Below are 132,568 nucleotides of genomic sequence, written 5' to 3' on the forward strand. Positions count from 1 at the left end.
ACGGAACAAAGAGACACAGGTTTTCACACAACACTACAGTATTTGGTTTGACATTTCTTTTGAAAGGGACTAAGTAAACAGTTGTGTGGCCATGTGGCCCTCCACTGTACATAACAGTAAGAGTGATATGCCTTAACAGCTATTGTCCCAATGGTGCAATGCAAAAATATTAAGTAGTTTGTTACATGTAATTTGCATTGATTAAACTTTAAGTGTACAACTGTGGGGCAGAATATGGTGATTGCCTGAAGGTTGTGTTGGATGCAGAATATTTACTCTGAAGGGCACTTAGTTAGTGCAAATTAACTACACTGAAAAATCAATGAGCAGAAGAGTTTTTGACAAACACGGGCATTGCAGCAGAGGTTAATATGAATCAAAATGAAATAACACAACTGGGTATGAGTGAATAACAGTGGTCAGGTTCCAGTAAAGTTATCAAACCAGTCATTATTTAGATATAATCCACACTTGTTAAAACTTTCAAAACCATCCATCGACACTTTTGCGTCTGAAGATGAATATCCAGAGCAGCATCTATTCATTTCAGGTTGTAAACAGTAGTCTCTGACACTGAGGTTGTTATCGAGTTGTGGCCCCTGGCGTAGGATTGATCCACTTCAGTCCAGCAGCAGGGGGGCGGGGAGCTCTGGAGGGGCTCAGCGGGGCTCCAAATCAATAAGGTTAATAGATGTGGGGGCCACGCAGTCAGAGGTGTGCAGCCTGGCATTTTCGGTGCCAATGAGGAGAATTCCTGATGACGAGGTGTCTCTTTTGGAGCCTGCATTAATGTCAGTCTGATTACCTGGAGCCAGGATGTCAGATACAGTGGGTTAGCGGCGCCTTGTTGCCTGGCCATTAACTGGAATTAGCTTTACAAGGAGACCCTTCAGATTGGAGACTTTAACTTGCCACCTCATCATCCGCTGTCCATTGAGAACAAATTGCCAACCCCCTCCCTCCTTTCCTCCAGACTCTATTCTTTCACTCTGATTTCTATAATGCCAACAGTTTCATAATCACTTGATGAGTAATTTCCTCTCATTTGGGATTTTGGAGAGAGAGGTTTTTGTGGGGGCTTTTTATTTCTCCAGTTCTCCTATTTAAGGCATTTCAAACATTAGATTTAAAAGGATAAGAGGCTTGGACAAGAGGGAATGATGGCATAGTAGGAAAATGAAACGTCGAAAAGGGTAAAGACAAAAAGGAGTGTGTTTAAAATCTTGTTTAACCGACTAAATGAAAATGAAAGCTTTCCATTGTAGGATTTGCTCTCTTACACATTTGCTTCTGGACTTTGCCATAATACAGCCTCTACTTCAGGAACTCAACTAAATCTCCCGTTATTTATTTCAGAGACAATAAGCTAACAGTTCACAGTACGTCTTTTGTAAATGTTCCTCACACAGAAAGTTTGTGCTTAGCTTTCCCACACTGTGATATCCACTAGACTATTACGATTTCTGAATAGGGCCCTTCAGTTTCTCTCAGACTTACAGCAGAGTTTGAATGGTGAAATGCAAATGAGATGCTTGCTGATCTATTCTCTCAGTACCTGGCTAATGTCTATACAGAAAGCCAAGTGTCTAAGTGTGTGTTCTGTGAGGATGAGGATACACAGAGAGGTGGAGGCTGGCCAGTGCCACACCTGCAATTAGCCATGCACCTGCATCAGCTGAATTAAAGTGTGCAGGCAGAAGTCATGCTGGCTTTGCTACCCTCAGCCCCACTAAACAAAACACTGAAGTCATTTGCAATAAAAGAATCAGTTGTCTCTTTTCCCCCCCTTTCAAAAGGTCCCTTTGCATAGGAAATCAGTTGTCTCTCCCTTCATGGACACCATGCCGTGTGGGCTCCCATGGAAATGAGTTTTGGCATTGTTGTGCTGAGGCACTCCCCCTCTAATAAATTGAGGAGGATTAAGGGAGAAGAATGTAATAAAGGATAGTCATTTCATCATGACAGCCATTTTTAGAGGGGGTTGGGGCATTGGAGATTTAAAGGATAATCAGCCCCGGGTTTATTTCCATAACATGCATTACAATCTGCTTCTTTGAACTTTGCTGCCACTTAGGTTACTAGATTTGCAAAAAGGAAAAAATTAAAAAAATCAAGCATTATTATCAAATGTTTAGTGTTTGAGACTCGAGTGACATATTAGAGACATCTGAGTGAGATATTAAACCGTTATGGCTCTTGGAGATTATTATGCATTAATCTAAGCACTTTGAAGTGTGCCTTATTGTGTGTGTGTGTTTCTCCAGTAAAATTATAAGCACACATTTTGGCTCGTAATATAAGGCCATTGCTGTAAATGGTATTTAAGAAAGAGCCCCCCCCCCATGTTTGATATTTACTGCCTTTCGTCTCCTTGACTTTTGTACTAAAGAAATATCAGGTTCAAGCAAAAAAGGAACTTAAATTGGCTAAAACATTTTGTTTAGTCTGATCATGCTGCCAAATAATTCTCCACGCATGGTATTAGTTGTTATTGATCATGAAGCCAGCTTCCAACCTGCCCCTCCTGGCTGTTTGTTTAGTCTCCGCGCGTGATTGGAAACACTTCAGAAATGGTGACCAGTAGCAGGTGAGGGGTGTCTGAGCTTTGAAGTCTGTGCTCCTTATTGATCCTGTGCATATTCTAAAAATCAAAGAAGGCATCAAAGGCATAGCTAAACTCTTAAAGACTCTGCACGCACCAAAAAAGGGCACCAATGACAGCGTGAACAAGCAAAGCAGGTGGTGGCTGCTGGTCGGAGCAATCACCCCTCCAACCCCCGTCACGCCCCAGACAGACTGCTGAAGGCTTCTATTTTCATGTTGGACAGCAGTATGGCTCCCACTTTGACTGGCACTTGTCTCTCATTAGAGGAAGGAGAAGCAGCTTGGGGAAATCTTCAGTTCAAATTAATTAGTCTGCTAAGCCAACACACTGTAGTGTAGACGCTCGACTGCAGAGGATAAATTATTGGAATATAACATTTGGCGCAATTAGTAAATACAGATACTTTTTACAACAGGATTTTGTCTCACCATTCTAATACTATATTATGAAGGTGTTAACCTTTATCGTGTAATATGTTGGGAGTCAGTGTGCAAGACGTTATTAGAGGCCTGACCAATTTGGATGCTGGGCCGACATCAGCCAGTGTGTTATTGCAGATATCAGTATCAGTATATGTTGGCCGATGAATATAAAAAGAACTGGCGTACAGAAATGCCAAATATACTGTATGTTTCAGAAAACTTAATAGTGTTTCCAAGAGGACAGTCCTCTTCACAGTTACACCTTTTTATAATTAAACATCAATTTGGTCAGCCTTATTCCAAAGTAGAACTTAAGGGGTAGTATCATGTGCGAACATGCTTCCTACTCAAAACAGAAAGAAAAAACAGTATTTAGTTCAAAATTGTGTCACAAAGCTTTATAGTGACCAATCTTCGTGACAGCAGACAGTACACAGAGCCATCACCTCAACAGTCAATGACTCCGCTATTGGCAGAATTTATGACTCTAAAGCAACTAGGTGGTGGCTGCAATTGGAACATCTCTCTGAAACTCCAGGATAAATCCACACTCCTTCAACCGCCAGCTCCCCCTCTGATGTATGCCTGTCCTCCGCTCTCCTTGGGTGCACATGGGAGTTATTTGAGCTTTTCTGGGACCAGCGGGAAGCAGCGCTGCCACACCAGCTCACTGTTGGATTACCCCTCATTGCGTGAGTCTTTGGCCTCTTTCCTCTCGTGACGACACAGGGTCGAGTTCACAAGGGGCTGATTTAACTCATTCACCGCAGTCCACTGCCACTAGCCACATGCCTGCCAGCCCAGTAATTCTGACACAACACTAAGTGTTCCTGAAATGAGGAGACAAAATGCCTCTTTGACTCGATTCACCAAGATTGAATTTTGTAGGGGGGTGATGGGTTGATCTACGCCTAACGCTCTCCGGGGAGTTAAAGAAATTTTGTTCGGAGCACTTTAGGGTTTTGTTTGTAGCTATACTGTAAATGTGTATTTTACACTTTGTGTCTTATTTGCTTTCCTTCAAATGAGGTTTGGCTGTTGTTGGGAAATACGTCTGTGGTGCTTTTAAAAGCTAAAAGTTGACCAATCGATTGACAAAAAATAATCGGCAACTCATATTTTGATAACTGATAAATGTTTGAAGTCACTCCTCACTACAGATTCCAAACACTTCATAGTTTCAGCTCTTAATATTATGTTATTGTTATTGGCATGGTGTCGCAAAGACGAGCATTCTCAGGACACTGAGACTTACTTAATCAAGGAAATCTGCAGATAATACGTTGCACGGTGCTTTTTTTATGCAAGACTACATTCACATGAAACCGTTTTGGATGTGATGTAAGGATCCACGTCTAAATCCATATGGTTGAATTGAAGCAAATGCTGTAAAAAGATAAATATCACAATGCACCTCAAGAAGCCCCTGAATTGTCTTATTTTCCTATTGTGGATTTCAGGCCACAAAGTCAGGATTTCCCATGCAGCGCTCCTGGTGCTTGCTGCTATTGTGCTTTGGATCTAGTGTTGCCACGTCGGCCTTGATGGAGCGACGGAGACACTTACAAGAGCACACTCCATCGTTAGTCTGTGCAAACTTTCCTCACATTGCCGGAGATAACAAGTCTTTAGTCCCATGTTTCCCAGTATGACCCATTGCTTTTTTGCCATCACCACCTGCAACATAAACGCGTGTTACAGCTTGTCAGCTATGACAAACATGCATGGGCATTGACTTAATCAAAAGTAAAACGCTGCTGTGATTATACGAATGGATACAAGTTTACTTATTACAATGTACACTTAGACATTGTGGGAGTCTGACTGCCATCTATTGGCTTTAGAAACTAGGAGTAATCAGACTATTCATTTTAATTTTAATGTCTAGAAAAGTACATCTAGACTTAATTTACTGTAAAACGTTACAAAAGCTAAATGTTACCCTCAGGTATATAAAATCATTATTTCTCTCTAATTGCATGTGGATTAAAATGGCTGGACTATCTCGTTTCTCAGGATGTTGTCACTGAGCTCAAATAAAAAGCTTATCCTGCCTTTTCCCGAGAGACTTAACAATAATACATACAATGAACCCACCGACCCTTGAAACCCTCCTTTTTAGTCGGTGTGAGGATGTTGTGTTTTTATTGGCTGTGTTTCTTAAGTGCTCCGATTGCTGTAAGTAGCCTGTGCAGAAAATGTCTTTGGCCTCCATAACTGAGGCATCCCGTCATCTGAACAGAGGCTTCCCACTGACGTCCCAGGAGACACAACTTGAGTAATGTTCTCACATTAATAGGGCAAACAAGCGATACTCTTTACAACGGGACTATTATTCAAGAACCGGCAGGGTTCTGTTTGCAAATGATGCATCTCATGTGATGTCATTTTCACAACATGTTTTGAATGTACCAGAACAGATGAGGTCATTTTCATTTCTCCAACATCGGTCCTAATAGTTGGATTGGATCTTAGATGTTCAGAGGAGACATCACTAATTCATTAGCAGGACAAGTGACCATCGGCCGTGGGTGTGGTAGAATGTTTCCTCTTCTTTGGTGTTTGTGATCCATGTCATGTCATTAAAACCCAAACGCACCAAGTCAACTCTTTTGCAGGCGGGATAACACATTAATTGACATCTTTTCAGAAAATGTATGTCAAGTGAGAAATGAGCTGCAGATTTCAACTTTGTTTGACATAAAACATGCACTTTAACATATTTGTATTTCTTAACACAGTTCCTCCACAGTGTTTCAAGCAAGGGACAATCAGGACGTTTAGAAAAGGGTGTGAAAAAGTCTGCTGCCTGTGGCCAAAAGAATAAACTATGGCAGACTGGAGATCGTGAATAGGCCTTTTACAGGTCACAGAATCCATTCAGCCCTCTGACATTGTTATTATCTGACCGTCATAGATGGGCCTAATTAATATTCTAATCATAGGCCTTGGGAACATTGTAAACAAAATTATCCGCTGAGTACCATTTGCTTATTCAGTCTCTCGTTGACTCTTTTAGTCAGAAACAACCACTGTGGAGCAAATAAAGGCTAACTTTAAGTCCAAACTCATCTTTTCATCTCTGCTGCATTTTTGACAGAAACATGAAAGTGCATCAAAAGTAAGGAAAGAAATATTCAACACAAAAAATTGCATAATCACTACACTTTTGTGTTTTAACAATATGGCTAAACAGGAATAATAAGGAGTAAAAAGTAATTTTTCACACCTAATAAAAAATTATTGGTAAAACGTCTGTTACAAGCCGTTATAACTTTAAAATATTTCATTAAATCACGATTTTTAGTTTTTTCAAACCTTCTTGCCTGTATCCTCAATATGCAGATTGGCCCCTTTTTGAGCTGAAAGTGATGGATGAGTGAATTATTTCATATATTCTCCTCTTTTAAGAAATTACTTATTGTAAGAAACTGAGCTTGTGATATACGTGGATTATTCAGATCAACTAAAAGTAAAAATTATCTTTGTATTAGTGCCAAATATAAGAATTGTATTTTAATAATCAGTTGTTTAGGAAGTGCCTACAAAAGCCATGCTGCAAATCTCCATCATTATTGTTCCCTGTCAACTTAGAAATGTTTTTCTCCATGGGGCTTTGAGAGAGTTATGGGGTGTCGCAACGAAGGGAGACCTGAAGTTGACAGACATCTTTTCAGGGCACACAGTCTCATGACGGAGCTCCTTCAGATGGGAAAGTGAACAGACTGAAATGCTAATTTCCACACGATGATAAATCTGCAGTATGAAATTGTCGGTACAGAGCTCTCGCCCCGAGGCTGTACGTTATTGCTTTATTCTATTAGTCAGTTATTACCAGCAATCACAGTCAACCCCCACTGCCCCCCGCACACAAAGCCCCTTTTACATTACATTTATCAGGCGTTGTACAAACGTTGAAAACACATGACGGCGGAGCTGTGTTTCCTCCAGGGCTGGGGGCCCTCTGCTGAGGGAGGGGACTTCCAGCTGGCCCATGGTGCATCTGTTCACTGGGCTGGGCGGCAGTGACACCATGAGGGCCACTTACAATCTTCTCCATCACTGTCTCACACATCGTCCTATAGATTCAAGTTTGTACCTTAAAGTTGTTTATTTGAGGATCTCTTGAAAGCGACAATGCTTGAGGCTCAGAGTCAAGTGTTCACGATGACGTGTGAATGTTGCTGTCAAATAGATGTTTCTGCTCACGCCTGCGTGTTGTAGCTAATCACCTGACTATACACTTGTAAATGTGCTACCTCTTCGCCCAGATGTTCAGCCCTGTGCCGTCTCTCCACTTCCTCTTATGGGAGCATCAGCCCGAGGCTATTTACATCACTATCTGAGGAGTAATTACCATACTGTTTTATATAATGCCAAGGCAATCAAAGGGTGATAACATGCAATTAAGCAGTGTTCTCTGATTTGTACATAGGCAATCTTGCATCACTCCAGCCCTGAAGATAAAGTGCCCATCTCAAAATGTCAGATTCTAGTGGCTTAATCTGATTATTTTCAATTAATATGCATGTCTCTCTATCCTAGGATTGCTGCGGTTATTGACATTGATAAATTGAGCTAATTTCCATCCAAATTTAGACCAGAGACACTCCATTTGGTTGAATGTCACCTGTTATACGTTCTCTCCACTCACTTATTTCTTTGTTTTGCCTTTATCCTTTATCCTTTGGCAAGAGCTGAAATCTTCTACTTCATATCAGGGATTAGGGAAGTCTTGAAAGGAGCAACACACTCATTGAGGAGGTGTTGGGATATAATTGTTTGTCATGTCATTTCTCCACCTTGCAAATTCCCTACGAGTCCTGTTGGAAGGGAGCAGGCAGCCGTGGATGACAGGTGCCAGGGGGGCTAGGTGTTTATAGTGTTGCCCAGGAGAGTAGTGCCGGCCTGGGCCTCGAGAGACAGCGCCGTCTGCCTATCTTACCCAAGGAGCTCTACATTACAGCTTCGCAATCTCAGCCACAGACTTGTGAATGTCACGAGAGCTTTGGGGAAAACAAACAAAGAGTTAACATTCTGAGAGGATTTTCACGTTGTTGAGTGTACATGTATTGGGAAGACATCTAATTTTCTGAACATTTATAAAAAAAAGAAAAAAATAGAACAAAAAAAAGTCTGGGCTGTTGTAGTGAGCAGGCTGCTCAAACGGGTAGGCAGCTCCGTCACATTTCAGCAGATTCTTCCATCTAGCCTGAGGGAGCGTGGTGCTCACCGTTTGAAGATTAAAACATCCACTGTCATTTCCTGCTCCAGTGGTTGCTTTCCCAAGAAGAGTCGAGATATGAATTGTATTTTCCACCCCCTTCAGAGCTGATTATCGAGAGCCAGCCTTTCAGTGGCCTCCATGTTTCATGGTGGTCTCAGGAACAAGCCACCAAAGAGGCGGGATTGGAGGGGTGCAGATCAGCTGTGTGTTGTATTTGTGTAAGCCATTGTTCCAACCAAATACAAAAGGTGAAGCATGGCTAAATCCTTTCTACTAACTTGTGTGTGTGTGTGTGTGTGTGTGTGTGTGTGTGTGTGTGTGTGTGTGTGTGTGTGTGTGTGTGTGTGTGTGTGTGTGTGTGTCCATATATCTTCCTTAACATGCATGTGCCCGGGTGTGTTTCTATGTGTGTTGTCTGTTGGCGCATCTCTCAATGTGGTTGTTGGTACGTTTAGACCCTCCATCTCGTCTTCCCCTTAGCCCATCAGTGCGTTGTCAGCAGCACGTCCAGTCCGGAGAAAGGCCCGGGATAGGACTAGGTGCCGTGGTGGGGGGCTCTAATAGAGCCATCAGTCAAGTGCCTGTCCAGTCGACCATACCACAGGGCGTTAGCGTTAATGCTGAGGCACATGGCGTAAGCGCTGAGGAGCAGGGCTGTTTGTCAAAGTGCATCCAATGTGAAGGAAGTTGTTAGTTAAGCGTGTTTGGCCTGTCACACGGCTGCATGGCTAGCCCACTTCAACATGCTTTGGTTTTTTTCTTCTTTTCATATCCTAGCAGTATTTCAGTGGGTGTTTCTTATAGTGTGGCATTTTGTAAGAAATCCCAACCTCAGTTGTAATTGTTTAATTGTTAAAACACCATAGCTCTTGAAATAATGATTATATTAAACAGTTAGTTAATTGTGTAGTTGACATTGTGTGAATATGATTGTTGTACTGTAAGACAAAACAAACACAGTAGGCTAGAACAATATATCGGCTAATATAAGGGTTATTTTTTCATGTTAAAAATCATATGATCGGCTGTTAACATTATCAGATTATTTTTAATATTTGCCTCAACAATTATAACAAACAGCAACAAACGTATGCTGCGCAGCCGACTATTATTTAAATTCACAACTTAATAATGCATTCTCGCCATATCCCAAAGTTGGACTGGCTGGCTAGAGATGTGAAAAAAATGATGCACAACACATCTAATATTTCCATTTCAAGGAGCCAAGAAAAGAGTCTTGGGTTTGCATATTTTGCTTTACGTAATAAATCATAAACATTCAACAAGAGTTAAAACCAGACAAAACTATATGTATATGATAATGTTGGATCGTCAATAATAAGATAATTGTATCCACCTGAAAGCTGCTTAAGGTGAAACCAAAACTGGGCATAACCATTAAAAACAATGATTGTTTTAAGCCCAAAATCAATAATATGTACGTATTTGCTATACGGCCCAAGCCAACGTTAAGACCTCTATGGCTATTTTAAGAGGTTGGCAACAGGTTGCGTGTGAGTGTGCATGTGTGCAAGCCACTTCCTGTGTGACCTTCTGGAGTGTGAGAGGAGCCACAGTGGGACACACACCAACTCTGCATGGAGCAACAGCCATGCCTGCCCACTCTGCATCAGCAGATCAGCAAATCACTCCAGTTCTGCTGCATCACACATCATCCCTCACCACATTATTTAGCAATTTCTGCATGCAATTTTAACCCTGACATGTCATATTACTGGTCCCTATCCCTCCCTTATAGTCTAATCAATTACATCAATTGTAAATGATCAGTAGCACCAAATCCTTTCACTGGGCAAATATGAAAATTCTGAAATGGACTTCACCGGCATTATTTTTTAGCATTCTTTAGCTTTTTCAAGCTTTTCGAGCTTTGTTATTGTGATAAAACCCAGAGCATCATTGCATAATTTTTCCCTCTTATTATTGTTTTTCTACAAATATAGATGTTCAGTATTTAGTGTGTGAACCATGTGTTGTTGAGTGTGAAGAAATGGAATGTATATACATATGTATACTTGTTTTGTAACCTCCACTGAGACACCTTTTTTTGAAACCATTTACAAAAGTAAACAATGAAAAAAATATTCCTGCAGATTTGGCAGTTTAAATACATATTGAGTTCATTAACATAAAAACATGTTCTTTGAAAAAAAGCACATTTGCACCTCGGGAAGCGATATAGAAACAAGAAGCAGTTCAGATAGACTTCATGGGAAATATGGCCGACATTCTGTATGGTGCTTCTTGGCACTTCTCTGAGAGGAGAATGTTGCCTCGGGCTGAAATTGAAACGGTTCAGCTGTTTCCAATACAACAGCTCTCTTTTAGCAAAAACAGAAGTCGAGATGTAAAGATAGCACATGTTAGAGCATATAGATCTTATGCTCACTTGGGACTTGCTGCTTGTTTAGAGAATCTCTGATCAAAGCCGCCCCTCCTGAGAATGGCTTTATTAGATTTCACACCTTCCCCCTAGGAGCCGGGGAAAAACACAAAGCATACTTTTCTACATCAATAAATATTCCTTTTTTTCTCTTAGATAAATCCCTCTTTAAGTTACCATTACATTGCAACACATTACCATTTATCAGGCCAGAGGGATGACACAAATATTGAATGCATAAGCCTTGTAAAATCCTCACATATGTTCTGCCACCCTCAAAACAAACGCTCTACCTTCCTGGTGATGAACTGCAGCCTCATCAGTAGAACGATGGAGGAGGAAAAGCAACACCATCTTTTAATTGGCTGGGATTAAGTTTGGATTGAGAAGACTTTTTGGTTGAATGAGATCTGGGCATGCTGCCAAATGAATAGAAAATGGTGTTCTCTTCCTCTCGACTGGCCATGGCACCCCCTCGTCATTAGGAGGGGAGTGCATGTGAGCCATTCCAGATTCGATTTTAATAATGCCAATGTCTTCATTTTGTCTCCAAGCCTCTTTAAATTGGGGGTTTGGGGTAAATCCACTACAGACCTTTTTTTCCCATTTAGGGGAACTTAGATAAAAAGAAGTATCAGGTGTGTCTGCAGGGGAGTCCTCTGAAATTGAGGAATTGTATTATCTTCCATGAAACCGAGTGTGCTTTAACTGAGGGGTGTTGAAATAGGGTGGACCTCTCTCTGCCCTGTGATGACTCCTTTCTCTTTGTCGTGATAAAGGGGCTTTAAAGTTTGGGTTATATTTTAATAAGATCTACTTCATAATTCAACATCATCTTTACTGCTATTTACTGCTTCCCATATGGCGTCAAGAACATGATACGGTGTTTGACAGATAGCTTCACAATGTCCCCGTTTCACCTTTTCAAGTGCCGGTATTGTCAGCATACAAACAAACAGGCAGAGGGCTGTTTCCTGCTCTCCCCTGACTGAACCGTCTGGCCTGGGAGCTAAAGCCAGAGGTTAGAGCTTCATTTTCCGTCTCCTTCGCCGCATCGCCATGACAACGGATATAGAAATCACACTGTCTCCTGGGAAGAAAGCCTGGCTGACACCACACAGTGGCACTTTTGTGGTGCACGAGGAGAGCAGGGTTCATTTAGGCGAGCCGGTCAAGGATGAGTATTCAGCTTTCTGAAGAGGAAAGATCAGGCTGGACATAGAGGGGGGAAAAAGGAGGCCATGGTCAAAGAGCTGTGATGCAGCTCCAACCGCTGAATTCAGCAGCCGGAAACAGAAGGTGACTGATTCATTTATTCCTAAAATAGCCAACAAGCCTGCCAAAAGCGAGGCTTTGAGGCTCTTTAAAAACACAAAAACATGTATTTTAAGTATTCTTTCGTGAAATATGTGTAATATTTGCAGAGTAACTGTTATTATATCATTTTTATAAAGTCTATTTAGCTTTTACTCAAGCAATTCTTGAACTTCTATCGAGGTTTGTATAAGACATGAGAGGCCTCTACTGGCTGCTGATGTCCTAACATCTGTCGCATTAGTGGGAAACAAGCCATATCCTACACAAGACACTGTGACATAAGAGGCATATCGAGGAAGTAACTGTAAAATAAGCATGAACAGCAAAGTCTGATAGCGCAGCTGCGCGTAGTGTGGCTTATAGTTGTGAAGCTTATTAAAATTCCACGCACACATTGTTTGATGGATTAAATCCAAGAACTGGAAAGTCTTCTTCCCTTCTGTGTTTAAGAGCATGTGTCTAAATCCGTTCAATAAAACAGTCAAAGGCTTCACACTGTTCAGTGAACAATAAAAATCGATACCATTAAACACTTCTTTAAGAAACCGTAAGTGTTTCCCCAGAGGCCTCGTGGGTTTCTACGTATCATATCTTTTTACAGTCTCTTGTCAATAAAACATTTGGAGGATCTTAAATTCTTCATTACATCTCAGAGGCAGAGGTCTCCACGCGTCTTTCTTCTCCCCCTCTCCGACGTTTTGAAGATTCAGTTAACTGATAGATCAATAGACAATATTTCTTAGAGGAGCCAGCGTACCTTTCAAGCAGCGCTAACTTGTTTCTTCCTGCACCCCAGGTGTCTGGGGCGTCCGTCCAATCAGAGGATCCCATAAGAAGCGGCCCAACCGACCACAAGCCTGATCATTCGCTTCCTGAATGCATTCCAATTCCTTCACAGGCGTATAAGCAATTTTTACAGTAGTTAAGCAGAGGTGGAACTGCTTCACATAATCTCGCTTAGACCGTCTCCACTGTCGGCCCAGTGACAAATCATGTTAAATCCCAGGCTGAGCTCAAGCACAAAGTGGAATAAGCTTTCTTTGTGGCAATAAACATGTGAGTACGGACAGTGAAAACACTCCTGCGATCAGTGTTATCCATGCTTCCAGTGCACCAAAACATCCTCCGCCCAGCAAGTCACAGCTTGTGGTAATGGATGTTTATCTTGTGTCTGTTTCCCCCGGACCTATCGGGCCTTTTTTCAAATGTAACTAAACTACGATTCAGAGCTAAAACAGCATGTCCGGACAACATTTACCGTGTGTTCTGCTGGATTTGATCAGTGATGGTAGGTTGTGGTCAATTAGGGGTCATGTGTGGCGTGCTGCCCGAGGCTGTCAGCAGGTCAGTTAACTATTAACCAGGACAGGGCCTTTATTTTCTCCTTCTCATCTTTTCTCTTTTTACTAACTTCTAACCACTGGTTTCCACGCCTAACTTGACACTAACTTGACTCCAGGGAGCAGCTTCAATTGTTTAACCGTAAGCTGACCATGACAAAGTAGCCAACAGGCTTACTTCCACTACAACTGTAGCAGGAATAGCATTCAAGCCCTAAAAAAAAAAAACACACACACAAAATTACACATCACACAGATATAGTGTGACAGTGACGAGACACAGTATCGCATGTATGGACTCGTACACCCAGTGGAGAAGACAATAAATACGTAAATATTCATCTTTTTGAATTTGGGTTGAATTTATGCATCATTATTTCGTAGACCTCATGATATAATTGATTCATCTTTTTGTGTTAATCTATTTGCACTTTTTGGCTCGACTCTTAATTGCATTTTGTTGCCCTGATATTGACCAATCGAGACAAGCTCCAGTCTAAACTTCAAATATGTTTATTATACAATGATTTAACAAAGTAACAGCAAATTAATTTAGCAGTAATCTGTAACACAACCATTGTATAGATGCTAATAGTAATATAAATGATACCCTAATAAGCGAGAGAACTGAGCCAACGAGAACCAACGTTAACCCTGAGAGAGCAGCAGCAGACATGTTTGTGTTATTAATGCTTTCTGCTTTGTGTACCCCAAAACGTTGTTATTTAACTGCTCAGACTGACTCTTGACGCTTCTTGGTCTTGGGGGCCTCTGAAGACCGTGGCATGAATCCCACCCCTGCCCCATCATCACACACACCCACCCACCCACCCCTCACACACACATCCTCCCCCCTCACCCCATCCTGTTTGAGCTTCATCAAAGCAAAAGTAGCTCAAGGATTGCTAATGCTTCAGATGGTAGCACTAGTCCTAACAACCCTGAGGTTGAGGAATTCTTTGCAGCTCACTAAGGTCATTTTTTTTCTTCCATTCTCTCCCCCCTTCTCTCACTCACTTTCTCCCTTCATCCAACCCCCTTCTCTCACCCAAAATGCTTTTCTCTATTAATCAGAGCTCACAGCTCAAACTGGTCTTCAACTTCCTCCCCAATCCTCGCTAAGCCTGTCATTTCTGGCTATTATTTACTTTAATGGGCTTTGGCTGATCCCTGGCGAAGCCTTGGATCTGAGAATAATGCGGCTGAGGGTAGCAGGCCCAGACGCAAGCGCGGGGCTGCCTGTAGATTAGCTATGGCAGATGGGCTTTACAGGGGCTTCCTGTGAGCAGGAGTGTTGATTGAGAGGGCATAATGAGAGAGGTGGTGTCCTCACAATGGACCCAGCCACCTCGCTGCACCTCTTGCGTCCAAACAACCTCTGAGCCCCTCTTGCGCCCCCTCTCTCTCTCTCTCTCTCTCTCTCTCCTTTGCCCCCCCCCCCCCCCCTCTCTCTCTCTCCCTCTCTCTCTGCGTGGAAGTCGGGGTGCAGAAACAAGCACAAAAGCAACTGTAAATAACCATGAATGTTAATCCAGCATTAATTGGTTCCCTCTTAAACTGGGTGTGCACTTTCACAGACCGGGCTCCTCCGCGGGTCATTAAAGGCATAGACCTCTTTTCATTGTTTACTTAACTAGCTTCTTCTGTATTTCAAAAGACAGAATAACACAGTTGATCACGGCTACAGTATCGAGATGACCTCACTCGATTGTGTTTTGTCTGAAAGAGAGAGTGTGAAATCTCGGCTATACGATGTGTGTTTTCTTACAGCGGCCTCCTCGACAAAGTTTCTATTTTAACACTTTCTCTGCACTTTAGACTGGAGATAAAACTGAAGCACAGTCATTGTTGTCATTGCCCCCTCACCTGTTTCTCTACACACAGCGGTGTTGACACTGGGCCCTGGGCCACACTGGGGCAAACACTCTGCAAACGAAGTGTGGAAAACCCCGCGGTAGTCCCGGGGTCAAGTTTGTATACAAGAGTTTAAATTTTGTTGCATCCGACTCTCTCTGTCTCCGGCTCTGGAAGTTTCCACACAAGGGCCACTACACAATCCACAGACTCCAATTATCCCCTTCCTCTGAGCGCCTTAAGCAAGTTTTTCTAAACTCCTTTCACTTCGCTCTTGTCAAGCAGTGAAAGAAAAACTAACCACCATGTCAAGAGAACTCAGCTGCCTAGCAACAGGGCCACAGTTTAATTCTGGTTTGCTTCAGGTTTTGAGTAATGGGAATTGACAATGTTAAGCCAGTCACAAGTGTTGTTTGTCACCTCTGAAATGCAAACACAAATGCATTGTTTTTCCAAAGTATTGAGCATGATTGATGTTTAGAGACGACAATGGCATCATTCATTTCTTGCCTGTGTTTTTGCCAGGATTGATGTCATATCTTTTCATGGCAAGTTAAAGGTTTTGAAGGAGCATGAAAATGCACAGCTTTTCATCTCGCAGCAGACGGCAGCGCGGCGCATGCATTCCTATAACTGGTGAAGTTTAATGATTCTATTCAGCCTGTGTTCATCTCACCCAGAAATAATTTAATAAGAAACTTTGGCCTTTAGAAGTATCTGTGTCGTGTCACAATAGTCGCAGGACGGACAAAAGACCACCTCAATACAACAAAGAGAAAGTCGTCAATATGAAAGCCTTTGATACCCTTCATTTATTTGTTCTGGGACTTTTTTGTTCAGATTTGTTTTTCATGACAGACTTTGATGTGAGTGTATCTGGATTTGCAGCTTGGTTATGAGAGTGTCCAGAGATAATAAGAGAAAAGATATGGGTTCCCCCATTTTATATTTGTATTAGAGTGGAAAACAAGTTCAGTTTCAAAGTTTTTGTTTTGCATTTCGTGTAAACACTGTACTATTAATATCATTATATTTATTATTTGATTATATGTGCTATTGTATTGTATTCACCATATTTGTGTGACAATATGCGGATTTCTGAAAAGATGATTTCTTGGATTACTTTATTATATGAAATCCACATAGATCTTTCGTAGTTATTTATATACGTTTTTTAATGCAAACATTCTCAACAGAAAATAAAACATTTATGAATCAAATCTGCTACTTAAATACATTTTTTTCAGAACATATTTCCCGACAGCTGCTCTGAAGTTATGGTTTTATATTTTACAGATAATTTTTTTATTCATTTAAAGCATTAAAAGTATTTTTTTTAATCCAACAGTGACATTTTGATCTGTAATTTAACCATTTTTGGATCGGATCCTCTGTCCCACACACCCGCTTTTATTTCCGGAGAACTGTGCTTGATTGTATGATTTGGAAACTGGTAATTTCTTCTGCTCCAAGGAGCATTTTTCAAAAGGCACAAATGACACAATAAGAAAGCCATCCATCACAAAGGAAAATTAGTGTAGAAATAAATGGCAGTCTTTGCCTCTCTCTTCTGTGTCCCATGTGAAGCTCAGATGAATATCGAGGCAGACAGCAGAGAATAGTCAACAATAACCTCAGTGACATCAAAGGCCCAGACAGTGGTACGGGGGAAGCCCACAGAGGGCCAGAGACAAAATAAACACTGGCTAAGTCAAAGCCCACTCCCCCTTTTTACAGTTGTGGGTCTTCAGAGTGAATTCTGCATCCATGCTGTTGTGTTTCTCCTGACATCTGCAATAGATTGTAAAGCTTAATCTTTGCGGCAAATAATTTCACCCCACCCGTGGATAACACTGGCCTCTGTGATAATGCACCGTCTTATCCTTACAGACGACACAAAGACTTAATTTTCTTAATTGTGAAAAACCCCACTGTTCACTATGTGTGTCTTGCATGTGTTTTGCCGTTTTCAAAGAACGTTTCAGTAAATGAAAAACTGTAATCTCTCGCAAAGCATTTAGGTTCTCCTTTATATGCAGTTATTCAATGTATGTTGTGTGAAGTGACAATGACATGTGTGTGATATCGGTGCAGAATTCATGCATACGGGTGCATGTAATCTCACAAGCTTACATCACAACTGCGTCTACACTCCTCTCCGCTTTTGGTGTCAGTGGTCTTATCACAATACATGCGTCCATATTTAACGTGCAGCTGCTTTGATCAAACATGCAGAATTCCATTAAAGGTCTTGAAGCGATCGATGATATTATTTGACATAACAGTCAACGCTTCAATAAAAAAGAAAATCTATATTGTCCCCAAAAAAATGCATATCTGTATGCCACAGTCTAATTGTAGACGATTTATAATCATCAACATGCTGAAATAATCAAGAACTACACCAGCAGCACAAATAGTGCTTGGAGTGAAAAACATATCTGATGTCTCTCAGGTTCTGACACTGTCTGAAATGTCTTCCTGCATCCATAACAAATGGCTCTCAGCACTCACGCCATCTGTCCTTAATGAGTCCATTTTCTCTCCAAGCCATTTCCATACTGTATTGTGCATTGCCTTACATGCATTTGCATAATTGTTCAAAGATTTTGCGCCAACATAGATATCCATGCTGGGAGTGAGTGTGAGAGGATGAAGCCGGAGAAGAGAAGAAAGGGAGAGAAAGAAGGCAGAGTGAAGATGTTTGTGAAATAATGTGTAGAGAAAATCCATTTTTCCCCCTCTGAGCCCCACAGTAACCTAATCAGGAGTTGCTTTATCTGCTAATCCACATTTAAACTTTAACCTGTAGGGGGGCTCTTTGTGTTAGTTAATGTAAGCATAAAAGCAGAGGCCGGCCTGAATGACTAATCAGATCCATCATACATTGTAAAACTAAATAGCTTTTTCCAAAAAAAGGAAATCAGAATTAGCGTGACTCCCATCAAAGGAGACGCAGGGTAAACTTTAAATGAAACAATGGGCATATAGCAAAATGGTGGAGTGGAATAAATTAGTGTTCAAAAGGCAACTTCTTAATCAGCTCAGCTGTCTAAGCCAGACAGAAACGGGGATGTTGGGTCATTTGGTAAATGAAGGCGTGGAAGGGCGAAACCTCAAGATGCAGATAGGCAGCTGCTAATGGAGCCAAGTTCAAAATGAAATGCAAGGACAGGCATATAAACAGGAACAAATGCTGGCAATTTAATAAAAAGTAATTTGAAAGAAATCTTTACAGGCCCACAGGACATGCTGCAGCTAAGATGATAAATGACGGCCATGACAGATGACATATTAGGCTTTTAATATTTCAGTATATAAATAGAATTAGAAGTTTGAGCCCAAAGCAGGACGTAAATGAGATCATCAACAACAATGGTTATTCATTGCAGTATTTTAAACATATCAGCTGCTGACGTCGAGTTTATATTGAATTGAAACGCCAGCTGAACAGAAAAGGGAAAGAAAACACTTTTACCCGCCTCATTTAAAATAGGATTTATCTTTTAACCGGTAGAGAAAAACAACTTTAATATATATAAAAGCAATTGTTTAATGTCTCTCAATCAACATAAACTATGAATATTCATTAAGGCTCTGAAACAATGCATTATTTACCATGGCACAAATACTTCTCATTGGATCCTGAAGCCAATTACCTGTCACAACTGCTACATGCTAAATGGTGCAATTCACATGAGGGATCAAGAGAAGTGGGGATCTTTCTTGTTTCCTTTTTCACAGCATTAAACATCTGTTGACAGAGTTCACATTTACTCCTGTGGGACTCGCACTTAAATTTGTTTTCCTTTAATCCTACATTAGATTGTGTCACAGACACTGCGTCGGTGTCTAGCACAACAGTGACATATGGAACTCCAGACATAATGTACATAATATTCAAATAAAGGGAGAGATGCTATAAGATGTTTTCTTTGCACCTTAAACAATACAACTTACACTGTGTCAAAAAAAAAAAAAATCATATATTATTGTATTATTCTTTTGGAAAAGACACCGTTCTATCTGTTTGAAAACTGGACTGAAAATGCTCTCAAATTACAATATTTTGTTCTGCTTTTATCCACTAAACACTACTCTTGGATTCAAAGCAGAGAGCATGACTAAAAAAAAAAAGAATGGCATGTCACTTTACCATTATCGATGTATTAAACTATATAATTTTCTCTCCATTAGTGACATGCTTCAGCATTATCATATCAAGCAGTAAGGCATGCCGTCAGCCCATTTCATGATGCAATTGTTTTTTTTCTTCTTCTTCTCCTTTGCTCCTTGTCCCTTCCAAAATAATTAAGTACTTTAATTGTGATAATGATGGACTGTGAGATTCATCTCATGGAAAATCCTGTGAAATTAGAAAAATGTTACAAAGTAAAAAGTCTGAGGATTTAACATCTTAAATTGTTAAATTCACAAACTCGCGTAGCCTTTCGATCTGGAAGGCGTTAAGATATTAGTGTGTTTCTAGCCAGTTTGACACATAAAAAAACCGAACTATGCAGGTGTAAAAACGCAGGTGGTCACTGTTCACTTCATAAAATTGCAGTAAGAAAACACAGAATCGTATTCTAGTCACACAGAGCCTACTTGCATATAGCTGTATGGATCATCCAAACACTAACACAGCTAATTACCTCACTGTAAGAGAGAAGTTGAAAGCTGGGGGATGCACTCGAGGTGATTATCATTTTCATTTTAATAAAAGGTAGCTGCTCCCATGGCATGTGTGTGTGTAGTCTATTTATGAATCGTGTGAGCTCATAGGATACTAAATAAAACCAGGCCACTGGAAGATGGTGCTGTGGTCTCTGTGCAGGAAACTATGCATTCTCGCCTCCCAAGGCCTGAGCACATGAAGGGGCGACCTGTCCTCTTCTTCACTTCTGCTGTTATTGTCTGGCTTCTGCCGAGGTCCCAAAGCTCTTCTGTAGGATCTAACTCCATCTAGTGGCCCTGCAGGCTTCCTTCAAGAAGGCAGACTCGATCTATAGATGTGTACACACGACTTCCCATCTAAACAATTAAAACAATATATTCAACCTTATAGGACATGTTCTACACGTGTACAAACCAATTATTCTTTGTATGTAGATATCATCTTCATAAAATGCTTTCTCTGGGGACTGGGGGAGTTGGGGGGGGGGGGCACTGTGGTCATGCTTCGGTTGGACCAGTCTGCCAGAGGCTGGGGGTAATAAAACAATTTTTCGGGAGCCAACACTCGGAGCCTAATAATAAAAGAAGCCATCTCAAGGGACATGTAATCTTTGCACATCCTCTAAAGCTCATTATTACCATAATACCACAATAAAGTTGTCTCTGTCATATTAATGTTCCCCACTTTTTTTCTAGAATTCTAATGAAGTTGTCCAGTCCATTTTCATTTAGCAGATTACGAAATATAAAGAAACAATAAGGGAGGCCAAGGCTTTGCGACTGTAATCACGCAATTTACCACCACTCTCAGGTCTTATATGACAGGCCAATTTCCACACTTATTAAGCCTCTGACACACTTGAAATAATCGTATTAGCGTTCTTTTTGTGTGTGTGTGTGAAATTAGCCCAATTTCTGGGAGACGTTCTTGGATCCACGTAGTAGACTCTTATGCATAACTTGTGATGTCTCTATTGCCGCTCAGCACCAGGCAGGGGGTGAACAGACTGGTCCTTAGTCAGAGCTATCAGTCAAACCCTGATCTCTGCCTGGCCTGCCATAAACTGCACTTTAACTTTTTTTTTTTTTTTAAATCTAATCAAGGATGTGGCGCTAAATGATTTAATCTGCTCTGCCCTCAGCGATGTAGAATATGTTAACACTTCTAGCGACTCCCTGTGGAGAAGGTCAGAGACGAGTCTGAGACCTCTGCTCCATCGAGGACCGAAAACAACTTCCCCACTTGTTTTTTTTTTCACCCACAATGTTTAACATGGCTGACATTTTGCCTCTGTGCCATTGGTAAACATTGTCAAAGTAGCGAGAGGGAAACTTGCGGTGTCATAATTCACCACCGCAAAATGAGGCCACTCACTGGGAGCGGTGGAAAGAAGAAACAACCGGGCACTCTGCTCATCGCCCCCCTCCAGTGAGGAATGCACACACTGCAAACCGGCTTCCAGTTGGGGTACGCCACATCCTGGTACTTTTATCTTTAACCCCTGACCCCCTGGCACATCTGGAAACATAGTTGGACTCAATCACGAGGAAGTTTGCTTTTCTCTTCGCTCAAAGCGAAGCAAAGAGAAGCTTTTAGGGGGTTTTCTGCAACGCAGTAAACACAGCATTGTCAGAGCAGGTATGTTTAATTGCTGCACTGGCTATGAACTCTGGGATATTTACTTGGCTGTTTGAGCAGTACAGTGGGACAATGGGACTCTGGGATGGTGAGAAAACACGATTGTTCTTTTTGGCTGGATGGCTTCAAGACTTCAAGACGCAGATAAACATCTCAGCTGGAGCTCGACGTCTTTGATGTTGGAGGATGATGATGTGGACACCAAGCTGGAGCCAATGCAGACATGGCCGGGCAGGATATCAGCCACCTTTTTTTCTTTGCATCAACTGTTTCCAATCAGCTCTTTATTAGTTATTTTATTCCAGAGCCTCAAGACCATATACGTGGTATGAGGTGGACTGCTAAGCGTTTTATGGTTTCTTGGAGACAGACTTTATTTGTGCGTCCTCTGCATACATACATTACATATTGTCATTCTTGTGTAAAGTCATCTCCCCGTGTTTTCAACTGATTGAGACTCAGCTTGAGTGTGTCTCAGGGATACAAAATAGACTTTAAAAAAATAAAAAAAATAAAATACCAATCAAGTGGAGTACAATTAGTGTAATAAATGCAGGTATTTATTAGCTTTTTATTATTTGTACCAAAAGTTAGAAATCTCCACCTTTTTAAAGAGACAATACAGTTGAAAACTTTTTTGGTTTTCCTCCATGATTCTCTTCAGGTTTTATGTTCATTGTTATTTCAATGTTACGAGAGAGATGTTTAATAGCCCGGGCATTTACTGGAGCAACGGTTTTATTCCACCTTCTGCTCCTCGTCCTCTAACGGCTGCTTTTTTAAAATCCGTATAATCAACCATTTCAAAAATAACTTCGGGTCTCACAGTGCTGTGGAGAGACAAAGTAGAAAAGAAAGGGCTATGATTAATTGTCTCAAGCTATTTTCTCATATGAACTCCAGATAATGGGCCTCATACAGCAACATTGTCTTGACTTTCTCTGATATTTCCCCTTAATTTACTCCAGATGCACTAAGCATTCTTAACCATACAAATCTGTTCTTAGCCCACGTGTGATGAATCCCACTTGATGATGAATGGGAGGCGTGTAGCCAATTGTTTATTAGGTACAGCTCACTAAATACTTTATTAAGGCAGGTGTTGTACAATAATTGGAGTAATGCCACCCAAATAAAGGCTGTAACTTCAGCAGTAGTGAAATTGAGGTACTATAAACTTAAACAAAGTAAACATGAGATGTTCCAGAGCGTCAGTACAGGAACGTCAAAGGCCTGAATGTCCGAAGTGTAAAAGAGCAGTATGTAAGCCATTCCAGAGGCTGAACGCACAACATATTGTTATAAAGGTTTTTATAGTCTTAATTGAGATGAATGGACCATTATTCATTATTTTGCCCACACATTTAATAATCCTATCATTACAATTACTGTAAAACATAATAATCTAAATTTGATTCTTTGAAATTCAGTTTTTTTTATATCCCCTTTGTAAACGTATATGTTTCTATGTGTTGGACACACAATGTGTCTTTTTTTCTTATTATTTTGGTAACTCGAACTTTTTTCTTATCGAAGAGAAAATCTAAAAGAACAAAACATTGATGACACCCAAAAATCAATGGCAACAAAACAAAATAAGAACACATTGTGGATACAAACACAAATAAGGAAATTAGTTGTTGTGTAATTTCCAGCATGAGGCCCCGTGTCTAGAGAATCAGGTCCGGACATGGTCTGGATTTGCCCTGCCACACATGTCGCACCCAACAGGACTCTTCTTCGCCTCTAGATGTTTGTATCTTTCCTGTCTCGGACACCCACATGATAGAAACATCATCTCGCCCACTGCCAGTTCTCCAGACAATCACTTGCTCTATTCAGACATGAGTTCAATGAAACATATTCTTGGCACAGGGGTAACTTCTTTTAAATGTTCGGTTCAAGTGATTGAGCTATTCGCATTCTCACATGCAGCTCCTCGGGGTAATGCCGAGATCATTTCAGGGTTGCTGTGTGTGTGAAAGGGACTTCAGAGGAAATCCGTGAATTGTAGATTCCCCCAAAGACACATTTAAAACTGAGGTTTGAACACAAGAACACCATTTCTTGTAAGATAAATCAATGTATTTAATGAGATATGAAATGCTTATAAATGTCTTCTCACTCCACGGTTAATTGCCGCTTGTCACCCTAAAGCATTCTGTGATATATTGCACACACACAGCCAAGAGTTTTTGTTTTAAGTGTGTGACTTTTATACCACGTTTATGCTTTGCTCTGTACTTTCAAATGTACACACAGTGTCACTATTGTCTATTTGTTCATTTAAATATGTATTAATCATTGGAACTTTTATAGGTAGCCGGCTTACATCATTTAGCATCACAGACACCAAATCATGCACAGGGTTGTCGTTTTGCAGAAAATCAAAGCGACGGCAGAAAAGGTTGGGTTTTTTTGCCAAGTAAGGCAATCGGCGTCAAAATTTACATTAAAAAAATCACCAATGGAGTCAGTGTGCGGTAAAAACAGGCCATATTTTTACATCTGCGGCCCTTGCTGAGCGAAGCTGCACAGGGAAGACCATTTCACACATCTTACCACCCCGTGGCTTCCTGGCTTACAGTCTCCGAGTGCATGTTCTCCACAGTTTCCTGTAAGCTCTGCCTCGTTAACTCTTACTCAGACCTGATAGTCTGAGAAGACGTGTTGCACTGTTGTCCTTGATTGTTCTCTGTCCAACGCTGTTTCCCAATTGGCTTTCTCTAGAAAGTTGCAGAACCAAAGTTGCCTTTACCAGCTAACATTTGAACTTACTCTGGGAACAAAAGATGTCAATTGTATCTCCAAAATGATTTGGAAAGCAATTGTGAAGCATTTGATCACTCGTGCATGTGTTGGCTGCCAAGTATTTACTATAAAAGAACATGCCAAATGCCAAATTCTGACCTCCATCTTTCTGCAGATAAGAGAGAGTCCCATAATGTGATGGAAAGAAAATGCGATTGAGTGTGGCACAAAATAAAGAGATGACAGAAGTTCTGACTTCACAACAACGCTTCCTTTCACATTAGACGTGTGTGTTCTATCAATGGGAACACATCAGCAGTCATCAGAGGCGGGTTCACCAGGCAAGACAAGAAATCCAGTAAAGAGTCTGGGAGGCAACAGATTAGAGGAGGTCACATCATGCTAATGAGAGTCATTACTATCACATGATGGCCAAATAAACTAATTGCCGGCTTATTTACGAGACAAAGTGTCCTAAATCAAAAGGCTAATTACATCTGAGACCTTCACTGGAAATTGACCTTTTAGAGGTTCTGTTTTCTTTTTCCTTACTCTTTTCTTTATCAGATAGAAAAAGGCCATATCCAGACAGAGTTGCCTGCTTGTTTCTTGATAAGCTTCAGGCGCAGACCCTTGCCTATTACTTTTTTGTTGTGTTTTCCCAGGAAGTGCCTGGCTGCATAATTAGCAAACATCATCAGACAAGACTTGGTGCCACCAAGGACTTTATTTTTCCTGAAGTTTCTGCGCCCCGAAGCTTTCCCCCAGCCACCGAAGAATGTTTGTTCTTCTCGAAATTAGATGGGTTTAATTGCTGTGGAACAACAGCAAAGCCCCCACCCCCCTCCAAACACCCGCACACACACACACACACACTGACTTGCATACATAAAAAGTCTAAGATCAGGGTGGCTAATTATGCTAATAGCCAATTGTTCAACCGTGGTGATATGTTTACTGAGGGAGTTGATGTGTTTCCTTTTGCTTCGTCATAAGCAGCCTGTCTACGGGTCCTCTGTGAGATCACTGCACCTGAAGGCAAGAGGACTGTGCCCTCATCCATCCTGCCTAACCCATTACCCTTGGACAGGGAAGAAGATAAATATTGTTGCAGATGCCTAACTCTCTCCAAATGAGATTTTTCAAGCCAGATTTATCAAGCCTTGGCGGGGTGTTTAAGGCTCCAAAACTTGGCCCTCGGCATGATAAAATGGCAGCACATGTTTCTGAATCACCCACCACAGTGTTGTTGCCAAAGGGTTATGATGATATAGTCGACTGCCTTTCTCCTGTTGTGCATCATAGACTTTGAGATCCTCGTATTCTGTTTTGTCAAAATGCCTGAGATCTTACATATTTTGGATTGAGAGGAATGTAAATCGTTTTTTTTTGCAAAAGTGTTTGCTACTTTCATCACCTAATTGTTCTTCTATATAGCATGCACTGAGCAGCAGTCTTTGTACTGGCCAGACGTTTCTCTACGTACACATCTGCTGTCAAATATATACATTTCCTTGTCACAGGGTGTTTAAAAAAAGCCTCATTTATCATCAAAAAGCATTAGCTTTGTATCCCTAATTCATGGCAAACGTACAGATCATGTGTGTCTGCACAGGGTATTGTTTAAAATTGATTGGAAAAATTAAGTTCAGTTTCATTATATCTCTCACTCCAGTGTGGCGAGCACATCTGTTGTAATGGTGTGTGAATTCCATTGTTAAAATGTTTCTTGTGGAAATCAAGATACACAAGAAGAGTATGTATTTACCCCGTGTCGAAGCCCTAAATCATTTCACATCAGCCCTGGAAACTCAGATCTTTTTTAAACGATACACAGTGTGCGGCCTCTGCTCACACCCAAACATGCCGAGAAGGCATTGACGGGAAAAATTCATAGGGCCCGCAGTAAAAGTTGAACCTGTTGCTGCTGAGCCGATGGCCGTAACGACCCTCCGTGGAGCGTCCCATGGTGAAGCGCCATATTTATGTTGGCAATATATAGGAAAAAAATTGGGTTCATAAAATTCTACGGCCACACAAAAGCTTTTAAGGACCGCTGTTTTGTAAGACTGGCTGTATTTATATACAAGTCAAGTTGTCCGCTTTTTCTTACGTTCAAAACAGTATTTCCTATGTCGTCGACCACCATGACTGCGATTTATGACTTCACTGTTACCGTCATTACTGAATATTGCTTGTGTTTTGTTTTGTACACTTTTCCTATAGTGAACTGTTGAATTTTCTGGACCGCTGGTTGGAATCCAGCCACACGACACGACACAGCGAGCGTGTGCAACGTGGCGTGTCTTCTGCTGGCCATCACGTCTGGAGGATGCAATGAGCTTAAAGAAACAGAGAGGAAAATGTTCCCGTTAAACTCATGTGAGACTCTTTATATCTATTTTGAGCTAGTTAACACTAGTATAATAGCAACACAAATTAATCTTGGTCATATAGAAGATCTGAAGGTCAAACTCTTCTTTATGTGAATGGAGAAAAAAAGGACCACTGCTCTTAATTATGATCTTAACGCTCAGATTCCACCGGTTACCCCTCAGCCTCCCGGGAGACTTGTGGCACAATTCAAACAAGCTACAGCATACAATACATTTCTATTTTTTATATGAGCATGCATTCCTGTGTATAATGTCGCTCATTTGGAGAAGCTATAGCACTTATAAAAAGCGAAGCACCTTATATAAATTATTCATTTATTCAGGCCTGGTTGTCATAAGGATGTTGTTTCCAGATAACACGACGGTGTAGGAGGGAGCAATTAGAGTGGAAAACTGAGAGTTCAAGAAACACTGTAACTCTAAACTAGAAAACACTCCTTGCCCACCCCTCCCCACCCATCCCATCATCTCCACCTCCTAGCGTAGCTCCAACCGGCAGCAGCAGCAGCCGCAGCAACGGGGGTCGCTTGTAAAATAAACACAAAATTCAGGCTGAAGACTTTACCTGCCCTTTGAGCCGGGAGAGGAAATGCAGACAGGAAACACTGCTTATTTTACCGCTTTTTTTTGGGGGGGGGGGGAAACAATAACATGAAAAGAATATTATAATGTCGAAACCTGTGAAATAAGATCACAAAATAAGAACTTTAACGCACTGGAGATACCGCAGGACGACACCAAAGGATGGCGCTATGCGTCTCCGTAAAGGTGACCTTTGACACTGCATCTCCACTCGGAATCAACACTCTCCTCACACACTCCGCTTAAGCCAACAGGGAGCCCGGAGTTTCTGCAAATGAACGATCTGTCAGGATGCTGTTTATATCCTCTCTCCCGCTCCTTTATTTAACGCTCTCGCATTAAAAGGGAAGAGCTTTTTAATTAGCTACGGACTCTCCTATTTTAATCAACTCACAAGCGGAGTCCAGCTGTGACATCCTTGACAGGCGAAGACTGGTGACGTTCCGACTGCCGACTTTTCCTCCCCTCCCCCCCCACCCCCCACACCCCTCCCCCGCACACCGGAAAAGAAGAGAGAGAGAGGACCACTGAATTTGCAACCGCGAACAGAAAACAGTTTAGCGAGATAGATGGGTTTCGAATTAAAGTGTAACAGCCTGTCTCTTTCCAGCTAGAAGACTGTTTGTAGTCATTTTTTAATGAGTTTTTTTTTTTTTTAAAAGGTTTGCCACTGCAAGAGCATGTCTGAGTGGATCAGGTCAGCGGCCCCGCATCTCAAACGAGGTAACCCGCTCATTTGATGCATACACTGTCATAATAAACTTCACCAGATACAACTTGGTTAGTGTCAGGCAATAACACCACTTGGTTAGGGTTAGGAAATCTTAGTTTGGGTTCAAAGTCAGCGATGGCTTTTGGTTCCACACTGGACATGATTACCGGTCTCCTAAATGCCGGTCCAGTGTTTTTTCCTTTACCTTTAGATTCAGAATTCAGACGCGAAGGGCCACTAACTAACCCAGTTGCCGTATTAGAGTTGGGATTGAGAACGGGCTGATTATACGTACAAGAAGACGAATATCCCACTCTTGCCTGCTCTCGGTCAATTCCCAAATCAGTGCATTAAAGCCTCATTTGATTATCCTGGACGTCGTGCCAACATGTGCCTGAATGCGGCGCACTCCATCAGCCTGTTTCATCAACGTCGTTTGCCTCATCTTCCTTCGCTTGGGCCACTGACTTCGACTGAACTGTCTCGTCTCCCCGGAGATGCTTTAAGCTCTTCGGCTAAACACAACAACAATGGACGTATAACAGAGATTCTTCTCGCAGCCATTTGATGTAGCTGCCAGGAAGCCAGTGGGATGCTTTGGATTTAATTTGCCTCTATTCGAGATGCAGCTTTTATTTACATGACAAGACTGAACAGATTGTGTCGGCCTTGGAAAAGATAAATGAAAGAAGACAACAAAAAAACAAACTTGGACAAATTAAAGCAGATATTTGCCAAACAATGTAATGCAATTAAAACGGAGAGAGCTGTTGAGTACGTAATGTGAGTCCACTAACTTCAACCGTCGGTGACTTTTTGATCTTTTATTACACATTGGAGAGTAGCCTACTGCTAGACTGTGATGTGCAATCTGCTCGCCACTCATACTGTCATGCAAATACATTAGCTTAGGAGATGGGTCCCTCCACAGTACTCTCAGTGGACAACACTCATTAAACTAATTACACATTGAACCTAAACTGAGTAGAGCGTAATGAGGTATGTGATATTCACAAGGAACTTATGCCATTGGGACCATGCCAATGGGAATTTGTGATGCCACTATTCCACACCTGCCTGACACCACACATACAGTTAACACATAATGTGCTTTTTCAGAACTATTTGAGTAATTGGTAATTTGGGCTTTCTGGACTGCTGGAGGATGAGTGAGGCTGAATCTGTATATGTGTTGGACTAATTCATGGCGATTAGGAGCAGTGAAACTCTTCCAGGGAATATTTTAAGGTTCCTGAGAGTTCGCAAAGAAGATCGATACCACTTTCTGTTTGTGGGCTTAATATGAAGCTACAACCACCAGCTGATATTAGCTTCGCCTGGCACTGTCTTTTATTACCTTTAGTTACCTTTGTTTGTATTGTATTGTGGTGTGTGATATGGTGTGTATAATGAACATGGGACTAGCAAGTCTTTTTGATTCAAAGCTGTCTTAAGCACTTAATTATAGTTGCATTTAGCTCTATTTCTCATTTAATTCAAGTTAAATATGTGTGTACAGGCCTGACCTTCATGGGCTCAAGAGAAAAGTCCCAGTAGGCTCCAGTTAAGCTTGTTTGTGTCTTGGTCAGAGGTCCAAGGAAACACCAGAGAGATGCAACTTGATATATATCTGAAAGATAGATAGAGCCCTCCTATAATATACACCATGAATATAAATATCAGACTCTCTGGATCTCTGTCATAAAACATTTACACTCAATCAGCTGGATAGACTTGTTGTTTTTTACCTACCGTATTCTTTTTAATTGAATTTAAAACACGGCATGCAGACTAATTGCATGTACAAGTAATATGAATATCCCTATAACATAGAAGAGTACGAAGGATGTTGCCCACTGTACCATACATAACCACAACTATTATTCCGTAATTCTTCGACATTGACGTTCCCATAGAAAAAGACCTTGTCACTGTATGTTTTCAAAACAATGTCAGGCAATGGAACACAGGAAAAGCCAAAGAACAACCTTGTCCGCCATTCAGAGTGTTAATGCTGCGGGAAGAAAAGGAAACGCATGCAGAGTCTCGACCAAAAGCAAAGAACACATCGAAGATGAACCATCAAAGAGAAGTTACTCGGAGAGTCGGCGGTGTTAAGCCAGTCTCCGGGACGAAAACAAAATGCTGCATCTTCTTCAAAGACAGCCAATGGGGTGGCACATAAGCAATTCAGTGCTCAGTGGGCATAAATCTAGGAAGAAGCAAAAGCAGAAACCCTCTAAATAAACTCCACAGTAATGAAAAAGCTACTCTCCCGAGCAGACTTTCTCAAATGACGTAGAATGGATTGAGACTCTTAACTCCAGCACAACTATACAGTAACTGGAGCAGGTTGTGCCGTGTGCTTTACATTCTGCTGATGACTGCTGTAGATAAAAGAGCTTCCTGCTTCTTCGCCCATCACCGCCACACACAGAGAGTCAGTCCCTGTCACCGCTGCGGTTCTTCCAAAACCTGAAGGTGGGAACTATTCAGTGGCCAAATGACCCTTGACCCGGAGTCCTACACATGAGGACTGCATGCTGCGTGGTGTAATTCACACACAATGCATTTGTTGTTAATGTAAGTCACTGTATTCTGTCGGTAGTAACTTGAAACCCAGATAAAGAAAACTTACAATAAAACATTTTTATTTATTTTTTTATGTTTATGTTAGCTTCATCCTTCTGACACATCCACCATTTATCTCTCTCTGTGTGTGTACGTGCGTGCATTTGTGTGTGTGCATGTGTTGGGCTAGAAGTAGGAAAGCGTTTTAATTCTTTGTGCACTCCATGCAACCATCTGAGAAGCATGCAGAATTAATTCATTGCTACTTTTATACAGTGCTAATAAATTGGCACTGCCATGTTTATTACACCTCACACTGAGGAGAGGGTATCACATTTCCAATTGCCGGGACTGTTTGTTCAAATGTTTGATTTCACTACAAACTCTGTAATTCTCTGGCTCTCCATGCCACCCTGCCTGCTTTCGTTCCTCTTTCATATATTTCTCTCTTCTCTTCACTCCACTAAATGTATCCAGAATGGCTGTGATGGTGTGTGCTGGAAGTTTTCCATGCATCATAATTGTTTCGCTAATTTGCTATGCTAATTGAGCAATTAATTCGGGAACAGACGATTAGAAGGGGGCAAAAATACAGAAATAAATAAACAAGTAAAGCGTTGAGTGTTACCGCCGGGGCTACCGTTTTGTTCCGACATTAGGGATGCAAACTGACTCAAATACTCCAGCATGTTTACTTCCTTTGCCCAAGGCGAGCTAGTTCACGTGCTCGGTGTGCAGGCACAGAGTTAGCATCCCGAAGTTCTCACCATGGGACATTCTGCCACTAACTGCATGCTCCAACACATCAATTGAACTCCAGTGGTCTGGTCAAACTTAATAGTTATCACTATGTACACTTCTAGTGATTTAGCTGCTATTTTATTGCCGAGCACTTGTTTGTGTCGAACGCATAAAGGAGGAGGTCATTTAAGTGCCAATGCAATTTCAACGATGTTGCGGAGAAATTCCGTGAAGCAGGAAAGTAGGAAGGAGCATTAATGTGTAGGTGTAAACTCAGCACAATGTGAAGACCAAGCGGGAGAGAAAAGAAATGTCTTAGTCTGTGACGACAACAACAAATGGTAAGACTCTGCAAGCCTAACGCTGTATGATAGTTCCCAGTAATAGCAGCAGTAAGTCCTTAAATAATGGTTATGACATAAGGTCACAGAGAGTCAGAACTCCCAATGGCAATAATGGGGAATTTAATAATAATGGCAAGTCATCAAATAAAAGCATGTGTTAAGTAACATTAACATTAAGCAGGTTATATACATGCTTTAAGGACTTAGATATATATTAAATTAATCTAGCTACACAGCAGCTTGAGTGATATAGATTATGCTGCTTCACGTCATTAACTGACCATCCACTGAATGTGTCATTTCTGTGTAATTCCTATTCGAAACCACAAGATGGCAGCCATCCAATTCACATCTTTAAATACAACACATGTGTAGACCTGCAGATCCCCATTGAGCCAAGATATTTAGAATTTAGAGAGTTCACTTGCACAAAATGTTCATGACTGCTTAATCTCTCTATACTATTTAAGTAATCTAACATCATTATTGCACTGTATTATATTTTTAGGATAAATATGCCTAAATAATCTCTCAAAATGTACTTGTACTGTTTTTAAACATGCAAGGGACCAATTCTTACTCATTTCCAAGGGAAACAAATAGAGAGATTATCAGAGTCAGAGGACTTTTATGTGTTCAGACTAAGCAAAGAAAGGCGGTTCATTTATGCGTCCACCATGGGGCAGAGTTGAGCCATGGAACAGAGGAGGAGAACTGTTTCATTTTACATCACTGTGTTGAACAATCAAAATAGAAACACTCAAAACATCAACATCATGTATATAGAATGGAAATGCATCCTCTAATGCTATCTAAGCTGTATGTTTCAAATACTCCACACGTGAAAAGGAAACCATAACACTAATATATTTCCTCATAAAGAAAACATACAAGACACGCAGATAACACAGGACACGCTGTGCAGGGTATGGCAAATTACGAATCTTATCAGTGGAAACAAGTACACCAGAGTGCCAGCTGTGCATGGAAGTGATCTGCTGGCCTACTAACCACCTCTCAGACAGTTCAGAACCTCTCTAGGAAAACATATTGTGTGTGGATAAGTACATGTACATCGTCTGCAGTGACATCAGCACAGCCCGGTTACACACGGTTTAACAAGCCCGGTGACGCCTGTCTTTGTCTGCGTTTCAGTGGGCACCAGATGAGTGGGCTTAATGGATGTAAAGCTTGTGAATGATGGTACAGTTCGGCCCTTTAATGTGCCCGACTTTGAAGGCCAATGGGTGACGTCAGAGGGGTCCTCTTTATTATTGTGTGCAAGGTCTGAGCAGATGGCCGGCCTGGTGCTATATAATGGTATCATACATCATGGCCAAGGTACGGTAGTGTTTGCACGTTTTTGACATCGTCTTTTAAACATTTGGGCCAAGCTTTGAAAAAGTAACTTCTAAATAGCACAATAATGGGTCTCTATTGAGAGAAGTTCAGTGTACTGAAACATGAATCACCCTTTTTTGACAGAATAATATCAACGCAATGGCCTCGAAATCAAAGAATGAAGAAGGACTAGAGTATAACGACAGAAGACTGCATTGGAAGCAGTTCATTTTTTCGCTTCCGTCATATTCCTTCTTTAATTTCCTCCTAATTCATTTTTCCCCTAATTCCTATTTTCCTCGATTTCTTTATTTCCTGATCCTTTAATTCCTCCCTTCCTTAATCTTTTTATTCTTTCCATCCTTCCTTTTTTTTCAAAATGTATTCTTTCCTTTATTTCTTTCTCAATTTCTTCTTTGACACCTTCATTCCTCCCTTAACTCTTTCATTCCTCAATTCCTTAAGAGAGCTGTATTTAACATTCTGACCATAATGTAGCAGCAAACAACTACTTTCTATAAAGATATAGTGGAGTAACGACCCACCTGAACAAAGAGTGAAGCTGCAGCTTTTTCTTGCCTTGTCGACATAGCCCGACCGGCCGCACATGCTTTTAGTGCATATTAGTAGATGTTAGTGCACGTGAGCGTGCCCCACTGGTTAGCTCATGGCCTCCCCCTCTGCACTGCTCTCATACGGCCTTTTATTCCTTGACTCCTTTTGTACCTTCATTTCTTAATTTCTTTCTTGCTTCCTCGATTCCTTGCATTGCTTCCTCCCTTTATTCAACTTTCTGAACATGTATCAGGCCTCAAACCCTGAATGTCTCAAAAGCCTCAGGATTACACATTCAAAGAAACTATCTTTTTCAAATTGCACTTGTCTCTAGTTAGGATGATACACTCAGATTGTCTCGTTCCACTCCATGGTGACCTTTAAGTTATTAACTATAAATACTCCAATTGCTTTCATCTTCTTTTCTGCCATCTGCAGTATTGTTTTGCAGCCTGTTGTAAGCATGAGAAGTGCATCTCCAAACCCCCACGTTTCCTTTGCTCCACTTGTGTTGCACAACCCACATGAGAAACAAGCATGGGAATCTGTCTCTTTCAAACAGGCTGAACCTTGCACACCAGTGGTCAGGGAGCCCCACGTAAAGGGAAACCGTTTCTCCTGAATAGTTAACATATGTCCTCGACAAAAATGCTGAGGTTATGTTAACAAAACCTAAACGTCGGTCGCGAAGAGGAATATGGGAAGATGTCACTCAGATGTCACTGGAACACAGTTATTTAGTACTATGCCCAAGGGAGTCTTATACTATAGATAATATGAAACAGATGTACAGTAAAGGAAATGACCCATCAGAGCAAGAATAACTGAATAGTTTGAATCCATTGAGTTTTGCAATTCTGGAAAATGTGAAAGTGATGTTAATGGGGTTTGATAGCTGTAGTTTAACTCATGCTATATATGTTGTACATATATGTATTGAACTAATGAACTCTTAACAAAGCAGAACATGAATAAGCACAATGAGTTGTCGTCCAACCAATTATTATATAACGGTGTAAAATGGTTGAATATATTTCTAGAAAACGTGACTGAAACTCATTGGATGAAGATGTTATGAAAGCAGCCTTTTGGAAAGTATTACATTACTGTTTGGAACTGGTTGTCATAGACAAACATGTGTGCCAAAGAAAAATATATTGGCTCTCTACCAGTGCCTGGAGCATGGGACTAGGGAAATTAATAACATATCCAAAACCATAACTCAGACCATGTTCATGTCCATTCTGTTGTGTTTAGTCAATGTTCTTTAGAAAGACAAAGACAAACCACAATATCCATCAGGCAAAATCAATTGTTATAGCTTTTAATGGGTCTGCCTCATTTTGTATGATCATTATTAGCACTGTTGTCCTTTTGGTGATTTTATTAAACAGGCGGCTGAGACAAAAGGCTAATGAGCAGCGTCTGATGGGAGGGAGGGAGGGAGGGAGGGAGCGATGGATGGAGGGATGGAGGGAGGGAGGCGAGGGGAGGTCGGCGACAAACTCAACTCTGATATGAGTCAGAGTGCGTGTGTGACGGAGAAAGAAAGGTGTGTGAACAGAAGGGCAGATGCACTTGGGGATTGATGTACCACGGTGTCTCATGTCCGAATCTATATGGCCCTTTTAATCCAATGAAAAATGAGAAGTGTGCTGTAACTTTGTTAGAAGTGGGTAATGCAGCCAGGGGAAATGGAACAGGGGCCAGATTTGCAGGCCTCCTCCACATTCAGTGTAAGACCTAACCTGATTTTCACTTTGCTAGCTCTGAGACCAATATCTGCCTGCATCACCCAAAGCCCATCAGAGAGTGATTAAATAAACATGATGGACAGTTTGCTGAGAACCTATTAACCGTCTATTTAGGACGTGCTCGTATAAAGTTTCTCATATTTACCGTCAAGATGGACATTTTACACTTCAAAAGGTGGGACCCTTGCCCACACCTTATCATGTGCTACTTAAGACAATAAAAAACAGATTCTGTTCTTGAGCTAAATCGTTTCGGCTGAGGAGAAATACACTCCACATTTGATATTATGTGAATAGAGAGGAGGCTGGAAACGATGAAAATAAGACGAGAGGTGGCATTCTGTGGCTTGGCTTAACTGACAAGGGGCTCATGTGGAAACTCAACTTAATCAATCAGTATTACTGCCATCAGTCTGTCTGGCTTTTCAAATGACCAGGATGACAGAAGGAGCTTAGACTCTGCAAAAGTTTGGAAGAAATGCAAAGTCAACAGTTTACTCAGCGTTACTGGGGCATCTCACCTGTCAAAGATGGATTACACGTGCTGGTGTGTGTGTATTTATACGCTGTGAGGCGAGTCCAAGTATTTAACCGGGACAAAGTCAGTGTATTATTTCAATTAGAAGTGTAACAATTCATCTTTTACAATAAAAAAAAAAAATCTGGATATACTGTGTTTCAGGGTGCAATTTTGTAATATTTTTCCAAGCTCTGCCATATCCCCTTCTGCAGATTAATCTTTATTAAAGAAAACAGCACCATCTTAGAGAGTAGTATTTCCCCTACGTGTGGCTATCAGGAGAGTATTGCTGTGATAATTGTTGCTTTTGAGACGATTACGTATTATAAATGCCTGTTTGGGAAAGAAACTCAAATGATAATTTGCAGCATGTCCTTAATAAATAGTCAGTGCAAGACATACAATTATGTGATTAAGTGTGAAATAGACACTGAATGAGAGTCACGTGTTTATATAGTATCAATGAGCAGAACTGATTTTTGGATATGCAGGAATTATGTTTTTTTTTTTTTGTCAATGTGATGATTATATTGGCTTTTTCAGGTTTTAAATTCACTGTAAATAAAAGCAAACAGTTTCTCAATTAAATTTCCAGAAAATGTATAGACAATTTACACCTAACCCTAAATCACTATATATGTATATTCGTATAGTGATCTAACATTTTCTCTACTGTTATAAGAGATTTAAATAAAATGAGTCACCAGTGTAAAGTTTTACTTTAATCTCAAACGATGCTTTTAAAGTGCAAAAGTGTCGAGGCGAAGGTTCCAGATTCAAACAATTACCGGCAAATTTCACTCAAAATCCACGAAAAGTATTAAGCCATATTGATCCCATGTGTTTTCATTTGGGACATCGCTTAACTCAATGGAGATGTAATCTAATAAGATCAGATAAACGCATTACTGCTTTTCGAAAGGTGGAATTAAAGCTGCAACTAACACTTTATTTAAATGTATCGCTTAATCTATTGTTTATTTTCTTGCGCAATCATTTGTCCCAGGAAATAGCACAACATTCACATAACACAATTATATTTTAACCCCCAAATGATGTCTGTCCAAAACCCACTGTAGTTTGCTGTCACACAGGAAAAGCAATTGGGAAGTTAAAACCAGCGCATGTCTGGGGTTTTAGCACAAAAACGTCCATAATTTCACATTATCACAATCTTCACGAAACAATTTTCAGTTGATTAATTAATAAGTTCCGGATGATGCTTATACATCACGTTTACGAAATAAAAGCTATTTTGACCTGCCTGTGCTCATGTGTGTGTGAGGCTGCATACTGGGATTTGATGTGGGCCACAGCCCGACCACTCATTCCAAGTCCTCCCGTCTCGGCCTCTCTCCACTCCTCAGTGATTAATTAAGAGAGTCTGTCGGCAGGCTGAGGGAGAGGATGAAAATATTTACAAAGCTCTCAGGCAGGGATTTCATTAGGAGTTGTTCAGTGGTGAGTCGCCTCCTTCCTCTCTCTCTGTTCATGCCGACACAGAGCGGGAGGACTCTGAAACTTGACCCTTAATCTCAAATCATGTGGTTAAATGCCATAATGTGAGAAAATAAGACACTTGTAGGTTTTAATCCTGACAAATACCAGAGGAGTCCAACAAAGTGCATACAGTAATGGGAATTGAAGTGCCTCAGAACAAGAGAGGCTAAAACCTATGGCACAAAATATCCAAAGGAACCAAAGCACAGCCCCACTGAGGCCACATGATTCAAGCTATAGGCGGCGCATTAACCACTCTATCCTCTCAAGGGTAAAAACATCAACCCACACAGTCTTGGGTAATCGGTAAGCATCAGTCTTTTGGCTAATGTTTCTCTCTTTGCTCTATGTTGATTGGCATGAGGTACCCCGTTGCTGTGTTATTTCCTCTAGCTTTACTCCTCCCATCCACTCCAGCTGTTCCAGTAGGGGTTAACTGACCTCAGAAACACACAGTATACAAGCACCCATGGGCAGCTGAATGCCTCTGTGATTATCAGAGAGAAATGACAAAGTATATGCATCTCACGACCAATTTAGGAGCCTTGGAGTTCAATTTGTAATAATGGTATCAGAATATGCAAGCAATTTTAAACCAGCCTGTGGATATAAGCTACCTCAGAGCCAAATGATGTGCACAGATGACACAACAGCTTGATGAGATGATGTTTACTAAAGCGAGCCAACAAACCATTCAAGGTTAATGACAAATTGAAAGTGAAACACCGAAATACAAGGAGACGCAAGGACTCTCCACTTTGATAATGCATCCCTGTGAAGTACAATCTTTTGTATTGCATATAAATATAACAAATATGATCCGTGCGTCCCTGCAAATCCATATGAGTTGAAGTCTTGCCATGATGTATCTTTGCCATTATGGGTGGGGGGGGGGGTGGTTGTTGCCAGTCAAACCATGCCATACCAAGTTCTTCATTTAAAGAAGGGGACTTTTTTGAGCATTTATAATACATCAAAATTGTTGTCTTTTCCCGTGAAATTGTAAAAATAATATTCGATGATTCATCCTACATTCAGGGACTTAGATCTCGATTTTATGCAATAATATCCAACACACTTGACTTTGATATCGTCTCAGTCGTAGTATCTATTCAATATCATGGATTGAAGGTCTGTGTATTTGAGACACAAAGAGGCTCGTTCAGTGTTTATAGCTATGAACTGTCACAAGGGTGAAAAACGCTCATCGACTGAGGTGAGATGGAAAGAATCGCTACGAATACAATAACAGCGCACATTTGCGGACTGTCTCCTTTGTGAGAGAGGTGTGGGTGGAGGCAAAAGGATGGTTACGTATTCATCACTGCGGTTCTCCAGAGTCTCGTGTTTTCTGAGTCTCGCCAACATTCAAGCAACCAAATAGAATCCATTATTGGTACTCATGCATTCCTTCTGAAACCCTCCCATGCCCACATAGTCCCTTTCACTTGGAAATATGTCACATTACAGACGCTGGAGAGGGTCTAACTGTGATTTACCCGTGTCTTCAAGTATCCAAATACAAACAACAGAACAGAAAGCAAAATTAGAAATCAGTACGAGTTCTTCCTTCCCAGAGATGCTGAGAACAAGACGTTCGATCCACTAACTGGCACTCCTTTAAAAAACAAAGCCAAGAAAGACTCCCTAAGCAATGCCGCCTCAGCAGAAATACTGAGAACGGGAAGGAACGGCTTTACAGAACGTTTTAAACTCCTGGTATTCAGTAGAAAAACACCAGGGAATCCCACTGACATGGCTCCTTTAAAGCAATTTAAATTCAATGCATGACTAAGTGTAAGTTCTGTATTTTCTAACGTGCGGATCAGTGCACAAAACAGGACTGGAGGGATGGACCGAAGACGAGTCAAGTTGACTGGAACAGAGTTCCTGACCTGCTGCTAGCTTTAGGTCAAGTGAACTCAGCGTCCCATAATATGCAGAAAACATGCAGGAACCTGATGATGAAGAGGGCAACGACTAAGATGTGCAAGTTGAGGCCATTTAGAGTCAGGTTTTAAGATTAAAATAGTTGTTTGCACTCAATATCAGCAGTAGATCTCGGCTAAGAATTATGTTGCGGCAATAATGTGTCCTTGTAAAAGGTTATGGAGTCATGGCCCGTATAACATACAGATGGCTTAAGAGGAATTGCAGGAAAATACATCAGAAGCAGTTCTATGGAGTTTATTACAGTACAAAGACCATTAAACTAAAGAAAAACACAGTTGAGTCATCATCCTTCTAAGGCAATAAACAAAATCCATCACTGCATGACGCTAATTCTGCCCTCTCTTTATGACGTGGCCGCAGGCATTATGTTTTTGGTTTGTCCGCCCCTTCATTCCTGTGAACTTGATATCAAAGGTCACAGGTCAATTTCACAAAATCTTTTTTTGGCCATTACTCAAGAATTCATATGCAGCGCACAGCAGTAATAATAGTTGTGCCTAAACCTCAGTAACCCAACGTTGCAGTTAACAGTAGTTACTGTCAGTAAGAGCTACAACTACAAAGAGAACACAACTTAAACAGAAAAATAACATCCAGTTTAACCAATCCAGAACTATGACCTTTGACTTTGTAAATCACTACTGACCCAAACGCATTACGTACACTTTTTAAAGAAAACTACCAACCTTGAGCCTCAAGTGATTGATACTGAACAGATTTGTTTGAGTTGATAATCTATCTTTTCATATTGTGTCAGCACCATAATCTGCTCTATTTAAACAAATAAAGTGTTTCATTATTTGTTTTTAAATGCATTCTGAACCCTCCAATTAAAAACCATGCTATCACAGACTAGAGTCTGTGTATTTGTGACCTTTACAGTGCCTTCGTACACTGAACCACGTTCTCCAAATGCCTCTGTCAATGACGGATCTGTTTGTTACAGCAGAGTTGAGGACATGACAAAACATCGGCAGGATGGCGCGAGGCACCCTCTTCCCGGAGGACGGGGGTGTTTATAATTTCTGAAGGGCCCCATGGGTTATTGACTCAGCTGAGCCCAAACTCTGCAGCAACCCCAGATAGTAACAACATGGCCCGAGGGAGGTTAAAAGGGAAGAGGGCACAAGCTGAGATACTGTACTTCTGGATAAATTCACACACAGATTCAACTAAAATGTGTAATTTAGTGTCCTGGTGGGATTTAATGGATGTTTATTTTTAATATCTGTTTTATGCTTTGCATTTAATGTGGGTTGACTTATTTCCAAAACTCTTTGGTAATGTTTCTATGCCTGTTTTTGATTTTTTTTTAAAGAGAGTCATGGGTGAGAAAGAAAAGTCAATGCAATTCACATGCTGTTTACGTAAGGAAAGCCTGGCTGTGGATAAGAACAGGTTCCAGGGCCTGAGTACGTCAGTGTGTGCGTGAAACCCCCACATACACACACGCTGAGTTTTACCGGAATAATACAGTAACGGCCAGAGAGCACACACACACACACACACACACACACACACACACACACACACATATAATCTATTCTTATTTTAAAATTAAGTGACAATAACAGTGCAAGAGCAATAATATGCATTTGAGTTTACGGACCCATACTGACAGCCCAAATAATAAACTATTAGAATGGAAGAACATAGAGACAAATTTATTTGTTTATGCTCTTGTAATCTGTGACTGAGAGGTCTGATTGAAATGAGTAATCACTTTAATAAAAATAATTAAACCTTCAGAGCAACATACTCACTGTCTTGCTTGAAGGCAACATTCACTCTTCCTGTGTTATCTTAGTCTATAACGTTCCTCTGACTGAACAGATAGTACCATAAGAAAGCAAAATGTGTCTATATCATAGCACACTGTTTAATGTAATTCAAACGTCATTCGATTGATAAACCTCAAAGGACTGGAAGGTAGTTCAAATCTCTTTTTTTTAAATCCTCTATAGATCTAATAAATAGCTTTAAATATTCATGGGAGAGGTTAAGCAAAAGGAGAAGTAGCAAGCCTCCCTTTGCGTCCCCCCCAGTATTTTCCCATCCCTCCCTGTGTGTCGATGTAAAAAGGCAACCTTGGGAGCCCAGACCTAAACAATATGACTCTTAGAGACCCGATTCATGCCTTCCCACCACTTCCCTCCCCAATCGCGCTTCCTGTTTGTGCAAAAGATTTGTTGTCTTTGACATACTGTATCTGTTCCTTTAGCTCCGATCAAGAGGAGTGTGGCGACTACACAATTTTACATCTCCACTGCCAACCTCGAGGTCAGTGATTTCCACGACGTTTGGACAGGAATTGAAGGTCAGGGGCAAAACCAGTGTGTCTTCAGGTTTTACTACACATATTCCTGACTCCTTATAGCTCTGTCTAAAAAAAGCAACAGAACAAAAACACACTAACTGTTCTGTTACACTTCGTACACGTCTCTTGCAAACCAAGTGTACAAATAAAAGTAACCTAACCTAACGTCATTCTTGTCCCCCCAAACACACCTTTTTTAAATCAGGCACGAGCCGGCAACAACACCACTGAGGCAGGTCAATTCGATGTAAGAGATGCAGTAAATATTTTCTGAGCCTTGACTGCGGCAGAGGGGTGGTGTGGAGCTGTCCTTGGCACCTACGCAGCGCTCTGACGAAATAAAAAGCTTGATAAAGTCACATTGGACAGGTCCCCTGTGGGCCGTCCACGCTAGATATTTCGGACTGTTATGAGCCCAGAAACTTGTTCTGTACTGATGGATGTGTGTTACGTCAATGTAAAGAGTGAGAGTCCTTTAGACAAAACACAAAATATCTTTTTTAAGACAACATATTGTTTATCCGTTATCATCCCACACCAGATGTAAATCAGTTATACTATTTGACAACTGAACCTCTCGGATTCCCCTAATAAACATCAGTGTTAAACTATTCTATTCTATTTATTGTGACACTATAATCGCTGCAATATTTTAAACATAACGGTTTATGTTAATTAGGTGGCTTATTAAGTTGATAAATGTCCTCATTTACATATCTCTATGTCAGCATATTCGCACACAACAAGGGTGTATTGATATATAGAGTATATGATGCCTAAGTAGAGTATTAGTGTTTAACAATAGACCGTCCGTCTTGTGATGTGATCACACCAGGCGTGATGCCAAATCATGCCTGTGGCATAGCGTGGGGGGTGCAAATGGCCCCTTGCCCACTTCCAGTCGTCCTGAACTTCAGCCGCCCTTGCTCCAACCGCGCTTTCATACTCGGCTTTCAATTTACACATAACTACATACCTGTAAAATGTGGTGACAACAAACTAGGCCTGGGGCGTTAAGCGGGGGAACAATGGCCCCTTTGGCCTCCTCGCTTAGACCACACCCATCTTTACAATTGACCATCATTTTGAGCTCAATTACACACCTGAGAAGTACCGTGACGACACGGTTGCAACGGTATCGTGTTGGCTAGTTGTGTCCACTGACAGACAGAAAATGTGTCAAAGTGCTCAAAACAGCTTCTGTGGCTGTTCCCACTGCAGTAGGTCTCCAGGACCACACTGTGCCATCAACACACACACAGACTCACAGCCTGAAAACAATACCAGCATTGCTGTTGCAGCTGGTAAACTAATATGTGTTCCTCAATAACATCCTTTTGTTTATGGTTTGCAAGAACCTGTCCACACATGCCTGACACTTATTACAACATAATGTCTTGCATATACTATATTGCATACACTGTATCATGGTGTCAGGGTATTGAAATGGTAGAAAAGGGTGGTTCAGTTAACCAACTGACATGAGGGGGATTTATAATGTGACATATATACAGAGTTGATATTTGGCATTTAGACTCTGACCTCGTCACTCACGGCGAGCATTCAGCAAGTTCAGCATGGCAGGAAGAGGCGAACAAATAACAATAAACGTTCCTGCTCACAGGAAAACTTAAACTTTGTCCACATTTGGATGCTGGGCCGGAGGTGGAGCGTGTGAACTGAAATGCAACATACTAATACAGCAGGGACTTTCAAAGCAGAGTTAGCAAAAAAAACAGCATAGCAGACCAGAGGCAATAGTGGTGGAGCACAAAGGCTCTTTTTATGAAATGTTATGAAGGTCATGATAGGTATAAAGACATGGATGGAGCTCGGCAGCAGAAGTTTAAACCACACAGCACTCTAGCAGTAAAACATATTTAACATAGGAGATGAATATGGCAACGGCCATGTTTAGTCCTCAATGAAACCAAGGTAACAAGGTAACAAACTCATCGACCATAAATCATCCATAAAATATGGAAATAGTCTCTGTGACGTCACCCATAGGTGGCAAGAGCCGTTGCTAAGCTCAAAGTGGGTGGCCCCGGCCATCGCCATCTGGGCAGTGGGGACACAGCCGAACTCCGGGCTAATCCAAAAAGGGCCAAAAGGGTGGATTGTCAGTGTGAGCTGAGGCGGACCCGGGTGACCCAGCAGAGGAGACCGCTAGCAGCTAGCCACCTGGTGCAACAAAACCACTGAGTTAGGTTCAGGAAAAGAGGCGTTGGCGTTAACGTGACTGACTAGCGAGTGACAAACGATTCACGTTACATGACAAAGTGGCAACGTTTACTTTTAGTTTTGCTCTGACCGTCTATAATGACACGGGTGTGTTGATATTGGAGTCCCTTGAAAGCGTGGTGTGTTGGTAACACTGCGAGCTAATCACTCAGCAAAATCAAGACTGTTTGCTGTCCTGGCTCCTCAATGGTGGAACGAGCTCCCCACTGAAATCAGGACTGCAGAAAGTCTCTACATCTCCCACCGGAAACTAAAAACACATCTTTTCCGACTATATCTTGAATAAAAACAGATTAGCACTTCAGAGCCACTTGAATGGCACTTACTTGTAGCATTTTGTATTTTGGCTTTCTTGAAGAAACATTACTTTCTTGATTCTTGTTGTTCTGAGTTTGTACTCATGGTTGAATGCACTTATTGTAAGTCAGCTAAATGATATGTAATGTAATGTAATGTAACAGTCGCAGAGGGACACTGACCAACAGGCCGCATTTGGCGAGTTGGTAAAGAGACCGTTTGAAAATCCACATCACAAAACATCACTATCATGAATCACATGCAAAAGCAATAACCGAGCTCAGAAAAAAACAGCACATAATATCACAATTGAATTATATGCAAACATTGGGAGAAAAAAATCCCTGCAAAAACCAAGGCGTAAGCCAAAAGCAGACCTGCAAGAGAGCAATTAAACTAGCACTAAACGCGCCTGTAGCAGCAAGAGGGAACACCAAACATACTTATTTTCATTGAAACCCAAGTGTTCGTGGCGCTATTTAGGGGCAGAGTTAGCATCATTGTTTCCCATTAGTGCCAATGCAAGAATGAGGGAGGCGGAAAGTAATGTTGCAGAAAATTGTGTGATGCAGTAATGCTAGTATTAAGCGTAACCTAGCTTCACTGCTTTATCTTCTCACTTTTTATCGATTTGGCATTATTGCTCACCGAGCCCCAGATTGTGCCTTTTGTATTACTCAATGTATGTCAAAGAATCAAAACCCTTAAAAGGGAAAGTTGAACTGACCCTTTTCCCAACAAACGTTCCGACCTGTTTAACACAGGTGTATCTAATAACATTATAAAGTGTTGCATTTCATTGCAGTGATTGCTGGAACATAGACATCCATCATGTTATTAGTTCCACCTGCTGTTGTGAAACCGGTTTATGAATACCATTCATGTGGGAATGATGAGGCAACGATTCTTTTATGGTCAGACTTTCTAAAAGAACAAGTTCAAGACGGACAGCCTTTTGAAAAAGAAGAAAATATGATGGTCATTAAGACAACAGGACGGCCCGTCTCGCTTTGCACGTCGTTGTCTTTATACAGAAGAGATATGTCTCTTGTGTAAGAGGTTTGGCAGTTCGGCCAAGTTTAACTTGCATTTTTCAACAGAAACTAATCGCTAACATGTGAGAAAAGAAACATGCAGCTCATGTTCTTGATATTTGAATTGGCCCCTTGACACTAGTTTAAATGCAATCAATTCACACATGGATTTTTGATGGAAACCACATAGCAACATGTCAATATTTGTACACAGGTATGAGAGATGACTCAGCTTCTTTTCAATCCATCCACGTCAGCGGTTTACGGTAAACTGAGGTCTCCAGATCTCACAGATGATTGTGTTTCTGCAGCAGGTGGCTGTGTGATGGTTTGGCATTTTAGTGCCTGTGTTGCCCTGGTGCAAAAGGTCTGTCGTTACCCGCAGTGCTCTGTGCTACCAGTAATTACCTCGGTCATCAATTCATCCTACAACCGCTTAAATGCTAACGCAGCTTATCTTGTTAGAGTAATTTGATTAGCATGAGCATCGCCCACTATCACACCTCCATATGAGCATTTGAGGTGAAGCCATGTCATCTGTGTACTTACTCACCCAGATATGATGTATTACCCAATAGATGATAAAAGACCATATTGGATTTGGGTTGCATCAGGTTGCATCAAGTGTTGCGTAAGATAAATTCAGAGAAAAATTATCATTCATGTGTTTTTTTATAGCGTATCATGGAGTTTATTACAGGGAGTTTTACTTTGGCACCCACCGTGGCCTGAAATAAACCTCACCCATCCATTCTAAAAAGGTAAAGTCACATATCTTCTCCCCCCGGACACTCCATTTGTAAATCAACATCTGTTTCTGCTTGTAAATCAGCTTTATGGTGCGGGGTGTTGCAATAACATCCTGTCCCGACTGAGAATTATTTGTTTTGTGGAAAAGGCAGTGGAGTTTTGGAGCTTGATACATAACTCTCTCCTCACTTCCTGGGAGGCCTTGTGGGTCAGATATAGATTGTTGATAATTCTTGAAGCAGCGAGACCAAGACGGCGCAGGCGATTTGATACCGTACGGGTGCTCATTGCTGTGACAGGATACGCAATAAGATAACATTTGCCTAATGGATGATTCTCATCGCCACAGTAATTGAAGACATAATGGAGCATAATACCCCTGGAGGCGTAACTGTCTCTGTTGCCGTGTTTCAGATGAAGTGAGAGACTGTTCTCCTTTCTGCAACCTGCCCCTCCTGAAGACAGAAGAGCCCTGTGGTGCATGTGTCATATATTTTCAAAAACTTTTCCTTTCTTTGTACATGTTTCCCTTTGACCCCGTGTGACCTCCGAGATGCTGTGAGCCGTGGACAGCTTGGTAAATGTGATCATTCTCAAATGACTAGGTCACACCCGACTGAGCAAAAGCCACCAAACAGGACCTCCACTTAGCCCAAAGTGTTTGTTTTTCCTTTCTTTCCTTGTTTGTCTTCTACCCAGGTGATGGCTCTCTTCACCGTCAACACTGCAGACACTGAAACTGAGGGGATTTAGAGGATGACAGCCATGCTACCTCATCCATCACTATCCATCTCCATGACAGTTGCGATAGTGGCTTTGGACTGAGGCGGAGAGGTGCGGAGGTGACCCACTTCTCAACACCTGTCAAGACCTTGAGAAACAGAAGAGTGGTGAGAGACAAATATCTTTAGAGCCAAGGAGTGTCTGATGGATGTTTGCAGTTGCTAAAAATAGAAATTCCTTCTTATTTACAGCTTGATTACACAAACATAAAGTGTGCAGGCTTTAAATTCCTTCCTTGCGCAACCTTTCCATCATCCCGCGTGAAATTATTCTTTGTGGTACAGTTTAAACAGTCAGATTCATTAGCAAGTGCCTCTGTCACACTTAAATAGCCTCAGCAAAGCCGACTGATTATGGGGGAGTTGTCAGCTCGATCACCCTGACATGCGTTCACACACCCCAACTATGCATCCACCTCTTGAAAAGCAAAGTTTAACACATGAGTAACAACTGCATCCCACTGGAAAAGAGGGAAATGTTCTGAGGAAGGCCAGCGAGGAGTGAAAGACAAAGAGGTTACCCATCTCTCCGGCTCCTCCCCGTCAGTATCCCCCCGATAAAAGGCAAGGGCGAGCTTGTGGCAGCTATTAATACAGTGTGTCGACAGGTCCAATCACAAGCAAAGCCTGACCGTTCCTTTCATGCTGTGCAAAGGACAATAGACAGATAAAAGATGAGCGCGAGTGGAGGAAGACAATTGGTTGAGATATTAAAGTGAGATTAAACAAAGTGCTGTCTATGCATGCGTGTGGCTGGTTAATTAAACCGTAACGCTGAATTGAACGGCCTCAAAAGATGTTCAACAGGTCTGGATTTGACGCTTTAATCAGCTCTACCTGTCAGAGGCAGCAATACATCTCAAATGAAAGAGAAAGTGAGTGATTAAAAGCAGACATTAGGAGAGAGGAGAGGGAGATGGTGCTTGGGGAGTGCGGTGTAAAGAGAAGATGAGGAGGAGGAGGAGGAGGAGGAGGAGGAGGAGGAGGAGGAGGAGAAGGAGGAGGAGAGAGGGGAGAGAGGGGAGGAGGAGGCGGAGGAGATGTGCTATTGTGTAAGAGATCTTGTGTGTGTTTGTTTGTGTGTGCAGGCTGTTGAGCAGAGAGACAAATGGTAGGACAATACGTAGCTGAGTGGGTCCAGTGTAATTCATTCATCAGTGTAGTGTGTGTGTGTGTGAGAGAGAGAGAGAGAGAGAGAGTGAGTAGTGGGGGGGGGGGAGTGTTTGTGTGTCAGACGGTATTCCTGCTCGTCTCGCTCCACCAGTTAAGTTAAATCCGAGGCGGCCACTGGCACACTGAGGTGGTCTCTCTCTCTCTCTCTCTCTGTCTGCCCTGCTCTGAAAGCATCAACAGCCTCCTGATTCAGCACCACAGGTAAGAGCTCACGTTACCTCACTTTCAGGAAGATGTTTCACCAACTTTAAAAACTATATATATTTGGCGGTCAAAGTCTATAAACTGTTTAGACTTTCTGTAACAGGCTCTCTCATTGGATGAGCAGCTTTGAACTGCGGCTGCTTTAAGGTGATTCTAATGTTTCAACACCAGCACAAAAAGTTGTTCGCTGTCTGTAGATATTTATCTCATAAGCCCTCTGTTGAAAATCGCTGAAATTAACTTGAAAGCACGCACATGTAGCGAATGCATAGACCAAAATGACACATTAGATGTATTCACTGTACACCTGTTGTTTTCTGTTTGTTCATGTTGTTCATGTCAAAGTCCTGTGTGGGGAGAGCCTTTATTAAAACAACTACTGTAGCTGTGCAGTTGAAATTTGGAAGAATCCAAAACAGCATTGTGCTAATTTTAGAGAAGGATGGAGTCTATGGTAAAGTTTACATTGTCTCATTTCCCCATAGGATCCACTTCCTGTTAAACAGTATAGCTCTGCGCTCCTTGGGCATTCTAATTTTAAGAAGAAGTCAATACCAAGGCAGGAAGGAAAGAGAGGAAATTTGTGAAGAATCAGGGAGGCAGTGTGTGGAACAGTGGGGGATAAGTAACTGAGGGAAAGAAGAGAATAACAGGTGACGTTTCATGTTCAGCCCTGTCAGTGAGAGAGACACGTCTAAATGGGGAAGCACATAGAGTGATGCTGGAGAATGAACATGAGGAAAAGAAGTTGTGGCTGCTCAACATCACACTCTTTTAATCAAGAGCTCTGTATGGGTTTCACTTTATAGGTGCTTAGTTTCCCTCCTGATGTTTCTATGTGGGAGACACACTCTCCTCTTGAGAGCCAGTCAATGTGTTATTTGATATGATTTCAGGTTGTGCAGTGAAATAATCCTCTAACAAACAATCTCAATGATTTAAAATAAGTAGGAGAGAAACAGTTTTGTAAACAGGAAAATGCGGACATGATCTCTGAAGCCAATATTTCCATTAGCCCCTGTCTGGCAAAGCAGAAGTCAAGTCTTCATTTAGATCATGGAAACTATCACTCTCACTCACTCGCGTACACACGTCTCATCAACATCTTCTGTTCTTTCTCTTTTTGAACACAGATATATAAGATGCACACATTTTAAATGGAGAAGTGTGCTGGTTTGGAGCAGTTTATTTGTTTTCATTGCAATCAAACCACCGACTTTAACATTAAGGAGTTACTTTAGTAGTCAATGAGTTTGCTCTCGGTCAAGTTTCCTCCTTCAAAAACTCTTCAGCTGAAGTGAGACCCAGTAAGTTAAGACGGAGGAGGAAGTGAAGTGCAGGAGGCTAGGGTCAGGATTTAAACACCGGTATTACTCTACAAGGTGTAATCATGACACATTAAGCTGCAGTACCGTTTCAAGACTCCCATTTGTAAGTGGTGGGACGCTCGGTAATAAATTGGTATTCCTGTTACATGTTTGAGGACAGAGAAGGCAAAACGTTCTGTTTGCCGAACAGGCCTGAAACGAGGCCTAAACGAGAGGATGATCATGAGGTGGGTGGCTCCCAGTAAGATGAACCTCACTTCGTAATGGGCTGATATAAATCATTAACTCCATCAACCAAGCATTTTAGTGGCTCTCTGTATGGGCAGCCAGATGGTGGTGCTCATGTCAGAGCGGCCCCGGGTGCTCAGGCCGAGGGCAGCCTCAGATAGCTCTGTTGACTGGAACCACGATTCTATCCATAACTCTGCTGCGATTTTAATTTTCCCAGGTTGAGCTTTTTAAGAAATTCCCATGATCCCAGTAAGGGGTCTGCATTGACATACCCCAAAAATAGCATTATAAATGGAGTGTTGCCGCTACTGTGACATTCAGAAGTTGGCCTCTTCACTGTGGAGCAGAAATGTCCCCGAACTTCCTCCTCATCCTGAACCTTTATCATTCATTGTAAGCAGCTGTGTGTTTTCAAACCGCGCCGGGCCTCGCAGACCATTGTGTCGTCCGAGAGGATGCAGCTTGCTCGTGGACCTTGTGAAGTAGGTGTTTACCTTCCTGTCTGTGGTCACCCGGGGTTTATGGCTGTCATTCAGTAATGTGCCATCTTACTCCCGAGCTAGAGCTCACTGGACACAGCCCCACTAAATCACCTGCTTCCTAGTCACCTCCTGTCTGTGCCACCTCACCTTTATTATAGGGCTCACTTACATATATAGGCAGCAATAACGTTCAGCCTTTGTTTATATTCACTTCCCACACACGTCCCCTCGCCTTGAGCATCTCCCTCGTGGAAAAACACTGGCGGTTCAAATGCCGATCGTAAAAAAAAAAAGGCCCGTTTTCCCCCATATTTCCATTTGTGGTCATCAGAAATCATCTTACCAACGAGAGATTTTCTTAAACAGTTTTAAATCCCCCAAACTGTGAAACTAATACGTGTTTTGTCACTCACTTCTGTATAATTTAAAATTACAGCCACGCTCTATTTTAATCATAGTAAGAAAACACGTGTACTGTAAATCCAAGCAAATGACATCTGTGTTGGGGCTTTACCCTACTGACTACACCGCAGATATATTTCATTATTCTGTTGCCCTTGGCACCCACACATCTTCCACACTCAATAATCCCCACATCTGCAACTAATACGAGGGTTGCTTTCGTGCACGCATGGGTTTTTTCAAAGACTTCATCCACTGAATCCTGGTGGAAAATGAGGAGATATTTGACTGAGAGATAAAATAGTTATACTGTAAGGGCTGTCTTAATGCCAACCAGAGGGCAATAGGAATGCAGATAGGCGAGTACTTTAAAAAGTGCATTCAATTGTGTCGTCCACAGCAGCTGTGAGAGCAACGGCAGCAACTGGATTCATGCAAAGGGCAACTTTACATTTTCTTTAGATGCACAATGAGTCATGCTATCACTGTACCGTGTCGGCTGTGAGATGAGAGAGAGAGTCAAATCTTGAGGCTAGAATGCCATCGTGTGGCAAAACGTCTGCTTAGTTTAGCGAAAACTGGTAATCGGAGGATTTACATGTTTATTGTGGCAGTGAAAACAGTTGTCATGTTTATCTGTATCTGACAAAATAGTAAACTTAATATTCTAAAAAGCATAAAATAGTTGTTTCTTTATCTGCTCACTTTTTTCGCTGGCATCTGTTTGGTTTTAATGCAACCGCAAACATGTTGTCATTTTCATGCAATTAGGAACAGAAACTATCTTTGCAGCTATAGTAATAGAATATACGAGGCCTATGCTAATATGATTACATTAGCCCCACTAATGACACTCACTAAGCCATTCTATTAAACATAAAGAGTCTCAACAAAGAGGAGAATTTGTTTTTTATTCCCATTTCACATTCTGCCGGTACCAATGAAGCAAAAACGAGCACCCGGGGCAATATTTCCGCTACACGCAGGTTTGATTTTCTCACAGAGCAAAGTTTCCACAGAGCCGAATCCCTGCTGTCCTGTTTGTTTAGGTGTGTGCTGATTAGAAGTTCTCATGCTGGGTACAATGTATCTCAGCACACAGAGGGTTTGTAACGTGACATGTCTTTTACAGTGACTGGAACCTCAACGCTCTCTTTCTCCCTCCTTTCTGTTCCCTCAGTACCTCAGTGTTTAATGGCGTTGTTATCCCCGCTCGCACTTCGCCATGCAGTCTTCATTAACAAAAGGTCGTAACACAAGGCATAAATGTTCTCCTTCCGGGTGCTGACAGTCCACCCAGATGGACGGACCATTTGATAAACACTGCACTGTTTTACTGTTGCCGTTCATTAGCCGAGAGACGATTTAAAGGGGAAGGGAAAACGCAGACTGTCTGAATAATGATGTTTCAAAGGGCATTTTTGGAATATTGAATAACATACAACATCTGTTTTTCATGGCTTCTTATTTTACCGAAATAACATAAAGCGTCAGGATGGCTTTAATGTGCAGGTCTTTAATGAGCTGGTGTAGGGTGAGCGCTTTCATTGGTGCTCGTGTGGATTAGCGTTTATGGGCCATGCCAGCAGTAATGATGGCTCTTACCCTAGACTGCCTGTGACATTTTTCTTGTGTTTCTTTTATAGGACTCGCTGAGGCCCTCGCCCAAGGCCTGTATCAGTCACCACAGACGCACCCTGCCGACAGGGCCCCCTGTTTAAAAGTCCCAGGATCTGACACTAAAAAAAGGGAAAATGCGGAATATAACGACAGGAGTGACAGACGAGATAGATCTGGCGTGTGGCATGTCTGGAAGCCATGAATTCATCTTCACCCTGGTACCCATCGTCTACGGCTGTAACTTTGTCATCGGCATTGTTGGAAACAGTATGGTAGTGGCGGTGATCTACTGCTACATGAAGCTCAAGACGGTGGCCAACATATTTGTGCTCAATCTTGCCGTTTCCGACCTCACCTTCCTCATCACTCTGCCCATGTGGGCCACCTTCACCGCCACCGGCTACCACTGGCCCTTTGGTGAATTCCTGTGCAAGGCCAGTGCAGGGCTGGTGATTTTTAACCTCTACACCAGCATCTTCTTCCTCACAGCGCTCAGCATCGACCGTTACCTCGCCATCGTTCACCCGATGCGGTCACTCAGGTTACGCACTGTGCTGTACGCACGCATCACCTGTGTAGTGATCTGGCTTTTTGCCTTTGTGCTGAGCGTGCCCACAGCCTTGATCAGGGATGTCCACCACATCACAAACTACACAAAAGTGTGTGGCATTCTTCACCCGACCGTTGAAAATAGCATGATTCTGAAGAAGCTCCTGCTGGCCATCAGCCTGATGAAAAGCCTGCTCGGCTTCCTGGTGCCCTTTGTCATCATCATCACCTGTTACTGCCTTATCGGACGTGCACTACTGGGGGCGAGGCAAATCCAGAAGAGCTCCCGTTCACGGGATGACGAGGTACTGCGCATGCTTGCAGCAGCTGTCCTGGCCTTCTTCCTGTGCTGGGTGCCCCATCAGGTGTTCCACTTGATGCAGATGCTCACCCAGCTGTCACTGGAAAGGAACTGTGCCATCATCGAGATCATTGACACCGCCATGCCCTTCACTATCTGCATCGCCTACTTCAACAGTTGCGTTAACCCTATCGTGTACGGCTTTGTTGGGAATAACTTTCGCAAAAACTTGATGCGGCTGTTGCGCTGCTCGCCAAACGGAGTCAGAGTGTCGCACCCGAGCATCAGCTCCAAGATGAGCGCTCTCTCTTTTCGTGCCTCTGAGGGACTGAGCCTCACCGCCAAAAGCAAGGCCTCTTCTGAAGAGAAGTGAAAAAAAAGAAGAAAAAGAGTCGAGGTTTACTCTCCCCGCTCTTTTTGGTTTGTGGTTAAGGGGATGGAGACATGCCATGCTTTTAAACCCCAACTGTATTACAAAGCACTGAAACGTTGTATTCATATATGCCCAATAAGTCCAATATAAATTCACTCCCTTATACAATGCTTATCAAAAAACCATGACTTGGAACATCTTTCCAAGCATGTGAAAGGAAAGTTAGTGTTTTCAAAAACATCCGCTGAAGTAGAAATCTGTGAATTAACTACATGAATCCTAGAAAAGACTATACATATACATATACAGATCACTTATCTCATTATGTATATAAGATACGCATGTGCTGCAGGAGTTTGTCGCTTTGGTGCCTTAAGGATACAGTGCAGTAATATATCGTCCTGTGATTACCACTCTGTGTGCTCAGTAGGTCTCTCACCAGCTGGACCAGTGATCAAGTGCTCAGCAAAGATGCCAAAGCTCAAAAATATATATATATTACAAATCATAAGCCACTCATGCATGCTCTGCCAGCAGCTGTACACATGGAACAATTGGAAAAAGTGTAGCAAAAATGTGATGTGAGTTTATATCAGTGTGTAACATGTTTGTCAATGATGACTCGTGCCTGCATGCTGTATGTGTTTTAAGTATTCGCATAATAACTTTGAAATGCTGAAATGGGAGTAACACGCTGTATGAATAAGATACTGCACAAACACTCCAGGGTGATCTTAGTCAATATCTCCGGTGGTTGTTTTTGTGGTATCTAAACATGTTGATAGATTTGTTTTTCTTCTACTCTGTAAGTGTACAGTTTGTGAATATGTGAAAATATGAATAAAATGTAAAAACACAAAACTACATTCTTTAATTTTTTTTAGATCACCACATAATAGAGCAGTCACAATATCTGATTTTCACTACACGATTATTACGGCCCAAATAATTAAAAATATCATAATGCTTTGCTATCAGTCAAATTCATCTTTAACTGTTTAAAGTAGGTTTTGTCTCTTGTCTTTTTTTGTAGTGTAGTCGGCACAGAGACTCTTTGACCGTAACTGTCCATATTAAATGATTTAGGAGGCGCTGGATTATATACACTACAGTATATCATCAGATGTGGATTATTAACATGATATCAATCTTTAATTTTCAAATATCACGCTGGTATAACGCGACACACCTGCCCCACAGTGAAAGAGTCGAATCATCCTGATTAGTAATGTCATTAGTCACCAAAACATCCAGAAATAACAACACGTTATTAAGGTGGAAAATCAAGTGATCGAGTGAAAACTTGCTCAAGCACGTCTAGCATCTATTAATCATCAACCATACATCATGGAGGCCCCCGTTCCTCCACGTAGCACCTACACATATCTGGTGCTGCTGCATCACAGACGGTGATTGGCTGATGGGCGACAGGTCGGGGTTATAAAGGCTGCCGAGCGGCCAGTTCAGTCTCACCGACAAAATGAGGGTCCTCCTGCTTCTCGGACTGGTGGCTTTTGCCTTGGCTGACATCACTCGCTTCGAGGGGTAAATCTCCAGTTTCTGTTCAAGAAAAAAAAGACATTATAGTTTTGTAAATTATGTGAGACACTATTGCTAGAAACATGTACTCTAATCAGGACTTTGCATTAAGCAAGAATGATGACATACTGTAGAAGGACGCCCGGCCTGTCTGCTATGTATCATAGTGTATTATATTAGTTATATTAATGTTAACGCGTGGACCAAGAGAGTACTGTCGGCTTTAGGTCAGCATATGTTTCAATGTAATTAGCCTGCCATCAGACAAAATGACGTTGGTCCTTTGCTCAAAGTTACTTTAGCCCTATTGTACAAACCAGTAACACCCCCCAAAAAAACTATTAGACCACTGTAGCTTGATGCACAAGCAATTCAATGTATACACATTGTTTAGTGGCATTAGTTGAAAAGGGGAATCAAAGTTGTATATATAACAAACAATAATTATAAACCTTGGGTAATGAATAACACACTATTCAATCACAAAACCTTTCATTCTTGTGAAAGGCCAGCTAGAGTAGAGTAGAACTAGAGTATTGTGTTACTGTGGTAACGAGAGGGCCCAGTAAGTTGCACCATAAAACTGTGGCTATTTTACTGTATTCGAGAACTCTCTTTTTGTTCTTGTTTTCTTTCTAGAGAGAAAGTCCTCCGTCTGAAGCCTGTGCTTGAGGAGCATGTGACTCTCATTAAGCAACTGGCTAAGAGCATCGAGGTAACGCACAGACCCACACACCTCATACTGCTATCTGTCCTCACTACAGGGATTTAATTCGCTCAATAGGACCTACGTGTTTGGTCAATCCACTGAGTGCTCGTTCAAATAATGCAAATCAAATTTAATTTAATCATCTAATTGCACCTTTTTTTTTTTTTAATGATCAAATAGTTTCTATATTGCTGGATCTTTGGCGCGCCCTACTCACGTGCCCTACTCACTTATAATTATATATTATATAATTATATTCACAATAAGAATGCCTTTCAGCTCATTAGTTTGTCAAATGAGAAGCTGGAATTTACATGATCAAGTGTTTGACTTTGGCGCCATCTGCAGGTGGACTTCTGGAGCCCCGAGAGCTCTGAGCTGGTGAGCATCGACATCGACGTGGACATCCGTGTGCCTGCCATGTACCTGGATATGGTGCACACCTTCCTGCAGCAGAATGACATCGAGCACGAGTAGGTCGCGAGACAAAGATGCAAAAATAATCAACTTAATCTGATTTTCCAATTCATTTTTTTCTTTTCCTTGTGAGGTTTTAACACTTTTTGGAATGAATTCCTCTTCAGGGTCCTGATTGAGGATCTGCAGTCTGCTGTCGATGGCCAGGCCGACAACAAGCCTTCTCCCAGAGCCCACAGCTACACCAAGTACAACAACTGGGACAAAGTAAGAGGAAAAAAAGATTATCAGTCGCCATCTCGACCCTGACCGAACCGCTATTTCCTGCTCTTATGTTCCACCTCTTTCATTTCAGATCCAGTCCTGGATTGCCTCTGTTTCCTCCTCCAATTCTAATCTGATTAGCAAGCAGGTGATTGGAAACACCTACCAGGGACGCCCCATGACTGTCCTCAAGGTATTACAAGACTTACCTGCTACTGTATATCAGTCCCTCGTGTTGCAAAGTTACGGATAAGTATAACACCGATCACGTCTTAATGTTTTATGATTTACTTTTAACCACCACAGCTCGGTAAGAAGTCCAGCTCCACCAAACCCGCTATCTTCATGGATTGTGGTATCCACGCGAGGGAGTGGATCTCTACTGCTTTCTGCCAGTGGTTTGTCAAAGAGGTAAGGAAGACACCTGGATAGGCATGACAAGCATTTATACAAAGACTTCCACTGTTGACTATTTGTTTTCCACGTTTCCTCAGGCTCTGTCCACCTATGGCAGTGATTCTCAGATGACCAGCCTGCTGGACCAGATGGATGTCTTTGTCCTGCCCGTCTTTAACATCGATGGCTACGACTACACCCACAAGAGCGTGAGTGCCATCTTCGAACTTAGAGTCTAATCTGATATAGACCATGCTGTCTTGTTTATCTTAAAGCGTCCGTTGATTTGTTAAATGCATGTCTAACGTGTTTATTTTGTCCACTCGGGGGACTTTTAGAACAGGATGTGGAGAAAGACTCGCTCCAGGAGGTCTGGATCCAGCTGCATTGGTACCGATCCCAACAGGAACTTCAACGCTGGCTGGTGTAGTAAGCGCAACAAATACTTGTTTACTGTATATCTTAAAGGGGTACTCCAGCTGCACTTCCAGAAAGAGTATATGTGAAACCATCTTTTTATAACTGCCAAAAATCTGTGCAGCACAGGCCGAGATGTTTTGACTTTTAGTTTTATTTTAGGACACACCCCAATAACCTTGAATGCTTTATTTCTCACAATGCAACTTGGTACCATCATTTATTTGAAACATTTCCACATCTTTCAAATTCTAATTTTGTAACGTAAAGCTTCAATTCAAAGATCCAAAATACTGAGGTCACCTTATGACATCACTATGACATCTCCAGGGTTATTTTCCCAAACCCCCTCCTGAGACAGATACGAATAGTTTTCACAGGCTGCATAGTACTCCTCAAGTAAATGTAATGCCTTTAAGCCTGGTCACAATGCATTTGAAGAAGTACAAAATAAATAAATCTAATTTCCATCACAGCCACAGGAGCCTCCAGCAACCCTTGCAGCGAAACCTTCTGCGGCTTCAAACCTGAGTCTGAGATCGAGGTCAAGAACGTTGCCGACTTCATCCGCAGGAACAAGTCCATCATCAAGGCCTACATCACCATCCACTCCTACTCCCAGCTGCTGCTCTTCCCCTATTCCTACACCTACGCGCTTGCTGCGGACCACAGAGAGCTGGTAAGTCATCATTATCGGCCATAAACGGCATATTGGACATACCGCTGAATAGTGACAGGGATTGTATTTACTAACATGCTTGGTCAGTCACAGTGACTATATAATTATTCATCATGAGGGTGTCACATTCCACGCTCTGGTGTGGCAGCCTCGTGTATACAGCCTTGCTGGAAACATGTGCATTGGGAACGCAATAACTATAGATTAACTGCATCAGACATAGGTATGTTGAATTTAGGATCAAACTGACTATTCATAATGATTATCACACACGTTTTAAAGGTAAAAGAAGTGTCACTTTAAGGTTAATTATATTGCCAGAAATTTGGAATATTACATCTCTACAGGTATTGCACTCAATAGATGAAAATATCTTCATAATGCTGGAGCATTTTGAGTGCATCTCAATTCAAAGCATAGCAGAACATCAACACTTTCAGAACAAAGGTTATAATTATAATGGAAGCTGATTTTAATATCTCTAAAAGGTGTTTCTGAAAGCTTCAAGAATAATTCAGTCCAGTCCTATTATGAGTATTATATAAAGGCCACTCTTGCCTGCTTCAAATCATTTACTCCCTGCTCGTATTCTCCTGTCTCTTTCACCTCTCACTGGGGCGTACAGTTAACACGCACACGCCTGCTCCAGCTCTCACACTAACCGAGGCTCGTATTTTAAGCTCTCTTCTGACACTTTATAGAACAAAAGAACTCCGGGGATCTGTCATAACTCATCTGTTTTGTTAGAAATATAATTTCCTGCTTGTGCATTTCTCCGGGGGTTTCATTTCCTGTTGGAACTCACTGAAGCTTTTTACTATTTTCTGTGATATCACTAAAATAAATGTTGTTTAAACAAGTGTAATGGAAGGTGGATGCTGCACGGAAAACAACTAATATTTGCTTTTCTTACAACAAGCTGGATTTTTATTGTTGTTTGGTTCTGTATAGTATTGTTCTTTTTCACTTTAAAACCAGAATAAGAATTTTTTTTAAGAACCGTTCAAAAGAATTAACAGCACAATCGTACCCATCTAAATCAAGAGTTAAATAATATAAACACAGTGTTGCCCATTGTTATTAAAACCAGCTGTTTTGCTGATACTACCTTACTTGGTCCGGTACAAGCAGGAGCTTATGGTGGCTAAAGTCAGCTAACTTTAGAGAGAGATATGTCCCATGTTGTCTGATGCTGTGTAAGTGGGTCAATTCAGGAATAATAAAGGCTCGGATTTCAAACTGTTCAATAGCATATGAGAATATATCAGTACTGTGTCATATCAAAAGCATTCTGATTGGTCCTTTAACACTTCTGTTGTGTCTCTGTATCACAGCTGAAGGTTGCTGAGGGAGCCTCTGCTGCTCTGCGTAGTCTGTATGGCACTCGCTACACCAGTGGACCTGGTGCTGCAACCATCTGTAAGTACAGCAACATATTGCAGCTACATTGGTCTCCATGGGGAAATAGTGTATTAGAGGGACCTTGATATTCTATTTCACACCTATAATGACATGCATTATGAAGTGTATTACCTATTATGAGAAAAAAAAGCTATTTCTAGCACACAAAGGATTCTTTGGGCCCCTGAAAGCAGTATTTGTATAAAAACACATCCAGGCTGTTCCAGGTCATCAGCATATCCCACTCTGAATATGTCCCCCCCCCCCCCACTCACTCCTTATCTGCCTTCAGACCCCGCAGCTGGAGGCTCTGATGACTGGGCCTACGACCTGGGAGTGAAGTATTCCTACACCTTCGAGTTGCGCGACACTGGTCGTTACGGCTTCCTGCTGCCCGAGTCTCAGATCAAGCCCACATGCGAGGAGACCATGCTGGCCGTCAAGTACATCGCCGCCTACGTGCAGAAGAACCTCTATTAAAGAATGAGACTGCCAGGACCCCTGCCAACTCAGCTCCTCTGTACCAGCCCCCAGCCCCTCCAACCTCTCAGCCATCTCCAGCCGGTATCCATGGTTACGGGCACCACCCGCCATGTTTCCTTGCTGTGCTTGACAGAATGTCAAGATGAGTGCAAACAATAAAATCAATGATCCATCCCCACATGCTGAATCATTTTTTTATTTTTTTTTATGTGTATATGATAATAAAGTGTCTGATGGACTGAACCTTTGTCATTTGTAGGAAAATATCCAACAAACAGTGTATATAAATGGTGAATAAAATAATGCTTACACTTCACAGCCCATCACTAATGGGTCAGGAAACTTGTGTGACCAGAAATTGTGCAATAATGAGCTTTAAAAAAAAGAAAACACAGTGAGACACTTAACTTTGACAATGCAAACCGTTGAGTCAGCCTATACACACTTGACCTGCTTCTCAATCAAGAAAAAGGCATCACAAGAATCACAGCAAATCCACTGATCTACTGTACCAGTCCCCTTTAAACCTGGTGATCCTACTTGCTCTTCTGGCACTGTTCCAGTGGTGGAGGACAGGAGGGTGGGAGTATCAGTCAAGGATGTTAGTCCGGCGGCACAGCACGTGACTCCCACAGAGTTACTCCTTGGCAGCGCCTCCACTCTGCCAAGCATTTGGAGAAAATAAAGGAGCCAAAGATCAGCAGGGAGTTTAACTGCACAGGCACATATTTCTGAGGCGGATGGTCAGAATGCAGTGATTGCTTTTGTAACATTACGACAAATGCAAATGTGTCGAATAAAGGTTTCTTAATCCCCCCCCTAAGAAGAAACTGCTCAATGGGCACTGCATAGCACCCAATGAACAAATTGTGGGGCGGGAGGGGTTATGTGCCTTGTTCAAGGGCACTTTGGCAGTACCCAGGAGGCAATCTGGTATCTCTCAAGGTACCATCTGGTCATATCTGGTCTGTCCGAAGACTTAAACCGGCGACCCTCCGGTTCCCAAGCCAAGTCCCCACAGACTGAGCTACTCCATATCGTATTATTCAGAGGGATTTATTTTTTTCCTGTGCTAGCTGTGTCCATAATTTCCCCCAAATCGCTAGTGCAGTTAAGGGAATATTCCATTATATGTGCATTTAAAGTCCACTCATTACTTTACATGCACTCGCTAATATTTTCCTTTTATTTGAACATGAAAAAACATGAAAAGAGTTGATTACGCCCCTGCCACTCATAGAAGAGCCATGCCCAAAACACCATTTGAGCTGAGAATTAACTAAAGAGATCTACCGAGACAACTAAAAAGAATTCACTGTTGTGTAACACGGTTCAAGGGGAGCTCCACAACCGCTTCTGTTTGTCTCGTTTCTGTCCGGCTATAATATATTTATTCCACAAGATGGCGACAAAAGAACAACTGCAACCAACACCATGGAACATGTTGTTCCTGATGGCAGCGCCTCATTACAGCATCACCACCATCTCTACTTTGTCATCAAGAGTACAGATGACACCCGCCACCGGAGCCACGTGGCTGTTGTTTGAAAGGTCAGGCCTGCAGAGGAAAATGTGTAAAGGTCAAGATGACTTTTTTGGGGGGGTGGGGCGGGGGGTTTTCAGCTGTAAACAAGTTTTAAATGAATATAACGAGTACAAAAATAATATAAAGTCTGTTCCGAATGATTACATGATACATGTGTCTCTACATTTGCGTTGAATATTGTGTAAACGTGTGAACAGTTGAACTCCCTGGCTGTCGGGTTTTCGGGGGTGGGGGGAGAGGGGGGGCTCGCGAACAGGTGGGTGTGTCACATGACGCTGCGATTGGCTAATGTCATGCTGGTATAAATCCACCTCTGTAGTTTTGGTCGGTCCTTTTTTTGTGTTTGTTCTCCCCTCCACGCCAGGCTGCAGCTTCTCCGAGTCCGGTCTTCAGAGTATAGCTTCGACTTCTTCGGTTATGGCTGGTACGTAAACGTCTCGACTTTTTCATATACTTAAAAAAATAAAGAAGTGAAGTTTAAAAAGACTCGTGAACTTTTGCCGGCGTTCAACATCCCCCGTGTCGCTGTTGTGAAAATGGCAGCCTGTCTCTTGCCTGCAGTTTGCTCTGTGTGTGTGTGTGCGTGTGCGTGTGCGTGTGCGTGTGCGTGTGTGTGTGTGTGTGTGTAGCAGGGTTGTCGAGTCCTAACTAACGTGTACAAGTAACGTCGCCTTTCTCCGCGTCTCCACCTGCGTGTTGCTGTCCCCCATAACGGAAACGTTGTTGCCATATTGTGTGACGGCCGTTAACCACAGCCGCACCAGTCCATTTGTCACGTTTCAGTGCAATTAATTACCAGACCTCCTTATCAGGTGCGCCATTAACCGATAACTCAGAAGGCTTCTCTTGTGGGGACGGACATGATGTGACCCTGTGTGTCGTGATTTCTCCATTACCCACCTCCCCACTTGTGGTATTCTCCTTCTTTTTAATTATTTTTTTTATTTATGAAACATGTGTTTCATGTTAGGCGTCATGCATAAATAATACAGGGCTTGTTGTGCTGAGAGCAACTTTTTTTCCTGGCAACTGTGATGGGTATTTCTTCATATACTGTGTACCTCTCTGGCCACTATTGGTTGTAAAGTACGCAAAGGGTCGATATACAATCCAAGTGGGATCCATGTTGGCCCAAACAGTCGCACAACCGTCCCAGCTCCCATTTTGCATTTCATCATTGCAGTTTGTGTGTCCTCTCACAGGCGAGTCATTGTTCTGAGGCTCGGCCTTGGCAGGTAGCGACACATTTTGCTCCCTGCCGTCAGAGGTGGTGGTACAGAGTGGGCACTGTTTCGCAAATAAAACTCAACTTAATGAGATTTAATATGGTTCTTTTCTCCCCCCCCCCCCCCCCTATTTTAAATAATCATGGTCTTTATACTGATGGAATGACTGGAACATTACGTTGCCAAAAGATTTTACTGCTTCACCTATTGAAGATATGCCATTTTATTTCAAATGGCAAACTTGATAATTCAGTTGCAGTCAAATAATGGCTATTGTACTCCCTATCCCCATTGTGCTTTATCTCAACTGGAGCTAAATTGTTTGTCTCTGAAACCTGTTTGCTGGGTTTTATTTTAGAATTTTACCTAATGGAAAACTCGGGATATGTGTTTAGATGCATTAAAACAACCTTAACGGAACACGCTATTCTAATTTGAAGTCTACCATGAAATGTCTTACAATTGTTATAGTGTGCATGTATCCAAAGTAAATGTAATGACATTTCTGAAATGTTTTAACATCACGGATCAATTCCTAATCAATGAGTGGAATCCTCTTTGTTCTTTCTTCTACAGACCAGGCTTTTGTGACGTTGGCTACCAATGACGGCTATGCTCGGGGAGCCATGGTTTTGGGAAAGTCCCTCCGCAACCATAAGACGTCCAAGAAGCTGGTGGCACTCATTGGTCCACAAATGTCCGAGCCTTGCCAGTAAGAAACCATAACTCTCAACTACTGGTACAACATACAACATCTAAATCCCACCTGTCGGCCTTCTTGTGAAGGAATGTTTTCAACCTGGATTTTCTTTATGGCGACTCATTCTTTAGTATTGTGACTCATTAGGGCCGTGCTGAAGAGAATCTACGACGAAGTGAAGGTGGTGGATGTGCTGGACAGCGGAGACGTGGCACACCTGGCCATGATGAAGAGGCCAGACCTGGGCGTCACCTTCACCAAACTACACTGCTGGACTCTGACACATTACTCCAAATGTGTTTTCATGGACGCAGACACACTGGTGAGACTTTTTTTTTTCTTTTTCTTTTTCTTAAGCAAGAACATTTCAAGATGTTGTACTGCAACTTATCTACTGTCTTTGTCTCCTAGGTGCTATCAAATATAGACGAGTTGTTTGAACGAGAAGAATTGTCCGCTGCTCCCGACCCCGGCTGGCCTGACTGTTTCAACTCTGGCGTGTTTGTTTTTCGGCCTTCTTTGGAGACTTATGGCAAACTGCTCCAGTATTGTACAGAACACGGCAGCTTTGATGGTAAGTCGAGAAGAACATATATTGACCTTTTTTAAGTTTTGTGCTTAAATGTTTTTTATTTCATGATGTAGATTTAATAGTTTTGAGACGGTTGTTGGATTAAACAAGGAATTTGACGACGTGACCTTTTTGACTCTGGGAACTTGCAATGAGCATTGTTTCTGTTTTTTTTTTTTTTTTCATGTTACATGAATTGAATACTCAATAGTTCGATAATCAGAAGTTGCATCCCTACTGAGAAATCGTTCCAAATTCTTGGAAGTACACATATTCGCTTTCTTGGTGAAGATTGGATAAGAAGCTTGACGCTGGCACCAAAATATAACTCTTAAACACCCAAACTTGTTTTTCCATCTCTGCTTCTGGATGAATATGATACATTGTTCAGCTTTATGGGTGCTGGTTGGAATCTTTACAAAAGAACAAATGTAACCTTAGGATGAGGCATGCTAGCCCCGCCCCCCTTTCCGATCTTCATCCTACGCTAACATCTCGTTGCTGTAACTTCATATTTATCAGACATGTAGAAAAGATAAGTGATATTGATCTTATCTTACTCGACAAGGAATGAATGCATTTCCCAAATTGCTTCCACTCAACATACTTTCCATTTATCTTCTGGGCTTATTTCTGCATGTTGGTATTAGATAAAATGTATTTGTGTCATGTAAAAGTTTCTCCTTAAAATAGACATGTCATTACCAAATGCCTTCCAAGTAATGATTTAGTATGTATAGACTTGCACGCATTTCTGGTTTACCACCACTGGAAAAAAAGTTTGCCGACCATTAAAACTCAGTCATACGCAAACATTAATGCTTTGACCAGCCTTGTTCAACATTGAGATCTTGGTAACATGATGTTAAACCAAGCTAGTTTATTTTTTGCTCTAAGTAAGGTCTTTTATTGAGTCCGGTTCCAGAAGACAAGGCCCTCCTGTAGCAGACTAACTCTGCAGAGTTATTCTCGGGGACTCACTGGGGAGGGGTGGAAGCTAAATTTGAGTGGTGGTGTTTTGCACAGAGTGGCTGACATTCAGCAACTTGCTCCGTGAGGCGTACTGTAGCTGAATTGTGGTCCTAGTTTTGGCTCCGTATCAAGTTTACTGAGCATCTCAAATCAGCGGCTGAAAGGAACATTGGTCAACACTTGTAGGGGCTCTGGTTCTCTTATACTGCAGGTTTTCCACCATTGCTTTCCAGAAAGGGTGACAGCAGTTTGTGTACATTACATAAAACGACTAGTCTTAATCTTTTGAAATGGCCATTTCCACGTTTTGTAAAGGTAACCAGTAAACATTTTACCATGACAGAGCCTTTATTCAGAGGAATCTGTATTGCTTTCCTTCTGAAACACTTGGACATTCCAAAGTATACAATTGCGTCACATCGCATACTTTCTCAAATGCCCAAACTAAGAACTTTTGTGTGGTGTTCAGAAGATTTCTTGTTTTAATAAACGTAAGACCAGAACCACAGGTTTAATCATTTAGAAATGTTAATTTCATAGTTTGAAATGTCGACCAGGTGTCTTTGACCCTGACCTGCTTTTGTGAATTTTTTTTTTAACTGCAGAAATTTGTAAATCTTTTTCTCTCCAGAAAAAAGGTCAAGATTATTAGGACGGATCTCTAAGCGCATAATGTGAAAATATTTATAATGAAAGTTCTATAATAGTTTGTCAGGTTGGTACTGAAACATGAACTTGTGAATGCTCTCTGCTGGATAAACTATGTAATTGCAACACTTTTTCTAGTTATTTTAGTTCACGGTTTTGGTAGGCTTTCAACCGAATGGCACGGTCTTAATTATGTTTCCAAAGTTTTATTCATAGGTTACCTGATCATGAGACCATGACAACTGAGGTGTTGAAGACTAAGAGCTAGTAAGTGACCGGCCTATATACTGGTTGGGCTCTTATCAAATTAATTGTTACTGCACGTTGCTCGAAATGCCACTAAACAAAGGAAACGGTTGTGGAATAAACAACAAAACGGTATTGAAGTTGGGCTGAGAAGAGCTGGGGCTTCTTCTTGTTAGTAGCGGGGAACCTTTATTAACATTAAATGACAAGCTGTGTTTCTTTGTGATGCTGTGAAAGGGAATCCATCTGTGAGAAACCAATTAGTTTGCATAACAGTGGCCGGTGCTTTCAAGCGCAGACTCATTCTGGCTGCGTCTGTTGACAAGAATCTTTCCATGACTATCGCAGACGAGACATTGTTGCATTCATTTTTTTAATTTATTATATTAGAAAAGATGCCTCTTTGTCAGACATTTAATGTACATTTTCAGTGTTTTTTTTGACTGAATTTTGTTTGTATCCAGTATCAATGGGATTTCAGTGTCTGCATGCCTGGTGGCATGTTAATGAGTAAAGCTCTTATTTATAGCCGTGAAGGGTCTTTTCATGTGCACTAAGGCATGAGTTGAAGCCTTGCCCTTTAGCATTTCAGTTCCACTCTACTATGAGGAGTACATGACGTGCAGCTCGGGCTCTCTGCAGTTCATGGAAGATATAATACTTGCTGAGGTAAGGCAAAAGGAACATAATTTCCATTAAAGCCAGAGGCTATATCTCCATCTGTGGCTCCAATGATGTCTGCTGCCAAAACAAACTGGCAGAAGTAAAGGCACATTCTTGCTGAGCTCTGCTCATCCCCTCAAAATGAGGACACTCGGCTCCATATGAAGTTTGCCCAGTGGAGGTTGTGGGTTCAGACAAACAACATCTATGTGCGTTATTTTAAACTGCAGCAGTCTACGTTTCAAAGACTACAGTCCTGTGCTTTTTAAGAGCTACATGTGAATCTTCTTTTAAAGGCAAACGTCTCATCTTGTGCCAGTTTCAGTCCGATGACTTACTGAATGGTGACCAGGTGAAGCGCTTCAGCTTGTATAGTCAATGAGCCTGTCATGTTTTAACTTGGCTTCAAAAATCAGTGTTCTGGCTGGTTCTGAGGCAACTAAAACTTTTTTTTTTTTTAAAGGAGTGTTTACTCTGAGAGCAATGTTGATTGACTTGAACAGCACAGACAAAACCTTTAATACTTGTGTTTCGTTCTATTATTTAAAAGAGTAGTCCTGAATAGGTTTTCTCCTTTAGATATAACATTCTCTCATTTAGTATCTTTCAGTTCATTGTTTTATTTCGTGGCTGGCAGCTTTATGGTTTTGGTTCAGTCTCACTGCAGCATTGTTTCCAGACACTGCAGGCAAATATTTTCAGCATTAAAAACTGTTTTGCTACCTGCCCAGCACCCCATAACAGATAATATTGCATTGATGACGTTACGAGACATCATGTTGCAAATTCATTGTATATCTTAAGATATGTTCAAGTGAGGAATTTAATAGTTCCACTGATTTTGACAGTAATAATGAAGACTTTTCATTATTGATGCACAATAGGACGATCAAACTAGCATTGCTGTCTGCGAACAGGCTATGATGCTGCAGCCTATTGAAAGGAGTCTAGTGTTACAGAGCAGAATTTTACTTTGAACTGAGCCAAGTATTAGAGGTCAGTGAGCAAATGGCAGGCAATCAATCTTTCTCAATATGAGATTAATAAATCCTCACTGCTGTGGCTGGATTAGCCAAAGAACCGCCCATTCCTCAGATCAATATATGTATGTATATTATACACACGCCCACCCAGGGCCCTTCAACGACACACTGATATTTAATATGTTATCAGTGTAGAGTTGTGTGCCAACAGTAGTGCAGAATGTGACTGACATGTTCTGAACACCGCGTGTCTTCAACACTCTGTACAGCTTCTGTGATCACTATAAATCCACAATGTGTTCACTCAGGCTTCATATGGTATGATTTTATAAAGCATTCAGATCTGCCAGTTTTTATTTTAAATAACCACAGCAATTTGAAGGAAATAAGTCTCTGATCTGAATGTCTGGGAACATTTTCCGAACGGCTTGTCTGGACTGGTCAGCCTCATCTGGCTGTTTAGGTGTGCAGATCATTGGACTGAACCCTGACTCGGCTGTCACTCTTTCAAAAAGGTGACGTCATGCGTAAAGACTGTCAAAGCAATCTGTCAGCTGCATTTCATAACCAAGTTGACTGTTATGATGCCATGCCAGTTCTCACTGCATGTTCATTAAGCAATAACTCCCAGTTTCTCATTTTACCTGAAGTTTTCTCATCCGAGAACTTTTTTAAATGCCGTTCAAAGTGTCATACTTACTGAGATTCTGCATGAGAAGAAGCCTAATCTTAGGTCCTGTCTCTGATATGACGGATATACTTTTGAATAGCAAATTATAAGTTAATGATAAAAATCCCTGATGGTTGTAAATGCATACAAACTTTTGTAGAGGTTTATTTACAAGTTATTATCCAGTCTAATTGGTTGTCACCTGAAATGGCAGAATTGTACGATTATTCCTGGTAAGTACACTATGTTATGCTGTCATGTTGCTTGATTTATATTGTTCCCCTCTATTGCAGGAGGAGACCAAGGTGTTTTGAATGGCTTCTTCAGCAACTGGGCAACAGCTGATATATCAAAACACCTCCCATTCATCTACAACCTCAGCAGTATAGCCATCTACACTTACCTTCCAGCATTCAAGCAGTAAGTGTCAGCCTCCTCGGGTCATGTTTCTAACAAACATTCACACAGCTGTTGCCGGTGTTTTGGTGTGTCTACTGCTGCGTCTGTGTACTTCCACAAGATTTTCTTTTTGTTATACTACAGCAGAGTCAGTCGATGTGACCTAAAGTCTTCCGTGTCGGCTGGGAAGCCAATATGTAAGCAGACACTCGCTCACATGAGCATGTCGGCCCATCGTCACGACGTGTGGTTACGAGCGAGATGAGCAGTTAGGATTCCGGAGGCTCTGCTGGAGTATCCCCCAGCAGGCCTCGGCGCTGGGTTGGATATCCACCCTGAGCTCCAACAGCTGAACCCCAAGCCTAAAATAGAGCGGTTTATTTAAGGATCTTTGTTGGCCTCGATGACTGGTCATTGTCCCTCCCATCCTCCCTGCCCCTCTGCATCAAAACCTTTGTCCTCCCATAGAAACAAACAAGTTCTTAGGTTTGACATTTCCTGGCATCCTAATCAGGATATCAAGGGTGGTAAACATGATTTTACTTGTTAGTTGTCAGCAATGGCAGTGCTCAAGAGGTCTGCTGGCAAAACAAGTCCCCAGGGCCGGATTCAGGGTTATTTATGAACGTGCAGTTTGCCAAAACTATATTTGTAGGGCTTGGCAACAGGCACTATATAACATAATGTAGTCAATACAAGCAGGTTAATGCCATAATGTGCAATTTATTTTATGTATGAATGGGGACAGTGGTACCTTTCTAAAACTCCACCGAATTGTTTTATTTGCTTTTGAAAACGATGTATTTCTGCTTGCTGACATGTAAAATGATACTTTCTGCATATTGCAAATGTTTCAGTATGACCCTTCACTTTGTTTTACAGATGAATGTAGGGAAAGGAAAATTACCTTGAATACTGTTATTTCAATTATACCCCCTTTATCAACAATGTATACAGTGATTTTGCTCCGCCGACCTTGTCTATTATGACCACTAGCTTATGTTGGCTTCCTTTTTAAAAGGAAAAAAAAGGTAGATGTAAGTTTGCCATCTTTGACTCTTCTCCACTTGAGCTATTGTTACAAAAACTTAATTAGTTTACTATTAGCCACAGTGGGTACTGTTCAGCTAAACTTACAGTTTTCTGCTTAAACCACTCTAGTAGCTATGAGTTGAAGGAAACGAGTGATTCACAAATCTACTAAAGCTAACTATGATAAAGAATCTATAATAAAATTCTAAATTACCATGTTACTCATTTCAGATTTGGTGGCAATGCAAAGGTGGTCCATTTCCTGGGGAAGACCAAGCCATGGAGTTACACATATGACACCAAATCCAAACAATTCAAAGGAAGTATGAATGAGGCCTCTGCACATCCCACGTTCCTCCTGAACTGGTGGACCCTGTTCTCCAGCGCTGTGGTGCCCATGCTGCAGGAGCAATATGGAGACCAGCCCTTCCACTCCGGCTGTGTGGAGGTGAACGGACATCTTGGTTTTATTCATTTAACCAATTTCACTGCACGCTGGTTGTTGTATCTGTATATCCAATCAGATAATGGGCAGAGTTGGAGATTTAAAACTTTATTTTTACAGTCAAATTTTATAGCGTTGACTTTATGACTAGCTTGCTAGAAAAAATATATAATTTCAGAGTTGTTGCTTGTCATGGTCAATTTTACAAACTAATGAAAACTCTCAGCCAATCAAACAGCTTCCTCAGGGTTTTGGACAAACAACCTTTAACAGCTCGCACCTTTTTGGACCTGTACTTGTAGTAAATATGGATGAGTTCTGATTTGACATTCAGAAGCAGGTTTCCAGATTGTCCAGCTCAATCAAAAATAAAATAATTAATTGTGGATTGCATTGACAATGCAGAGAAGTACTGTATGTGTGGAAATTGGTTGTACCATATTTTATGTAAGCACATGTGTTCTGCTGTCTGTTTAATTTATTCTACAGTTTACTTTTATTTTGCTCTGATTCTGGATGATATACTTCCTTTTTCTGTCTTCCAATTCATCTTTAAAAAGTTCCAGAACAGTGACATGGTCAAATTTGAGAGTGAACAGATATGGGTATGTATTTCATAGCTGGCAGTGATAACCGTTTGTTGGCACCTGGTTTAATGCTATTACCGCTCTTACTCTAAAAATCCGAGCTTTCGCGTGTGTTTGCCTGTGGCAATTAATTTGGAAAGGCTACGTATAACTAGTTCAGTGCTTTGAAAAGATAAGCGCAAAGGATGTGATCTGTGCTGTCTTTTAATTATGTTCAGTTTTCTTGCTCTGTTTCACTAACTCATTTTTATTTTTTAGGATGAGAGCAGTACTTCACTTGCAGAAGCGACCGAACCCCAGATGTCCTCAGAAGAACGGAAGAAGAAATGGGAGCAAGGCCAGGCAGACTACATGGGAATGGACTCATTTGACAATATCAAGAGAAAGCTTGATACTTTTCTCAAATAAAGAGGCAATGAAGTGGGATATCAAAAGAGCATGTGCAGTTTCTCACATAAGCAATCAAGAGGGATTTGAAAACAACAAACTTCCCACAGGCCTCTGCTTGTATCTCTCTTAGCTGTTGCACTAGACATGAGATTCGTCTGCCCCTTCACCAGCAGTCAAATGTTCTGAACAGCTTTAATTGTCTATGCAAGTCATAACTCAGTTTTACCCAGCCACAGGTATCTGTTCTGCTACACTGAAGAATCAGGAAAGATTTTTGATAACATAAATTCACACTTTTTAAAGATATTTGCAATATAGACTTTTCATAATTTTTCCTTTACATGCCAAGGCTGGTTTTGTTACGTTGTGGCCAAGATTGGCAGTCACAACTACTTTCATTTCTCTTTTCTTTTTTTTTTTCTTTTTTTTTTACTATGCAATCTTTAGAGAATGTAGTTTCTTTTCCAGTTTATTTATTGTGCTTTTGAATTTGGTAAACTGCCTCGGTTTTAACAGACCTGAAACATGTTTACAGCACATTATGGTAATTTTGCCATACACTAAACTTCTTAGTGCTTTCTCACTCTCTATTGCCATCACTCTCTCTGTTCTCGACCAGCTGCTGTGTAGGACATTAGGTTTGAACTTTGTTTTGTACTTGACCAGAATGTTTTCTCTACCCAAAGTCTTTAATTTGGAACTATTAAAATAACATTACACATTTGGGATTTGCTACGGTTTTTCTTTATTTTACATTTAGGCCTTTGTTAAACCAAATCCAGTAGGGATTGGTCATTATTTTTTTCAAGAGTAAACATGTTCAAAACTACAAGCCAAGATGTTTCAGTTATTTTTGCAATATATTCTAACTCCAGAAATGTAATCATTGGACACTTAACATATTCACTTTTGTGGATGAACGTCACATGTATGGAAAACAAAGTTAGAAAACACGGTATCGCTTAAAAGAACAGTTTTAACATGATCAACAACAAAAAGCAACTGTACAAGTTTCTACCCGCAACTTTCTAAAAGTTGTTTCAAAAAAACTGATTTACCCGTGAACTTGAACGCAGCCCTGGGTTTTTTTCTGGGGATTGCGACACATCACAGGGGGGCGTGTCGTGACCGCTCGCTGTGGTCATACACGGCTTTCATGGAAAACTCACCAGTCGGTAAAGATGGCCCCGCTCTCCGTGTTCCGAGTGGCCCTGCTGGTTTCTTCTTCGGTGTTCCTCACGCTCTTGTTGGGTTTCGGACTGCCGTCTCTGCTGAGCGCGTCCACGAGGCTGCTGGGCGTCCCGGAGACGAGCGTCACCGAGTGCATCGTTGTGCTGTATTTACTTTTTGTGTTGTATGTGGCGACGCCTCGGATTCCCAGAGGATCGGTGGAGGTAACGTGGATGTGCATGGACTGTAAATCCCCACACGGAAATGAATGCATGCGAATGCAACGTAAACAAATCTGTTATTTAAAATGGGACTGTCAAGTAAAAGGTTTCAGTATAGTTTGTCAAAGTTAAGTTGTGTACGCCATAAATTCATTAAAATCATATCAGATTAGCTCCTGAATAATGAATAGCTATAGAAATTGCTATAAATAGTAAAATGGTGCAGTTTTGTACATACATAACAATGTTGATCAACTGGGTTGTGCTATAGGCAATCTATTTATTTTTGTATATTTCCCTGTTGAATATTGTTTTTGTATTACATTAATTACGTCAGATATATGTAAGTTTTTCATATCTATTCATAAAGCTCTCGGGGAATATAACCCAAACCTTACTTGTTCCTGCCCCTTTCTGCAGGTGGAGGGGAAAGCTGTGCTGGTTACAGGTTGCGACAGTGGGTTTGGTCATGCACTGGCCAAACATTTACACACGCTGGGCTTCACGGTCTTTGCTGGATGTCTTTCTAAGGTACAGACAAACAAATGGCCTCTACGAGAGCGAGCGGAAAGATAAATGATGAATGAAAAATGTATTTAGTGATGCTTTTTCTTTCTTTTTTTATGCATTACTGAATGTTCCAGTGTGGTGGAATTCAATTTGGTGCATTTCATCCTAATGTCATACGAGTTGGGCTAATAACCAAGAAGACATGACCTCCCTGCAGGATGAAGGTGGCGAGGGTGCAAAGGAACTGGAAGAGTTTCATTCGGATCGCATGAAGGTCGTCCAGCTGGATGTCTGCAGTGATGAGCAGGTGGCCCGGGCTGCGGAATACGTCAAGGACAGCCTGGAGGACACGGACACAGGTACTGTAAACAAAGTTGCTTGTATTCACTCATTTAAATGAAGATGTGTTCATTCACAGACTTTTTTTTCTTCTATGACAATCTTGTCACTGGTTGTGATCCAGGTCTCTGGGCTGTGGTGAACAACGCTGGTGTGTCCACGTTTGGAGAAGTAGAGTTCACGTCCATGGACACCTACAAGCAGGTGTCAGAGGTCAACCTGTGGGGCACCATCAGGGTCACCAAAGCTCTTCTGCCATTTATCCGCAGGTCCAAAGGTCAGTGACAGTAGGGGGGAACAAACACTGCCTCTTACACAGCATCCCTTTCTGACAAATAAACAGGATGTTGAGTGGTGTCCAAAATGGAATTGCAATACTGTTCATTTTGTTACCGAGTTTTTGAAGGATTATTAACATTCTTAGAATTCCTCTTGGAAAACTTGTGTGCAGCCGACCAATACGCTGTGTCCCATGAATTTTGTGTGTAATGCTAATAATGCAAACAATCCTGAAAAGAAACTTTTGAGTATTGATAACAACTAAATTTCTAAAGCACTTTTCTTAACGCAGCTACAATGTGTTTAAAATGACAATATTCAGTAATACAAATGTACAATGAAACGTAAATGCAAAGCAATACAATAATATAATAGTTCTAGATTATCATCTAAAAGCCATTTAAAAGAAAGTATACTAAAGTAGGGTTGTGTACTGGGAATGGTGCTTCTTTCCACAGCGTCGGTAAACTAAGAACTTAAGAGATAATATACTTGCTGCTCAGAATATGCAAATGTCAAAGAAGTTGTTTTTGACAGATAATCAGCAGCCAACATATCTTCAGATACCGTACATAACCCTTCTACATTTCCATAACCTCCACCTCTGCAGGACGTGTCGTGAACCTGGCGAGCATCTCTGGGAGGATGGGAACCGCCCTGCAGTCGCCGTACTGCGTGTCTAAATACGGCGTGGAAGCTTTTTCCGATTGCCTCCGCTACGAGATGAAGGCCTGGGGAGTCAAAGTGTCCATAATCGAACCGGGGAACTTCATCGCGGCCACCAGCATCATGACCCGAGACCTCGTGGCCGGCACAGCCAATAAGCTGTGGAGTGAGGCTCCCTCGCACGTCAAGGAGGATTATGGGAAAGCCCACTTCGAGCACCACATGGCTCTGATGCGCTCTCACTGCAACAGCGGACAGAAGGACGCCGCCCCCGTGCTCGACGACATCACCGATGCCGTCGTGTCCAAGCGTCCTTATACGCGGTACCACCCCATGGAGCCACACTGCTGGATCAGAGTCCAGCTGATGACCCATCTTCCTGGCGCCATATCCGACTTCCTCTACATCTGAAAGAGGAGCTCGCCCCGGGTCACATAGCAGCATATTACTCCCTCTTCAGACTTACTCTGGAAACTTTTTCAGCACTTTGAATCATTCACTGATCAAGCCTTTAAAACTATTGCACTTTGCTCATTGTATGTCTTACAATAATCATAACTTTATCTCTACAGATATATATTGCATGATAAGTAGGAACTACTTTGTGTTGAATATCAGTGACGCGCAGCTACACGTACGGCATCGTTGTTGCACACTGTGACATGTTTGTCCCCTTAAATCTTTTTTTGTAATGCTTAGCGTATGCCAGTCTCCAGGGGCCACACTGGCACAAGGACCAAAGCCGGTGGCCCCCCCCCCCCCCCCCCGCTCTGTTGTGGCCAAACAGAGGTCAAACCAAGGTCAGCTACTGTCAGGCCATGGTGAGATTTGGCTCCGCTCACCCAAGTTACGCAACAGCAGCACACAAGCACACTTTGTCTCACATCCCCGACTGAGAGCTCCTGCGTGCCACTTGCAGTGAGGTTGATTGATGTGATTATTGAGTGTGCTGAAACGAACCCCCCCCCCCCTTAATGAAAATGTATTTGAATATAGAATGATGTGAATGAAAAGAGCATTTATTTATTTTTACATATTAAAATCGCAGTAGAATTCTCTTCCGTGACCGATTTGAAATAAAGTGACCAAAATGTGGGGATGTTTGATTGATTGTCTCATTTAAGATTTGGTCCGGGTGGTGTCGGTAGCAATATCACAGACGGCCACCAGGTGGTGCACACGCACCATGCAAAACCACCGCTGCTGTCCGCATGATGTTGACATCCTAATTTAAATGGAATTATGAATTATAGCAAAGCTAAAAGCAGAGTAGAACAATCATCTCCCAAGTTTTCTTAGTTCAGACTTGTAGACAAACAATAGAAAACATTTAGTCAAATGCTGCGTTTTGTAATGCAGTAAAAATAAAAACTGCTTTAAGACAAAACTTTAGTGGATAACTCGGAGTATTAAAACATTGTGACAGTTTAAAACAAGACCTCATCATCATGTCATTTTTATGCTGTTTATTACGTCTTTTGAACACTCTAATAAACTCTTCTAAATTATTACACCTGAAGACAATCTCCCCTCCATAAAAACAGTATTAAGAGCATGACATTAAATTTCACAGCACTGCCTTTATCATTCCACAGCATGGATCTGTTTTCTTCACTCTCTCATACAGAAAAAAAAAAAAAAAAAAAGCTCTGTGAGACAAAGAACACCAAGAAGCAGCACAAAAGCACCAAAGTTGAACCCGGGGGGTCATTTGTTTGGAATATTATCAAGAAATCAATCGGGGCGGCGATTCGAGATCATCTCCGGCTCGTTTAGCAGTCGATAAACAAAAAGCGATGCGGCTGCTCGGTAGTTCTTGAACATGAAAAATTGTTTGATAAACGATCTCTTGATAATATCCGTCACAACTGACGCCCGTGTCCTTTTAAGCAGACTTTAGAACCCTTTCTGTACAGCTACAAGGCTCTGCTCATGCAGCCTCCATTGGTGTCAGATGGACAAAAAGAGATCCCAGTTCATAACAATATCTATGCAGGGAGATACTGTAGTTCTGTATTTGAATATCAAGTAAAACATTTACGTATTGAGGATTTTTCTTTCTTTTTTTACATATTTAAGTGGCTAAACTGCAAAAGTGAATGTCTGACACTAGTCTTATATGAAATACATACAGACATTTTAAAAATAAAAAAAAATCCTTGGAAACCATGACGGTTTCTTCACAACCAACGATATGCGACGCCGTTACTTGAGGTGCTCCCGTGAGATTCAGGTCATGATTACATCACACCTGGGGGTTATGTCTGTGAATGAACATTGTATACTGTACATGTAGGCATTCACTGTTCACTTAAGAAGTTATACTTGATGAACTCAGCAAAAGGTAAGGTCACTTGAAACTACACACATTATCACCTAATGGGCATTGTATGCGAGACAACATAAAACATAAAATAAAAAAGGAAAAACCTTAGACAATGACATGTTTAGCCGACGGCTAAAAGAGGAAATACTCTACGAGGATGCCGCCCCAACAAAACGCTCACGAATCGGACGCACATGCAAAGCTGCAACCAAATAGTGATGACGAGAGGTGGGAAGAAGAAGACGAAGAAAAAAGACGAAACCTTTGGTTGACGGAAAAGCTGTGAAGGCACATTAAAATCTCCTAAATCCTTCAAACTGGAGCACATTGCGTTGGCGTTTGTCACTTTGATGCTGTGTAATATTACCGATGCCGTAGAACTGGAAGTCGGGGAAGAAATTTCACAGAAGAAAATAAAAAAAAAAAAGAAAGAAAGAAAATCGGGTGGTTGTTAGCAGTTGGTCATCACTGTAGGCAAACACTCGTAAAGTGTCAGAAGAAATGTCACCAACGCAACAGCCAGGGATCGGGTGTCACGGACGACGTGCGACAGGATTCCTGTCACACTAAACACTGATCTGGGGACTGAGAACGCACACATCAAAACGGGGAAGACTGGAAATGACGGGAATACAGGCACAGATGCCCTACACGTGTTTCTGTTTATAGATTTAGGACCCAAAATGAACACAAAACACTCCGATAAACAAGTCTCTGATTTACAGTTTCAACCATGTTTAGGTATTAAACAAGACCGTTGAGTCCTAGAGGAAGCCTTTTAATCCTGGAATGTTGTATTTCTACTATTTAATAAAATGACGACTGGTACTGAATTAAAAAAAAAATCTGTCATAAATCAAACTGAAAGGTAATTGTTGCACAGTTTACAATTCATCTCTTACGGCTCCAAAACAGAGAAAACAAAAGTTATTGTATGAATAGCTCTGTCAATCATCTGGGGAATGGAGAGAAAAGAAAAGAAGAAAAAAAGGTTCACATCCATGTTTTGAGTTCCTTGTGGCACGACTGCCTTTTTCCTGCTTGGATTAATTAGACCTTGAAAGCCTTTCTTTTCTCCTGTGATACATCGGCGTTGGCCTTCGTTCACTTCCCCTCTCGTAGTGGACCTGGGAGCGCTACTCCAGATACTCCATTCAGTGGAACACATTCTCCAAGTCTCCTCCCTAGATCCTACTTCACCGCTTTTTTTTTTTTTTTTTTTTTTTTAAAAAAGGTCCATTTTTTCCATTCCCCCACTATGAAATCCACCCCCTCTCTGCACTCGGGTCCAACTGGCCGCGGCTGGAGAACTCATCATCGTGTTCATCATCTCCCCGAGCGAGCGGCTGCAGCGGCTCACTGCTGCTCGCTGCCTCTTCAACATTCAAACACTACTTGGTCCATTTTCACTCCACAAATACCCGTTCACTGGAAATACAAACCGTGTGTTTTACTGAACACATTTAGGTGCACTTTATTCCGACTTGACGGCGACCGTACATTTGGGGAACGCGAAGCCGGACTCCCCGATCTAGGACCCTTCTTAAGACATATTGACCATGGAAATATTAGCCCAGGTATCAAAGAAAATATCTCGCATTTCTTTTACCAGTACTTTGTCGTAAAAAGTCATTTGTTTCAGGAAACCGTCTGTGTCTACGAGAAAGAGGCCGTCTCCTGGCGTGACGTGTATGTGCTGCAACCGCACAAACGCGACCCCCGAGTGACCCCACTCATCCTTTCCCTCCAGTGATCACTAATTGAGGAGCAGTGACATCATCCTCCGTTTCCCCTCCCAGCTCCACAGAACTGGTGTGCGTTTGGAAGCTGCACTGTCGTCAGCGCGCACCCACCCCGATGCCCTCCTCCCTCCGCCTCCAGAGAAACATCCCCTTTAGCGACACTGGGAGGAGGCATCAGCTGTCAGTCACACTGCGGCAGGCGGCCGGGGAGGAAAGTCCTTTCTGACTCGTCACATGACCTCTAGATAAACTCCCCGTCGCTCATGAAGACGGTCTCTCTTTTGGGAGATGGCAGTGAAAGCGCCTTCACTGCCTGCATGCAAACATGCAAAGTCAGCCCCTCCCCCCCCCCACCAACTGTCTGCAATGTCTCGGCTTTGTAACATTCACATGATATGGATACAGCAATATGTAAGACAAGCAGTTTGGTTGTACAAAAATAAACTAAGTTTGACTTTGCACAAGAGGAATCCTCCAAATCCTCCAACCACAGGCGCCGTGCAATCTCCTAACAGAATTGTATCAATAAATATATTTTGGTCACTTAGATTTTATTCATGATTAGCAGTTAGCAGAAGTTGTGGATTAGCGTGTCCACAAATCAGAGAGAAAAAATGAAGACAGACAACATAAAAACGAGTTGAAATGTCGACCTCTGTAGGCGAGTTTGCGAACATCTGAAAAATGCCTCATACGGGTGGTTGTTGTGAATTGGATACAGTTAAAAGTCAAATTTTTAAAAAGAAACCGTTAAAAAGATTATATATTAACAAAAAAAAACAAAAAAAAAAGAAACTAAAAGGCAACTCTAATAGATATCAAGGTGGAAATAAATGGCATTGCCTATGACCTAACACATCTGGATAATTTAAAATAGGCGAACAAGAAGTCTGTAGTCAACTCTCAGGAGTCCATCGTCTTTTTGTCTCCCCTTCCATTCCTCCGTGTGTCTCCCCTACGTTTTCCATACCTCCTCTTGGAATGCACACAAATCGGGCATTTAAGTCCTGATGATGCGTCCTCAGGCTCGGAGTTTAAATGTTAGTGTGTGTTCTGGCGTAAGTATCTGTATGTATTTATATAGGGATGCAGTTAATGTATAGGTTTGTGTGTGTGTCTGCGTGGAAGTGTGTGTGTGTGTGTGTAACAGAAGGATCAGGAAGCAGCCAGAGCCTTGATCAGGTACAGTTTGTCTCCCTGCTCACTGGTAAAGATGGGGGCCTTTTTGTAGTGTTCAACAAGCTCCTCCATAGAGTTGAACTTGCGCTGTCCAATGCAGTAAAGGTTTTCTTTCAGCTGCACTTTGAAATGCTTGTTCTTACTCTGCGCCTTCAGGGAGATGGAGAAGTCATTTGGCTGTGAAAAGAAAAGAGAAATACAAGTTTACATTATCAGTGTTCAGTGTTTTTAAGATTTCTTTCTGTTGAGTCAAGGCGCCTTTAGACTGTGCGGCGACAACAACCATGTATGCTTATTGTAGCATTCACAGCAGCAGTCGCATTGGGAGAATTTGGTTTTAAATTTCGGAGGCTGTCGCCAAAGCTCCAAATTGGCCGTGTCTCACGCTTTAGGACTGAAAGCCCAAACCACGCAGCGTAAAGGCGCCTCGCTGCTGTGAACCTTGTACAACACATCAGGAATGGTGCGGCGGCTACTGACCGAGGACTCGCTGTCTCGGATGAGAAAGTCCCCCTCGACGCCTCTCTGGTTGAGGGCCACCTCCGCCTGGTGGCGCGTCACCTTCCCGTAGTACCACTCCTTCCCCGCGAAGCGTCCGATGCTTGAGGGCGAGATGTAGTCACAGTCGGGCGTGGGCGGCCCAGCAGGCCCTGCGGCGGATTTATGGGAGGCGGAGTCCAGCACAGTGACGTAGTTTTTAGGCACCAAGCCCAGTTGTCCGTCCGCTTTGCGACACTTCCACCACTCCGGGTCGTTCTCGGGCTTCTCCACGACCTCCATCACCTCGCCTTTTTCAAAGTTAAGCTCCTCGTCATTGCCCGAGCTGAAAGGGTAGAGTGCCTGAACCGTGTGCAGCACCCTGTTCCCATTCGTGGTGCTGTTCACCACGGCCGCCAGCTTCTCCGTTAGCGATCCGGCCGGGTCTCCGAGGCCACCCATGCCCCCACCCCCCGCCGTCCCGTCCATGTCCTCCGTCACGTAGTTGGACGGAAACCAGCCAGACCGTCCGCTGTAGCTGCCGCGCCACCAGCCGTCACTGCACTTCTCCATCACCACAACCCGCGTGCCTTTCACCAGAGACAGCTCGTCCTCGCGCTCGGCCGTGTAGCTGAACTTGACCAAGGCGGGGAGATTGAGGTCGTACAGTCGCTCGCTGTTATCTGCACCCATGTCTGTGTCTGCGTTGGAGGCCGTGTCTCGCATCCCCCCCTTTCTGCTCTTCACCTTCCCGATTCCTAGACAACAACAAAAGAGTTAAAAAAACTGCATCATCTACACTAAAATTAAGTGAATCCACTGAATTAGGTAATTCACTGGCAGACAATAAAGGCACGCAGATCTTTTGTATTAATTTCACAAAAGGTCACAGTTTTACTAAAAAGCAAGTCCCTGGAATTCACAGTTTCACACCCTTTCCACGGATGTGGAACAAGTCTCAACAGAAATCCAACACACACACACCATTACAAGACACCTCAAAATGTAAAGGGAGGAGTAAAAATCTCAGACAAATACCAGGCAGCGATAATAAGCATTAGGGAGGTGGGGTAAGTAGGCTAAAATCATTCCTTTTCCACAATTACAGTGGCCTAGCCCCCCACACTTCAAACCCAGATGCATTCTTGGGGATTAGGCCTAGGTGGTGAGGAAACAAAGAAAAGTAATGCTGTTTTTTAAGTAAAAAAAATAAATAAATAAATAAAAAATAAATGTACACTAGTTTATCAAAGTACTGCTACTTAACACTGGAATGAACAACAGGACTTGAACTCAGTCACACTTGATTGTTGCTAATCACCTTGCTGCCCCGACACCTTGCTGCCTTGCTGCCTTGCTGGTACAGCAGCCGGATAACAAATTCTGTCCCACTTCTGCAACGGCTCTCGCTCTCAGCTCCGCTTCCTCCCCTCGGTGCACAACTCTCCGCTCCCCCGTTACCCGCCGAGCATCGCACTGAGCTGACCATTCGATTCGGGCAAAGAGAGGGGACGAATAAAAGGCACATATTTCTCAAGACACTATCCACTGTGGTCTAGTAAAGAGCGCGCTTTTCCTTTCGGTTTGCAGTCTTAATGTCAGCCAGTAACACAGGGCATGACCACGGGGGGAATTTTATCATACATGCAGTCGACCTTTTGGCGACTCGAAACAGCCCAGAGGCTTACAGAAGGGGGGATTACCAAGCCCTTTAGCCTTTCCCTCGGTTATGAAGCCCAGAGGCCGAGCTTTGGCAGGCCATCGTCTTACTGGACAACAATTTCCACTTGGCAGCCTGGCATGCTATGCATGAAACACATGAGTGGCGAGATCACAACTTCTTCCAACTTTCCAAGACCCCAGAAAGCAGCTCTGAGACCCACAGCTTGATCTGCCTGTATGTTACTTGTACAAAAGGAACAGAACCGTCCACCTTGTTGCTCGTTCTTGCAAAGCTAACACAACATTAGTTGCTATCGTCACAGATCTACGGCCGAAATGATGATGTAGACAAACCAAACCAGAGCTGAGACCTCGACACCAGACACAGTGAGCAAACCAAGGTAGTGACTATTTCTGATTACGTTTGCAAGGCTCTTGCTTGCATAATCAAAAGTCAGCTGGGTGAAATTATATAGCAAGGCAGGGCGTAGTCTCCATGATTTTGGGATCATGGAGATCATTTAGGATGGTGTGTTTGTTTTCGGAGCGAGGAACGTGACTAATTTGTCACAACGCCACACTGAATCTGCTTCACCACAGATAAATTGGCACTGAAAAGGTGTCCATGACTCAAGGAGAGCAGACAAACAAATTTCACGGTAGTGCTGAGAGTCCAACGTCAAATTGCTTCCAGGTAGACCCTGTTATTAGTCACACCACTGTAGATAACTACAGACTACAGACAGGGTGCTAAGAGCTGATGTATGTACGTGGAAGTCTACCTATGCCTCTGTGGAGTCATAAAACTCAAAAGGAATAACTTCAAAAAGACAAAAACTGTGGATCATAAATGTACACACAGAACAACAAAAACTGCTCACTCCTCTTCAACGTTTAAAATGACCACATGTTGAGGAAGAAGATGTTCGCGCAGGTGCAAGCCCCAGGAAGTGTGCTGAGCACAGTTGGAAATGACCTAGTTAGCTCCAAACAAAAAGGTCAGGGGTCAACCCTGCACAAATAAATGAACATTGAGCTCCAGCTGAGAATGGGGACAACTGAGCTTATATTGTATCTCTCTGGCCAGGTATAACAGCCCCTATCAGGGTCCCTGTCAGGGAGGGTATTTGCTGTTTCCTGCTTTTCCCACTTTGAATAAAAAATAAATAAGAAAACAGAATCTAGATGCTCAATCTAAGCCGAGCTAAGTTGGTGTGTGCCTGTACATCAGGTAGATAATACGGAGAGAAAATAAGAAGTCCTGCTGCTGTAGGCTAATTGCTGAGAATTCACTCAGGTGGCAGCAAACAAGTCTATGCTTTCTTTTACAATGCAGCAGAGGCTGCACCTCGTGGCTATTCTGCCAGGTTTGTAGGGCAGACACCTTCTGGTCGGTGTGGTTGGTCAATGTGCTTCTGTTTCCAAAGTGTCATTGGTGCTACTTTAAAAAGGAGAAAAGCACATCTTAAATCATTCAAATGATTTGTTATTGTAATAAATTACTTAATTACAATTAGAACACATCCTGTTAATATTAAACTAGTTTCATGTATGCAAGTGTGAGAGAGTTCATGTCTTTAATGAAGGTTTACTTGTTTTGTTGATTTATTTTGGAACAATGCGTCTGTTTATTTAGCCTAGATCTTCCTATTACTGTTGATGGGGGAGAAAGAAAGCTCTCTGGATTTCTCCAGCTTTAGCTGCCCTCATGAGGAGCCCCGCGGTGCCCGAGTCTCCATCCTAACAAGTATAATGCGTAAAATAAGGACGTTTGCGGGTCGGGTTCTGGTGTTTGATCAACGCATATTTTTCGCGGTTTGAGCGCTGTGGTCCGGCTCTTATTCGGGGTCGTGTCAGTGCGGCACTCAACAAAAACCTCATGAGCAGCAATACGAGATGAGTGTGAACATATCAGAATTGACATATGTTTGGTCTAACAAATAGCTTAACCATTTTGCCTTGAAATATAATTACAGGCGCAAAACATAGCAGCTTCGGCAGCTTGTCTGTTATCATTTACATATAAAATAAGTAGTTATTTATTTAGTTGATTCGGTCAGTCAGTCTAATTGAAATAAGCGTAAAATGCCAAAAATTAGCCTCTCTGGTTCACTTACAGTGTTACTGTTGATTGGTGTGCATTGTCCCTGTAACAGAACAGTGTGACTAAATCAGTACAAATTGACATTGTCCGAGGACTTGTCTGAGCATCTTAACATTTATAGAAAAAACTAGCTGGAATGAGTGTAATATTTATAATATAATATTCACTGTTTTCAACTCTGCATATGATATCAAACTTACACTGACGGGGCAGCCTTGAGGTCAAGCACTTCAACAGACACAGCATCAGTTGTTGTGACGGACACATCACTGGTTGTTATCAGGACTGAAGCCGTGAATCTTTAATCATAGGACTGCCCATGTTACCAGCAGGCCACAGTACTGACTATCCAGGCCTCCCAGCTTTACCAAAACACAAACACTGGAGGAGACGAGTAGAATTGAATTGAATTAAAGAGTAAATAGCCGGTGCCAATTTTGTACCCAAATGCTGCATCGTGAAATGGGTCCTACACAGCCAAAAATAAATAAATAAAACAAACTAACAACCCTTGATGTCAGCCCCAGCTCCTCCCCAGCGGAGGGAAGCACAGGCCTCCTCTCAGAGCCCACACTTAAACTCCCACCTGAAAGCAAACCTGAATAATGTGCCTATGCAGATGTGGAGCGCTGCCGGAATCAATAAGTAAAATACACTGGAAACTTATTTTCCGTTGACGTCAGATGCTTTTTCCTGAGAAAAAGGATGCAGAGGAAGGAAATCCATGTCGTGTCAGATGGCAGTAACTCACTGCAAACAATGACAAAGGCCTTAACACGCACGTGTCAAATCTCTAAAAAAATACTTCACTTTTTGTTTACAGATGAGGTGCCGGAGGAGAAGAAAGTGCTGTTGAGATTGTTTGGCTACCAGTGACCGAGAGGAACTAGTTTTGTTTTTTAACTCTGGCCTCCCTACGCTGGCTGGCTAGCCATTGTCTGCCAGGGCCCTTTCGACCCCTCGGCTTCCCTCCATTCCAGGGCTCTTCCTCTGTGGCCGACAACACCCCGCGTCAGGCTGTCTGACAGTGTCTGAACATCCCAGTACATGAACAGAAACATGAGCACTGGGACAAGTTCAACAGCAGCGAAATGCTTTCTCGCTCAAGAATAAATGTCTTTTTCCTTTCGAGCCAAGCGTGTTTTAAACTTTCTGCTAATCAGGTCAGTACAACACTGGCGTGTCCCTTCCATATCCTGAAGTCCTTCCTCTGTGTGTCCATGGCAATTTAAAACTCTTGACAACAATGTGTCACTCGCTTTCAGCGGACATGTGAGGCAACACGGCAGCCCTCAGCCGTATGAGACTTGCACATTAAATGTAATGACACTGTGTGCAGACAGAAAGAGTGAGTCAAGCCGCCTAAAGAGAACGTACACAAGAGCGCGTTGGCGAGTTCTTCAATGGGACTGGTTCGGGGTGCCTTTAAGTACGACAGCTTCAATCAGGCTGCTAACAAGGCTGACAGATAGCTGCCCAGGAAACATTCAAAGCCCTTTCAACTTCAGCCGTCTGAGACATCAAAAGCAGGCAGCCGTCAGTCTGTGATGGAGCAGAGAGAGGGATGGAGGCGCAAAGCTCCATTTGGTTTGTACAGCTCTGGACAGCATTGCTGTCAAAGCCCGTCAAGTAAAACCCTTCCTGGTAGCAAAACAAGGTGGTTGGATTTATTCCAGTATTATTCACTTTAATTCTGAAATCATACTAGTTGTGAATCAAGCCAGGCTTTTGGTATTTGTCTAACTTTGAACCACTGTCGGAACGCTGCAATGATCACTCAAACACCAGCATTTATAACAGTAAAAACACCTTTTCACAGTCAGGCATTTTGACATTTTCTTTTCTTAAACGTCAACTCTTGTGACCCAGATTTAAAGAACATTATTTCTTAGGTTCCCTCTAGTCAGTACCAATACCATGTCCTTAACTTCAGCTTTTTGAAAGACTATCATTTTAATACGACAGACATGTTGATGCTCATCAAAATCTACATTTCATTCAATAACAAAAAAGGTGTTGATGTTCACCGCTATACTCATGACATGGACTCAAAACAATGACTCAGGATAGGTATTGCTAAACTCAACACAACCTAATCCTCACATTTATAAAAGCTGGAACCAGCCAATGTTTGGCACTTTTTCTTAAAAGAAAATGCTAAACTTATAACTTAAATTATCAATTTATTTGCCGATTCCCTTTCTGCCGATTTACTAGTCTCTTAGTCAACTAGTTTGAATGTAGTTTTGTTTTCTACCAACATGTTTACAGTGCTTTGCAAGTTTTCAACAAGTCCAAACCACTGCTCAATTCCTGTTAAGCCATTCTGAATGGCAGAAGGAACAGGAACACAAAGATGAGTGGGAGAAAAACATCTTACAGCCTAAGTGACGTTGACAACCCTCCCGCCAATCTTTTAATTATACTTAAGTCTTTTGCTTTTCTGGTTTGGGAACAGTGAACAGCCGTTTGGAGAAAAGAAGCGGGAGTTGAAAAGCAGGGAGCGAGGGACAGAGACTGCCAGAAAGTCAAACAGACAGACCCCGCACAATGATTCAACTTCCTTCTAACTTCTCACTTCCTCTCTGGCCTGCACTCCTCCAACGCTCAGAGAGAAATGTGGCTCAAATTAGAGTTTCCGCTCGCTGGGGAGGCTGAGAAACAGGAAAACAGAGGGAGGGGAGAGAGGAGACTAACAGCTCTCAGTTTACACAAGAAAAAGGTTTGTTAGCTCATCTCTATGTTCTTCTCAACCCTTTGCACTCTCTGAATTCTTTACAAGCAGCGGACACGGACACGGACACGGACACACACACACACACACAAGTAGAGAGATAGACAGAGACAGGAGATACCACTCAACGGTTACAAGGTGAGATTACAGCATGGGTGTGCGCCAGGCCCTTTTGAAAAAGTGTGTCAGTGTGGCTGTAAAGTATCTGCGGCCCACGGAGCTGCCGGGGTAATGACATTCCTCTGATAACCGAGCGAGGTGCGGGAGATGGGAGCCCGGGTCCCATCAATCAGCAGAGACCCCTCGCTCCTCTCAGTACAATGACTACAGTGTTCTACATGAGCACCCCGCGTCCCTTCAACTGTAGCTCATGGCTGGCGGTGGGGTGGACGAGGAAGGGGGGTGGGGGGGGGGACCCTCCCAGAATGAGCGAGCTTGCCCTGAGGGTTGGATAAAAGAAAACAGACTTCGGCTATGTCTTGAGATATTCCTAAACAGGGTGGAGAGAGGGTCTTCAAGCATGATAATGTAATCCACCACATTGCAGCCCACTCACTAGGACAAATGCTAGAAAGAAATGGGAGTAGGATTACTCTCTGTGTGCGTGTGAGTGTGTGTGTGTTAAAAGAAGGAGACAGAGAATGATTGCTGAGGCAATTAGAGGCTTCGGCTCAGCAGAAGGCTTCTGAAAAGCATATCCACCCAGTCTTTGCAGCCGCTCACACAGACAGCCGGAAAAAGCTGTTAAGACTCTCTCTCTACCAGCACAACATGTTAGCACAGAAATCTCTTTCTGCTCGCTCTAAATATGACACATTCATTTGGCTGACCTAAAGCTGTAACCGACTTACAACCATAATGTTTAAAAAACAAAACAGAAAGGCTATGATGAAAGAAAACCGTGACAACAGCCACAGTCAGAGAGGGGAAAAAAAACGCCTTAAACTTTAGACAAAAGCTCTCAACACTGCTTGTAAAAACGGCAAACAAGAAAGACGAAGAAAGTGAAAAACTCACGAAAGAAATGTTTGAATAGGTTAGCCATGTCCATTTTGGGCTCGCTGTCTCTCCCTGTCTCTTTCCCGGCCCCTGCTCTCTTCCCACTGCAGCTGTAGAGTTATTCCATGTGAACACCCAGAGAGCTGGGCGGACAGCGGAGCAGGGCGGCCCACTCCATGACCATGTGGTCAGTCTTAGCCAATGAGTGCGCGGTATAGAGAGGCCTCCAGTCTAGCTCTGGAAGGCAGAGTACAGAGGCCTCATGGAAAGGGTAAGAAGTAAAGAGGGAGGGGGCTGAAGCTCAGACTCAAAGAAAGAAAGAGATAAAAGGAGCGAGAGAGATATCGGGAAAGTAAAGGATCCATTCCATCAACATTGAGCAGCAGATTAGTATTTCTAAGAGGGTAGCGATGTGAAAAATACACTCGGTAAGGATCTGTGGGGACGCTGCACAACGGCTGAGTGAGTCAGTGAGGGCTATGCGTCACATGACTGCAGTTGTTTGTAGAGACACACTCATAACTTTACAACAAACCCAGGAAACATGAGTCCTCAAAACACACACACACCAAATAACAGCCATCTGCAGACAGATCATACCCTCACACATTCTTTCAAACGATGACACTACTCCACACTCAGCAACGGGCTTGTTTAAAAAAAAAAAAGAAAAAAAAGATGCATTTTCCCCACTCCTACATAATTTATGGAAGTAAAGTCATCGGGCTTTTTCTCTTATTGTTCGCCCACACTTGGAAGAAAAACACAACCAGCAACAACAATCTTCTAGTTTAAACTTCTTAAATCTACTTCTAGCTCATTAAAAAAGAGACAAATGATTGTGACAGATTTACAAGCTTTCTCAGATTGTATTCGTGTTTAACAAGGATCACATTTTCCTGAACTCGTGTTTTACATTAGTCCTTGTTTTATTGTGTTTATGTGTGAGTGAGACCTTAGAGCATGTGTGAGTGTGTGTGTGTCATGCAGCGGTTATTTGATCAATGGATGTAGTGACAGGTGGGAAGTTGTTAGGAAGCCCGTGGCCGTGGTGCGACCCAAAAACACAGCCGCACAGTACACGAACAGAAGAGTAAACCCTTATGGACCAAACAGAATGGGCAGCCCAAATGTTTAGCAGTTAAACAATTTACATGATTGAGTCAAGCAATAAATCATAGGAAATGTCTTATTAAATTAAAGTCAGTGTTACAAGTACAAAAAAGATTTTTTATATACATTTTCTTTATTTATATATATATATATATATATATATATATATATATATATATATATAAATAAAGAAAATGTTTAAACTGTTCTGCACTCGCTGCTGCCCGAATGTAACTAGTCTCCTCTCACCACAAACGTTGCACAGAATTTAAATAAATACACACACACACACTGTGCAGCTAACAGGAAGACACAGTTCACATGTCCAACAGATAAGTGTTTTGCAAACACTGCAGAGTGTGATACAGTTACAAATTGGTGACACACTTCTGGTTAGAAGTACCCACAACACCCACATTCTTTCAATCCCTCTGTGCAAGTAAAAGCCACGTAGGGGCCAGGGTTTCCTCGCAGGGGTAATCAGACATCAACCTACGACCATCTTCCTGTGGAGGCCGTTACTGTAGGCAGCAGAGAACAGTAGATACCACAACGATGTGGTCACAAACAAACAGAGGTAGCGCTGGCCTAGATAACAGATGCTCTCTGATGCTACTCCATTTAGATTGATCAACATTACGCATTTGTGTATGAAACACAAAGCTAGTCAGTCTCTATCAAAAAGATCTTATGAGTGACGATGTATATAAATGTTTCGAGTGCAAATACAGGTTAACTGGAATTGTGTACGCACCTAAAATAAAATAAACAGACTTGAGTGCTGTTGAATTAAGTTTATAAAGTTGAATTAAACACTTGCAAAGTGAATAGAGCAGAAGTGTTTTGGTTTACCAAGTGTGTCTTTGAGATTCTTGACAATAGAAGCTTTCCTGGCACTGTTTTTCCTCTCCACATAGTTGGACGGCACAAAGCCTGTTTTGTTGGTGGCATTTCGAACCCTCCACCAGGATTTGGAGTCGTCGAGGAGCCAGAGGCGCTCGTTTTTCTTTATGTCCAGCTCCTGGTCCTGCTGGGCCATGTAGTCGAACTTGGCGATGACAATCACCTCTTCCGTCATCTTGCACTCAGTACACTGGAGGGAGGAGAAAAGGATGTCAGGGTTGTTAAAATGAATATTCTACATTACAAAAAAACAAAACAGATTATACATTGGAATCTGGGCCAGTGTTGACTTATGTAGCAGCGATAGAGTTAGCCTCCATTTCTAACACCAGTATAATGAGGGCACCGTTTCTGTTGTTGTAAAACAAGACAGGGTTTCCTTCAGGAAATTGGTAAGCGTAGGTGGTGGGCAATGCTGACAAGGGTTTTCTTGTTCTGTTTCAATAATGACACGTCAACATGCATTTAATTACATGAACATAACTAAGAAATGAACTGCCAAATATATATATATCTTCATAAAATCTCCATCTGATCATCTGACCATATCTCACCTATCTGATGATGTTTGCTCCAGACAAAACGACTAGGGAAGCAACACACCAAAAGTAAATTTAGAAACTGTGTTTGATTGTAAATAGCTGTACCTGTACTGCATCAAAGCTGACAACTTCAAGGAATTTGATACTTCTCTGTAGACCTAGGAACAGAACAGACAATGCAGGAGAATTACAAACCAACTCTTCTCAAAAAGGTCGCTCTCAAATTTGTATCTGTCTGTTTAGGTGACTTGATGTAAGTGGTCATGATATGTGCACGTCTATATACACTACAGCCAGCCCTGAAGAAATGCCAGCTACCATTTCCACAGTTTAGTCTCTTCGGACGAAATTTCCCCCTACCAATTGTACTGTTGAAATAACAGTTGTAAATGACTATTATTTTCAGTCTTCAAAACTGACAGCTGCCAGAAAGGATAGAGCCAATTTCTCAGTATCCACCATTCCACATTCTTTATAAATTTACAGAGGGGACGATTATTTCCTCCAACGATTGTCTACTGTGTGAGGAATCAAGCACGAATCTGTGAGCCAGAAGGATGGCAAAGATTACTGTAATAGGGAAGTAGAGAAGAGGGGCACTGTGCGTCAGCAGTGTGGCTACGTCAGGGAGTGAAGCTCTCACTGAGCACCAATGATGGAGGATAAGGCATAAATATTCCTGTGTGTGCGCAGCCTATGCAAATGCTGCGATTATGTGAACCGCATTACAAGCAGGGCTCTATTGTTTGCAGCGTTGCTTATCACAAGAACTTTCAAGATCCTCAGGCATTTTAAAATTATGATTTGAGAGTGCAGATACAATCAAAACTTGTTTGTGCTCAACAATAACCACATTCACAACCACCGGTCTTATGACTCGTGTAGCCAGCAGCACATCTACGCTTAGGTTAATACTGCAGCACTTGAGGAGAGGGGTACTTCTGAAGCGGCTGCTTAGTGCTTAGCTGCCCTGATGTCATGGGAGTGGAAGGAGTTTCACCTACTACCTTCTCTCCCACCCACCCCCACCCTGATTGACTTCAGGGACCAGACACTGACCTCATTGATTGAGAGCTCTTGGTTTTTTTTATTTGAAGCAGCAGTGTATAGGTTTCAGCTCCAGCTGGCCTTGAGATAGGCCCAGAACCTGATCTTAGGCAAACATAAGGAGCCAAGCTAAACTTTCAGCGTGATTAACCAAGGGGAGTAAAATCAACAGCAAATAAGTACAGAAGAGCGTTACTTATACTTTTCTGGAGAAAAAGTCAAGATGTTGAGATGGTCCATCATTTCAGAAATAACAATAAGACCATGACAAGAGTCAAAAGCTAAAATGCAATATAAAAGACTCCAAAAGTTTTAAGGGGGAAACCTGTGGTCTGGGCTATTTCTCCCCCCCCCCGCCCTCCCGTCCCGTGTTGGGTGTTTTTGACTTTGTTTACCAAAATATATTAGGGTGTATAGTATGGTTTTATCTCATGGCATGTCATTGTCTGCTTCTTTTCCACATCTGATGAAAATAATGAACATTGGAAGACATGTTGACACAAAAAGAGCTGATTTACTTTCCTCGAGTGCTGCCTCTTTCAGAAAGACAAAAGGCAACAATCCCTCCACTCCCTGGGCTGGGCTGGATAACTGTCTGCCAAGGAGGCTGACAAGTGTGTATATGTGCTCCTTCTCCATTTTCAACATCCCTCCCTTACTAGCTTTCTTTTTCGACTCTCTCTGTCAGTGCATGAATGAATCATCAATGTACGAGTAACCCTTTCCCACCTATCTCCCATTTTCACTTGGTATACACTGCATCCCAGTCTGACTTTTTTTTAACTACCGTCCACCCCTACATTTAGGGTGGCTGCGCACTAAGAGCACATCGACACCGCAGTAACTTACGATACTGCAGATGTGAGGGAGGATCAAAAAGTTGGGCGACAGATGCTCTGAGCTAATCGCACAGCTGCAGACTGAGCCAAGGCTGCTCGCTATTCCAAAGCACTAAACACAAGGTCAGATAGGTCAAACTTCTCAAATGGTGTCATGTACACAGTGGAGCTCCGTTTACCCTGCTGCCTGGCAGAATTAACAGGTAGCCCATGCATCACCAACCCCACAGTGCACATTCAATTAAAAAAAACAAAAAAACAGCCAAGTTCAGCTCGTCTGAGCAAATTCTAATAACGTGTGCGTTTCCATTCGTTTTTTTACTTTCTTTCTCATACATAATCAATGCTTCTCTTAAAAAATCAAACAATTTCATATTTATACCGTTTAAGCAAACATCACAGAATTTGATTTTTATCAGCATTTTGTGAACCTAAAAACAAACCACGGTGGGACAAGTATGGGGCTATCTCCATAAGTCAGTTTGCTGATTTAGGATTCAAGAATGGTTTGAGATGCCATTGAGATACAAGAGCTCTTCTTCCAGGGAGTTTCAAATAAAAACTATTTAAACTGTTGAAAACCATACAATACATAAACTTAATACAGTATGTAGTGAATAACTGTGTAGATAGATGCAAGCAAGACAACTCTGAAAATAACTTGGGTACCAGACATAAAGCAAAAACAGGATCTGTATGCACGAGCCCTGTGGCCATCAACAAGAAGAACCAGACCACATGGAATGGTAGACAGGTGGTGAAATCTGGTGGCCAGGGATAACTTCTGGGGTTTCCCAGCTAACTGTGGCTGCAACTTCTACCATGCCTGTCTTGCAATATGCAAACAGAAAAAGGACCAAAAGAATGTCCCCATCTTGATATTTAGTTTTTAACTGGACAATAAATGACGGTAATTTAAGGTGGTACTTCCTGTAGCTACTTCAGAATAAGAGCTTTCCAGAGGTTCATCAGCAGAAGGCATTACAGCTCCTATAACACACGAGAAGAGCCCACATACTGATTGCAATTATATGAATGAGATAAATCGTTTGGCATTTCTGCTTTAAATATATGATTGGCGGTGATTAAGTTTGTTATTTGAATAAACATAATTGGAGTCCTTTTTGATCGTTTACCTACAAAACAGCTCCATGCTACAAAAGAAAAAAAAAACTGTAATTCACTGGCAGATTGAACTCTATGTACAGTGCTAATACTACATGACAGAAGACGTTAACAAATGGGCCTACTTGTGTCTTGCAAATAGTACTGTTAATATGGCTGTAGTGGATGTCCTTTTTACATGCAAAGCTTCTATTACAGTTATGAATTGAAGCTTTGAATGTCTGTTGACATTATTTTACGAAAGAATCCTCAATTTAATCCTCAGGTCATTAATTGGATTACATTTTTTTTGTATTGAATCAATTTTCTTTAATCAATAAAAGTGCTGCATAGAATTTGAACGTTGATTTATAATTTGAATGTCAACATTTAGAATGAAACTGAGGCTTAAAACTATTTGCCCTAATAGCTAACTGTTAACTCCTAAATACCAAGCTGATAGAGTGGGCCCAGCTTATCTACGGCCATAGCAGCGGCTGGGAGCCAGTGACAGCACAACCAGGGTTACTATCAGCCATCCACTCATGTTCTCAAGAGTGCCAACACTGGTCACAACTGTTTCTCATCAGCAAAAGAACCCTTACCCAAATCTGGCTCGGTTATCTTTATTAGTGAAAAAAAAGCTTAGTGTAGAAAATACCTTTTTGCTAGTCAATAAAGAGGCTTAAGTAACACTGCAAGCGACAAACCACAACAACTGCACATCATCGGTGTAATCGAGATGCAGTTTGCAACTTTGCGATGTTACTATAAACCACTGGCACGGGTTGACCACATCCTGCAGTCTACAGCTGCTTCCACAACCCATTGGGTCTCTGTAGGAAAAGTGTAGATCTAGTCAAAGAGCACACCCAGTGGCCTGCGTGGCAATACACGATTTGAAGATACAACACCAGAGATATGCATAAGGAGGAAAGAAGCGGAATGGTATTAGTGTTCCGCAAGACGTTCAGTGAATGGTTCTGACTTAAACCAGAAGTTCTTTGTAAAAATGAAGTCACAACAACTGGATACCTAATAATCTAAACAAGCCTGAAAGAGGAATTATGGATCTGTGTCTCTCTTCCCTGTGGGAGCAAATAGTACCACTACGCGACAGGATTGCTGAGGCACTGAGACAGCAACAGCATGAGCTCACAGAGGCAGACAGAGTAACCTAATCCCTGTGACAGCCTGCTAAAATCACAGCCTCTGCTGCCTTTTGGAATGTGCCCTGCATGCTCACTGCTCACTCAGCCCCTCTGGCACGGCTGCACTTCCGCCAACTTATACCAAAACTCACATTGTGGCCACACGGCAGGTCCGGCTTCACAATCGGACGGTGCAGGACGGCGGCGGACTGACGAATATGCGGCGTGTTCTTTTTCACATCGAGCCACGGGGACAGCAACTAAAGCCCATGAGACTGCAACACATCCCAGCTGTCCTAGATTCTCTCAAAACAAAACAGAAGCATAGCAGCAAAGGGTCATGGGAGACTTGGCGGGCCAGCTGTGAGACAGGAAGTGTGGACACAAGGGTGACCGGATGATGGGAAAGTGATGCAATCTGACAGAGTGCAGATTTGACCTCTGAGTTCAGATAACTTATCTTTGCCTTGCATTGATGCATGTAATGCATCTCAATTAAGAGAGTTAAAAACCAATTTAAACGTGAACACTGGATGAAAATATGATGTTCTCCAATAAAACTGCATTATTCCAGTATCATATTAAAACTGAATTAAGGACAGCCGGGTCTCTAGTGTTTTGGGCTAAGCCTATAGGCTCAAGACTGTGTGAAAGCATTTGGTTATCCACCCCTCAGGATCACCCTCAGCAGTTGGGAATGGCCTAAAATAGACTGGTTCATGTCCTTTGAGAATTGCCAGAGATTTACTGTCATATCAACAAACACCAACAGTTTCAAGCTTTCTTTTCGGCCAATTTCACAACAAAAGGCTTGCTCTATGGTCAAAACAAATCTGTAAGAAGGATAAACAGATGCCTCCAATTGAAATATGTTGTATTGCAATTCAGCCACAAAATGTTTCACACAAAATCTAGCCCGGCCACTTTGACAGTAGCGGCAGTATTTATGCAGGTTAGAGGAATCTCATCCAAACGATATACCGTATTACCTCGTCCATTTCTCTAGAGCTGCAAGAATGAACTGTAAACACAGACTATTTAAATCTACGGTATCAATCTTTTATTAAACACCCCTATTCTGATACATTGGGCACCCAATCATGACAGATATCCATTGGTGAATTTGAAAATCATCTTAATAGAAAAGGAAACTACACAAGCAAAGCTGAAAAGTGTTTTCACTTCCCAGTTAATTAGGACTGCATAATCTCCCCTTCACAAGGCACAAGGCTGGATGCTACTCTCGAGCCCACAGAGACGGCATTGGTTAAACTGACTTGCTCTTTTTGTGGCTTGAAAACAGGATGAGATGTCCTTTTTTACAATAGCGGTGGCTTCACAGAGTCTCCTTTATAATGCTTGCTGGAAAAATAAGACGCAGATCTTCACAAGTAAGTAAATCAGTGATCTGTATTGACCCGTAAAAGCCTAATCAAAGTACCCCTATAACACACAATAACAAATTACATAACCAAAGTGCTTGCAGGAACAGGCTACATTTAGAAATAAGGTCACTGGATTAGTTTTTGCTAAACAAGTCAAATTGAAGCAGACTCACACATTATATAATTATTACCTTCCAGTATTTACACTAAATTAGTTTGATGTAGTCTCCAACTGGGCTTAGCAGCAGCATGCCAACAAGAAAACCCTAACGTCCTCTCCGTTAGTAAATACACACAAGGATCCATTTCCTCAGACCCCACCTACATCAGCAGAGCCTATACATCCGCATCCACGCCCTGCTGGAGTTGCCAGTTGTTGTTCTGGGTGGCCCGTTTGCTTATAGCTACTAGGTCCAATGATGACCACATCCAAGCAATCTGGGATCAAGGCAACAGCAAAATAAACCTTCAGGTTACATCACCAACTCAGAGCTCCAGAGGGTTTCCCCAATGACTAATCCAAGGTTTACAACGCAGGAGGATTCCTAACATCAAGTACTACAGTACAATAAATCTGTTGTGGTTTGATTATGTAAGCTGTCAGGCAACTTATACTGACTCCTAATGCTCCTAGTAGTTTAGAGTTGATCTGGCCATGCAATGTACTGTAGCTGTACACCTGCAGCCTTCTAGAAAAAGGTATTGTTGCAGTCAAAAAAGCAGATAATTTGTAAACCACAAGATAATAATACCAAATGGATACACTGGCTTCCTCTTAGCTTTCGAACATCCTGGCAAATATGGGGCCTAAGGTGCTGTCACAATAGGACTAAACAAGCCACTTTGACAGTAGTCTGGGAGGGCCACATGTTGGGACTCGCGAGAGCATCTTGAGAGCGGGAGGAATTCCAGATTGCATGCTGATGCCACAAAAAATCTGGGTATATATTTTCTTCCTCTTTCATTTCATAAAGCTGACAAAACACAGTAAAAACCACAGTGTGTCAATATCTAGTCATGTAAACAGACTTCTTCTTCCTCATATTGGCTTGTTTGGGAGGCCTGCTCCAAATTGGGCAACAGATCATAAAACTCAAGGTTCGGATTGGAGTTATTCAAGTTTCTCACCAACACTTCATTTTACGAGATTCCATGTGAACACATCATGATAACGTTATAATTTACCTTTACACTGACCAGAGCCTGAACGCATCATAATGTATGTGAACATAACTTTTGTTCGGTGGCCGTTAGCGGTGCTGCCATCCCTAACTAACCCTCCATGTGTCAATTTAAACATGGATTTGTTGTTTATAATGTAACATTACAGAGATCGGCGTCTAGAAAAGCATAAATGCCGATGTCCTGATCACATATTTGACTGAATATTGGCGGAGAATGATAGTCAGTAAAACGTTCACACTGATGGTTAACGCTAAACTGTGTAATCAATCTGTGGTTCACATGCATGCCAAACCTTGAAGTGGGATCCATATAGATCACGGATGGACTGTGGTCCGTGACACCACTACCTCCTCCTGCTCTGTATTACAACCTTACTCTCCTCCTCTGCCAAATGTACATTACCTTAAGAGGAGAAAGGGTATTGCCAAATGTCTTCCGCACAGTATACTGTCATATCACCCAACCCTACTACACACATTTTAAACATTGGAAAACTTACTCCACTTTTAAATTGTACAATCCTACATATTTTACCAAAATATACAGTGTTATAACAGAGATATGAATGGTTCTTCACATGGGTCCACCAATGTTGATGACAAGACCATAGATACTGGTAAAGTGAAGTGTACCTGTTGGCACAGCTAATGTTGGTTCAACAAATTCACATGAAAAATCTAGGAGGTGGGCTCAATAAACATAGCTTCAGTGCAGCACAGTACAGTATAGATGTGCCTCAAAACTGTATCTCATCAATAAAGAAATGTACACTTCAAACAAAACATTTTGACAATGTATTTTTCATCATGGATTCACAACTAATTCTGTCATCACAATGAGAGCTGCAGTTGCACGTTCACTCACTGTTACACACTGCCAAACCCACGGGAAGAAAAAAAAAACAACCATAATGAACTGATGGAGAAAAACATCACTAAAACTGCACTTCTTTTCTCCCAAATGAGGAAGTTGATAGTAGATATTGCAACCACGCATAACCTAAACATAAAGTTTTGCAGAAGTAAAGAGAAATGTTATCGCACCAACAACTGTGCTGTCTTTGCTAACTTTGTTTGAGTCTGCTTTAATAGCTGAGCAAAGCTTTTTTTATGTTCTCGGGTCTACTTGATTAAAAAAAAAGTGCACTTGTCATTCTTCACCTGACAAAAGGCAAAGTTCCTTTCTCAGCATGTGACATTGGTTAACACATAGAAAGTACCTTTCTTATTAACGACTCAAACATAACTATATGCATGAGCAGTCAGAGTGAAACACGGCAGACAGAAAAAGGAAAAAGAGGAAATGGAAGAGCGCAAATGCAATAACTGAGATCATAACAAAAAGAAGAGATGCAATTACAAAAAGAAATAAAATCCCCTTACTTCTAAACTTCAATAGAAACCTAAAGCCACTTCATACATTAGATTCCTGGGCTTGTCCTCTGACCACGGGAATTTTCAGCCACATTAGATTTTTGGCTATTACAAAATTGCACAGTTGGTATTTTCCCCACGGCTGTGAGGACACAGATTTGGCTGCTTGAGGCTACTGGTAGCACATAGCAGGCACTAAGAAAGAGGCAGGGGCAGGAAAGGCACCTCACCATTGCATAACCATAAGATTATACCGTCATAACATCAAGAAAGTGCATTGTTAGAGCTTATCCGAGTCAACAGGAGCTATAAATATGACACAGATTAAGTAAAGATGGCCACGTCACTGTAGTATCAACATGCATAGCTGAATACTGAAAGCTTTACTTCAGGGGAAGTTCTCGATCCTGGAGTGCATGACCTGGCATTGGATGGACACAAATGTTCTCTTTGGGTCTCCTAATAGCCATTTTCATATTACTTACAGATTAGCCTTGATTATCAAGAGAACATATCAGCCTTCAAGCAAATTGTGGTGATCAGCAGGTCTCCACCATCTTTCTCCCTATGAACGGTACCTATCCTCCCTCTGAGACCAGGGCAACGGCAGGCCAAATGTTTCTCTCCCCCTCTCACCTCCCTGAAACCTTAATGAGAGACTGTGAAGAGGCCTGTCAGTGTGACAATAATTACAGAAACTATACGATTCAGCAGCTGCAAAGAAACCCGTTGGCGTTTGGAAAGACACACATGCTACACCCTTAAATCATGCACATCTAACTAACCACACATCTCCAAATTATTATCTGTGAGACGAAATACTCGAGCCGATTGTTTCACAGCACTGTTGAACAAGTATTGTAACAGGCTACACAAACATAAGCGCTTGCCAACAACTATACAGCCTTATTACAGCCTTATCGCCCATTGTGCTGCCGAAGCATGACATTTAGTCTGGCTCTGGCTGTGTGAGGTAACTACAATGTTGGGAGATATGCAAAGGGTGCAATTATCTAACATTTTACCCCAAAACAGAAATGGTTTCACATGCACAGTGCATTTGCTTACCTATTAATTGTCTCCCTAGGTAGATGAAAGTTAATAGACGTTTGTATTCTAGTATGCAGTTGTCAGCTTCTGTCTTGGAATTGGGAGCTGAATTGATGTGTCCATTGACAGAATATTAACTCATTTAGAACTTAACATATTCCCTGGTGCCAGCTTCATCGTTGTTAAGATTTGCTAGGTTTTCTCTGGTTTATATTGTTGTAAACAGAATACAATTGTGTGTGGGACAGTAAGCCAAAACAAGACATCTGAAGCCATCACAAACTGGTAGATTGGGAGGAACATATTTCACTTCAAAGGCTCAATTATTACTCAATTGTCAATATATATATATATATATATATATATATATATATATATATATATATATATATATATATATATATATATATATTATTGAGCAATGAGAACAATCCCTAATTCAGATGAAACATCCAAAGGCCATATCAGTAGGCAAGGAAGAGGCTGAGTGTAACGCCACAAGCACAGCCAACAAGGGCAACGTTACAGGGAATCATAAGTGAATTATAGGGAATGCCTCCATCGTGACAATGGCCAAGCTGAATGCAATCACTGCACAGCAACTTAAACTCGAGCATTATTTCACGTTGAATAAAAGAATATAAAACAATGAGACGTATGGACTGCAGTAAATTGGGAGATGCAACGTAAACCGTTTGCTGTGGCCATCGCTGAGGCGTCCTCCCAGTTTACAATCTCAGAAATAAAAGCGTTAACGTGGTGACCGCACGACACGAAAAGAGTAGCTTCACTCAAGAGGCTTGTGCCGCAGTTTTATCTGGGCTTTTCTATCTCGTAACTTGAGCTTGAAAAAAAAGTGTACCGCGCTATCCAACTTGGCGAGCGTTATCCTGGGCAAAAAATCTCAACAAAATGCTTGCAACGGGGACAAATATCTCGGTTACAGCCGAACCACCCGCCGGCGGCCAGCTGGGTGACCGTACCTTGGCCATGTTGGCAGGGACATGCTGGGTTTTTTTTGTCTGGGGTTAACGGTTAACGGTTAGCTGTTAGCCGACGTGACTTAAAACGTTACTCGGTGAACCCGAGGATAGCAGGAGCTAGCCTGTAACGGTTAGCTCTCGTGAGAAACGGCAGTGTGGTCGCTTCACCGTCAGCTCACAATCACAACGTGTCTTACCTGCTTGCTGATGACCACCTCTTCTTGTCTGCTTTAAAACAATATTCAATGTTTGGGGAGCGTCACGCAAATGATAACGAGAATCCCCGCTAGCGGCCAGTTATTTTTTTTCCCCACCACGACCAGCTAGCCTAGCCGATGAGACGATGTGCCCCGTTGGAATAGCATTTCTATATCAAAGCATGTCATTGCTGGGTAGCAAAGCTAGGCTAGCTAGCAGCAGCCTCACAAGCTGTTCGGATTCCAGGTTTCCCCCATTGCATCCGATTGGCTGCGGAGAAATCGACTCTGTGGTGATTGGACCGCGGCGCTGTCAGTCTACACGCACTGCAGCTCCTGATGTTTTTGCATTATTATAAGCATCCGTCCTGATTTTCGCTCTGAGGCTAAAAAGTCAACCTGATCGCTACTGTAAATGAAACGCGTGTGAAAAGAGATATTAAAGTAGTTAGTTCCAGTGGATTTGGAATTTCTATTTGAGTGGAAACTTTGGAAATATGCTGAGAGTTTAGTAGTCTGGAGTTTTGCTGAGACATGATATTTAGTTTTTAAGACGTGTATATTTAGTATATATGTAAATGAGAAAAGACTGTAATGCTGCATTTTTTTTCTGAGAATGTTGCCACAGACACCCAGTTTGTAATACTGCAAATATGTAAATATTACAATACTTTCCTATGGCCTCCTTCACTGGACCATAGGCTCAATCATTGTGTTACCTCATTCAGCAATAGATGATGACTTAACAGACATTAATTGAAAAACAATCTTTGAGATTGCCACTTTAATATAACTATTACTTATTAATTAATTTGGCCCAGAATCAGCTGTCCAAAAGACGAGATGTATCCTACTTGATTCTCATATGATTTGGTATATTTTGAATTGACATCTAAGAATGTGTAGACAATCAGCTCAAATAAAAAGTGATCGCACCTTATTTTCAAGATTTTAAAATGTTTCCTAAATGTTGGCTGCAGCTGGTGTCTGTATTTGAAGATGCGTTATATGAAGCCGTATTAGCCTATAGTGTTTTTGAGTGTTTCAATAAAAAAAAAAGATTAGTCATGTACTGTGCAGCATAAATAAAGGCACACACACACATACACACAATAACTCATCATAAAATTCCATTTAGGTGTCTCCTGGGAAATAAAACTTCTAATAAACATGTCTGTGGTGAAGCTTGTTGCAGAGTAATTTGGAAGGTTGTGCAGCTCGCTGCAGGATGCAATCTGTTTCCTGCTCAAACAGATGGGCCTCCTCTACATGTATTCTGCTGTCTGCACCCAATCATCTCAAAACAAGACAATGATACAAAACCATAATGCAGACGAAACCCACTGTATCTCATTTTATTCACATGTTTTAGTTTTAATAGAAAATCTGACATGACAGGCAAAGTGCTTCTTCAAAGTAAAAGACAATGTCACATTATTATGTGTTTATGATTGTTGAGCTTGTTTACTTATCATTTTAGTGATAGTAGAGTATAATCACAAAGAATGATTAAATGAGCAATACTTCTGCTTTGTGTGTGGTTATAACCACAATGCTGATTATTTCAATATAAATACAGTTATAACCCTTTATCAGGTCATGAAGTTGTCCAATAATTCTACCTCTGCTCACTAAATAAACAGGGTTTGACGTGGGTTTGATGTGTTGTGATGTCATGTGTTTGAGTTGTTTTGATGCAATAATTGTCCTTAGCTAATAATTATTAACCAGTGGATATACAACTACCACCATCATGTTTTACTGTAACGTTTCACTCCAGCTCACTCTGACTAAGTGATGGAGTGGATTGTGAATGCCACCTGCTGGGCTCTTTGTGAAACAGCCTTGGTGTTGTCAGGTTTGAACTGCAACATGTCCTCTTTCATCTGCTCTGCATCATCATTATGTCTTTATTTCAATCTATCACTGTTGCTTTGCCTTGGGGAAATCACAGAGACTGACTGCCTCGTTTTGGTTCTCTATACAGAGAAAGGAAACAGCACTGGTGAACCACTGACTTGTCCACTAGAAGAACAACTCTGATGGGTTCATGTTGTTAAAGGGGACTAATTCAATTCAGTTCACCTGCCTCTGGGCATTAGTTTGATTTACATCTGAAAGTAAACAGAAGCAGCGCCCAGGGATGTAATCGCTAGTGTTAAATATCAAGCGTCTGCTGGTGCCAGAACCTGCGTGACAGGCAGAAAGAAAGCACTGAAAGGTAGCGTTTGATCTTCCATAAACCATATATCCACCCCTGTTCATATGCGGCTTCCTCTACAATAGCATTTTATTTGAGGCAATTACACATCTTGGCAAGCAACAGATTAAGGCTAAGAAAGGCAATACCAGTTATTTTATGAAACATGATGGTATTTATTTGTATTCTTTCATTCCTTGTATGTAGTATGAATGACTGGGCTGACATTTACACAGTGTGACAACTGTGGCAGTGTGACAATAGAGGGATACACCCCACCTTGTTGATGTTATTACTATAAAAGGTGCGGATCATTACAATTCTCATTGTACACCGCCACTCACAAGACCAGATTCAATATAGTTCGAAATGTTGGAGCAAAATAAATCACAAAAATGAAACTGATTCGTTTTTTTTCTTCTTTTTTTCTGACATTTTGGTCATAGACACAATTAGACATTAAAGCAGTACTATCAGGGGGACATAGTCACCATCTTACATTTGTCTTTTATTTCATACACAAATATTAAGACATTAGTTACACAACTGGCACCCTTCCAACAACACAGCAATACAAAATCATTAGATGAAGATCCAGACATTCTTTAAATTGCACAACCAAGCAACATTGTAAACAAATAGACTGACATATCAAAACTCATTTGATGGGTGAGTCTAGGATCTCTTGATAATCCTGCCGAATGGCCCTGCTCACCCTGTACAGCTTCACTCCCGTCAGGGTGAACACGCTGACCATGATGACCAGGCCTCCGATGATGTCGTAGACAGACGGGATCATCCTCAGAACAATGAGCTGGAGGAACATGGCCACCACGATCTCTAGGTGCTGCACTGTACTAACTAAGGCTGGATGAAACTTGTTTAGAGCGTAGTAGACTCCGAGGAACGCCACGGTGGAGCAGATGCAGATCCCAATTAAATAGCCCCAGGTCTCTCCATCCAGAGGAATGATGGGCTGCTGCATGACAAACATGGTGGAGGCACCCCACACCGTGCCCGTCCAGCCGAAGGTAAAGAGTGCCGTCCACATGCTGACCCGCTCCTTAATGGCTCGATAGACGATCATGGAGAGGGCGGCGGTCAATCCAGCCATCACTGTCATTGTGTAGCCAAAGGCCTCCTTCCAAAACCCCAGCCTGGACTTCTCCTCGTCTGCCACATTGGGCACCATGACCAGGCATAGACCGAACACGCTTCCCACCACTGTGACCACATCTGTGTAGCCCAGCCTCTCATCCAGCAACAGGAAGGCCAGTATTGCACTGAAGACTGTGGTAGAGGCACGCCACATGAGGGTGCCATTACTGGGTGGTACGATAGCAAAAGAGGTGTAAGCGCAGGTGATAGAGATCACATTGCACACACCGTAGAGGAAGAGACGCAGCCGGTAGCCCTTAGGGCCAAAAGGGGCCTCGTGGTAGTAGAAGACCACCAGGATAGACAGCACCTGGATGACGGAGCGGATGAAGAGAAGCTCGAGGGAGGGCACTTTAGAGCGGTCAGCTGCTAAACGAGTAATGAGTGCCACACAACCATGAGCCACTGCTGCCCCAAACAAGGCCATCCAGGTCACCCTGGAGGCCAGCACATTCGCCTCTCCGAAGCTGGCCAGCTGGCCCCCAACCCCCTTGTCTTTTTGCACACTCGGCTGCTTAGGCTGGGTCTCCAAGGTTCCAAACAAAGTCCTGCTACCTTTGCTGTCCGACACCAGTCTCTTTCCCACATTAGCCTCGGCGAAGGCGCCAAACTCCTCAAAAGAGGGTGCGTCATCATATCCTTCATCGCCAGGCTGGGGGCAGTGAGTGGCATATTTCACTGTCACTGTGTTCGGGTGAATCTTTACCCTCTTTTTTGATCCATACTGCAACGAGGATGAAGATACATCCATGTTTCCTTATGCTTCAGATGGGGTATAATCTGAAAGATGACACACAAATCATTGCAATGTTAGCATGTGGCTCGTTGGGAGGAAAATGTGTTGAAAATAATAATAAAATACATTTTGCCCTCAGTTTGATTTAATCTCCCTAATCAGTCAAAACAGCTTTTCTGAAAAAGAGAGAAATGTAATTCACAACATGTTTTCTCAGTATCCACCCCTCACACCCACACACAATACACACACACTCACACTCACACACACACACACACACACACACACATGCATGCATGCACACAGATAAAGCTTGCACTCACTGTATCACCCCTATCTCACTTACCTTTTTACTCTGCCGCCTTACACTTGTGTTGTGGTACTTCTATAAATATCCCATGTGAGCTCAAATAAGCCAAGCAGCAAACACTCTGAGGCTGATGCAGTCTGATGGGGATGAAATTACATAACAGGAAAGCACCGAGGGGACGATCCATGAATGTGGGACACTTATGAGTTGAATGGAGTTGCACACCATAAATTATCAAACGCTGGAACAAGGACTGTGAAAGGGTTAAATGGTGCTGTATCGTTTCCGTTTCAGTTTCAGTCATGTTTCCTTAAAACAGCAATGGGATTCGGTTTAAGGGTGAGATGAACAAATGTTGTAACAGACACACACACACGCACACACACACACACACACACACACACACACACACACACACACATATATATATATATATATATATATATATATATATATAGAGAGAGAGAGAGAGAGAGAGAGAGAGAGAGAGAGAGAATATTAAAAATATAAATCCTGTAGGTATCAGGAACAAATACAATTTAAAAATATTTTCAATATTATTCTAACTACTACATTCATTTTGTCAATCCCCGAAGACACAGTATGAATAAAACCACAAGGGGGCAGATAGATACTCGTATTTGTCTTCTTTTCCTCTGAAATGCGATTGCTCCTCCTTTTGGAAACGTACATGAATAAAACTTAATCGAATAATTAACGATTGTAATTGTAATCATGTCAGGTCGAGGGATAATGATAACACAAATGAACTTGTCATCTTTGTGAGTCTGAAAAGAAACTCCAAGTGCTGTACTTATAGCCAATTGAACGATGGCTTGATTAAATATTATTTCCCAGAAATTCGAGACAGAAAATCACGAAAGAAAATCATGATTTCTTCTTCGATCAGAATTTGATGAATGCAATATCTTGAAAAACATGCTAATTATTAACATGTAATTTAATTCAGGGTCCAACTGGCAAAGAGCCTCCGACCCCATGGCAAATCGTTATCAATGGACATTTTTAAGAACGGTCCTTTGCATATAGGCTGTGTGCAGAAAGAAAAAAACACAATATCCTCTTACCTCTTGTTGTTCGAATAGTTCCTATTGATGCATAAACCCGGGGTTGTATCATAAATGAAGACCTTGTTTAATCTCTTGATCCTTACATTTGGCCAACTGCCATTTCCCCATCTTCCCCTTCCAGTCGAGCGCCTCTTGAAGATGCGTGCTGCTTATTTGCTCTCCGCGCTGCGGATGGACGCCGCCTCTCTGCTGCTGCTGCTGCTGCTGCTGAAGCGGCTGTTGCCGAGTGCGATGATGATGATGATGATGACGATGGTGGTGATGGTGATGGTGAAGCTGAAGCGGGCTTGGAAAGCCGGGGACAAAAGCAACTGTCACTGTCACAGGCTGTCAGTTCTCCTGCTCATCCTCCTCCCCAAGACTGCTTTCCACCTAGCGCTCATTCGTCATCTCTCATGGAGGGAAAGGGATGTGCGTTGGCCAGTCATCATCATCATCATCATCATCATCATGGTCATAAGATTAAATCCTATCCAATTTAGGAGGAAGATTTGATTTATCAATTTAAAAAAATTATACTGTGATGAAATAAAATGTCTCCCATCTTCCCCCCAAATCAGCTTAATTGCACTACATGACGTATAAAGGTTTCCTGTTTAAAGGGTAAAGTCCCTATACTATATGGTTTATATGCTAGATTGCGGATTGCCTAGTCTTATTTGCAATATTTTTGTTTGCCCCACATTTGCAAGAAGAAAAGATACCGGTTGACGTTGAATATTTATTTTATTTGCAGCTTGAAGTGCATTCCCATAACCCTCTCTGGGACCCTCTCATTTGCTTGAAGAGTCTCATGAGACTGCTGGTTGTCCCTTGTGTGCGGCGCCTTTTACTCTACTTATTCCAAACAGCCGAGAACATGCGTCTGTTTTAAGGACCATTGCTTTTAACCGCCACTTTCTAAATACAGTGACCCAAACAACCTCAAAGCAAAGGGGAGGGTTGCACACTGTGGGTTGATGAAAGGCAGCCAAACATATATAGTCACTTAAAGATGGTGGAAGTTGAAAGCACTAAAATTAGATTGTTGAGTTTACCCCCCAGGCAATGCAACAGGATCCTCGGTAATGCAGACCATGCTGCCTCTAGCTGGAGAATTACAGACTTTATTTGGCACAGAGCACCGAGGAAGGTGATTTGTGTCGTTGTGGCAATTAACTCAGTGTCAACATTTACATTGCGCTATTTACAGCGAGTCAATCAGATGGCAGGGGGCTGGAACTTAAAGCAACATAATTGACCTACTTTGAGTGCAAAAACATTGGCATGACTGTTTCATCATCTTATGAACGTTGCAGAAGATAGAAAGTCAATGGTGCTTTAGCATCAATAAAATAATGCATTCATTTTTGAGTCAAAGTGAATGTTTAAGTAGACCTACATTTGGCTTATGGAGGATGGATTTGAAAAATGTATTATTGGCATATAACTATCTGGCCGTGTAATATTTATGTGTCAGTCTGTATAATTAAAACACCAATGAATAATTAAAAGCATGCCTTTAAGAGTTGTATTCTTTTCACATTTAACTTTTGGAAGAAAAACACATTTTTCCCAAAACGTCAAACAATTCCTTCAAATGTATTTGTATTTGATTTATTGGTTGTGAGCCTCTGTAGTCCTTTCTGTAATATGTTGTTGGTTTTAAATAAGTTAACAGCATCTCCGTTTTTCCACAACACATAATGTTCATTCAAAATGAAAATACTATGATACTGTAATGTTTGAAGCGTCCAGGGCCTGTGTCCCAGAAGTGAGTTGAGGGACGATTGAAACACCATAAACTCTATGAATACAACTGGGAAGCAGTAATGTGTCCTTTCATTTGACCATCACGTTGCGTAATCACAACATAACAATAAATGGATAGTTCTTATAATTAACTAATTAACTTAAGAGAAATTCAGTTGAAGTGTTCAATAAAGTGAAACGCTGGATAGTTTTTTATTATCTATACTTCACAGGAGAATGAATCTGCTGTATTAAATATCTCTTAAGAGATAGCAACACCTTAAGATTCTTTAATCCTGACCACTCATTCTATGTCAGGCAGCTTTGGCAGAGACTCCGCTGGCACATGCTCTCCTTAAAAATATAAGTGTATTGATTGTATTGTATTGTATATCATATAAATAGCTTGTAAAACAGGTATTGGCTGAAGTCATCAACTGGTTATGTGGATAATGACAATTGAAAACAAATGTGAGCACATAATGAAGGCAAATAACTGCCAATAGTGTTTGTTATCATGCCCTGAATGTAGTGCAGCAAGTTTTAGTGCAACTTCTTTACAATAAAGCTCATTTCAATAGCGTAAAAAGCCATCATACAAAACTGATATTGACTCCACTTACTATATGTGGTTAATGAGTGGAACAATCTCAATTCATGCGCAAAAGCTTGTTCTCCTATACTGCAAGGAGGTTGTGCACAGAGTCAAAAGCAATACCAAGACGTACTAATTTAAAACTTCTACTGTATACTTTTGAAAGGTTTAAATGTTGTGCATTTCCATTTCTCAAATGATCAACAATTCCATACCAATCTATGCAACTCTCAGCTCATATTTGTCTTACTCTTTTCTTCATTTTCTTATTATGGGTTCTTTCTACTGAAAGGGGAATTATATTACCCTCTCACTCTTTTTTAAGGAGCATATTAGACAAAATATAAGAGCCTTGGTGTGTTTTCTATTGATCGCCTTTATTGTGCTTTCCCAACATGTCCTCTAAAAGGCTTTCACGATGAACGTGTGGCTTATTTATCTTCCGTCTGGGGCTTTGGCCATCGGACACTGATGAAGCAGTTATATCTCAGTTGTATTAGCCGGAAAGCAGCAAAAACGACAAACCACCATCCCTTCTATTGGTCCACTGGCTGACAAGGCTCATACGGAAAGTAAGGATTTGGAGAGTGGGGAAGGTGAGAGCAGGGCTGTCACTGACAAACAAGGTCGGATAAATGGAAGATGGTGGCTTAAATAGGCAATTTGTGTGTGGGTGGTGGGAGAATAGAAATGGTTCATTTTGTGTTCAACTTTGTGGCTGAGGACGACAAGTACCAGAGAGAATGAGTTCAAGCATGCCTGGCTATTTCCTTATTAACAGACAGGTCCAGTGCTAAATATCTACAAACATATGTTGCAATCAAATGCAAATCCTATGGATTGCCAGTGAATGAATCAAAGATTCTGCAGGTAAGCTGGCTGTTAGACGTTCACTCTGTCTGCAAGAACACGCTGTTGATGTTTGCCCAGCAGTCAAGGACCACGTCGAACTTTTTCCAACATGATGCTACCTGCAGAAATTGCTCTGAGAATAGCACATCCAAGCTACCCGCACCTTTGTTTACTTTTTGCAGAGCCCAAAACCAAATAGCGCCTCATACCTCAATAAATCATAAATGGGCCAACTCAGCAGTTTGTTCTAAATCAAGCCTTTTTAAATATGTATGAGATGAGGAAGATTCCTACATTCGTAAAGAGGAGCTTCTTTTCTGGGTTTGATATATGTTATTCCACCCTAACCAAATACCAATTGTTGCCCTTTCAATGTTCACAAGGTGTAAAGAAGTATGTGGTCACACACATTAATTATGAACATGTATAATCATAGATCATACGATGTAAGTAAGTAAAGTGTATTTATTTATATTGCACTTATTACAGACAAAGCTCATATATGTGCTGTACAGGGGTCTTAGGCTTATAATGCATGTTATATGCTTTAATACACATATTTCAGCATAGTGTGATGCCTTGAGTGTAGCAAATTACAGTAAAGATCAGCTTCCTCATACTCAGAAAGATATGAGCAATTATTTATCCTACACTTACCCAGAAATATGACTGTGGGAAGCTTATAATTAAAGAAAAAGCTGTAAAAAAACCCATCCTTTCACACCCCTGATCATACTTGTTCCCATTATAGCAGATGATGAGCTTGAACACATTTCTTTTTTTATTTACTGTGATATTATCAGCTTCTCAGAGCAGCCGATGTGGAGCACAATTGGATCCTGAAGCTCCGGCAGCCGTTAATTTTCATTTTCCTTATTTTTGCTGTGCCTGTAAGAGCTCTTTATAACTGCCATTGCTTTGAGATGTCTTACAGTGAGCTTGTTCCTTGAGACTTTGATGAGCATGATGGAAAATGCGTCTCATTTGTTTGCATTGTATGTTTGAAATCATACTAAATTATAGTATGGGATAATTACTTTGCATGGGTAGTAAATTATTATATATCTCAGCTGTTAAAAAGTAAGAAATGGCGCTTAAGGATCCAAAAGATGCAGTTAAACAGTTAGACCCACTGATAAGCAGGCTGGACATGTCACCCAAGGGAGCAGACGACATACTTGTGAACAAAAGTCAAATGTATAACTTTTCCATCACTACTATATGAGGGAAGGAATCAGACAGGTGACACGTTGTATGCGCATGTGATGCGCAGGTGCTGCGCAGGTGATGCGCAGGTGCGTCACACGGCCTTCAACACCTTTTTGCGGTGTCTGACATTCAAATTTGAAATCCTGAAATGTCTCAGACTCAGTGACATTATGGGGTGAGCAAGGGAATCACTGACGGTGTTGTTTGCCCAACTCTACAGCTCCGTATGAGAGTATACACGTGGAGAAGACGTCTTCAGTTTGCACTATGGATAGACAATAAGTCAAGCATATGCCTGATAAACCATGTGTGCTCTGTGGCTGTTCAACAGAGTGAATTTGTTTTGCATTGGAGACTCTCATTTAGGCTGTAAAAGAATTAGACCGAGTCCATCTAGAAAGGCTACCGCATGAAACGATTTACATATACTGTGCTGGAAAAAACAACATCTTCTTCTTTATCTTAGAGTGACATCGCAACGACCATCTGGAACAGAAACATCCAGTTTTGCCCCAGGTGCTTCAACCTCACATCAGACTTAGACAGGGCCATTTCTGGTTTTGATTAGCCGATGCCTCATCCCCTCTTAGACTTCTGCCACAGAGCAGCCTGCGAGGCCTGATGGCGGCAGCCTTTGTGTGCACGGGCTGTTGTATAATGCATGCGACGCTTCTGACTAGATGCCTCCTCTCGTGAGAATGCCCCTTTTTCTGTCCGCCCATTACAGCGTTACGTCTCCTCTGATCTGATTCACAAATAAATGCTCTGCGCAATTTATTAGATTTAGAATCGTGAACACGTCTTAATGGATCATCGGGCTGCCACGGATGCTGTTTTATTGAAATTCCTGACTATTTCCTAGGAGAGTTCAAAGCTCGTTAGAGAGAGAGATGAAGACTGGACGCCTAAGAGGAAGCTGTGTTGTGTTTATGGTGGAGCAGGAGCAGCAGCGGCAAAAGCATGTATTAAAGTCGGGATGCGTCCATCATGCTGTTATGGAGCGCACAGAGGATGTCAGTCATATTATGAGGTGCAAAATGAACAAAAACTGTGCCTGCAAAAATCCCACTCGCTGTGTGAGAGAGCGCTGCAGGCTTTAGTTGCTGGAAAGACAAAGAACAATAACAACACTGATCAAAGTGTTGTTTTAGCTGAAAAGGCTGGAGTGAGAAGGCGTCAGCAACTCACACCTGCAGTTCAACCTAGAAGAAGAGATTTACATATCAATCAAACACCAACATCTAAATTTAAACACTTTTGAGATCTAATCTTAAAATGTTTAAATATCTGGGACCTCATCGGTGAATGTTCGTCTCCCATCTTTTGCTCCCTCTCTGCATGCAAATGATGCCAAACGTTAGCTGCCATGATCATCTTTCATTGTTTATGTTGAAGTGACAACCTTTATTGATTCCCACCCGGGAAGTTTAGGTGCTTAATTATCTGTAGCTGTACATTAAACTTAATGGCTTGTTACTCTTTTTTACACACTAGTGAGTCAAGTAATCAATTGGTTGATTGACAGAATTTAAAAGAAATAATTAACAATAGATTAATAGCCATTATTCAACATCAATCTTTGTTTGTCTAAAGCTAAAAACAAACCGACAAGACATCAAACTGATCTCTGAGGTATTTCTTTATTATATTCTGACATTTTATGTATTTTATGTACACAAAGCATGTATTTGATTTATCAAGAAATTCACTGTCAGAGTAATCGAGAATGCAAATTATCATGTATTGCAGCCTGAATACAGTCAAAAACATATCACATCTTTGTAATGTGATTAACTCTCAGTTAATTTTTTTCCTTTACTCATGTTGTTCTGTCTCACATCCATTTGATTTCTTGACAAAAAACACTGTGAAATCGATGTGAATGATATGCGAGTGCATTTGACGAGAACATTTCACACACTCGTCAACCGCCAGTTCGTCAGTCACAGATATTATGATAAGTGGTTTTAACTGCAGCAGATCTGTCTGAATGCTCTCTCTAAAGGTGAGCAATGATTAGATGACGCTGATGCTTTCAGAAAATATCTTTTCAATTTCTTGATCAGGCCTGACATTTAGTATATCACTGGAAGATGCTGTTATAGTTACAAAGGTCGCAGACACCTGAGGGATTTTAATTCCGGCTACAACGTTACACTGGATGCTTATTATGTTTCAATGTTTTTGGTGAAGAGGTGAATTCTTCATTGCAAAAGTGACCCATTTTATAACTCAATTTGTGCTTTCACGGATAAAGTCTGCCACGTACCACTGACTTTGCATGTACTCATGCTGCCTTTTTGGTTTGTGCTCTGCCTTCAGTTCAGGGTAAACTTAGATCAGCGCAGATACTCCTGAGCTGTATTGAGTCAGAAATAAGAAGTGGAAAAGGGAAATGGATCAATGTATATTCTTACACCTTAGTTGTCTTACGGTAAGTCTACTGAGGCTTACACCACCACCAGTGAGGGCCTGAAAAAAAATCAATCTCAAGACAACAGCAAATGGGAATCAGATTGACTGAGAATAAATGTGTCCTTTACCGCCTTTGTGGAGCCACTAGTCAGCTACAAACCAAGCTGTCCAGTATCATGCATTTATCATATTCAAGCCCTGAGGGGGTTTCTAATTGGACATCAGAGGGAGAAGGGAAACAAATGCAGGATGTTGTGACATGTGATGACTTCTTTCCCACACAGGGCCATCACTGTGACACACACCAGCAATGACAGCAAAATGTGGGGCCCGATTATTTTACCGAGAATTCATCATCATCTGCATCATAACAGTGGTGTTTTTACGATGGAGTACTGGGAGTGGGAAAGGTCAGAGACCACGCTGATTTATTGGTGGTATTATGGATTCACTGGAGCCCTGTGTGAAACAGAGACCTAAATCAAAATCCCCCTATTCAACATCAGGTGTGCTGTCACTGAAATTACCGCTCCATAAAATGAGAATTTAAAAAAACAGACAAGCTGTTTTATGGGATTGCCAATGAAGCTATTTGTTAGTACATTATCTTGAATTATTGTCTTGTGCTATTCTACATGTTTCTCATTGTCAACATTCTCAACAAAAGACTAAAACCAACAGTGGATTGATTCTATGTATAAGCTCTTCCTGACGTAGCTCATTACTCTCTGTAAAATAGTTTTTTAAGTGTAGGTTTATTTGTATAAATACACAAACATAACAGAGATAACTACTAATATGCAATGTGGGATAAGGAATAAAACCCACTGGGCTCATATACCTCCCATTGTTATTTATAAGGTATTAACAAGACTAAAATGCTGCAACAATGCTTTTAGCTCTGTGAGATTGACAGTACAGCTTTGGGCTACATGCTAACCTCAGCATGTTCACAATGCTAACGTACCATCTTAGCATGTTAGCATGCTAACATTTGACAATTAGCACTAATCACAGAGCTCATAGGACGCGCTGCCATTGCTATCCCTAGAGCCATGCCTTTAGCACGGCTACGTATACAACACTGAGCCACACAGCTGCAGACATTCTCCTTCATTACCACCAACATAGGCACTGCAGTTCATACATGGTCCAGTTAACGATTAGTGGACAAAATTCAGAATAAAAGCACTATTTACCTCTACGTGAGTAATTTTCACAAAAGACTTATAATACTCAACCGTTTTAGAAAATGAAACTGCTTTTTCAAGAGAATAGTTATACATTTGTGACATATTCTGAAAGATTTAGTAAGAATGAATGGGTTCTGGGCCGAGTGCCACAGACAGGGAAGTGAGAAAGTACAGAGAAACAAATTACTTCTTGCTTTTGGATTGGCTGACAATAAAACAATTAAATTAATTAGAAGGGGCTTTATGCATTTCTTCATTAAACCTGACTGCATGTATTTTTGATTCAGCTTCTAAATTTAGCAAGAATTTTCCGTTACGCCCTTGGAGTTGCCCCTTGAAAAACCCATCAACATGTGTACTCTCAGCGTATTAAACCATGAGCACTTTGTTTTGATTTTAGTGGAAGGGAACATTTTCTTCGAACACTCCTTGTTGCCAGATACAACAGAATATTGATTGAAGCAGTCAGGTCAACCCATTACATTTATCTCCGCAAACACAGTTGCCATGACATAAAACCCGCCGCAGAGCTAATTTTGCATTTGTGCTGAAAAGGTTGACAAGAGAGTGAGAATAGGAAGGAAAAGGATGTGAGATAACAGAGCCAGTGTGTAAATGGCAGTGTTTCAATCAGGCGTGGCGAGAGCATGGATCATCAGTTTTGTCAGTGTGGCTGATAGCTTAACATACTTTATACTAATAAAATACAGCCAGAAATGTCATCACTATTCCAAGCCGAAACAGATAATAATTGCCCTGTGCTCTGGTGCATTTTAATTAGCCAATAATGTCATGAGAAGAAAGAAGGACATGAATCACTGAGTAGACCTGGATAATAGCAGGGTTTTCATGCAAGTCATTTGGCCGAGAAAGTTTCAGCATGTTGAAATAAAGGTGCCAAAGGAAACACTGTCTTAAGAGTCTGACTACATTGACGTTGGAGCCCTCCAAGCAATGCATTCTCCCCCCTTAAGTGCACTACAAGCCTGAAGGGCCACCCCAGCACACTGTGCTTGTTATTGCTCCCACGCCATGGCCCTTATTGACGGCCTACCTCTCCCGGTGGCCATTATCTTTACTGCCTTGTTACCAGATGGCTCTGGTCAGCTCCGGCACACAAAGCAACCTCATACACCTTCCTTTGTGAGAACAGATGGACCACGAGGAGATGACTGATATCCCAGGGAGGAAGGTTGCACACGTCACAGAGGCAGGCTTTCTGACCGTGTGCGGATAGGCACAATGACAAACGGTTTAATGCTCCTGTTGAGTCATTAACATATAATATTAATATTAGAGTTGTTTCATATCGCAATAGCCGGAAGCTCAAGGGCGATCACAAAAATATTTGGGGAAAGGGCACCCCTGTTTTGTGCTACATTGTAGGTACAGAAGCCTCTCATCACCAGATGATTGACAAAGCTTACCGCGTTTCGATGTATTAATGTGGGGAGGATGCTGTCCAGCCTATTTGACATCACCTTACCATCTACATTATCCAATGATCACTCACTCAAGATATCAAACACTTCTCGCAGTGACTCATGGCCGGATTATTATCCACCTGATTGCTGGGAAAGTTATGTTTTATTGCGCATGGATGCACTGAAAGAAGAACTTCCAGGTCTTTTGACTACGTTTACATGCACACTAGTATACCACTATTGTTCCGATTATGTGTCATGTAAAGATCATATACTGTTTGGATATTCTGAATTAGGCCTTATTCCAAACGGAGCATTTTCCGATGAAGACATGTGGAATATGCCAATATTATTCAGGTTTTAGGACCATTCTTTAGACATCATATAGAGCGCATTTGTTTAACGGCACTTTGCAACACACAACCACTTTACTGTTTACGATCAGCTCTGTGCGTTATACACAAACCATCTAGCCAATAGTTTACAAAGCTGGAGTATGCATACATATATATATATATATATATATATATATACATATATATATATATATATACATATATATATATATATATATATATATATATATATATATATATATATATATATACATATATATATATATATATATATATATATATATATATATATATATATATATATATATATATATATACATATATATATAAACTGTAATATTTGAAAACACAGTCACAGTGTGAAATCCTAGAAGAGACACTATTACCCAAGTTATTGTTTGAGCCGGCTAGTGTTGGCTATTTGGGGGAGGATTTGTTGATTCACTTCATCCCAAAATGGCCTCATTAAGAGAGGATTCTTCCATGCCAGAGACAATCCTCCTCATACGGACTAACAACACAAAGAAGTGTTACTAAAGAGGTTTTTGAAGTACTGCCTGCCCTCATTTCTGGCACTGCTCTTCTTGGTATCATGAATAGACCTGACCACGTGCTGTGGAGACAGATCTACGCCCTGCCAACTGTTAGCATTCTGTGTCTCTGCCTTTTATTCTCTCACTGGTTTTCCCCTCTGAGGGTCTGGCTCGGGGGATCCGATTTGAGCAACCAGGCAGCTGTCAACATTGCCGCCTGGCAGACTGCAGAGGAGACTGAAAATGTGAGATGCTATTTCTGGGACTCCATAGAATACAAAAATGAAGCTCAGCAGGGGATAAATCATGTCAGATACTGAACAGTGGATGTGTAATCAGGTCACGCTGCCTTATTGTGCTTTCAACAACAATCTATGTACATTTGTTTTTCTATATTTTTGTGTTTGGCCATAGCTTTCTGTTCGCTTACATTACATATATGTAATACAATAAAGAAATGGGGGTAGAGAGTGTGTACGTGTGTGCGGTAGTGTGTTCACACATTTGTTTGTGAGAGAGACAGGGACACAGCGAGGAAAGAAGGGGAGGGAGAGAGGGAGCAAGAGGAGGAGCACGAGGGAGGGAGAACTGATAGATAGTCATGACAAAATGGGGCATGAGTCATGTTGAATGGTGACGTATGTAGATAGGTCAGGTAAGCAGCACCCATGTCACGTAAACACTGATCCAGAGGCTGCAGGCAATAAAAGAAGCTAAGTACCCTGGAATGATAACGGTCGTAAATCTCAATGTTTTTCATGGTACATTTTATTCGTGGTTTGATATGGCATCATGTCCCCGAAGCAGAATTTATTTAAAGTTTCTCAAACTATTTACTCATTGAGGACTTAAAATGTTGGTTTGTGTCACGCACTTTTAAAGGAAAGTGCATTATTGTTGCAAAGAAGAAATGATAAAACTTTGTATTTATGATTATGGTAACATTATGGTAAAATGTTCAAAAGTGAAAGTGTTAGAGGCATCTTGGCATTGCAACATTTTATACTACATATATCATACATATTGCTAGCAAAAATATGCGGACAGCTCAGCACAACGTGATGTCACAGAAATACGTGACATTACCGTGGTTATCATTCTGTGGTGGTGGAACGTAATCTGTTAAAAGTATGTGTCTATGTTATAGAAACAATTTAACATTAGGTTCAGTGCATAAATCAGTATTTCTTTCAAGAAAAAAATAGATTATGCATCATGTAAAATGTGTAGTTATAGAGACAAACCCTCCCCTCAGAGCTTTTTTTTTTAGCTCATTATTTTGTTTTTTACATTCCACATTTCGTAACCTCGGTTTCAGCAGCAGGCAGCTGTGTCCAGGAAAAAAAAACACTGCTACCTGCACCACAGACAAAAGTAGCAATTAGTAAATTATGCAGCTAAAGAGGCAGATATTTCTCTCTGGACATGGTAAATGCTAAAAACAAATATGTGTGGACAGAAACCCAACTTCAATCTAATGTGCCTCTATAGACTATAGTGGTTTTGAAATGAGATGGACAAAACATAAGTGTTATTTTAGGTGTCCACAAAGTTTGATGAGGTGTCCGCATAGTGTGTCATAAAGTAAGTAATATATAATATGTATATGTATAATATATCATCTAAAACATTTTCTAAACCCTTTTTTAAAGAAAATACGTATTGTTCTGAAAACCCCAGCATATTGCTTCCAATCGCTCATTTTAAATTTTAATACATGTTCATGTATTCTTGCCTCAGATCTTCAGGGATTAAGGAGAAGAAAAGGGAACCAGTGGAAATGGAAAAATAAATGAGATTTGAACTGCAGCTGACTCATGCTCTTGGTTTAATGTACTGAATCGCAGGCTGAGCACTAATCAGCTTAGAACTGCTTGGTCCTCTGCAGAGCACATATTGTTGTGTTTAAATTCTCAGCGGGATCTCATTCTATTGAACAGTGATGGCTCAGACTCTTTAGATTCATACATATGTACATTAACACTTTTATTTGGATGTGACCCAGGTATGGATGATCTAAAAATGTTAAAAGACAGAACATTGCCTATTTTCTAAAGTAGTAGTTTATGATTTTACTTATCCGGCTACATGCCATGGGGTGTGGAGAAAGCATGGCTTCATAACATTTATCTTTTGATGCATCACATAGAAAAAGGTGGTCCTATCTGGGGGCTGGGGACTGAAACTCATGAGATGAAACGTAATTAAATGAGAACAAATAATAATACAAAATGACAATAAAATATTCAAGTTATATCTCTTTGCGTTGGTTTAGCTATCCCAATGTTCTTGTGTTTTGTACACATCTTCATTGTGTGGGCCATAGATATGGATTATCTACCGTCCACGCCTGTGTTTGCATGTGTGTGGTTGTGAGCGGACATTACAGTCATTTTATTATTAAATCAACAGGCAAGATAAAAGGGTCCTTTGCCCACACTGAATAGCAGCTGGAGATAAAAGTTCCTGACAGCAGTCTGAGAGCAACATCATCTGAGAGGACAAATCCAATCACAGGGCCAATTAACATGAGGTACCTCATTTATAGGTCATAACTTCTAGACAATATGTAATATCTCTCTTTGGTTCCTGGGTGTAAAGAGGAAATATTGAAAACATACTAAATAGTTGAGCTGCATTCAAAATGTCTTTGATATTTTCTACAATCTAGTTTGGAGTTCAAATCAAATTACTTACAAACTAGCACACTAATATATTTGTATCATCAGGGGAATGAAAGGTAATTGTTTTGTGTCTGATAAAAGTATTTTTGCATCTTATAAAGCAAAGTGATTGTGTGTTGTGTATCATTTAAATAACAGCTGTGGAACGCTAGTTTGAGTCACTCCCACCTCCTCATCAGTCTAACTCCCTTCACCTGTTCACTCACCTGCCTCTAATCATTAATTAAGCCCCTATCCCGACTCCTGCCTCCCAGACACGCCTTGACAGATTGTTCTTTCCATGCCAGACTGATCTCCTGTTACCCGCCTTGCCTGACCCTGCGGTAAACCCACCAGCCTTTTGATCCTGACTCTGTCTAACTCTGCCTGCTGTTTCCGGAAGTTCAAAATAAAGGTCAAAGATCCCTGGAAATGTGTGTGTTGCATTTGGGTCCATATACAACCCGTTACAGAAACCATCTAATTTAAAAGGAATAGCCCAACATTTTGGCCAAGAGTTAGATATGAAGATTCAGTTTACCTTAGGTTAGCTTAGCATAAAAACTGGAAACGGGGTCAAAATTTGAAAATTTCTGCCGACCAGAACATTATCAAGTAAAGGTTATAGATATAGGCCCAAACTGTGTTTGTTGTTTCTTTAAGTCAGGGCTGGGCTCCTGTAGCTGTTTCTCCTTGTTTCCAGTCATTAAGCTAATGAGCTGCCGGCGACAGATGAGACTAATGTTGATCTTCTCTGCAAACTCTTGGCAAAAGAAAACGCATTGAAGAATATCTTTAAGACATATCTGTTAGATACTCTGACAAAATGCTTGCTCTCTAAGTAACATATTTCAACTATAATGCAGCTGTTTCCAGTCTGTGTGCTAAATTAAGCTAACCTGCTTAGCTAGTCAATTAGTGAGCGTGGTATCAATATTCAACAAATAAGTGTATTTCGCAAAACAAAACTGAAGTTAAACAATTTCCCAAGAATGATGTCATATGATAAGACACTTGGACAAATATTAGGGTTTTGTATTTTCCATGCAGCAGTCACACATCATGGAGAGTTTCACGCACAGCCTTTTGTAAGCTTTGGAGTCCAAATTCAGCTGCTCACGCTCCATTTTTAATCACATACGGTTTGATGCGTCCTCATCCTGTTCATTTCTGAACCAAAATCATCCCCCTTCTGAAGAACATGCAGATGTAAGACCCCTGCAGTTTGCCAGAGGCCATTGCTTACTGCAAATAGATTCTACTTAGCCTTTTCGATCAATTGATTGTTTCTGACTCGAGTGCATGCAGTTCTTAGAGGTTATCAAGGGATCAGCAGAGAGGGGAAGGAGCGGTCACCAGTGTGAAGGCAAATGTGGTCAAGGATGGGATTAGTAATGTAACACGATGCATTTTTAATAAAACAGCACATAAAGTTTGATACTGTGCTGGTTGTAAATCACGTGTATCCATTATTCATGTTTTCGTGGGTTCAAGCTTGAAAGCCTTATTTTGATGATGTGTTGCTTTAACTGTGATCTCTGAATTTCCATATGGGTATAATGGAACAGTTATCTTTGAAGGAAGAGGAAATGGATCGTCAGCCATTCTGCCAGCTCCAAGACAGAGCAATGCAAAATTTTCTGTTAATCCACTATTAAAGAAAATTGAAATTAGTTCCACGTCATTGTGTGAGTGTTCCAGTATGTCTGACTTATTCTCAAATTAAATAGATGGTATTTGACAGCGGATGCTGAACATATTACGGAGTTGTGACTGCTGCAGAAGGCTATACATTAAAAGCTGTGAACACGAGTCGAGATTTTCTTTCCACATCTCAAGCTGGAGTTGAACGCACGCCTGAAATGTCATGATGGGAATCTAGGGCTGTTGAAATGGCAGTGGTAAGGACGAGAAGCTGCCAGCTGGCTAACTTCAGGGCACATTGGTGGAGTCACGCCTACATGATGAGCTACATTATGGTGTTACTTGTAGAAGAAAAACAAACTTTGATCGTAGCTCCCTGCACACCTTTAGGTTCACCCAGTGTTGGCATTTAGGAACACATGTGCACTTAGCAGCTATATCTCTCAAAAAGCTATTGCAAAATCAATATGAGCACGACACAAATAGATAATACGTGGAGGAGACACTAAGATTGGGAAGTTAAAAAAAGATGAACGTTCAGACATCTTGCAGCACCCTGTAATTATGTCCTTCATGTAATTTCCAGTTGCCATAGGGACAAAGACAATGCATTCAATTAAACCACACATGTTGGTTGGTTGGAGATAGAAATGTATAAATAATGATTATTTAACAGATTAAAAGGCAGAACACATTGTTTCCATGACAAAAATATCACTTATTTTGCACTGGAAAGCTGCACTACTGGAATCATACATCATACTTACATAATACTTTTTTCTTTTTTAGTGTTACATAATCAAGGTGTGCTTATGCAACTTCCCTGCCTGAAAAAGCGACAGACAGAAAAACTAATTTAGATGACAGTGATGTGCTCAATGCAGAGACATTAATTAACCTCATCTCCGTGTGCGATAACGCCTGGTCCACAGAGGTGAAGTGCATGCAGGGAACACCATGTACTGAGGACAAATGACCGTCTCCATCAGTGGGGCCCTCCTTCTCGTGCCTTGTGTCTTCATCGACATGTTTGTGTGACACGTGTGTCCGCCGGCAGAGCTGGAAAGCTTAAGAGACCCAGTCACATTGTCAGAGGAGGTGAGATGACCACAGTGGAAAGTTGCCATCAGCGCTTTGAAAGATACACACACACACACACACACACACAAAAACACAAACATGTCCAGATGCATGCACACAAACGCACACAAACATGTCCAGATGCATGCACACAAACATGTCCAGACGCATGCACACACTCAACGCGCTCTCCAACTCCTTGCGTATGATGGGTCGGTGTTGACAGTAGGAGCCGCTGATGACTCACCACCAGATAAGTGTTTGGCCGACTCAGCCTGAGTCACCTGAGTGTTCTGATCTTCATTTATCACAGTAATTACAGCCACAGGTGGAGGCGGCGGCCTGGACCCACCTGCCATTCTCTGTTTGCCTCTCCCTATATGTAAATAAAGTCTTCATTTCATGCGTTGGCTTTGCACAAAAACAGACAGGTCCACCTCCTCTTGTCCCCATGGACACACAAAGCCAAATTACACTATCTGCCAATGCAACGCCTGCCTATTCATACAAATACTATAATTAAGATACATTGCTAATGCCATCAACCGATAGCTCTTCACGTAAACTCTAATAGTAATTTAATGGATTGCTTAACAAATGGCCCCTGATTTAAAGCAGCTTTTAAGGGTGCATTAGTAATGTGGATGAAGGCAGAATTGGAGAGCTCTTAACAGAAGCTAGACCATTTAAAAGCAGGAGGAAGAGGAACGTAATACTTTCACACAGCAGGAGAAGAGCACTGTGGCTTCTTCCCGGTCCTGCTCTGCAAAGTAATTACAAAAAAAGGCATTCTCAAGGGGGAGGCTGAGTGTTTTGTGAAGCTCAGCAGCTGTTGTTGGTGAATGTGGCTCTGGCCGAACCCGATAACAGCATATTTTCACTTTAATAAACATGCGTTGCATTTTTCACCCTCACACATAACATTTTCCATCGAGTTACTGTCATTTTGGCCATTGTTTTCATTGGCTGTCTTGTGTGTGTGTGTGTGTGCTACAATTTTCCTCCCCGACCAACTCAGCCTGATTATCACTACTCTCCATGTCTGGGGGCTCAGGTTTTGTCAAAAATAATGTGTGCACAGAGCCACAGCACTGAGGCTCAGCAGCAAAAGCTATCTCTATCAACCTTTAGATGTTTAAATAAGCATCACTTGCCTACATCCATCCATCCATTTTCAATACCGCTTATCCTCATTAGGGTCGCGGGGGCGCTGGAGCCTATCCCAGCTGACATAGGGCGAAGGCAGGGGACACCCTGGACAGGCCGCCAGTCCATCGAGGGCACATGTAGGGACATACAACCATTCACTCTCACATTCACACCTATGGGCAATTTAGAGATCAATTAACCTGCAGCATGTCTTTGGACTGTGGGAGGAAGCCGGAGAGCCCGGAGAGAACCCACGCTGCCACGGGAAGAACATGCAAACTCCACACAGAAGGACCGCTCCGACTTGGAATCGAACCCGCGGCCCTCTTGCTGTGAGGCGACAGTGCTAGCCACTACACCACCGTGCAGCCCCACTTGCCTACAGATATTCATATTAGTCATTTATCGCTCTGAAATTTGGTTTCTCATATGTTCTACTTTTTGATCCTGAGCAGAACAATACGTATTAACGTAATTGCACATGCCCAACAGCTGAACTGAATAATGTTTTTACATTTTATGTCTATTTTTTTATTACCGTCTCCCTTTCTCCCCAAGGCTCCATAACAAGTTGCCTCTATTTTGCTCTGAAAAGCTGACGCAGTTCGCTCCCCTCCACCATACGGACGGTGCCAGAAACACACCTTTTCGGTGCTTTTTCTGGCCCGACAGTGACGCAATCGGCACACACTGCTTCATCAAATTCAGAAATCGTCATCATCATCTGTTTATGAACACATGCACATGCAGAGCCAAAGCTGATTGAAGGAGCTACAATTGGAAATAAGTGCAGGGGCATGTGACTGAGGATTTTATTCATCGACAAAGGAAAATTGGTGCAATCTGGCCCGGAATGCATTGTGAACATGATAATGACATGATCAAGTATTTATTTGGTTACATGTGCGGTGGAACACTGACATCACAACTAGGATTTATGGAAATAAGAGTTCATAATAATATGTCTTTAGCAGTGCAGCCACAATGTTGGTAAACTGCAAACCACCTACAGGGTGCCGTGCTACAGTTTCGTGGCCTCGCCTCGCAATGACCCTGATCATATCTAGATGGCAACAACATTACCCCAGTGTTTCTGACAGTCAGGCTAATCCCAAACTATATTTTTCCTTTTGTGAATTGCATGCATAAATGTGTGCATGTTCCTATATAATGACTGCGGAGGGTCACGGGTGCGTCTAGCTTATGGCAGCTAACGGCTACGTTTAGCGGAAGGGTAAACGATTAGCAACCTTTTCTCTCCAACACTAATAGTTTAGCCTTCAGATAACTGGAGCCTGTGCAGACCCAGCAGATGACATGCCCACGTTCGTCTGGTGTGAGTGGCTTCACAGAAAGAGGAAAGATGCACGATAAGGGTTGTGCTTTCGGAATCGGTTGTTTTTTTGTTGTTGTGTTTTTTTGGGGGCCTTTTCCAGAAAACTGGGTACTACTTGAGTTACAATATGCTGAAAGGTTATTATGGAATTATTGTCCGATGTTAAAAATAAACGGCCTACCCCGCAGTAACAAAAATATACATGCATCAAAGTGAAGTCATTATATTTGGGTTATAGAGACTTGGAGCAGATGGGTGCAGACTTGACATCAGCAGGGTCATCCTGTCTCGTGTGGTCAGCTCCTCGCCCCTGCGGCAATTAGTATTGGTAATAAAGCATGCACCCTCCTAACCTCCCTATTGGCTGCTGCCTCCTATTTTCTTTATCTCTTGCTTTGTTGTCACCAGGAAACCAGCACACATTGTACAAGATTAAAGATTTACTTTGAGCAATGTTGCCGCTTAGGGCAGGGAAAATGTGTTAGAGAGTGAGAGGTGGCAACGATCCCAGATGGGGATGACATAACCTTACTGGATGTTTTTGGAAGTCTGTTCGTCCACACTGGCAGCGAAGCTCAAGGGATGGAAAGGTTGGTTGGTCGGTTCACCACTTTCCACACTGAAATATCCCAACAGCTATTGGATGGATCGCCACCTCGCCAAACTCCTTAAATGTGTAATGTACTTGGCGAGAAACAGTACAAGGTGCCCAGAGGAGTAATCCTATTGACTTTCATCTAGCTCCAGCAGCGGGTCAAAGTTGTTCTTATCCGGTGGGAAATCTCAACATCTACATAACGGATTGACACAATATTTTTTACAAATGTTCATGGTTTCCAGACGATGTATCGTATTAGCTTCAGTGATTCCCTGTCTTTTCCTCTAACGCCATCATGATGTTGAAGTTTGTGGTTTATAAGGGAAATGTCTTGACTATTGGAAGGATTACCATGAAATCTAGTACATTCCTGTGGATTAAGAGTGATAACTATCCCTTAACTTTGCATCAAATGTCATCATCAGGTCTCAGTTTTGTCAAATACTTTGTTATATTAACTAATACTTGCAAAACCAATGGAATACTCATCAGATGTGCATCATCATTATTTTTCAGACTATCAGAAAACACAGAATTGGCCAGATGTTCAAATAAAAATCTATTTTTTATACCATAAAACCACCTTGAGAATTGGTAAGCTTCAACGTTGGTTTCCTATGTTCTGCATCTCATCTCCAACAACAGTCAGTTATAACCACAACATCAATCTTTCCCCAACCTTGACCAAGAAGTTGCCTAAACTTAACCAAACCATGAATATAGAAATGGCAGATCAGAACATGCTCTCATGGGAGCCACGGTTTCCCAGTCATTGATCAAGTCAATCATTTCCCTTCTTTATTTCTCACATATTGTATGCCATCTGTCTACGGACAGCTATCCAGTAAAGGCTCCTTTTTTCAAATAGTCATATAGGGTTGTTTTTGAAGACAGTGACCAACATGAGGGGTTCATTTTTCACTTGAACGCTCCCCCTGAGGTTAGTCCATTTGTTGAAGAATAATTTAGGAGAAAATGCAATATTTACAGGGAGCAAATAACCGTTTTCTGTACAAATAGAAGCCAACGATAATGACTCAGGCTCCATAGAATTATAGACCTCGAGCATGAATGAATGTAATAACGACCTGTATATTGGTGGTGGAACACAGACGGCACTGACTGAGATTATTCCCAGACTCTGCTGTGCACACTGTGAGGAACACTGCATGACACTTGTGTCAAAATACAGCTCCCACTTCCAAATATAGGCTACATGACATCCAAATATGTGTAATTTGGATGGGATGGTGGCAAAAACTAAAAATAGAAGTCTGTGAGTGGCCTGGGGCTTTGTGCCCACATATATGAACCAACAAGTGGCTGTATTTAATTTAATTTCACTTGAATATGCCAATTTAACCGTTTTCCTATAGCGACATTGTGTCAACCTGCATATTCACATCAGTCAGGGGATAAAAGGGTGAGATGCACTTTTAAGTGGAGACGTGTGTCCATTGTGTTTGAAACAATTACTCGCTCGTTTTTCCTTTCTCTCCATCCACGCAACCCCCCCTCCCCTTTTCTCCTAGTAATTCTTTTTCACAATTTGTCATGCTGCAACGACAGGCTGAGGCAACGGGCACTATGCTGGTGCCTGTGAGCCGAGCCTCTCAGGGGTTGAGATAAAGCTAAGCTGACAAGTGGGTTCATCTGCGTCACAGTGTCCTTTGAAACAGTCTCAGAAAAGGGAGAAAATGAAGGCAAAGCATGTTCCTCCAGAGGTGGCCCCCTTTATACTTCACCTCTTGGCTTCCCCCGGCACGCAGCTGCCGGCTTTTGCCTCAGGCTGCTTCTTCAAATAAAGCTATCTTCATGTTGCAAACGTAACATGGAGGCAACGCAATGAAACGTCGTATTCACCCAAAGATAAGAAGTACAAAAACATCTGGCTGTGTGCTGTTGATTTGAGAAGCGTGAGGCATTTATTTTTCTGCAAAAACATTGATAATATTACATTTCAGAGTGCAGGCAGAGTTAAAGCTACTGAGCTGCTACATATTCATCTTAGTAATATAATCCTGCATTTAACACACATGCAGGTGTGCCGGAGGAACAGTGCTCGCTCTCTGCTGGACGAAGACAAACGCATCTCCCTCGTATTTCTTCCCCCACGTCTTTTCTCTCCCTTAATGCCCCCCCCCCCCCTTCAACTGAGGAGGGTCCCGGTAAATAATTGAGGCGTATTCCCCCTCTATTACTGTATCTTCCCTGCTTAGCTTCTTTTTCTTTTTTGCATTTTCTGGGTCTCACCAATATTCGGTTATTCTGATATAGAATTACAAAGGATACAAAAAGAGAGAATACATTGTAATGTGTGTGTGTGAATATCAGTAATGATTGATGCTGCATACAGCCCATGTGTAAGAACACAAGGATCCACAGGGGGTGAGATCAAATAGAAAAATAGAATGCAAACAAAAGGTCTTTACATCAGGAGCAAGAGAACCATCCTTTCCTTGTCTGAATATCTATATTATTTTTGTTTATGTCCCCTATTTGCTGCTGATTTACCTTTTTGAAGAGGGATTTCCCAGCAAACCTGAATCTATGCAGCATTGGAAGATATGAACAGTACAAATGATGCATCATGTCACTGTCTGTGAGGCATCAGTGCTGTCAAGTTTCCCTCCTAATGCAAGCTGCTTCTGTTCTACTCGATCGAAACAAACAAATCCCTGAAGAGTTCACAGAGGAGATGAGTTTCTTTCAAAAATATAGTATGGCTTCATGTCGCCATTCCTTATTGCTCATATGATACAGACCACCTTGAATTTGACATCAATTTTGAAGCTGCAATGGCAGAAAACTGATTCCTGGTTGGGATCTATAATGAGGTGTCTGCTGACACCTGCTGTCTCAAAGCATGAAGTGACATCAACATTGTAGAACATTTTATAGAGAGTGAATATATATACATACATATACATATACACATATATGTGTATATATATATATCTGTGTGTGTGAGCTGTCGCTTGATCTTATCTTCAGTTGCTAAACTACACTAAATGCTGAGACTTAATCGTTCTAGTTATTCATACACCTAATAGGGTAAAAAAAATAGACTACTGCAGGTTTATCTTGAGCATCTTCTTTTTATAAATTATTGAATGGTTTTGTCCATCCATAAAAATCGGAAACATAATTTAATTAAAATCGATATAAAGAGAAGAAACAGAAAACAATGAGAGCTGCATCAAACATGGCTCACTCATTCACACCAATCAAAAGTCAAACCTACACATAAGAAAGGCGGGTATTTAAAATGAGACGCAAGGCAAAGTGGCATAAATGGTAAATGCCTGAGATTAAGAAATCTTTTCACGTGTATTCATCTCAAACTCAAAAATAAAAACCTCCACCCCAAACAAAAGCACATGATGGATCTCCAGCTCAAACTTTTTTTCTTTCTAATAGCGTTTCATACTATTCAGCAGGTGGTTATAGTCAGAGCAACTACAAAATAAATTATATAATCAAATATGAGTCACCTTTGCCTTGTTAGTGCAAACTAGGATGTCTTTAAACACAACTAAGAATCAACTCAGGCTTCATACTTGATGTTGAGACAGTATGCCAAAATTAAAGAGTACATTTATATTGTATTACCCATTTTCCTGTCAACTTACCATCTCTCTGAAATGTGCAATTCAGCATGCAGCAATGGCACCTGAATAATAATAAACTCTTTGAAATGAAAACATAGTTACAGTGATGTAACTTACAATCATAATGGAAGCATTCTGTATCCTAATGTGCTCTAAATCCCCTCTAATGCGACAGGCATCAGTTATGAGTGGAACAGGTTGCTCATACTCTGGTCTTCCTAACTGTCTGACGCAGCAGTCTCAGTCGTCTCTTCTACGATAATATTCACTGAGCTTGAGGGCTCAGAACCAGTATTTTGCACCTCTGGGATACTCGCGTCACTCAGGTGCTCTGTAGTGACTTCAAGGCCTGCGAGGTCATCCTCTCTGCTCAGAGAAGTGTGAGTGATCGGGTCAAAGACATCCTCCCGCTCAGTCTCCTGGATGTCTGAGTCCTCGTCCCTCTCTAGGGATGAAGGTCTTTGGTCAACAGATGAGGTATCTGTCAAGAAATACATAAACAAACAAGCAGTTAAAGGAAGGTTACACCTTAGGATACATTGTTTTAGAAATCCGCTGCTGTTGGTTTCTTTTAGCTGTGTTGCACAAGCATTCAGAAATCTATCACTTGGGAGGACTATTTTTATGTGACAAAAATAGTAGTTTATGAACTGAGTCATTGAACCCAGACGTGCAAACAATAGCTGGTTTGAAAAATAAAAATATTTCGAGCTGGGTGGCATTGAAATCATGTAATTGTTCCGTTCAGCTGCACAATTAAATTAGCTGTAGTGGTTAGAGGTACTTACCGAAGCTACACTGATCACCAGAGTCGTCTCCATAATTAACCAACAGGGAGCTCTGGCCCATATCATTGGTGGAAACCGCGTCGGACAAGTCCGGAGTAATTGCTTTGGGTATGTTGGAAATATCTGCAATTCATACATTTTATTCTGTGTGAAAACAGGTCAACTAAATCAGACAATGAAAACAAAATGAATGCTTCTTCAAATATGGTTACCTATGTCAACATCTGGCTGAATAGACGAGGGTACACACATGTCCTGCAAAGCTTCTTCGATTTGATTCAAATCTATTTCCCTGACGCTAGAGGGGCTACATGCATCCACTGGAGGCATCTGCGAAGAAAGAACTTGTTTTTTAGATAAGGGAAGAAACTATGTAACTACCAGGGGACATTTAAGGGTGATACCATGTACCTCAGTGCGGTCGCTTGCAACCAGCTCTTCACTGTCAATCATAGAGGATTGAGGCAGAGCTGGACGACTTGGGATTCTGTGCAAGTAGCCATAGCCAATGCCACAGCCTAAGCTACAAGACAAACAAAACAAGGGTATTATTATAAATGTGTATTGTGTCTGCACATATATACTACAGGTGACATGATACCTACCTTCCCTCTCCTCCCCATGCACCATTTGGAGTCACCACCACCTCTCTGCATTGGTCAGTCTGTGTGTTGTACACCAGCAGCTTCAGAGGTTTCCCCTCATTGGCTTCAATCAAAGAAAAGAAATCCTCTGACTGCAACACAAAAAAAACAGGAATTTAAGATTTTGCACAGCATTTGTATGATACGAATAATCGTATCATATTACAACCATTTGTATGAATAAAAAAAGAAAAGAAGCTTACATCTTGCAACACCTGATCAGCTCCTACTATGAAGTCATCGTGGGCAATAAGGCCGGCCAATGCTGCAGGAGAATTGGCTTCCACATCCTGAAAAGGGATGGTTATGAAGTCATTTATATTTCAAAATCACTCTCAACATACCATAATATTTCCATGTGGTGTTACCAAATTAGGGAGGTACTAATCCTACAAGTATATCACTTTATTAATGGTGAGGATGCCCTGGCACTTTTCTCCTAACTTAAATGAAAATACTAAAAGAAAAACGTGCTGGCTCGAACAATAAAAACTGTTTTATATCAAGCCAGTAGGAGTTAAGATAAAATAAGATATTCCTTTATTAGTCCCGCAGTGGGGATATTTACAGGATTAAAGCAGCAAATGGGTAAAGTGCAAGAGACATAGTAAAATATTTGACAGAAATTAAAAGAAAACTGATATAAATAATAAAACAGTAAAGAAATGTAATAGTCTACAATAACTGAATATTATATATACAGCCAGAATAAATGTATCTATTTTGCACAGTGTAAACAGAGAAAGTCAAAGAATGGTCTGTATTAAGGCTAGACTTTACTTACCAGAACGTGCCAAACGTTCTCATTGGCTCCTTCGAAGCTGCAGAAGCGGACACTGGCGCCCAGTAGACCCTGACCACCCCACATGTTACTGGGTATCACCTCCAGTTCCCTCATCCGCTGACTTTTAGAGTTGTACACTTCAAGTTTGACTGCTTTCTCCACATTGGCTTTTAAAAGATCTTTCAGCAAGTCACTTTCTTTATTCTGGAGAAACAAGAATAATTCCACTGTGTCAGCGCTAGGAAACCGGCAAACCAGTTCCATGTAAAACAGACTGCACGGCCCAGGTTATAATTCAGACCTGATGTTTAAATGTTATTGTTGGGAACAAAACAAAAGGCTGTCAATCTTGGTTTGCAGTAAAAACACAGCACAGAAACACACATCAATGTGTATTCAAACAGTCCAAAATGAGTGAACGGGACCAGACCGAAACAAAGAAGTTAATCTTTGGGGTCCCATAAAATAGTATATGAAACTGCAACTTCACATAAGACTTAAGACAATTGACAAACATATACCTCTACTGATGCCAGTTTATAGATAAGGGTTCAAAATGCCACTGCAGGGATAGATCAGTGGATTGTCATGATAAGTGAAGGTATACCAACACCTTGGGATTCATAGCTACGTGGTTGCATGTTGGATCCCTCTGCAGCCGAGTTCCATCAAATTGGAAAGCTAAAACTGATCACAGAAAAAGTCCTTATCAAGTAAATGGCAACATTTCTTACGTCAACATCCACAGCAAAATACAATCATCACTTTCTCTGATTTGATTGCAGTCATTAAAATGCTACTTCTAAACTAATTTAGTCCTCAACGCCATTTAACGTGTGTAGTTTGGTAATACATTTACATTTGGTGAGTTGACCCTCTCTCTAAGGGTCCTGTAGAGAGAGGGATTCCAAACACAACAGCCTCAGTAACTCATTGACTGTAAGATCCAACACATTGTTGGTAATACAGCCATTGGTGTGTGTCTGTCTGTGCTTCATAACTAGTACTGTGAAGAGTGTGCACTAGGGCCCGTCATAGCACGCATATGGGCCCATCCATAGGTGGCAAGTGGACATCCCAAACCTCAATATACTCTACTTACAAGGCGTGTGTTTCCTATGGAGAGAATGAAGTCAAAGAAGGGCTCCAGACCAGACCTCAGAGCTGGCGAGTCATCTTGAACCTGAAATATGATATTTTTTTTTTTAAACAAAAAAACATATGAGATTTGGCCATGGACGTACAGCTGATTTGACATAAAGGGTACAGTGTGATAGTCGCCCCCATGTGTCAACTAAAGATATTGCATTGGCCAGAGTTTTGGGGAGCCTCGTTGCGAGTTCTCGCATAGCTGGCAGGTTGATAATGTAACTGTAGCGACCGGTATCGTGTATCCGGAGGCTACTCGTATCCGGTTCCGCAGTGGGCGGCTTCTGAACCGTGACGGTGTTCCAGCTAAGCTAAACTACAGTCTGGGCGGATGCCAAATGCCACCTCATCATGGGCGGAAACCATGGAAGGTGTTGCGAGTAGTTACTACACGTAATAACCCGACAATTAAAAACTAGTGACTGTGTTTCTTCACCGATAAACGCAGCGACCTTTGTCCAGGACTGACATAGAGTGACCATATCGGTGAGCTAAAAAAAAAGGGAAACCCAGATTCAGAAAATGAGCTGCAACGTCAAGGGGACAGTCCGAGGGCTGCTGTTGGCTAACCTTGCACTGCGATACGTACCCCGTGGACATGATATCCGCTGTGAGTTCCCCCGTCTGACAAGAACGAGCTCTGCGGCAGCCCCATTGCCCGCGACAGTTATTGCGAAGTAATACAGACGTAATGTCACTGAGGTAGAGCAACGTTGGAAGGCATTACTGAAGGCTGTGCAGCCGATTCAAGCTCGCTAGCGCCGAATAGCCGAGGCAGGTCGACAAGCGGCCGCTTCAGAGCGAGACAAAGCTAATAAATAAAGATGTCAGAAACATCGAGCCCGTACTGAGCTTGATTGCCACGATGACGTCATGCACTCGGTTATTGACTAGCTGTCCTTGCCTGCCGTTTGCCACACGGTTGCCTGGCAACATACAACCAGTTGCACATGCTTTTTTTTATTCAGGAAAAATGTGCATTTGGATATTTAATACAAAATGTACTGAGAAATGTGTTTGGCATTTTAGCCTTACAATATACCATACAATTATAAAAGGTCAACACTGTCACTGTGTTTTTTTATTCTAGTTAAATTGACTTGGGTTAAGCTCTTTAGCTAACAGACGGTTACAATGAAATTGAATCGGATGCCATCAAGTAAACGTATTACCTGATTTCACACGGGAGGAGCTTACATTTCGGTTACATATTTATGTTCCAAGGGAGAGAGCAAACCTACAACACTAGCTAAATTGTTTATCTCCCATGTGTTTACGGGGATAGGATCCTATTCTAGCACAAAAGACAGTGAGCATTTTACATTAAGATACATGATGAAAATGTACTGGTTTTGTATAGACAA

At 41.7% G+C, this 132,568-nt stretch overlaps 7 protein-coding genes across 12 annotated transcripts; 4 read left to right on the top strand and 3 right to left on the bottom strand.

The window, feature by feature from the left end:
* Window positions 1–47,928: 47,928 nt before the first annotated feature.
* agtr1b (angiotensin II receptor, type 1b) lies at window positions 47,929–53,322 on the top strand. Its single transcript, XM_034560385.1, has 2 exons — window positions 47,929–48,003; window positions 52,096–53,322. The coding sequence occupies exon 2, from the start codon at window positions 52,204–52,206 to the stop codon at window positions 53,290–53,292; it is 1,089 nt and encodes a 362-aa protein (XP_034416276.1). The 5' UTR covers window positions 47,929–48,003; window positions 52,096–52,203; the 3' UTR covers window positions 53,293–53,322.
* Window positions 53,323–54,772: 1,450 nt separating this feature from the next.
* On the top strand, window positions 54,773–59,594 carry cpb1 (carboxypeptidase B1 (tissue)). The gene is made up of 11 exons (XM_034560252.1): window positions 54,773–54,837; window positions 55,471–55,546; window positions 55,889–56,013; window positions 56,125–56,224; window positions 56,313–56,414; window positions 56,528–56,632; window positions 56,716–56,826; window positions 56,956–57,046; window positions 57,511–57,713; window positions 59,048–59,132; window positions 59,407–59,594. The coding sequence occupies exons 1-11, from the start codon at window positions 54,773–54,775 to the stop codon at window positions 59,592–59,594; spliced, it is 1,251 nt and encodes a 416-aa protein (XP_034416143.1).
* A 1,822-nt stretch (window positions 59,595–61,416) lies between these two features.
* LOC117749326 (glycogenin-1-like) lies at window positions 61,417–71,399 on the top strand. Its single transcript, XM_034559701.1, has 7 exons — window positions 61,417–61,567; window positions 62,946–63,081; window positions 63,217–63,391; window positions 63,481–63,643; window positions 68,116–68,242; window positions 69,485–69,701; window positions 70,544–71,399. The coding sequence occupies exons 1-7, from the start codon at window positions 61,432–61,434 to the stop codon at window positions 70,691–70,693; spliced, it is 1,104 nt and encodes a 367-aa protein (XP_034415592.1). The 5' UTR covers window positions 61,417–61,431; the 3' UTR covers window positions 70,694–71,399.
* Window positions 71,400–71,802: 403 nt separating this feature from the next.
* bdh1 (3-hydroxybutyrate dehydrogenase, type 1) lies at window positions 71,803–74,955 on the top strand. Its single transcript, XM_034559702.1, has 5 exons — window positions 71,803–72,069; window positions 72,487–72,597; window positions 72,794–72,935; window positions 73,040–73,192; window positions 73,805–74,955. Exons 1-5 carry the CDS (start codon window positions 71,857–71,859, stop codon window positions 74,269–74,271), a joined length of 1,086 nt encoding a protein of 361 aa, XP_034415593.1. The 5' UTR covers window positions 71,803–71,856; the 3' UTR covers window positions 74,272–74,955.
* A 356-nt stretch (window positions 74,956–75,311) lies between these two features.
* nck1b (NCK adaptor protein 1b) lies at window positions 75,312–100,411 on the bottom strand. 4 transcript variants are annotated; one of them, XM_034559697.1, is made up of 5 exons: window positions 99,956–100,411; window positions 89,747–89,799; window positions 89,049–89,289; window positions 79,588–80,342; window positions 75,312–79,284 (listed from the first exon to the last, which is right to left on the bottom strand). In XM_034559697.1, the coding sequence occupies exons 3-5, from the start codon at window positions 89,272–89,274 to the stop codon at window positions 79,084–79,086; spliced, it is 1,182 nt and encodes a 393-aa protein (XP_034415588.1). In that variant the 5' UTR covers window positions 89,275–89,289; window positions 89,747–89,799; window positions 99,956–100,411; the 3' UTR covers window positions 75,312–79,083. The 4 variants fall into 4 exon arrangements, with proteins under 4 accessions (XP_034415588.1, XP_034415590.1, XP_034415589.1 ...); XM_034559699.1 differs by lacking the exon at window positions 99,956–100,411 and adding an exon at window positions 93,935–95,536; XM_034559698.1 differs by lacking the exon at window positions 89,747–89,799 and having other exon boundaries at window positions 99,956–100,177.
* Window positions 100,412–102,813: 2,402 nt separating this feature from the next.
* slc35g2b (solute carrier family 35 member G2b) lies at window positions 102,814–104,064 on the bottom strand. Its single transcript, XM_034560484.1, has one exon. The coding sequence runs from the start codon at window positions 104,062–104,064 to the stop codon at window positions 102,814–102,816; it is 1,251 nt and encodes a 416-aa protein (XP_034416375.1).
* Window positions 104,065–127,306: 23,242 nt separating this feature from the next.
* LOC117749281 (Golgi reassembly-stacking protein 1-like) lies at window positions 127,307–132,050 on the bottom strand. 3 transcript variants are annotated; one of them, XM_034559572.1, is made up of 10 exons: window positions 131,794–131,811; window positions 131,158–131,238; window positions 130,669–130,742; window positions 130,056–130,259; window positions 129,475–129,561; window positions 129,233–129,363; window positions 129,039–129,150; window positions 128,840–128,957; window positions 128,628–128,750; window positions 127,307–128,320 (listed from the first exon to the last, which is right to left on the bottom strand). In XM_034559572.1, exons 3-10 carry the CDS (start codon window positions 130,678–130,680, stop codon window positions 128,058–128,060), a joined length of 1,050 nt encoding a protein of 349 aa, XP_034415463.1. In that variant the 5' UTR covers window positions 130,681–130,742; window positions 131,158–131,238; window positions 131,794–131,811; the 3' UTR covers window positions 127,307–128,057. The 3 variants fall into 3 exon arrangements, with proteins under 3 accessions (XP_034415463.1, XP_034415461.1, XP_034415462.1); XM_034559570.1 differs by lacking the exon at window positions 130,669–130,742 and having other exon boundaries at window positions 131,794–132,050; XM_034559571.1 differs by lacking the exons at window positions 130,669–130,742; window positions 131,158–131,238 and having other exon boundaries at window positions 131,794–132,021.
* Between the last annotated feature and the right edge of the window lie 518 nt (window positions 132,051–132,568).

The sequence above is a fragment of the Cyclopterus lumpus genome, chromosome 20 (genome assembly GCF_009769545.1).
Source record: "Cyclopterus lumpus isolate fCycLum1 chromosome 20, fCycLum1.pri, whole genome shotgun sequence".
NCBI classification, from domain to species: domain Eukaryota; kingdom Metazoa; phylum Chordata; class Actinopteri; order Perciformes; family Cyclopteridae; genus Cyclopterus; species Cyclopterus lumpus.

Excerpts from the sequence above, each read along its gene's own strand:
- agtr1b (XM_034560385.1), top strand. The coding sequence starts at position 52,204 with ATGCGGAATATAACGACAGGAGTGACAGACGAGATAGATCTGGCGTGT.
- cpb1 (XM_034560252.1), top strand. The coding sequence starts at position 54,773 with ATGAGGGTCCTCCTGCTTCTCGGACTGGTGGCTTTTGCCTTGGCTGAC. Across the intron at positions 56,633-56,715 it reads GCCAGTGGTTTGTCAAAGAG|GCTCTGTCCACCTATGGCAG; the intron begins GTAAGGAAGACA and ends ACGTTTCCTCAG. Across the intron at positions 57,047-57,510 it reads CTTCAACGCTGGCTGGTGTA|CCACAGGAGCCTCCAGCAAC; the intron begins GTAAGCGCAACA and ends TTTCCATCACAG.
- LOC117749326 (XM_034559701.1), top strand. The coding sequence starts at position 61,432 with ATGTCATGCTGGTATAAATCCACCTCTGTAGTTTTGGTCGGTCCTTTT. Across the intron at positions 63,644-68,115 it reads AGAACACGGCAGCTTTGATG|GAGGAGACCAAGGTGTTTTG; the intron begins GTAAGTCGAGAA and ends CCTCTATTGCAG. Across the intron at positions 68,243-69,484 it reads TACCTTCCAGCATTCAAGCA|ATTTGGTGGCAATGCAAAGG; the intron begins GTAAGTGTCAGC and ends TACTCATTTCAG.
- bdh1 (XM_034559702.1), top strand. The coding sequence starts at position 71,857 with ATGGCCCCGCTCTCCGTGTTCCGAGTGGCCCTGCTGGTTTCTTCTTCG. Across the intron at positions 72,936-73,039 it reads CCTGGAGGACACGGACACAG|GTCTCTGGGCTGTGGTGAAC; the intron begins GTACTGTAAACA and ends GTTGTGATCCAG. Across the intron at positions 73,193-73,804 it reads ATTTATCCGCAGGTCCAAAG|GACGTGTCGTGAACCTGGCG; the intron begins GTCAGTGACAGT and ends CCACCTCTGCAG.
- nck1b (XM_034559697.1), bottom strand. The coding sequence starts at position 89,274 with ATGACGGAAGAGGTGATTGTCATCGCCAAGTTCGACTACATGGCCCAG. Across the intron at positions 80,343-89,048 it reads GAATCTCAAAGACACACTTG|GAATCGGGAAGGTGAAGAGC; the intron begins GTAAACCAAAAC and ends GTTGTTGTCTAG. Across the intron at positions 79,285-79,587 it reads TCCGAGACAGCGAGTCCTCG|CCAAATGACTTCTCCATCTC; the intron begins GTCAGTAGCCGC and ends TTCTTTTCACAG.
- slc35g2b (XM_034560484.1), bottom strand. The coding sequence starts at position 104,064 with ATGGATGTATCTTCATCCTCGTTGCAGTATGGATCAAAAAAGAGGGTA.
- LOC117749281 (XM_034559570.1), bottom strand. The coding sequence starts at position 131,859 with ATGGGGCTGCCGCAGAGCTCGTTCTTGTCAGACGGGGGAACTCACAGC. Across the intron at positions 129,562-130,055 it reads AGAACGTTTGGCACGTTCTG|GATGTGGAAGCCAATTCTCC; the intron begins GTAAGTAAAGTC and ends ATCCCTTTTCAG. Across the intron at positions 129,364-129,474 it reads CTGATCAGGTGTTGCAAGAT|TCAGAGGATTTCTTTTCTTT; the intron begins GTAAGCTTCTTT and ends TTTGTGTTGCAG.